Consider the following 144,179-nt stretch of genomic DNA (forward strand, 5'->3'; position numbering starts at 1 on the left):
AGATTCCAAAGCCTACAAGATGAGGCTCTTGTTGCTGCGGTAGATGTTCACTTGCCGCTTGCAAAAGCGCGTAGAAGATCTTGATCACGATCGCTTCCGGCGACACGAACGGGCAGCACCTCCGTACTCGGTCACACGTTCGGTTGTTGATGAAGACGACGTCCACCTCCCCGTTCCAGCGGGCAGCGGAAGTAGTAGCTCCTCTTGAATCCGACAGCACGACGGCGTGGTGTCGGTGGTGGTGGAGAAGTCCGGCGGAGCTTCGCTAAGCGTGCGGGATTTGGTGGAGGAGAGAGGCCGCTAGGGTTTGGGGAGAGGGGGCGCCGGCCACTATAGGGGTGCGGCCACCTTGTGGTTCTTGGGTGGCCGGCCCCCTCCCCTTGGCCCCTCATTATATAGGTGGAACCCCAAGTGTTGGTTTCCAAGTCTTCGAATAAGACCCGAACCCAAAATCTTCTATATGGTGGGAAAACCTACCCAAGCTAGGACTCCCACTAGAGGTGGGAGTTCCACCTCCCATATGGGGGGGTGGCCGGCCCCCTAATGGGGAGTCCACTTGGGACTCCTCCCCCACTAGGGTTGGCCGGCCATGGAGGTGGAGTCCCACCGGGACTCCACCTTCCTTGGTGGTTTCTTCCGGACTTTTCTAGAACCTTCTAGAACCTTCCATAGAACCTTCCGCGTCATTTTAATTCACATAAAATGACATACTATATATGAATCTTATTCTCCGGACCATTCCGGAACTCCTCGTGATGTCCGGGATCTCATCCGGAACTCCGGACAAATATTCGAACTCCATTCCATATTCAAGTTCTACCATTTCAACATCCAACTTTAAGTGTGTCACCCTACGGTTCGCGAACTATGCGGACATGGTTGAGTACTTACTCCGACCAATAACCAATAGCGGGATCTGGAGATCCATAATGGCTCCCACATATTCAACGATGACTTTAGTGATCGAATGAACCATTCACATACAATACCAATTCCCTTTGTCACGCGATATTTTACTTGTCCGAGGTTTGATCTTCGGTATCACTCTATACCTTGTTCAACCTCGTCTCGACAAAGTACTCTTTACTAAATGCCGTGGTATGTGGTCTCTTATGAACTCATTCATATGCTTGCAAGACATTAGACGACATTCCACCGAGAGGGCCCAGAGTATATCTATCCGTCATCGGGATGGACAAATCCTTTGTTGATCCATATGCCTCAACTCATACTTTCCGGATACTTAATCCCACCTTTATAACCACCCATTTACGCAGTGGCGTTTGGTGTAATCAAAGTACCTTTCTGGTATAAGTGATTTACATGATCTCATGGTCATAAGGACTAGGTAACTATGTATCGAAAGCTTATAGCAAATAACTTAATGACGAGATCTTATGCTACGCTTAATTGGGTGTGTCCATTACATCATTCGTATAATGATATAACCTTGTTATTAATAACATCCAATGTTCATGATTATGAAACTAATCATCCATTAATCAACAAGCTAGTTTAAGAGGCATACTAGGGACTTCTTGTTGTCTACATATCACACATGTACTAATGTTTCGGTTAATACAATTATAGCATGATATATAAACATTTATCATAAACATAAAGATATAAATAATAACCACTTTATTATTGCCTCTAGGGCATATCTCCTTCAATTTTGGTATAATTTGAAACTACATTTCAAAACGAATCTCGGGATACTAAATTAGTGTCATAAATGCTACTACTTTTTCCTATATATGTGGTCAAAGTTTAAAAAGTTTGACTAAACACAAAACCTAGATGACTACCCCCACAACGATCATGTCCTCCTTAATTTATTGTGTAAACCCCCACAATGGTCACCTCCTCCTTAATTTATTGTGTAAACCCCTACAACGGTAATCTCTCCCTTATAAACACCCACAACGGCCATCCCTTGTGTCAATAGGTTCTGCCTCTCTCTTCTTCGTTCACATACACTTGATCCATTGCCATGGCTTCCACGTCTCGGACGCAGACCGGAAGGGGAAGGGGCGTCCGGGGTGGTGGATCATCATCATTGCCACCACCACCGTCAACACAGTGTTCGTAACTATTTAGTGAGCACATATGTAAATATATTTTCACTATGTTGGTGACTAACCACTGAACACATTGTTAACTACATTAGCACCATGTTGGTGACTAGTTACTGAACACTTTTGTAACTACATCAAAACCATGTTGATGACTAGTTAATCAATACCTTCGGATTTACATAATCACAGTGTTGGTAACTATTCACGAGGAACGGAGGATATGTGGGCATGCCATTAGGAGAATAATTGGATGCTCTTGCCGAGATTAATGTATCGTGTCCTTGTTGATACAACCAAGCGAAGAGATGGCTGTCTTGAGGGTAGACAGGCTAGATCTGACTCGATTGGGAGGGAAGAATGTGGCAACGACTTCGGAAGGTATAGGTGCCCTCGAAACTCTGTGTTTTTCTTTGGCGACTCGCACGACATTCTCTACCTATGAGTGCTATCCGTAACCACCACCACATGGTCAAGACCAGCTATTGCTCTTTCTGCGGTGGCTGACTCATGGGTACACTCTCTTATTAATTTTGCAGTTGCAAGGTGTGTTTTAGATTTAGCTAATGAATAAGTTACTGAACACCTTGAACCTCTCTAGTCCCCTGCTGCTTCTCTCTTCGCTCTAAAACTTTTGTAATGACCCCAGGTTCTTTGTTTCTATAAATTGTTCAGGCTGGCGTAAGCCCGCCGTAGACCCGATCAAAAAAAAGTTACTGGACACATTTGTAGATTAGAAGAGGCATCATCAAAGCAGTGATTGTTCCTTATGATGGAGTCTCCATCTAAAGAAGATTATGTGAAACTGATAGTTACTCTTTAGGTGATCTGGTATGTGAGGATGAAGATTATCCATGATGGAGAGTTCCAAATTCCACTCTCTACTCACCTTTTATATGGAGAATTACTTTCGGGGTCTCTCAATTAGGAAAAACCGAGTTACTTGGGAGAAAACCTTACAATACGTGTTCAACCAAAGTGAACCCCTCCGCCCTCTGGAGACGAAGTTATACGTGGATGTTGCGGTCTCAAAATCAAGCAACGCCAGTGCCATAGGGCGATCTGCAGAAATGGTGATGGCTCATTTGTGGGAGCGCCCACCATCTTAGCGTATTTCGGACCAAGCTATTCTAGAGGCGATGACATCTCGCGAAGCACTGTCACTCGCCGAGGGCTATATCATGTGCTGGTGCCCTCTGACTGCCTAGCGGTCATCATCAACGAAATTATGCACTCTTATGCTAATAGCTACAACATAATTTTACGAGAAATTGAAGTCTATAACAGCTAGATTTCAGAATGTTTTCTTTGTCCATAAACATGGGGCTTCAAATTCGGAAGCTCACGAATTAGCTCGGTTCAGTATTTCTAGCAGTATTGGACTCCTGATTTGGCTCCTCCAGCCCCCGATGGTCTTTGTATCCATTTGAACATTGTTGAGCAATAAAGAGCCATTGGTTCTAAAAGAAAAAATAGAACAGCAACATCTACTATATCGATCAAGAAATATGACTAAGTATTACCTGCGGCCTCCTCTAATACAAAACCAAACAGAAACTACCTAAGATAACGTCACATACATTTCAAGTTTCAATCATGATCTAATTTCAGAAGAAAAGAGAAATTAATAACATGAGATGCTTAACACTGGCATCTGGCATAACAATTTATACTGCTGTAGTACATGTCGAAGCATCCAAGGGGTATATATGATGCCCCCACGGGGCCTCACAGATATTAGCTCACAAACTTTATTGTCAGAACATATCAACATGACCACTAGTTTTGAAGATGTCGTCGAGGCCGGTTCTATGGTGAAAAGGGATCTCAAATCAGAGTTGTTGTTTTAGAGGTAAAATATTTGGAATTTTTGAATTACGAAAAATTCTCATCGAGGTTAGCTTTTTTGTGTCCTAGCGAGTGAATGTTAAACTTTTCATAGATGGAAAATTCGTACAAGAAAACAATTTCAAAAGTAGAAATACCAGGTTGATAAATTCTAAGCTAAAAAGTCGCAAAAATATTGAGAATTAATTACATTTTCGGGTTGGTAACTTTTTTATGTGTAACGTTGGTAAATCATGTACAAAAGTGTTGATAACTTTTAGCCTGATTTTTTTGTCAAAATATATCAAGATGATGCTAGTTTTGAAGATCTCGTCGAGACATATTTAATGGTGAAGATTGATCTTAAATTGGAGTTGTCGTTTAAAGCACTTTGAATTTATGAACTTATAAAGATTCTCGCTCATGCCATTTTTTTTGTCTCATACCGCATGTAGTCGGAACTTTTCTTACATGACAATTTCGGATAGGATAAAAATTACCAAAAATGAAAAGAAAAAGTGACCTCTAGAGAATTATTGGATGACCGACCGCTAGCTTGGCTCCCCTCTATAAAACACGGCTAGTGTCCATTAAGAAAGTGAACCCTACATCCCACACCTGTAAACTTTTTATTTTTGTTTTTTTGCTAGTTTCTTTTGATTCTTGTTTTTCTAGATGTTTTTAATTTATGTTTTTCTGTTTTTTTTTGCATTTTTATTTAGCGGAAGAAACCCGCTACCCATATGTGTAGCTACGCACCTCTTCTTGAGCTAACATGTGTCCAATTGGTCAAACCTCATTACCTCTTCCCACCCATTACTGTACCCGTTTTTAACGGGTAAGAAGTAGCGCTTTAGTTAGCGCTCCCACCTATGTATATGTGGGCTAGCTTGTTTCTCCCATAGGTTCCGCGCCGTAGCGATCTGTCTTCCACTTTGTGCTAGATTCGAGAATACATACTAGAAATTGTATTAACGGTCAGTGTAATACCAAGAAGGCTACAACTTCACACACCCATCACGATACAATGCCAAGCGAAAAATAACACACTCTCTACGAACCCGATGATAAACGACTCGCATTGCCCAACATCCCACGATTGTCGAGAAGAGGATCCCATGGCTTCACGACCGCGTCACGAACTAAGCAAGACACATTGTAGCTCTATCTGGACTCCGAGAGGCAACCCAGGACAAACATACCTGCTCTCTTGTGTCAAGAGGAGTTTGCGAGAAGAAGACATAATCCTAGCAGACTCGGAGAAGATGCCGACGGGGAAGATGCATCTTTCATGAAGTACATTGCATCCCGGAAGCACATGCCTAGGGATGTAGCTAACTGATAGATGTGAAAAACAACCATTTTCCATGTTTAAATCTGATATTAGTCGAGTAATTGATGTAATATCTCTCTCAACTTGCCATTAATCATTAAAGATGTGCAAATCCCTTTTTATTTCTCCGTGTGCAGATATGGGCATTTTCTAGATATAATCAAGGAAAATTAATGAAGATTTCCAAGTTATCAAATTTCCCAAGTCAAACATGCCATAAAGAGAAGCATCAAAGAGTTTGGCGAGCACTGGCACGATTGCAACCCGTCCGTACATCACACCCATACCATGTGCCACCTCCTTCCGCTCGTCAAACAGAACAATTTTCGTGAAGGGACTCACAGCCGCCAGAAACAAGACACAAAGAGATAGAGAGTAGAACGAGAAAGAATCTAACACAAGACACGAAGAAGAGAGAAGCCACCTCATATCCAGTTCACCGAATCACATCTAAGGAGAGGGGAACCGCTGCTCCATCACCATCTTCATCACCATCTCCACCCCCCTCTCCTTAGCCATAGATCCTACTTGTACTCTAGATCGCATCATAATTGGTGACATTTTAAGACTATTTTATATTAATTTTAAAATTTCTTTGCAATGCTTATGATTGTTGATTTTATCATGTGCGAGTAGTACTCATGGGCCGAGGGTTGAGGCCTAGCCTGGCAGCATCATGTGCATCTAACTTTACATGTTGTTGTGCTTAATTTTTTTAAAAGTTTTGTATGATTGCATCTCTATCTCCTATCTTAATCTAGGACTTTTCAGGTACCCAAGACGCTAATGATTGGTAAAGGTAATGAGGTGAGGTAAGTGGTAATCTCCCGCTCCTTGCAAAACCCATTGACAATAGGAGAAGTACGGTGGTAGTTTGAAATCCATTAGAAAATAACGATGGTGTCATTAATGTTAATGGCTTGGTCCGTGGATCACTTAATAATCTTTCATAACCAACTCGACTAGAGTGAATGAGTTAGATAATAGTCTGTAGATAACCATTTCAACTGGAGTCTATAGTACATAAGAATGCATCACCCACAAGAATCTAATCTGAATGATTAAGTACAATTGCGTAGCACATGTAAAACCTTAGCCCTGGCGTATTTCCGTCCATGGATTCACAATCTCCAAGTAAACTCGAAGGTCTGTTGAAACAAAGATTTCACAAGTTTACAAGTTCTTGCTTGAGTAAATCACACCAACGATCACTTTTCAATGATCGACATAAACCTAGATCTTCTAGAAAAAAAATAACTATACTATATCCAGTATTGCGGCCGATCGAAGGTATCATCAACTCAGGCAATGCATTACACTGGCATAGTTTCCAATTGTCGCATAGGCCTCTCCCAAGATCGCCTAGACGACATCTTCCAGAAGATAACGACACCGTGATGCCGCCATCACCTAGTCTAGTCACCAGACCTTTTGGGTTTCACTAGCATCTAGCACGGTAAATGCCATGGACACATCTTAGGAAGGAAACGGCATCCGCAGCCGCATTCAACTTCGACCTCCACCAAGAAGGGCTTCGGCCCGAGCCATTCACCGCGACCTGTTGACGGAGCTAGATTGGAGATGGTGGATAAAGTTCGAAGCCACCGGCTAGAGCCACCACCGCCGAGAGGAGAGGATCACTGACATAGGAGTAGGGCATCGACCGCCCACCGGCACCACCATGGTCACTGCCACAGTGCCACCTAGCCCGTCGCCGCTGGCACCACCACAGTCTGAATAATGCACGCGCCGCCAGATTCGAACTTGGAAGAATTGCTGGAAGCCATTATGAGCCTACCCAGAAAACGGGCGAATTCCGTGAGGTATGCTGGAATTCCACGAGCCGGACGACTTAGCACACAGCTGTTTCGTCCAGAATTTCGGTACATATACATACACGCGCGTGCCGCGATTAGTGGATGACCTCGCGCGTACGGGTGATGTTTGTGGCCGAACCGGATGGCGACCTCCATGTATATATTGATATATGGTTCCAAGTTCGGACCAAACGGCGTGGGATACTGGGATGGGTCAAGCACGCCGGCCGGCTGGATGTCTACGTATTGGTCCAGTAGCGTGGAAACTGGGAGCCCATCGTGGAACTTGGGAACGGATGCCCTGTCGAACAGGTAGCTTCTGTGTATATATATGGGCTGAATGCTTGGTGCAATCCATGCAAAACGCACACGCAGTGACCTAGCAGATACACAGAGAGCTATACACTCTTTGGTTGCACGAACATCAGTTAAGATGGCAGGGCATCGCGCTGCTGCCTACGTGTTCACGGTGGCGCTGGCACTCGGCGTGCTCGCCTCCATTCCGGCAGGTAATCCAGATTTCTCTCTAGCCGTGGTTAGGGCTAGTGCAATTATTCCCTTCAGTAAAAAATAGTTGCCGGTTCTCAAATTAATCGATCCATCAACCAACAGCTGTCCAGTCCATCGGCGTGTGCTACGGCGTGATCGGCGACGGCCTGCCCTCGGCGAGCGACGTCGTGCAGCTCTACAGGTCCAAGGGCATCACCGGCATGCGCATCTACTTCCCCGACAGCAACGCCCTCCGGGCACTGAGCGGCAGCGGCATCAACCTCGTTATCGACACGGGCAATGACCAGCTCCGCAACCTCGCCGCCAGTACCTCCAACGCAGCCGCCTGGGTCAAGGCCAACATTCAGGCCTACCAGGGCCTCACCATCAGGTATATCACGGTCGGCAACGAGGTGGCCGGCAGCGACACGCAGTTCATCCTCCCGGCTATGAAGAACGTCAACGCCGCGCTCTCCGCCGCAGGCCTCGGCGGCATCAAGGTGTCCACGGCGGTGCAGTCGGGCGTCACCCAAGGGTTCCCTCCGTCCAAGGGCACCTTCTCTAGCTCCGACGGCTCCCACATGCCGCCCATCGCGCAATACCTCGCCAGCACCGGCGCACCGCTGCTCGCCAACATATACCCCTACTTCGCCTACAAGGGCACGCCCAGCATCGACATCAAGTACGCCCTCTTCACCGCACCGGGCACGGTGGTGCACGACGACGGCAGCGGCAAGGACTACCAGAACCTGTTCGACGCGCTCGTGGACACCATGTACTCCGCGCTCGAGAGCGCCGGGGCCGGGAGGGTCCCCATCGTGGTCTCCGAGAGCGGGTGGCCATCGGCCGGCGACGCGGCCGCGACCACGGGCAACGCGCGGACGTACAACCAGAACCTGATCAACCACGTCGGGAATGGGACGCCCAAGAGGCCCGGGAGGATCGAGACGTACATATTTGCCATGTTCAACGAGAACAGGAAGACCGGGCTTGAGACGGAGAGACACTTTGGGCTGTTCAACTCAGACAAATCGCCGGCCTACTCCATCAACTTCTAAATGGAACAGATCGATACGTACGTAGTGGCAAGATGCGGACCATTTTGCCTAATAATTTCTGAATTTGAATAAGGTGCATGTAAGAACGCCAAAGCTTGCTTGCACGTAAGGCAAGCGCTTAAATAAGTTATCTACTCGATGAATAATGAGAGGCACATTTGGGATATGTTGTGTCAAATCAGCTGAGGAAGTGACTGTTATGTTTCTTTCTCGAAAAGGAGATTATCTCTGGCTTCTGGATGGACTGATGCATGCAGCATTTTATTTCAAGTGACTATTATGTGAGGCAATCACGGGAGTATCGCTAGCTATTAATCTTGTTTTATTTGTTGCTGCATTTGTTTAATGGTTTTGCGAATTCTTAATCGAATGAGCTTAATTCTCAGTCTCCCCATAGATCCTTAAATTATCAAGTTTGAATGCCTACACCACAGTGTAAACGCCAATTCAAGCTTAAACTTGAAAGTTTAAATCGTGAAGTTTTGTTTAAATGGTTAAAAACATATGGGAGAAAACTGTAGTCGGTCTTAATATCCTATCTAAAGGTGGAACGATAAAATATGTGCATTGCGTAAATAACTTGGAGGATGGCAAAGGAATTCGCTGGGCAACTATTGATGAGCTGGAGGCTTTCATAGAAATACGACCGTTGTGCACGCAAGAGACTGAAGCAAAAAATCAATTATATACGTAGATTGTTACTCTATTGCGAGAAGAGGAACTCAAATGTTATTAACATTTAACAATCCAACTTATTTTAGAAGGAAATCCGAATACAAGATACTTTCATAGTGTCATAAATCGCAGACACAAAAAAAACTTATTTACTCTCTTATTCAAGATGAAGGTACGATTGAAGGACACGACCAACTAAAATCATACACAACAAAATACTATCAAAATCTGTTTGGGATCCAGAAGAAGGCAACCTCTCGATGAATGTGTCTCCTACAGATGACATTCCCCATGTTTCCAATGTGGAAAATGCCCATCTTAATGTACCATACACATAGGAAGAAGTTAAAAAAAGATAGTTTTCCGAATGGAACACAACAAAGACCCAGGACTGGATGGTTTCCCAGCTGAGTTCTATCATAACTTCCGGGATATCATTAAGTCTGACTTGTTGGAGTTGTTCAGGGTCCTTCATGTTGGTTGTTGGACAACTAAACTTTTTTCGTCTAAATGTCAGTGAAATAATTTGGTTGCCAAAAGTTAAGGAAGCAAAAAAATGGTCTAACAGTACGTGCCTATCAGTTTTGTTATTGTGAGCTTCAAGATATTTACGAAAGCTGCAACAATCAGGTTGAATTCAGTGGCTAACCACGTGATTCGCCCCATTTAGTCTGCTTTTATGCAAGAGATATCCTTGATGGGGTAGTTACCCTGGATGAAATGGTCCATGAACTACATAGAATTTTTTTGACCGGGTATATTAAAGATTGACTATGAAAATGATTGTGATAAATTTAAATGGTCTTTCCTACAACAAAATCTCGAAATGAAAGGTTTTCTAAGGAGTGGTCTAATTCATAACTTTTTTTCAAAGGAAGTGTGCTATATATCAAAGTTAATGATGATGTTGGCAGATACTTCCAAACGGAAAAAGGGTTAAGAGAAGGTGATCCATTATCACCCATTCTATTTTAATATAGTGGCTGATTTGTTAGCTATAATTATAGAGCACATGAAAAATGATCGTCAAATAGAAGGAGTAGTTCCACACCTTCTAGATGGTGGACTTTACCTTCTTCAATATGCTGATGATATGATTCTATTTATGGAGCATGACACTGAAAAATGTAAGAAATCTAATATTGTTGTTATCAGCTTTCGAGAAGCCTTCAGAATTCAAAATAAACTTCCATAAAATTAAATTTTCTACTTCGGTGATGCTCAGGACGAGGCTGCTCTTTATGCCGAACTTTTGGGTTGTGGACAAGGCCAATTCCATATTAGCTATTTAGGCATCCGATACATTATCGGAGGCTTACAACTATTTTTGGAAAACACATCGAGAAAACTACAAAAAAAAATTAAGTAGTTGGAAAGTAAGACTATTATCTTTTGGTGGAAGATTAGTGCTCATAAATTTAGTACTAAGCAACATTGCACTATATATGATTTCTTTCTTCTATTTACCCAAAAGAGTTTTACAAATATTGGATGATTTCCGTCAAGATTCTTTTGACCAAGAGATAGTGAGAAAAAGAAGTATCGACTGCACAAATGGAATATAGTATGTCACCCTAAAGATCTGGAAGGCCAGATTTGGACTTCATGTCCTTGAGGTCAAGAATAAAGCTCTCCAAGGTAAATGGCTATTTAAGCTTGTTATTGACGAATCTTCATGGCAATGTTCTAAAAAGGAAGTATGTAGGCTTGTATGAACTCTCTCATGTGTATTGGAAATCTAGAGGATTGCATGTTTTGTCTGGCCTAATGGTGATGATTAAATACTTCTTCCAATATGGTTATTTCACAATTAAGGATGGCTCATAAGTTAGATTTTGGGAGGATAAGTGGGATAATGATTGATACGTCCAAAACGTATCTACTTTCCGAACACTTTTGCTATTGTTTTGCCTCTAATTTGTGTATTTTGGATACAACTAACACGGACTAACGCTGTTTTCAGCAGAATTGCTCTGGTGTCTCGTTTTTGTGGAGAAATTAAACTTTCGGGAAAATCCTCGGAATTTATACCAAATGGGCTATTTTACCAGAAGAATCACGGAGCCAGAAGGGCAGGCCTGGGGGAGGCCCAGGGCCCCCAGACGCTAGGCCGACGCGGCCTGGAGGGGGGGGGGGCGCCACCCTAGCGTGTGGCCCCCTCGACTGCCCTCTGATGCCCTCCTCTGGACTACTTAAGGGTTTCGATCTAAAAACGCGAGACGAGAAGTCGAAGTCGCCAGAAACCATCCAGTACGCCGCCACCGTCGCGAAACTCCGTCTCGGGACCAGAAACTCCGTTCTGGCACTCCGCCGGGACGGGGAATTGGAGGAGATCATCGCCATCATCACCATCGATGCCTCTCCATCGACCAGCAATGTTTCCCCCATCCATGTGTGAGTAATTCCCCCGCTGTAGGCTGAAGGGGATGGTAGGGATTGGATGAGATTGGTCATGTAATAGCATAAGATTGTTAGGGCATAGTGCTTAGTGTCCGTAGTTGGTACTTTGATGATATTGTTGCAACTTGTTATGCTTAATGCTTGTCACTAGGGCCCGAGTGCCATGATCTCAGATCTGAACATGTTATTGTTTCATGATGATATTCATTGTTTTATGATCTTACCTGCAAGTTGTATACACATGCCGCTGTCTGGAACCCGAGGCCCCAAAGTGACAGAAATTGGGACAACCGGAGGGGAAGGCGGTGATGTGAGGATCACATGTGTTCACGGAGTGTTAATGCTTTGCTCCGGTACTCTATTAAAAGGAGTACCTTAATTTCCAGTAGATTCCCTAGAGGCGCGGCTGCCACCGGTTGGTAGGACAAAAGATGTTGTGCAAGTTTCTCATTGCGAGCACGTACGACTATATATAGAACACATGCCTATGGATTGTTTAGTACTTGGACACCGTTTTATTACTATCTGCAAATGCCCTGCTTTGATTGTTACATGAGTTTCTCTCATCCATGCAACGCCCGTCATCCATCCCTGTGCCTACAGTATTTTAATCCTGCTGTTTACTGTAATCAGTACTGCTGTCTTTGTTACTCTGCTGCTGTTATTTCACTACTACTACTGCTATAAACTGTTACTACTGATAAACTCTTGCGAGCAAGTCTATTTCCAGGTGCAGCTGAATTGACAACTCCGCTGTTAAGGCTTTCAAGTATTCTTTGGCTCCCCTTGTGTCGAATCAATAAATTGGATTTTACTTCCCGTGAAGACTGTTGCGACCCCCTATACTTGTGGGTCATCATGACTATTTTCTGGCGCCGTTGCCGGGGAGCATAGCTTTATTTGGAAGTTCACTTGGATTGATATTGTTCGCTGCAAATTCTCCATCATGGGTAAATCTCGCGATCCTAAAGTCGCCATATTACCATCCACTACAAGAAAAAGGTACAACTCTGAGTACCTCTGCTACTCTTGATTCACCATCTGTGATGAGTCAACTTGTTTCACCACCGCAAGCTTCACTTGCTGGTACTTCTGCTGAATCTGAAAATTCTTATAATATTGATAATGTTTCTGCTGTGCTTGATGATATTGGTTCATTGGGATCTTTTCTAGATGCTACAATTGCTAGGTCTAGACAAATTGAAAATACTGAAACTCCTAATGAAAATGCTACTACACCTGTTAATTCACCCGAGTCTGTTGATTATTCTAGTGATGATCCTGATGAGGATTATATGGAGCTTGATGATGATTTTATTGATAAATGCAATGCTATTACTGATGCAAGAAAAATTAAAAAGTTTCTCGCACAACATACTGTTAGATATAAGCTATCTCCTGATCCTAAATTTGCCACATCTCCTATAAACATTAAGGATAAAGATTATGATTTTTCTCTTGATTTATCTCATATAGCTATTGTTGAGAAAACACCCTTTTGTGGTACTGAAAAAGAAAGTGCTGTAGAACAGATGAATGAACTTTCTTCTATGAGTAGCTTGTTTTCTGATGATGTCAAGATGCGTACTTATTTTGTTGCTAAAATTTTTCCTTTCTCATTAAAGGATGATGCTAAAACTTGGTATAATAAATTGCCTCCTGGTTCTATTAATAGTCCAAGTGATTTGCTTGATGTTTTCTTTCGGAAATACTTTCCTACTAGTGCTCAACATGCTGCTTTACAGAAAATTTATAGCTTTGACCAGGAAGATGGAGAGAAATTACCTGAAGCGTGGGCAAGATTTTGCTCTCTTATCAGAGCTCGACCGGGACATGATTTAGAGAAGCATGATTTACTTGATATATTTTATAGTGGACTAACCGTTGAGTCTAGAGCATATTTGGATAGTTGTGCTGGTTGTGTTTTCAGGAAAAGAACTCCAGACGAAGCCGAAGAATTTTTGGCTAAAATAGGCCGGAATCATGATGATTGGACTACACCTGAACCAACTCCGACGCCGATATTGAAGAAGAGGGGTTTAATTAAATTGAATGATGAAGATATGAGGGAAGCCAAGAAGTCTCTTAAGGAGAAAGGTATTAAATCTGAAGATGTGAAGAACTTACCTCCCATAGAAGATTTATGTAAGATAATTCCCCCTTCATCCATGATTGAGGTAAACTCTCTTCAACGCTTTACTAGGGAAGATATTCCGTATTCAAAACCTCCTGCTCAATGCTTAGATGATTTTGATAATTATATTGTTAAGCAAGAAAATTTTAATATGAGAGTAGAAAATTATTTAATGGAAAATTCTCAAGCTATTAGTAATTTGCATGATATTGTGGAGAGAACCTCCAATGATGTTAAGATGATTGTTAAACATTTTCATATGGTTCAAACTCAAGTTGATCAACTCACTAAAGTGCAAAATGACTTGTTAAAAAATAGTTCTAAAGAAAAACATGCTTATGAAGTAACAACTAGAGGCGGTGTTTCCACTCAGGATCCTCTATATCTTGAAGGGCATCCCAAAAGAGTTGAACAAGATTCTCAACGAATTGAACCTAGTGCTCCTTCTAAGAAAAAGAAAAAGAAACATAAAAATGTTGTAGAATCCTCTGAGCCTGTTAATGATCCTAATAGTATTTCTATTTCCGATCTTTGAAGCGAAAGTGGTAATGAACATGATAAAGATAATGATAAGAATGATGCTTCTGATAAAGAAGAGGTTGAAGAGGAACCTGAAAAGCATGCTAAAAATAAAAAAGTATACTAAAGAAGATTTTATTGCTAAGAAACATGGTAATGAAAGGGAACCTTGGGTTCAAAAGCAAATGCCTTTTCCTGCTAAGAAACTAAAATCGAAGGAAGAAGAACACTATAATAAATTTTGAGATTGGATGAAACCTTTATTCTTGCAAATCCCTTTGACTGATGCTATTAAATTGCCTCCTTATTCAAAGTATATGAAAGATATTGTCTCTAACAAAAGGAAAATTCCTAATGAGGAGATTTCCACTATGCTTGCTAATTACTCTTTCAATGGCAAAGTTCCAAAGAAATTGGGCGATCCAGGTATACCGACCATTCCTTGTTCTATCAAGAATAATTATGTTAGAACTGCTCTATGTGATTTGGGAGCAGGTGTTAGTGTTATGCCTTTCTCTCTTTATAAGAGACTTTATTTAGATAAGTTGATACCGACTGATATATCTTTGCAAATGGCTGATAAATCTACTGCTATTCCTTTTGGTATATGTGAGGATGTTCATGTTCAAGTTACTAATAATTGCTTGATATTAACTGATTTGGTTGTGTTGGAAATGCCTGAAGATGATAATATGTCTATTATTCTTGGGAGACATTTTCTTAACACCGCAGGGGCTGTTACTGATTGCAATAAAGGAAAAGTTACTTTCAATGTTGATGACAAGGAGCATACCGTTTATTTTCCCAAGAGGATTGATAAAGTATGTGGAGTTAATACAATTTCTAATGTGAGAACTATCAAAGTGGGAGCTATTGATTGTCCTATATATGAGCCTAAAGAAGGATATCAACATATTATGATTGGATCCATATCAATACAATTCAAGGTAACATGATTGATTTGAGGTTTAATTCTTCTTATGCTATGTAAAATTTATTTGGTGGCAAGATTTGATCAACCTTGTTAACAAATACTTTTTATATGCATAGAGGAGCTAAACAACATTTCTTTCTCCCTCCACTTGTTCTACTTGTTGTAGCACTTTTGTTTTGCAAAGTTCTTTAGTTAATCAGAGATTTCAAAATCTTTTTCTGCCCAGTAACAATAAATTTAATACCTAGAAATGTGCATTTTTCAAAGTTTTCAAAAATTCACAAAAATTATACCGTTGGTCTTATTTTTCGAAGACGCACCTGGGAGCACCTGGGGATGACCAGTGGGGCACCCCAGGGTGGCACCCCACAGGCCGGCGAGGCCAGCAAGGGGGGGGGCGCCACCCTGTTGTGTGGGCCCCTCCTTGCCCCACTTATTCATCTCTTCTTCCCACTCTCTTCTCTCTCCCGAAAAAACCAGCACCAGCTTTCTCTCACTTGTGTTTCTGCTCAAGAGCTCAAGATTTCTCGATCTCTTTGCTCAGCCCAGATTTCTGTGTGAAATTTGGCACATTTGCTCTCCGGTATGTGACTCCTCCGATTATCCAAGTAGAATTTTGTTTGGTTGAGTATATCTTGAATAGTTTGCTGCTGTAGGTAACATGTTTAGTGAGCTTGCATGTTTGTTCTAAGTTGTAAAAACTAGTTTTGATGCATGATTAGTACTCTAGCAAGTTCCTATAGTAGTTTCCCTCAATTATATGTCACCAAATCAAATTTTATATTGATTGTTGAAAATTTTAGAAAATGGAGTGGAATAGGCATCAACTAAACCAACAAGAATTGGAGGTGCAACAAGTCATGAGAGTTAACCACAAAGAGGGAGTATACCCCTCTTACTACCCGTGCACAGATTTCATGAGAAGTGCAGGAATCTTGCGAGATGTTCAGAATCTAATTTCTCGTGCAGGGTTGGATGATTTTGTTGTTGGTGAACCATGCCAATATGCAAAATTGACTATGTCTGTAGTGCAGGATTTTGAATTCAATTGGTCCCAATCTAACCCCATGGTTCGGTACAAAATTTATAATAAAACTATCAACTTGCCATTCGATGATTTTTGTGCAGCAATTAGAGTGCCACAATGGGGATCATGCGAGAAGATAAGGGGATCGCCGCAAGAGCTCTTGAACCTCTTCAAGATGATTTGTCATGGAAGAAGCTTCTCAGAGGATGGTGGTAAAATCAGTAGCATTCAGCTCCCAGCTATTCGCTACTTTGCTTATTTCATTACTAAGTGCGTTCTTGCTAGAAAGAATGCAAGTAAATTATCTATCCAGGATTTAGCTTCTCTAGTTGCTGCATTGCAAGGTAATAAGACCTATAATTTGGGTGCTTTGATAGCCTATAGACTTGCTACTAACCGTGAGAGGGGAGGAATTTGCGGAGGTCGCATCGCCTCTCGTTTATTAGCTATGCATGGTGTAGAACCTCATCATCTTGATATTCAGCTTCCCATAGAGAAACTTGACATAGTATCCATGATTAAACATGAATTTGTTTCTGATTCATCTAATTTGGGTAACCTGTCTTACAAGATAACATTTTACAAGAAAACTTGGAGAACAACTAAGAAAACCGAAAAACTAGTAGGATTGCCTGCACCTGTTCTATTTAACCTTGATTCCAGGGAGGATTGGTCAGTCACGGAAGGTGCACTGAATGCATACATAGAGGGAGGAGGCCATCATGCAAGAGACAACACGGAGGAGGTCGGGGAACACCTCGACTCGTCATCCGATGTAGCAAGCTCTTCGCATCAACATTTTGGGCATGTGGAGCCTTCACCCTTTTCTTCTGCACCGGGACCTTATTATGACTACGCCATGTATGATCCACCGGAGTGGAACAGCGACCCTCGCTGGGGTTGAACTCCACTTAGGCCAAAAGCCTAAGCTTGGAGGGAGGTATACCAGCATCACTCATTCTTTGCATATTATGGTTGCTGGATACTTGTATATACTTGTTTAGTTTCTTTAAGTGGTTTTCTAATAAGAGGGAGATGATATTTGGGGAAGAGCTGCCTGAAAACAGATTCTGGACTGATACCAAAAACATTCTCAAAAACCGCCAGAACGTTATTTTGCGAAGCCAATTTTTGTGCATGTTCCCCAGGTTGTTATCTAACTTTCATTAGTTGAACACTTTTCGAGCTGGGCAGGGGAAGAATTTCTTAAAAATCGATTACTGTACTGCTGTCAAGTTTGACGAATTCCTGCTGCTTTGTGTTTATGTGATTCTTCTAGTTTTCATTTTCTTGTTTTTGTTTTTTTCCTTCCTAAAACACAAAAAGACCAAAAATATTTTTGTTGTTTCTCTTCACCACTTGTTTATTTTGGTTTCTTGCTTTTATTTTTGCTTTATTTGCTATCGTTGGTTTGCTATAAGAAAATTCAAAAAGATTTTGCTTTGTTTGCTTGTTTCCTTTTGTTCTTGTTTCCAATTAGAAAACACCAAAAATATGTGCTGTTCTTCTTTGGTTTTGTAAAGTTCATTATGAGTTCAATGGTCTTCGGTGGCTGGAGCGTGGTTTTCATTTCATATTATTCAAGCTACCCAAGTGAAAGACAATAATGGCGATCTACGACAATTCGACTGTGGTGAGAGGCTGGTATGAACTCTACTTTTTTTCATTTTTGTACATATACTCATCCATGTGAGCATGCTTAGTTGGTTCATGTGAGGTATATGTCATTTAAGAAAGTCTAGTAGTTCATGATCTCTCATGTTTAGCTCCAATTTATTAATACGAGTAGCATGTCATGGATGTTTGCTTGCATTGTTTTATTCATAAATAGGTATGACATTGTGGTATCCTCCTCTGAATAATTCATTTGAATCGACTTGGCACATGCTCGCGCATGCATATGATTGAACAAAAGTCAATTAAACCTCGATGATTTACTTTGCCTCAGAGTTCTTGTATCACTTTTATGCCTCCATTAATTTATTTTGCCGCAACCATGATTATGACAGTGACTGCTCTCTTGATTTGTCGCTCCCCAGTCTATTGCTAGCCTTCACTTGTACTGAGCGGGAACGCTGCTCGTGCTTCCAAACCCCTGAAAACCAAGTTATTCCAAAGTGTCCACCATAAATACCTATGCATGGCATTTCAAACCATTCCAAGTAAATTCTCATGCGCTACCGTTAAACCTTCAAAATGCTTCTCAATTTGTGTTAATGTTTTATAGCTCATGAGGAAGTATGTGGTGTTTATCCTTCAACCTTGTCATTTACTTTTGACAGACTTTCATAATAAGAGCTGGCAACGGGGTGCCCAGCCCCAACTAATAACTTCATTAATAATTCTCTTCACATGTTTTGCTCTGATTCATCAGTAAGCAACTTAATTTTGCAAATAGACACTCCTCCATGGTTTGAGATTGATGGAAGGCACCCGAGGATTCGGTTAGCCATGGCTTGTGTAAGCAAAGGTTGGGGGAAGTGTCACCCATAATAAAACTAAAATACGTGTGTAAACAAAAGAGAAGAGGGATGATCTACCTTGCTGGTAGAAATAACGTCCTTCATGGGAGCCGCTCTTGAAAGTCTGGTTGGCGAGGTAGTTGGTGTACCCATTACCATTCGTTGACAACAACTAACACCTCTCAAAATAATTTTACTCCTGTTTTAAAAATGAAAAGCTCCAGCGCATGTTAATCCCTGCTTCCCTCTGCGAAGGGTCAATCTTTTGCTTTTACATTGAGTCACCATCCTTTCTTTGAGCACTTTCTTGAGAGCACAACTGTCATTCTTAGTATAATATGCTTGTCCCAAAATATGATTGACTGTGGTATAACTTTGATGCTTTTATCTTTGACAATCTCTATTTCTAGTCTTTCCATGAACTTCAGAGGTACCTGAGCATTTATGTTTTGCTGATCAAATACAGGCAAGCGAGATACCACTTTATCATATCCTTTTATGAACATTGCAATCCTGCTGATAGACATGATTCATGATGCTTATTATTAATTTGTTGGTACCTTTCCATGATTGATATAGCTATTAGATGATCTTATTTGCATGTATCTTATTATGAATTGCCTAAGTACTTGTCCATATCATGAGAATATTTACATCATATGAACAAATGTGTTCATGAAAGTTCTTTTATCGCACTCAGTTGTTAACTGAATTGCTTGAGGACAAGCAATAAGCTAAGCTTGGGGGGAGTTGATACGTCCAAAACGTATCTACTTTCCCGAACACCTTTGCTATTGTTTTGCCTCTAATTTGTGTATTTTGGATACAACTAACACGGACTAACGCTGTTTTCAGCAGAATTGCTCTGGTGTCTCATTTTTGTGCAGAAATTCAACTTTCGGGAAAATCCTCGGAATTTATACCAAAGGGGCTATTTTACCAGAAGAATCACGGAGCCAGAAGGGCAGGCCTGGGGGAGGCCCAGGGCCCCCAGATGCTAGGCCGGCGCGGCCTGGAGGGGGGCGCGCCGCCCTAGCGTGTGGCCCCCTCGGCTGCCCTCTGACGCCCTCCTCTGGACTACTTAAGGGTTTCGATCTAAAAACGCGAGACGAGAAGTCGGAGTCGCCAGAAACCATCCAGTACGCCGCCACTGTCGCGAAACCCCGTCTCGGGACCAGAAACTCCGTTCTGGCACTCCGCCGGGACGGGGAATTGGAGGAGATCATCGCCATCATCACCATCGACGCCTCTCCATCGACCAGCAATGTTTCCCCCATCCATGTGTGAGTAATTCCCCCGCTGTAGGCTGAAGGGGATGGTAGGGATTGGATGAGATTGGTCATGTAATAGCATAAGATTGTTAGGGCATAGTGCTTAGTGTCCGTAATTGGTACTTTGATGATATTGTTGCAACTTGTTATGCTTAATTCTTGTCACTAGGGCCCGAGTGCCATGATCTCAGATCTGAACATGTTATTGTTTCATGATGATATTCATTATTTAATGATCTTACCTGCAAGTTGTATACACATGTCGCTGTCGAGAACCCGAGGCCCCAAAGTGACAGAAATTGGGACAACCGGAGGGGAAGGCGGTGATGTGAGGATCACATGTGTTCACGGAGTGTTAATGCTTTGCTCCGGTACTCTATTAAAAGGAGTACCTTAATTTCCAGTAGATTCCCTAGAGGCCCGGCTGCCACCGGCTGGTAGGACAAAAGATGTTGTGCAAGTTTCTCATTGCGAGCACGTACGACTATATATGGAACACATGCCTATGGATTGTTTAGTACTTGGACACCGTTTTATTACTATCCGCAAATGCCCTGCTTTGATTGTTACATGAGTTTCTCTCATCCATGCAACGCCCGTCATCCATCCCTGTGCCTACAGTATTTTAATCCTGTTGTTTCTTCGTAATCACTCTGCTTGTCTTTGTTACTCTGCTTTGTTATTTCACCTCTTGCTATAAACTGTTACTACTGATAAACTCTTGCGAGCAAGTCTGTTTCCAGGTGCAGCTGAATTGACAACTCCGCTGTTAAGGCTTTCAAGTATTCTTTGGCTCCCCTTGTGTCGAATCAATAAATTGGGTTTTACTTCCCGCGAAGACTGTTGCGATCCCCTATACTTGTGGGTCATCAATGATACACTTCGATAACAATATCCATCGCTATACAATATTGTGAGTCACAAATGCTATACAATCACTAAGGTGTTGGAGACTTCCCCGCCAAATGTATTGTTCAAAAGAGATCTAGTTGGTCCTAGGTTGACATCATGTAATGCTTTGCTGCAGTGTCTAGATTTGGTCCAGTTAACGCAAGGGCCTGACGAATTTTCATGAAGTCTACATGATAGTGGTCAATTCCCTATGGGTTCCATGTATACAACATCAATCTAGCAAGAGGTGCACGTTGATAATAACAAAAGGATTTGAAAAATGAAGATGTCGTTAAATACTTGGATTTTTGCATAGTATCTTCGTTGAGGAGTAATCCTCACCAAAGACAACCTTGTGAAACGTAATTGGCACGAAAGTATAAAGTGTGTATGATTTATTTAATACTTTATTGAAGAGTTCAATCATACATTGCTTTATTGAAGACTTCAATTATACCATGTTCCTCTTTGATCTTCTTCTCTCTTTCTTCCTTCTCCTTCATGGCTTCCACAAACATGGAACATCCCCTCTTTTCTATCTCGATAAACCCTTGGTCCACCATCTCGACACTTGTACGGTCATGTAGAAACTCTGGACCAGACATGGACCAGAGAGGAGAAGAAGTCTAGTAGCCCCCATGGATCTCCTCTAGATTAGATATGAAAACACAAGATAGAAAGATCCCCTCGAGAGGCATATGAGGGGGTTTAAGATGTCATGAGTGATGGAACAAAGGTATCTCGTGATTTATGAGCTAGATGTGCCTTTTATGGGAAAGATATCCTCAAACAAAGTCGCATCATTCGACTCCATAATTGTACCAGCATGAATGTCGGTTACCTCAAGTTTCACTATGAAAAATCTATAGCCAATACTATGAAAAAGATAACCCAAAAAATAGTTCTAAAGAAAAACATGCTTATGAAGTAACAACTAGAGGCGGCGTTTCCACTCAGGATCCTCTATATCCTGAAGGGCATCCCAAAAGAGTTGAACAAGATTCTCAACGAATTGAACCTAGTGCTCCTTCTAAGAAAAAGAAAAAGAAACATAAAAATGTTGTAGAATCCTCTGAGCCTGTTAATGATCCTAATAGTATTTCTATTTCCGATGCTGAAACTGAAAGTGGTAATGAACATGATAAAGATAATGATAAGAATGATGCTTATGATAAAGAAGAGGTTGAAGAGGAACCTAAAAAGCATGATAAAAATAAAAAGTATACTAAAGAACATTTTATTGCTAAGAAACATGGTAATGAAAGGGAACCTTGGGTTCAAAAGCAAATGCCTTTTCCTCCTAAGAAACTAAAATCAAAGGAAGAAGAACACTATAATAAATTTTGCGATTGGATGAAACCTTTATTCTTGCAAATCCCTTTGACTGATGCTATTAAATTGCCTCCTTATTCAAAGTATATGAAAGATATTGTCTCTAACAAAAGGAAAATTCCTAATGAGGAGATTTCCACTATGCTTGCTAATTACTCTTTCAATGGCAAAGTTTCAAAGAAGTTGGGCGATCCAGGTATACCGACCATTCCTTGTTCTATCAAGAATAATTATGTTAGAACTGCTCTATGTGATTTGGGAGCAGGTGTTAGTGTTATGCCTTTCTCTCTTTATAAGAGACTTTATTTAGATAAGTTGATACCGACTGATATATCTTTGCAAATGGCTGATAAATCTACTGCTATTCCTTTTGGTATATGTGAGGATGTTCCTGTTCAAGTTACTAATAACTGCTTGATATTAACTGATTTTGTTGTGTTGGAAATGCCTGAAGATGATAATATGTCTATTATTCTTGGGAGACCTTTTCTTAACACCGCAGGGGCTGTTATTGATTGCAATAAAGGAAAAGTTACTTTCAATGTTGATGACAAGGAGCATACCGTTTATTTTCCCAAGAGGATTGATAAAGTATGTGGAGTTAATACAATTTCTAATGTGAGAACTATCAAAGTGGGAGCTATTGATTGTCCTATATATGAGCCTAAAGAAGGATATCAACATATTATGATTGGATCCATATCAATACAATTCAAGGTAACATGATTGATTTGAGGTTTAATTCTTCTTATGCTATGTAAAATTTATTTGGTGGCAAGATTTGATCAACCTTGTTAATAAATACTTTTTATATGCATAGAGGAGCTAAACAACATTTCTTTCTCCCTCCACTTGTTCTACTTGCCGTAGCACTTTTGTTTTGCAAAGTTCTTTAGTTAATCAGAGATTTCAAAATCTTTTTCTGCGCAGTAACAATAAATTTAATACCTAGAAATGTGCATTTTTCAAAGTTTTCAAAAATTCAAACAAATTATACCGTTGGTCTTATTTTTCGAAGACGCACCTGGGAGCACCTGGGGATGATCAGTGGGGCACCCCAGGGTGGCACCCCACAGGCCGGCGCGGCCAGCAAGGGGGGCGCACCACCCTGTTGTGTGGGCCCCTCCTTGCCCCACTCATTCATCTCTTCTTCCCACTCTCTTCTCTCTCCCGAAAAAACCAGCACCAGCTTTCTCTCACTCGTGTTTCTGCTCAAGAGCTCAAGATTTCTCGATCTCTTTGCTCAGCCCAGATTTCTATCTGAAATTTGGCACATTTGCTCTCCGGTATGTGACTCCTCCGATTATCCAAGTAGAATTTTGTTTGGTTGAGTATATCTTGAATAGTTTGCTGCTGTAGGTAACATGTTTAGTGAGCTTGCATGTTTGTTCTAAGTTGTAAAAACTAGTTTTGATGCATGATTAGTACTCTAGCAAGTTCCTATAGTAGTTTCCCTCAATTATATGTCACCAAATCAAATTTTATATTGATTGTTGAAAATTTTAGAAAATGGAGTGGAATAGGCATCAACTAAACCAACAAGAATTGGAGGTGCAACAAGTCATGAGAGTTAACCACAAAGAGGGAGTATACCCCTCTTACTACCCGTGCACAGATTTCATGAGAAGTGCAGGAATCTTGCGAGATGTTCAGAATCTAATTTCTCGTGCAGGGTTGGATGATTTTGTTGTTGGTGAACCATGCCAATATGCAAAATTGACTATGTCTGTAGTGCAGGATTTTGAATTCAATCGGTCCCAATATAACCCCATGGTTCGGTACAAAATTTATAATAAAACTATCAACTTGCCATTCGATGATTTTTGTGCAGCAATTAGAGTGCCGCAATGGGGATCATGCGAGAAGATAAGGGGATCGCCGCAAGAGCTCTTGAACCTCTTCAAGATGATTTGTCATGGAAGAAGCTTCTCAGAGGATGGTGGTAAAATCAGTAGCATTCAGCTCCCAGCTATTCGCTACTTTGCTTATTTCATTACTAAGTGCGTTCTTGCTAGAAAGAATGCAAGTAAATTATCTATCCAGGATTTAGCTTCTCTAGTTGCTGCATTGCAAGGTAATAAGACCTATAATTTGGGTGCTTTGATAGCCTATAGACTTGCTACTAACCGTGAGAGGGGAGGAATTTGCGGAGGTCGCATCGCCTCTCGTTTATTAGCTATGCATGGTGTAGAACCTCATCATCTTGATATTCAGCTTCCCATAGAGAAACTTGACATAGTATCCATGATTAAACATGAATTTGTTTCTGATTCATCTAATTTGGGTAACCTGTCTTACAAGATAACATTTTACAAGAAAACTTGGAGAACAATTAAGAAAACCGAAAAACTAGTAGGATTGCCTGCACCTGTTCTATTTAACCTTGATTCCAGGGAGGATTGGTCAGTCACGGAAGGTGCACTGAATGCATACATAGAGGGAGGAGGCCATCATGCAAGAGACAACACGGAGGAGGCCGAGGAACACCTCGACTCGTCATCCGATGCAGCAAGCTCTTCACATCAACATTTTGGGCATGTGGAGCCTTCACCCTTTTCTTCTGCACCGGGACCTTATTATGACTACACCATGTATGATCCACCGGAGTGGAACAGCGACCCTCGCTGGGGTTGAACTCCACTTAGGCCAAAAGCCTAAGCTTGGGGGGAGGTATACCAGCATCACTCATTCTTTGCATATTATGGTTGCTGGATACTTGTATATACTTGTTTAGTTTCTTTAAGTGGTTTTCTAATAAGAGGGAGATGATATTTGGGGAAGAGCTGCCTGAAAACAGATTCTGGAATGATACCAAAAACATTCTCAAAAACAGCCAGAACGTTATTTTGCGAAGCCAATTTTTGTGCATGTTCCCCAGGTTGTTATCTAACTTTCATTAGTTGAACACTTTTCGAGCTGGGCAGCGGAAGAGTTTCTTAAAAATCGATTACTGTACTGCTGTCAAGTTTGACGAATTCCTGCTACTTTGTGTTTATGTGATTCTTCTAGTTTTCATTTTCTTTTTTTTGTTTTTTTCCTTCCTAAAACACAAAAAGACCAAAAATATTTTTGTTGTTTCTCTTCACCACTTGTTTATTTTGGTTTCTTGCTTTTATTTTTGCTTTATTTGCTAACTTTGGTTTGCTATAAGAAAATTCAAAAAGATTTTGCTTTGTTTGCTTGTTTCCTTTTGTTCTTGTTTCCAATTAGAAAACACCAAAAATATTTGCTGTTCTTCTTTGGTTTTGTAAAGTTCATTATGAGTTCAATGGTCTTCGGTGGCTGGAGCGTGGTTTTCATTTCATATTATTCAAGCTACACAAGTGAAAGGCAATAATGACGATCTACGACAATTCGACTGTGGTGAGAGGCTGGTATGAACTCTATTTTTTTTCATTTTTGTACATATACTCATCCATGTGAGCATGCTTAGTTGGTTCATGTGAGGTATATGTCATTTAAGAGAGTCTAGTAGTTCATGATCTCTCATGTTTAGCTCCAATTTATTAATACGAGTAGCATGTCATGGATGTTTGCTTGCATTGTTTTATTCATAAATAGGTATGACATTGTGGTATCCTCCTCTGAATAATTCATTTGAATCGACTTGGCACATGCTCGCGCATGCATATGATTGAACAAAAGTCAATTAAGCCTCGATGATTTACTTTGCCTCAGAGTTCTTGTATCACTTTTATGCCTCCGTTAATTTATTTTGCCGCAAGCATGATTATGACAGTGACTGCTCTCTTGATTTTTCGCTCCCCAGTCTATTGCTAGCCTTCACTTGTATTAAGCGGGAACGATGCTCGTGCTTCCAAACTCCTGAAAACCAAGTTATTCCAAAGTGTCCACCATAAATACCTATGCATGGCATTTCAAACCATTCCAAGTAAATTCTCATGCGCTACCTTTAAACCTTCAAAATGCTTCTCAATTTGTGTTAATGTTTTATAGCTCATGAGGAAGTATGTGGTGTTTATCCTTCAACCTTGTCATTTAATTTTGGCAGACTTTCATAATAAGAGCTGGCAACGGGGTGCCCAGCCCCAACTAATAACTTCATCAATAATTCTCTTCACATGTTTTGCTCCGATTCATCAGTAAGCAACTTAATTTTGCAAATAGACACTCCTCCATGGTATGAGATTGACGGAAGGCACCCGAGGATTCGGTTAGCCATGGCTTGTGTAAGCAAAGGTTGGGGGGAGTGTCACCCATAATAAAACTAAAATACGTGTGTAAACAAAAGAGAAGAGGGATGATCTACCTTGCTGGTAGAAATAACGTCCTTCATGGGAGCCGCTCTTGAAAGTCTGGTTGGCGAGGTAGTTGGTGTACCCATTACCATTCGTTGACAACAACTAACACCTCTCAAAATAATTTTACTCCTGTTTTAAAAATGAAAAGCTCTAGCGCATGTTAATCCCTGCTTCCCTCTGCGAAGGGTCAATCTTTTGCTTTTACATTGAGTCACCATCCTTTCTTTGAGCACTTTCTTGAGAGCACAACTGTCATTCTTAGTATAATATGCTTGTCCCAAAATATGATTGACTGTGGTATAACTTTGATGCTTTTATCTTTGACAATCTCTATTTCTAGTCTTTCCATGAACTTCAGAGGTACCTGAGCACTTATGTTTTGCTGATCAAATACGGGCAAGCGAGATACCACTTTATCATATCCTTTTATGAACATTGCAATCCTGCTGATAGACATGATTCATGATGCTTATTATTAATTTGTTGGTACCTTTCCATGATTGACATAGCTATTAGATGATCTTATTTGCATGTATCTTATTATGAATTGCCTATGTACTTGTCCATATCATGAGAATATTTACATCATATGAACAAATGTGTTCGTGAAAGTTCTTTTATCGCACTCAGTTGTTAACTGAATTGCTTGAGGACAAGCAATAAGCTAAGCTTGGGGGGAGTTGATACGTCCAAAACGTATCTACTTTCCCGAACACTTTTGCTATTGTTTTGCCTCTAATTTGTGTATTTTGGATACAACTAACACGGACTAACGCTGTTTTCAGCAGAATTGCTCTGATGTCTCGTTTTTATGCAGAAATTCAACTTTCGGGAAAATCCTCGGAATTTATACCAAAGGGGCTATTTTACCAGAAGAATCACAGAGCCAGAAGGGCAGGCCTGGGGGAGGCCCAGGGCCCCCAGACGCTAGGCCGGCGCGGCCTGGAGGGGGGGGCGCCGCCCTAGCGTGTGGCCCCCTCGGCTGCCCTCTGACGCCCTCCTCTGGACTACTTAAGGGTTTCGATCTAAAAACGCGAGACGGGAAGTCGAAGTCGCCAGAAACCATCCAGTACGCCGCCACCGTCGCGAAACTCCGTCTCGGGACCAGAAACTCCGTTCTGGCACTCCGCCGGGACGGGGAATTGGAGGAGATCATCGCCATCATCACCATCGATGCCTCTCCATCGACCAGCAATGTTTCCCCCATCCATGTGTGAGTAATTCCCCCGCTGTAGGCTGAAGGGGATGGTAGGGATTGGATGAGATTGGTCATGTAATAGCATAAGATTGTTAGGGCATAGTGCTTAGTGTCCGTAATTGGTACTTTGATGATATTGTTGCAACTTGTTATGCTTAATTCTTGTCACTAGGGCCCGAGTGCCATGATCTCAGATCTGAACATGTTATTGTTTCATGATGATATTCATTATTTTATGATCTTACCTGCAAGTTGTATACACATGTCGCTGTCCGGAACCCGAGGCCCCAAAGTGACAGAAATTGGGACAACCGGAGGGGAAGGCGGTGATGTGAGGATCACATGTGTTCACGGAGTGTTAATGCTTTGCTCCGGTACTCTATTAAAAGGAGTACTTTAATTTCCAGTAGATTCCCTAGAGGCCCGGCTGCCACCGGCTGGTAGGACAAAAGATGTTGTGCAAGTTTCTCATTGCGAGCACGTACGACTATATACGGAACACATGCCAATGGATTGTTTAGTACTTGGACACCGTTTTATTACTATCTGCAAATGCCCTGCTTTGATTGTTATATGAGTTTCTCTCATCCATGCAACGCCCGTCATCCATCCCTGTGCCTACAGTATTTTAATCCTGCTGTTTACTGTAATCACTACTGCTGTCTTTGTTACTCTGCTTCTGTTATTTTACTACTGCTACTGCTATAAACTGTTACTACTGATAAACTCTTGCGAGCAAGTCTATTTCCAGGTGCAGCTGAATTGACAACTCCGCTGTTAAGGCTTTCAAGTATTCTTTGGCTCCCCTTGTGTCGAATCAATAAATTGGGTTTTACTTCCCTCGAAGACTGTTGCGATCCCCTATACTTGTGGGTAATCAATGATACACTTCGATAACAATATCCATCGCTATACAATATTGTGAGTCACAAATGCTATACAATCACTAAGGTGTTGGAGACTGATACGCGTACAGCACGCGACCGTTGGGAACCCCAAGAGGAAGGTGTGATGCGTACAGCAGTAAGTTTTCCCTCAGTAAGAAACCAAGGTTTATCGAACCAGTAGGAGCCAAGAAGCACGTTGAAGGTTGATGGCGGCGAGATGTAGTGCGGCGCAACACCAGGGATTCCGGTGCCAACGTGGAACCTGCACAACACAACCAAACTACTTTGCCCCAACGAAACAGTGAGGTTGTCAATCTCACCGGCTTGCTGTAACAAAGGATTAGATGTATAGTGTGGATGATGATTGTTTGCAGAAAACAGTAGAACAAGTATTGCAGTAGATTTTATTCGATTAAAAGAATGGACCGGGGTCCACAGTTCACTAGAGGTGTCTCTCCCATAAGATAAATAGCATGTTGGGTGAACAAATTACAGTTGGGCAATTGACAAATAGAGAGGGCATGACCATGCACATACATGATATGATGAGTATAGTGAGATTTAATTGGGCATTACGATAAAGTACATAGACCGCTATCCATCATGCATCTATGCCTAAAAAGTCCACTTTCAGGTTATCATCCGAACCCTTTCCGGTATTAAGTTGCAAGCAACAGACAATTGCATTAAGTATGGTGCGTAATGTAATCAATAACTACATCCTCGGACATAGCATCAATGTTTTATCCCTAGTGGCAACAGCACATCCACAACCTTAGAACTTTCTGTCACTGTCCCAGATTTAATGGAGGCATGATGTCAACACCCGGATTTTTAAGTCCAGATGCCTATTATGCCGTACATCGCAATCCCAGGAATAATGTTTTTGCGAGACATAATAGTAAGTAGCATAGAGTCATCATTTATTACAACACATATTGTCTTACAACCATAGATCACATGATCCAATATTACACGAATATATTGTTCAACAACACAAATAGTAGCGGAAGCGAAGTAGTAGTGGACTATCTATTTCACAGGCAACGCTTGACGTTAGAAGACGATCCTAGTTATCGTAGACGTCCTGCTGTCCGTCATCCTGATACTGGTGCTCTCCTTCATAGTCTGGCATTTGAATAGCCAGGGCAAAGCCATGAGTACTTTTAAAGTACTCGCAAACTAACTCTAAAGTAATTACTTATTAAGGGTAGTAAGGGGGTGCTAAGCTCTAGGTTCATTTGCATAAAGCCAAGTTTTAGTTGATAAACATTTAGTAAAGCCTTATCATGTGCTAGACTAACTCAAGTGGGAACATTAGTGTCATTCCCACAACTCATGTTGATTCACCTCAATATCACCTTTCAATTCATCATTCCTTTTTAAGATCGAAATTTTGATAACGGAGATAGTATGGCCTTTCCAATCGTCCGTAACCGTGGACACGGCTATTCGAATAGGTTTAACACTCTGCAGAGGTTGTACTCTTGTGCCACAACTTTTGATTACATCCGTCGAGGATAACCCCGAATCATCGTAACACAGTACGCGGATCATCAACCATAACCTTTCACTTATATATGCTAGTATGAGCACCTCTCCCCATGAGCTTGGCCTCCCGGTGAAAACCGCAGTTAACCCGAGAACTGCACAGGGCTTGGGCCGTACATTCACCTCATATTAACATCGTTCCAACTTAACGGAGGCAGCCTCGGCGTAACCCCTATGATGCTTGTTTAGAGGGAACCCATACTAAAATACACAACTTTCTAGTTAAGCCCTACCCATAATCAGGTATTGTGGGGGTACTTGTATTATTGGAAGGGTATCGCATTCAAACCCAATCATCATTTTTATCAAAAATCACCATCTTCTCTTGTTCATATTCACCTCCACTTTACATTCTTTCAAAGTCATTTCACTTCACCATGTTCCCATCTAGAGTAGTCAATTTTAATTGATTAGCGCTAGCAACTATTTCACGAGGGGTGCTATCTAGCCTTGATTTGTGCTAAGCTAAACTCCAAGTATTGTTCTACTCTAGACCAAGTGAATCATGAATCAAAAAGTACTTTGAAATAAATAAGCAAAAGTAAATGTAAAGTAAAAACATGGGATAGGTAAGACATAATATAAAGTGTGATGGTGCCTTTGCTCTTGTATAGCTAAGCACTTGTGTTTAGCAAGGGTTAGCTTGCCTTGAGCTGAGTAGTTATCGAAGTTCTCCTCTTCTTCTTGGGAGTAGGCTTCCTCCTCTTGATATTCCTCGTTACTAGCGTCTATATACGAATACGAGGTATAATTACTAAACCAAGCTCACATACTAAACTAAAAACACTCCAAAGAGTTCACACACTAATCCTATCATCAATCAAACATGGCATGGTGGATTACTTGATTGATTCTTATTTAAAAGAAAAATAATTTCCTCTCATTATTCTTATTTCTTTAATTTGCTATTTAGATCCTTAGAGAAATTAATTTCTTCTCATTACATCTTATTAAGATTTAATATCTTCATATAATAATCAGGTATGAAATATAGGTTGACCAAAGTCAACATTCCATATCTATTATATGTGAGTATATTTTAATTGAAGTGCTACACTTCACAAAGTTTAATACTAACATTTAAATGAATTAAAATCTCTAAGTAATAATTATCAGAGGTTCATTGGCCTAAGTCATTCCCCCTGGTTATATTACTTAGGATCAAGATTTAAATGAGAGAGTAGCTCTAATACTATTTGTTGAATTTGAATTCCAAGATTTTATGCACTAGTAATGGCTACATAGCCACTACTTTAATCTAATCCATGATCATACAAATAACATGTCTATGTTATTGCATAATCAATTAGAGGACATCATTTTTGATTTATTAGAGTTGGAATCAATTCAAAATCTATTATGGTTGAATTTTAAATAAAGTTTGAATGTACAAAAGTCCATGTCTTGTTATTTTTATCAGATTAATTCAACTTTGTATTTGGAGGTGGGACCAGTGGCATTTGTTAGATAATTTCATGGGCTTTCCAACGATATAAAGTTTGCTAAATTTGGTTTGGCAGATTTCAAACTATTCAAATTTTACTAAACCATCTGCAGCACATTTGAATAATTGTTAAAACTAAATTTGAATTCATGGGCTAGGCGGGAAACGTTACTGGGCCGAAACAGAAATTCAAAACGCTGCGCAGCCCAACAAGCATCTGGTGCCACTGGGCTGCGCTGACGAGGTGGGGGCCACCCGTCAGTGTGATTTAACACAGCGAAACGGTATGTGTAATCTAAATTTGTAGGATTAGAACGAGATCCGACGGCGTGTGAACGTCGTCGTCTCCGATGAGCGACTAGCTCACTGGCGGCGAGCCTAGGGGGTGGGAGGGAGTACCAGGCCGTTGCAGGTGGTGGGCAAGCTGCTCGGGGAAGTGGAAGAAGATGGGGAAGCTCCTGGTGCAGCGGCGGAGCTCGGCGAGGCTCCAGGCGAAGCAGAGCTTCCGCGGGCTCCGGCGGACCCGAGCTCGCGATTCGAGCAACTCCGGCGGTGAGTGGTGAAATTGACTGGTGGAGAATGCTCAGTGAGGAGAGGGGAGTGAGTTGTGTGAAGAGAGGGAGTGCCGATCGTCCCTATTTATAGCGGGCGGGAGGTGGCCGAGTGTGCTGTGGAGGAGCGGCCATGGCGTGGGTCTTGTGGCGAGCGAAAGGGCAAGGCGAGGACGGCTAGGGCTAGCCCATGTCCTGGCGATGCTCAACCCGTAGCTGGCGCGGCCAAAGCGTGAAGGGATGGCTCGAGCGCTTGCAGAGTCTGTGACGGGGCGCGCGGCCGAAAGTCGATGAGGACGACGGCGACGGAGCAGGGGCAGGCCTGGGCGAGTGTCTAGCGTGTAGAGGGTGGGGAGTAGATGCTCGACGCAGTGGTAGGGATGCAGGGGGAGGACAGGGGTGCTCGAGCGCATGGTGTCCTGGCGCGGCCAGAGCGCGGTCACCGCGCGTGCTGGCACGTCCTGGCACATTTTGGACGCGGCTCGTCTGGCCAATGCCAAGCATTGGCGTTGCTGGGGCGTGTACCGTCGGCGTCCTTGAGTTGCAGAGAGGCTCCAGGACAAGGAGAAAGGTTGGGATGGTGGCCAGAGGGAGAGATGCCAAAGGTGGCCGGGTGTGCATGGCATGGTGTGATTCCTCTCACTTTTCCACTTTAATTGATCAAAGCAAGTACTGGGCTAGGTGCAGGGAGTATAGAGAGGCACTTATCATCTCAGTAGCAAAGGGGTTTAGGCCAAGAACCGATGGATAATAGCATGTAACCCAATTTGGAAACAATGCCTGCCAAGTGTTCGATCAAATGGCCGCATGAAACTTTTGTTTGAATTTTGAAATTCTTTTTGGTGAATCTCATTTATATAATTAATGTGTTGGATTGGTGGTGGTTTTGTTCAATTTGGAGTTGTTTTGCAAAATGGCAAAAGTGAGATGATCTTCTCTTTGTTTCACATACACTTCTTATCACATTTATTCTGGTCAACCTATTCAACTCTAGCCATGGTGGTCAACATGAAAGTTACTCACCTTGACATGGTCTTGGATGACATGGCTTTGGTTGACAAAGTTTAGTTTAGGAATAAAGAAAACCAGAGGGGTAAAGTAGTGAAGAAAATATTTTGGTGACAAGTGACCATTATCATATGTGTGAAGAATTTGAGATTTCCTTGGTTTTGATTCTTGATCCAAAGATGCAATTGTGTTAGTTTATCATATTTAAGTATTCTACAAGCAAGAGAGCAAGCAATTATGGCCTAGGGTGAAGATTTGCAATTTGGCATAATGTGTATGTAAGTGAGATATGGGTTTTTCTCATTTTCTTTTATTCTTCTCTAATTAGGGTTAGGTGATCTTGGTTTAGGGTTTAATAGCAATTGATCATCCTACTAACACTCATCATGGCAATTGCACAAAAGAAATTCACTCAAATGCATGAGGCTATATGTGGCACTATATGCATGGAAAAAGTTTTTGTTAATTGCAAATTTTGAGTTTGGGAAGCTTTTCTTTCTTGATTGTTATTGTTGAAACTTGGGATGTTACAAACCCTTCCCCCTTACAAAAGAACTCGTCCCGAGATCTGAGAGAAACTAGGTACTAAAGAGATCTGGGTACTCAGTCCTCATGAAGTCTTCTCTTTCCCAAGTGGCTTCTTCCTCGGTGTGATTACTCCATTGGATCTTAAGAAACTTGATACTTCGGGTACGGGTGGTTCTGAAGGCTTCTTCCAAGATGCGGATAGGTACTTCGCGGTATGTCAGATCTGAGTTGATATCTACAGCTCGATGGTCGATGTTCTTGAAAACCTCTATCTTCTCAGGTACCTCTAAGCACTTCCGGAGTAGCGAGATGTGAAACACATTGTGTACCGCTGCCATTTCTTCCGGTAACTCCAGTTGATAGGATACTTCTCCTCTGCGACTCAGGACTTTGAAAGGTCCGACATATCGAGGTGCAAGCTTTCCTCTAAGCTGGAATCTCTGCATTCCTTTAAGGGGGGACACTTTGAGATATACGAAATCTCCGATCTCGAATGTCATCTCTCGGCGTCTCTTGTCGGCGTAGCTCTTCTGTCTGGATTGGGCTGTCTTGAGGTACTCACGGATCTTGTTAACCTTCTCTTCAGCTTCCCGGAGAATATCTGGTCCAAAGACTTGACTCTCTCCGACTTCCGACCAATTCAGAGGGGTACGGCACTTCCTTCCGTACAGTGCTTCAAAGGGGGCTATCTGCAAGCTGGCTTGATAGCTGTTGTTGTACAAGAATTCTGCGTACGGCAAGCAGTCTTCCCACTTAGATCCATACTCTAGCACACATGCTCTCAGCATATCTTCTAGTATCTGGTTGACGCGTTCAGTCTGTCCATCTGTCTGCGGGTGATAGGCTGTGCTGAAATTCAGACGAGTTCCGAGTCCTTCATGTACTTTCTGCCAGAATCTGGAGGTGAATTGGGATCCTCTGTCGGATACTATCGACTTCGGGGTTCCGTGCAGGCTGACTATCCTTGAGATATATAGCTCTGCGAGTCTCGGTCCTTGATAGGTGGTCTTGACGGGGATGAAGTGGGCGACTTTGGTCAGTCTGTCGACCACTACCCAGATGGAATCATTCCCTTTACTAGATTTGGGCAGTCCGGTGATGAAGTCCATTCCTACGGAATCCCACTTCCATTCGGGAATCTGTAGGGGTTGCAACAGTCCGGCGGGGCGTTGATGTTCTGCTTTGACTCTTTGACAGATGTCACATTTGGCGATGTAGCTTCCAATCTCTCTCTTCATTCCATGCCACCAGAATTGTTCCTTCAAGTCCTGGTACATCTTGGTTCCTCCGGGATGAATGGAGTATAGGGTGTCATGAGCTTCTTTCAGAATAACTTGCTTCAACTCTGAGTCTGACGGCACGCAAAGGCGTCCGTTATACCATAGCACTCCTTCTTCATCAATGGTGAATCCCGGTGCTTTTCCCGCAGCTATTTGGTTCTTGATTCCGTCAATGCTAGCATTTCCTTTCTGAGCTTCCTTGATCTGACTAATCAGGGTGGGTTGGCGTTCAATGCTGGCGAGATATCCTTCGCTAACCAGTTCAAGTCTAAACTGTTCAAACTCTTGAAACAGGCTAGGTTGCTCACTTGCTAACATGGAGTTCAACTGACACGGCAGTCTACTCAGAGCATCCGCTACCACATTGGCCTTGCCGGGGTGATAGTGGATTTCCATGTCGTAATCCTTGATTAACTCTATCCATCTGCGCTGTCTCATATTCAGCTCCTTCTGTGTGAAGATATACTTCAAGCTCTTGTGATCCGAGTAAACCTCGCATCGATTACCCATGAGGTAATGACGCCATACTTTCAGTGCTAAAACCACGGCGGCTAGCTCTAAGTCATGGGTTGGATAGTTCTGTTCATGCCGCTTCAGCTGTCTTGACAGGTACGATATTACTTTGCCTTCTTGCATCAGCACACATCCAAGACCAATCTTGGAGGCGTCACAGTACACATCAAATGGCTTGGTAATGTCCGGCATAACCAGTATTGGGGCTGATGTCAATCTGCTCTTGAGCTGTTGAAAGCTCTCTTCACACTTGTCGGTCCATTCGAACTTCTTGTCCTTCTTCAATAATTGTGTCATTGGTCTTGCTATGCTCGAGAATCCTTCAACGAATCGACGGTAATATCCCGCCAATCCGAGAAATGCACGGACTTCGGTCTGAGTGGTTAGGGCTTTCCATTCTTCAACAGTCTTGATTTTTGCGGGGTCAACGGCAATTCCTCCGGCAGACAAAATATGACCCAAGAATCCTACTTCTTTCAACCAGAACTCGCACTTGCTAAACTTGGCGTACAACTGATGCTCCCGAAGGGTATCTAGGACCACTTCCAAATGTTGCTCATGTTCTTCTTCGGACTTGGAGTAGATGAGAATGTCGTCGATGAAGACCACGACAAACTTGTCCAGGAAGTTCATAAAGATCTTATTCATGAGATTCATGAAGTAAGCGGGGGCATTGGTCAATCCAAATGACATGACATTGTACTCGTATAATCCATATCTGGTGGTAAAGGCAGTTTTGGGGATATCGGTGGCACGAATCTTCAGCTGATGGTATCCTGTCCGCAGATCAATCTTCGAGAATACTTGAGCTCCGGTCAGTTGGTCAAACAGATCTTCTATCTTGGGCAATGGATACTTGTTCTTAATGGTGACATCGCTAAGCTTACGATAGTCCGTAACCAAACGAGTGGCACCGTCTTGCTTATCCACAAACAAAACTGGCGATCTCCAGGGTGACGCACTTGGTTGAATCAGACCTTTGAATAGCATATCATCCAATTGCTTCTTCAGTTCCACTAACTCTGCCGGGTTCATGCTATAGGCTCTCTGGGCTATAGGTCCAGTTCCAGGGATTAACTCGATGATAAACTCGATATCCCGATCTGGGGGCATACCGGGTAGATCATCCGGGAACACATCAGGGTATCGACAGACGACCCTGATCTGATCCAAGGTGGGTTTGGCTAGACTTTGGTTGCAGGTAAACTTTCTGGGAAGTCTTTCAGATATGTGCTCAACTACTATTCCGGTGCTACTAGTCATGGTGATGGCCTTCTTGGCACAATCAATCAGTCCATGATATTTCGCCATCCAGTCCATACCCAGGACTACTTCCAAACCTTTGGCTCCCAGAACAATCAAATTTGCATTAAATTCTATTTCATGAATTCTGATGGGCACATCTTTGCAAATTTTTCTAGCTTTAGTTGTTGATCCAGGTATTTGAACTATCATGACATGCTTCAAACTGATGGGTTGAATCTTACTAGTGCATGCAAAATCTTCGGTAACAAATGAATGCGATGCTCCCGAATCAAACAGCACTCTTGCAGGTATTGAGTTAACAGAGAACATACCCAGCACAACATCTGGGGCTTCCTGAGCTTCTTCTGCATTCATGTGGTAGAGGCGGCCATTGCGGTTGTTCGGGTTGTTGGGGGCGAACTTCTTGTTGTTGGTGACACGGCGTTGTTGCTGAGCAGGGCCAGAGGTGTTGGCGGCAGTCTTGGCGAGCTTCTTGGGGCACTCGTAGGAGAAGTGCCCTGCCACTCCACACTCGTAGCAGTTGTAGGTGGACTTGTCCTTGGGGGTGATGGGAACAGCATTGCTCCCAGTCCTTGGAGCGGTGTTGGAGTTGTTGTTGGGGGCGCGGGGTGGAGCGCGGTTGAAGTTGTTGTTGTTGTGGTTGTTGTAGTTGTTGTGGCCTCCTGGCCTGGGGTTTCCTCCACTCCGGTTCTGATAACTCGGACGTGGATTCTGCATCGGGGGCTTGTTGTTTCTTGGGGCGAACCCTCCACTTGAGCTGGGGCGATACTTGTGGTTATTGCTGGGCCCACTCTGATTCATCATGCGGCGCTTGCGGTTCTCATTGGCTTGGTGTATCTTCCCCTCCATCTGAATGGCGGAGTCAACGAGGGCTTCTAAGTCAGCAAAGGGGATATTGATCAGTACAGTCTGCATCTCATCATGCAGTCCATTCAGAAACCTTTCCTTCCTCTTCTCGACGGTATCCGTCTCATCCGGGGCGTACCTTGACAAAGTGAGGAACTTGTCGCGGTATTCCACCATGGTCATTCTGCCTTGCTTCAGTTCTCTGAACTCATCCCTCATCTTCTTGATCAGGCCCGGGGGCACATGATACTTGCTAAACTTGAGTTTGAAATCCTCCCAAGTCATCATTTGCCCCGCATTCAATGTGCGAGTACTTGTCCACCAGGCACGTGCAGGTCCAGCCAGATAGTTGGTGGCGAACAACACCTTCTCGTTGTCCTCCACTCAGGCAACCTCGAGATTGTTCTCCATGGTTTGGAGCCAATCATCAGCATCGAGGGGTTCCTCCGACTTGCTGAACACCGGTGGGTTGGTGTTTTGGAAGTTTTTCAGCTTCGACCCTGGGTGGTCGTGGTTTCCGTGGCCTGGATTGCCCTGAGCAATCTGTTGAAGTGCCGCTAGGTTGGCTTGTCGTTCAGTTCTCTCAGCTTCTCTTTCTGCCATCATCTGTTGCAGCATTTGCAGCATTGCGGTTTCGCTGCGGGTTGGGGGTGCCATCTGAACAGTGATAGGGATCATGAGATGAGAGGGAAATTTCTATGGCTCATTTTGGGATAAAATTTCACACAATTTAACTTGATTCATAAAATAATAATAATATTACACACACAAACATAGTCATGGAGGTAGCAAATATTACAAGCCAACAAATCCGGAGGGTTTGAAGAACCCTTTCAACCATCTACGATACATGGGGTGGATAGAAAGGACCGATACATAACATGGGACGCAAGTGCTCAGACGGGACTACTCGCCATCGACGTTGATCGGGTAGACGTTGTCTACCCCGGCAGCAAGGTGCTCGTGGCCATCCTCGTAAGGGTGGAACTCCAGGTCGTCATCTTCCTCCTCCTCGTAGTCGTTGTCGTTGCTGACGTAGGAGTAGCCATCCCCCTGGATGTTCTCCCCTTCACCCTCGCCTTCCAGCTCCTGGATCTACTCGGCTTGGGTGGCGATGGTCGCCTTCAGAGTGGCGATCCTGGCCTTGAGGCGGTTGATGGCGTAGTCCTTCTTCTGGTTGGCGCGGCGGAGAGCCCTGCGTTCCCCGGCGATGACCTTGATGGTCTCCGCCTGCTGCGCCAACTGAATGTGAGTGTGGTTGGCATACTCACGGGAGTTGTCCAGGTCGATGCGGGTCTCATTCAACATGAAGTCGAGATGATCCACATGGTGGCGCAGTTGCGGGTGCGACGGCAGGTTCATTGGCACCCCAAGTGAGTTGTGCCTTGCATAGTGCATAAAGCGACTACTCTCGAGGTCCATGAAGTTTTGCCCGCACAGACGTGCGAGCCCCTCCTGAAGTCCCCGGGCGAGACCGTCCGCCCAGTTGTTCTCCCGGAAGGAGAACTGGATCCTGGCGCTCATTGGGAGCGTGAACCTTCCACAGAGGTCCACCATGATCACCCATTGGAGTTGACCACCGGGCTGGTCGTTGATCATTCCACCAAAGACCTCCGGTGGTGGGCGTCCGAGGAATTCCGAGAGGGAGAAGAGATCCCTCTCGAAAATGATCTCTCCACCATTCCCCAACTGATAGAACTCAGTCTGGAGGAAAGGCTGCGCATCAACAACGTGATCCATCTGTAGAGGGATTAGATGATTAAGTTAGAGAGGTGCAAGTGTTCCAAATTTTAATTCACTCATAAGAAAAGGCATGAATTTAAAGTTTGTCAAAGACTCTTCAAGATAAGGGGATGAATAAAGTTTTCATAGCTAGTCAATTCATGGAATTTGAAATTAAGTTTTTGAATGTCCATTCTAACTAGGGTCTCCTAAGATCAAACAATGGCTCTGATACCAACTTGTCAACACCCGGATTTTTAAGTCCAGATGCCTATTATGACGTACATCGCAATCCCAGGAATAATGTTTTTGCGAGACATAATAGTAAGTAGCATAGAGTCATCATTTATTACAACACATATTGTCTTACAACCATAGATCACATGATCCAATATTACACGATTATATTGTTCAACAACACAAATAGTAGCAGAAGCGAAGTAGTAGTGGACTATCTATTTCACAGGCAACGCTTGACGTTAGAAGACGATCCTAGTTATCGTAGACGTCCTGCTGTCCGTCATCCTGATACTGGTGCTCTCCTTCATAGTCTGGCATTTGAATAGCCAGAGCAAAGCCATGAGTACTTTTAAAGTACTCGCAAACTAACTCTAAAGTAATTACTTATTAAGGGCAGTAAGGGGGTGCTAAGCTCTAGGTTCATTTGCATAAAGCCAAGTTTTAGTTGATAAACATTTAGTAAAGCATTATCATGTGCTAGACTAACTCAAGTGGGAACATTAGTGTCATTCCCACAACTCATGTTGATTCACCTCAATATCACCTTTCAATTCATCATTCCTTTTTAAGATCGAAATTTTGATAACGGAGATAGTATGGCCTTTCCAATCGCCCGTAACCGTGGACACGGCTATTCGAATAGGTTTAACACTCTGTAGAGGTTGTACTCTTGTGCCACAACTTTTGATTACATCCGTCGAGGATAACCCCGAATCATCGTAACACAGTACGCGGATCATCAACCATAACCTTTCACTTATATATGCTAGTATGAGCACCTCTCCCCATGAGCTTGGCCTCCCGGTGAAAACCGCAGTTAACCCGAGAACTGCACAGGGCTTGGGCCGTACATTCACCTCATATTAACATCGTTCCAACTTAACGGAGGCAGCCTCGGCGTAACCCCTATGATGCTTGTTTAGAGGGAACGCATACTAAAATACACAAGTTTCTAGTTAAGCCCTACCCATAATCAGGTATTGTGGGGGTACTTGTATTATTGGAAGGGTATCGCATTCAAACCCAATCATCATTTTTATCAAAAATCACCATCTTCTCTTGTTCATATTCACCTCCACTTTACATTCTTTCAAAGTCATTTCACTTCACCATGTTCCCATCTAGAGTAGTCAATTTTAATTGATTAGCGCTAGCAACTATTTCATGAGGGGTGCTATCTAGCCTTGATTTGTGCTAAGCTAAACTCCAAGTATTGTTCTACTCTAGACCAAGTGAATCATGAATCAAAAAGTACTTTGAAATAAATAAGCAAAAGTAAATGTAAAGTAAAAACATGGGATAGGTAAGACATAATATAAATTGTGATGGTGCCTTTGCTCTTGTAGAGCTAAGCACTTGTGTTTAGCAAGGGTTAGCTTGCCTTGAGCTGAGTAGTTATCGAAGTTCTCCTCTTCTTCTTGGGAGTAGGCTTCCTCCTCTTGATATTCCTCGTTACTAGCATCTATATACGAATACGAGGTATAATTACTAAACCAAGCTCACATACTAAACTAAAAACACTCCAAAGAGTTCACACACTAATCCTATCATCAATCAAACATGGCATGGTGGATTACTTGATTGATTCTTATTTAAAAGAAAAATAATTTCCTCTCATTATTCTTATTTCTTTAATTTGCTATTTAGATCCTTAGAGAAATTAATTTTTTCTCATTACATCTTATTAAGATTTAATCTCTTCACATAATAATCAGGTATGAAATATAGGTTGACCAAAGTCAACATTCCATATCTATTATATGTGAGTATATTTTAATTGAAGTGCTACACTTCACAAAGTTTAATACTAACATTTAAATGAATTAAAATCTCTAAGTAATAATTATCAGAGGTTCATTGGCCTAAGTCATTCCCCCTGGTTATATTACTTAGGATCAAGATTTAAATGAGAGAGTAGCTCTCATACTATTTGTTGAATTTGAATTCCAAGATTTTATGCACTAGTAATGGCTACATAGCCACTACTTTAATCTAATCCATGATCATACAAATAACATGTCTATGTTATTGCATAATCAATTAGAGGACATCATTTGTGATTTATTAGAGTTGGAATCAATTCAAAATCTATTATGGTTGAATTTTAAATAAAGTTTGAATGTACAAAAGTCCCTGTCTTGTTATTTTTATCAGATTAATTCTACTTTGAATTTGGAGGTGGGACCAGTGGCATTTGTTAGATAATTTCATGGGCTTTCCAACGATATAAAGTTTGCTAAATTTGGTTTGGCAGATTTCAAACTATTCAAATTTTACTAAACCATCTGCAGCACATTTGAATAATTGTTAAAACTAAATTTGAATTCATGGGCTAGGCGGGAAACGTTACTGGGCCGAAACAGAAATTCAAAACGCTGCGCAGCCCAACAAGCATCTGGTGCCACTGGGCTGCGCTGACGAGGTGGGGGCCACCCGTCAGTGTGATTTAACACAGCGAAACGGTATGTGTAATCTAGGCTGTAGGATTAGAACGAGATCCGACGGCGTGTGAACGTCGTCGTCTCCGACGAGCGACTAGCTCACTGGCGGCGAGCCTAGGGGGTGGGAGGGAGTACCAGGCCGTTGCAGGTGGTGGGCAAGCTGCTCGGGGAAGTGGAAGAAGATGGGGAAGCTCCTGGTGCAGCGGCGGAGCTCGGCGAGGCTCCAGGCGAAGCAGAGCTTCCGCGGGCTCCGGCGGACTCGAGCTCGCGATTCGAGCAACTCCGGCGGTGAGTGGTGAAATTGACTGGGGGAGAATGCTCAGTGAGGAGAGGGGAGTGAGTTGTGTGAAGAGAGGGAGTGCCGATCGTCCCTATTTATAGCGGGCGGGAGGTGGCCGAGTGTGCTGTGGAGGAGCGGCCATGGCGTGGCTCTTGTGGCGAGCGAAAGGGCAAGGCGAGGACGGCTAGGGCTAGCCCATGTCCTGGCGATGCTCAACCCGTAGCTGGCGCGGCCAAAGCGTGAAGGGATGGCTCGAGCACTTGCAGAGTCTGTGACGGGGCGCGCGGCCGAAAGTCGATGAGGACGACGGCGACGGAGCAGGGGCAGGCCTGGGCGAGTGTCTAGCGTGTAGAGGGTGGGGAGTAGAGGCTCGACGCAGTGGTAGGGATGCAGGGGGAGGACGGGGGTGCTCGAGCGCATGGTGTCCTGGCGCGGCTAGAGCGCGGTCACCGCGCGTGCTGGCACGTCCTGGCACGTTTTGGACGCGGCTCGTCTGGCCAATGCCAAGCGTTGGCGTTGCTGGGGCGTGTACCGTCGGTGTCCTTGAGTTGCAGAGAGGCTCCAGGACAAGGAGAAAGGTTGGGATGGTTGCCAGAGGGAGAGATGCCAAAGGTGGCCGGGTGTGCATGGCATGGTGTGATTCCTCTCACTTTTCCACTTTAATTGATCAAAGCAAGTACTCGGCTAGGTGCAGGGAGCATAGAGAGGCACTTATCATCTCAGTAGCAAAGGGGTTTAGGCCAAGAACCGATGGATAATAGCATGTAACCCAATTTGGAAACAATGCCTGCCAAGTGTTCGGTCAAATGGCCGCATGAAACTTTTGTTTGAATTTTGAAATTCTTTTTGGTGAATCTCATTTATATAATTAATGTGTTGGATTGGTGGTGGGTTTTTCTCATTTTCTTTTATTCTTCTCTAATTAGGGTTAGCTGATCTTGGTTTAGGGTTTAATAGCAATTGATCATCCTACTAACACTCATCAAGGCAATTGCACAAAAGAAATTCACTCAAATGCATGAGACTATATGTGGCACTATATGCATGGAAAAAGTTTTTGTTAATTGCAAATTTTGAGTTTGGGAAGCTTTTCTTTCTTGATTGTTATTGTTGAAACTTGGGATGTTACACATGAACCCACTATCGAGCATAAATACTCCCTCTTGGAGTTACTAGCAAAAACTTGGCCAGAGCCTCTACTAACAACGGAGAGCATGCAAGATCATAAACAACACATAGATATAAATTGATAATCAACATAACATAGTATTCTCTATCCATCGGATCCCAACAAACACAACATATAGCATTACAGATAGATGATCTTGATCATGTTAGGCAGCTCACAAGACCCGACAATGAAGCACATAAGGAGAAGACGACCATCTAGCTACTGCTATGGACCCATAGTCCAGGGCTGAACTACTCACTCATCACTCCGGAGGCGACCATGGCGGTGAAGAGTCCTCCGGGAGATGAAGATTATATGTAGGTGGAAGGGCAGGTCAGGGGGCCACACGAGGGGCCCAGACGACAGGCCGGCGCGGCCAGGGCTTGGGCCGCGCCGCCCTGGTGTCTGGCCACCTCGTGGCCCCACTTCGTCTCCTCTTCGGTCTTCTGGAAGCTTCGTGGCAAAATAGGCCCCTGGGCGTTGATTTCGTCCAATTCCGAGAATATTTCCTTACTAGGATTTCTGAAACCAAAAACAGATGAAAACAAGACAGCGGCTCTTCGGCATCTCGTTAATAGGTTAGTGCCGGAAAATGCATAAATATGACATAAAGTATGCATAAAACATGTAGATATCATCAATAATGTGGCATGGAACATAAGAAATTATCGATACGTCGGAGACGTATCAGCATCCCCAAGCTTAGTTTCTGCTCGTCCCGAGCAGGTAAACAATAACAAAGATAATTTCTGGAGTGACATGCCATCATAACCTCGATCATAATATTGTAAGCATATGTAATGAATGCAGCGATCAAAACAATCTAAATGACATGAGTAAACAAATGAATCATAAAGCAAAGACTTTTCATGAATAGTACTTTCAAGACAAGCATCAATAAGTCTTGCATAAGAGTTAACTCATAAAGCAATAATTCAAAGTAAAGGCATTGAAGCAACACAAAGGAAGATGAAGTTTCAGCGGTTGCTTTCAACTTATAACATGTGTATCTCATGGATATTGTCAATGCAAAGTAATATAACAAGTGCAATAGGCAAATATGTAGGAATCAATGCACAGTTCACACAAGTGTTTGCTTCTTGAGGTGGAGAGAAATAGGTGAACTGACTCAACATAAAAGTAAAAGAAAGGCCCTTCGCAGAGGGAAGCATTGATTGCTATATTTGTGCTAGAGCTTTGGTTTTGAAAATAAGAAACAATTTTGTCAACGGTAGTAATAAAGCATATGTGTTATGTAAATTATATCTTACAAGTTGCAAGCCTCATGCATAGTATACTAATAGTGCCCGCACCTTGTCCTAATTAGCTTGGATTACCGGGATTATCATCGCAATGCACATGTTTCAACCAAGTGTCACAAAGGGGTACCTCTATGCCGCATGTACAAAGGTCTAAGGAGAAAGCTCGCATTGGATTTCTCGCTATTGATTATTCTCAACTTAGACATCCATACCGGGACAACATAGACAACAGATAATGGACTCCTCTTTAATGTTTAATGCATAAGCATGTAGCAACAATTAATGTTCTCATATGAGATTGAGGATATATGTCCAAAACTGAAACTTCCACCATGATTCATGGCTTTAGTTAGCGGCCCAATGTTCTTCTCTAACAATATGCATGCTCTAACCATTAAATAAGTGGTAAATCGCCCTTACTTCAGACAAGACGGACATGCTTAGCAACTCACATGATATTCAACAAAGTTTAGTTGATGGCGTCCCCAGGAACATGGTTATCGCACAACAAGCAACTTAATAAGAGATAAAGTGCATAAGTACATATTCAATACCACAATAGTTTTTAGGCTATTTGTCCCATGAGCTATATATTGCAGAGGTAGAGGATAGAAATTTAAAGGTAGCACTCAAGCAATTTACTTTGGAATGGCGGAGAAATACCATGTAGTAGGTAGGTATGGTGGACACAAATGGCATAGTGGTTGGCTCAAGGATTTTGGATGCATGAGAAGTATTCCCTCTCGATACAAGGTTTAGGCTAGCAAGGTTGTTTGAAACAAACACAAGGATGAACCGGTACAGCAAAACTCACATCAAAGACATATTGTAAACATTATAAGACTCTACACCGTCTTCCTTGTTGTTCAAACTCAATACTAGAAATTATCTAGACTTTAGAGAGACCAATTATGCAAACCAAATTTTAGCAAGCTCTATGTATTTCTTCATTAATAGGTGCAAAGTATATGATGCAAGAGCTTAGACATGAGCACAACAATTGCCAAGTATCAAATTATCCAAGACATTTTACCAATTACTACATGTAGCATTTCCTGATTCCAACCATATAACAATTTAACGAAGAAGATTCAACCTTCGCCATGAATACTATAAGTAAAGCCTAAGGACATATTTGTCCATATGCAACAGCGGAGCGTGTCTCTCTCCCACACAAAGAATGCTAGGATCCATTTTATTCAAACAAAACAAAAATTAAAAACAAACCGACGCTCCAAGCAAAGCACATAAGATGTGATGGAATAAAAATATAGTTTCAGGGGAGGAACCTCATAATGTTGTCGATGAAGAAGGGGATGCCTTGGGCATCCCCAAGCTTAGACGCTTGAGTCTTCTTAAAATATGCAGGGGTGAACCACCGGGGCATCCCCAAGCTTAGAGCTTTCACTCTCCTTGATCATATTGTATCATCTCCCTCTCTTGATCCTTGAAAACTTCCTCCACACCGAACTCAAAACAACTCATTAGAGGGTTAGTGCACAATCAAAATTTACATGTTCAGGGGTGACATAATCATTCTTAACACTTATGGACATTGCACAAAGCTACTGAAAGTCAATGAAATCGAAAAATCCATCAAGCATAGCAAAATAGGCAATGCGAAATAAAAGGCAGAATCTGTCAAAACAGAACAGTTCGTAAAGACGAATTTTATTGAGGCACCAGACTTGCTCAAATGAAAATGCTCAAATTGAATGAAAGTTGCGTACATATCTGTGGATCACTCATGTAAATTGGCATAATTTTCTGAGTTACCTACAGAGAATTAGGCCCAGATTCGTGACAGCAAAGAAATCTGTTTCTGTGCAGTAATCCAAATCTAGTATGAACCTTACTATCAACGACTTTACTTGGCACAACAATGAACAAAACTAAGATAAGGAGAGGTTGCTACAGTATTAACAACTTCCAAGACTCAAATATAAAATAATGGTACTGTAGTAAAAACATGGGTTGTCTCCCATAAGCGCTTTTCTTTAACGCCTTTCAGCTAGGCGCAGAAAGTGTGTATCAAGTATTATCAAGAGACAAAGTGTCAACATCATAACTTGTTCTAATGATAGAATCAAAAGGTAACTTCATTCTCTTTCTAGGGAAGTGTTCCATACCTTTCTTGAGAGGAAATTGATATTTAATATTACCTTCCTTCATATCAATAATAGCACCAACAGTTCGAAGAAAAGATCTTCCCAATATAATGGGACAAGATGCATTGCATTCAATATCCAAGACAACAAAATCAACGGGGACAAGGTTATTGTTAACGGTAATGTGAAAATTATCAACTCTCCCCAAAGGTTTCTTTGTAGAATTATCAGCAAGATTAACATCCAAATAACAATTTTTCAATGGTGGCAAGTCAAGCATATTATAGATTTTTTTAGGCATAACGGAAATACTTGCACCAAGATCACATAAAGCATTACAATCAAAGTCATTGACCTTCATCTTAATGATGGGATCCCAACCATCCTCTAGCTTCCTAGGAATAGAAGCTTCGCGTTCTAGTTTCTCTTCTCTAGCTTTTATGAGAGCATTTGTAATATGTTTCGTGAAAGCCAAATTTATAGCACTAGCATTAAGACTCTTAGCAAGTTTTTGTAAGAACTTTATAACTTCAGAGATATGGCAATCATCAAAATCCAAACCATTATAATCTAAAGCAATGGGATCATCATCCCCAATGTTCGAAAAAAATTCAGCAGTTTTATCACAAACAATTTCAGCAGTTTTAGCAGTTTCAGGCAGTTTTTCGCGCTTTGCATTAGAAGTGGAAACATTGCCAACACCAATTCTTTTACCATTATTAGTAGGAGGTGCAGCAACATGTGAAGCATTAGCATTGCTAGTGGTGGTAATAGTCCAGACTTTAGCTATATTATCTTCTTTTTCATTCTCTTCTCTTTCCCACCTAGCACGCAATTCGGCCATCAATCTTATATTCTCATTAATTCTAACTTGGATGGCATTTTCTGTAGTAACAATTTTATTATTATGATTTTCATTAGGCATAACTTTCGATTTCAAAAGATCAACATCAGCAGCAAGACTATCGACTTTAGAAGCAAGTATATCAATTTTTCCAAGCTTTTCTTCAACAGATTTGTTAAAAGCAGTTTGTGTACTAATAAATTCTTTAAGCATGGCTTCAAGTCCAGGGGGTGTATTCCTATTATTGTTGTAAGAATTCCCATAAGAATTACCATATCCGTTGCCATTATTATAAGGATATGGCCTATAGTTATTACTAGAATTGTTCTGGTAAGCATTATTGTTGAAATTATTATTTTTAATGAAGTTCACATCAACATGTTCTTATTGAGCAACCAATGAAGCTAACGGAACATTATTAGGATCAACATTAGTCCTACCATTCACAAGCATAGACATAGTAGCATCAATCTTATCACTCAAGGAAGAGGTTTCTTCGACAGAATTTACCTTCTTACCTTGTGCAGCTCTTTCCGTGTGCCATTCAGAGTAATTAATCATCATATTATTAAGAAGCTTTGTTGCTTCACCAAGAGTGATGGACATAAAGGTACCTCCAGCAGCTGAATCCAATAGGTTCCGCGAAGAAAAATTCAGTCCTGCATAAAAGGTTTGGATGATCATCCAAGTAGTCAGTCCATGGGTTGGGCAATTTTTAACCAAAGATTTCATTCTTTCCCATGCTTGTGCAACATTCTCATTATCCAATTTTTTAAAATTCATTATGCTACTCCTCAAAGATATAATTTTAGCAGGGGGATAATATCTACCAATAAAAGCATCCTTGCATTTAGTCCATGAATCAATACTATTCTTAGGCAGAGATAGCAACCAATCTTTAGCTCTTCCTCTTAATGAGAAAGGAAACAATTTTAATTTTATAATATCACCATCTACATCTTTATACTTTTGCATTTCACACAATTCAACAAAATTATTGAGATGGGCAGCAGCATCATTAGAACTAACACCAGAAAATTGCTCTCGCATAACAAGATTTAGTAAAGCAGGTTTAATTTCAAAGAATTCTGCTGTAGTAGCAGGTGGAGCAATAGGTGTGCATAAGAAATCATTATTATTTGTGGTTGTGAAGTCACACAACTTAATATTTTCAGGAGTACCCATTTTAGCAAGAGTAAATAAAGCAAACTAGATAAAGTAAATGCAAGTAACTAATTTTTTGTGTTTTTGATATAGAGTGCAAGACAGTAAAATAAAGTAAAGCTAGCAACTAATTTTTTTGTATTTTGATATAATGCAACAAACAAGAAAGTAAATAAAATAAAGCAAGACAAAAACAAAGTAAAGAGATTGGATTGTGGAGACTCCCCTTGCAGCGTGTCTTGATCTCCCCGGCAACGGCGCCAGAAAACAGTCTTGATACGCGTACAGCACGCGACCGTTGGGAACCCCAAGAGGAAGGTGTGATGCGTACAGCAGTAAGTTTTCCCTCAGTAAGAAACCAAGGTTTATCGAACCAGTAGGAGCCAAGAAGCACGTTGAAGGTTGATGGCGGCGAGATGTAGTGTGGCGCAACACCAGGGATTCCGGTGCCAACGTGGAACCTGCACAACACAACCAAACTACTTTGCCCCAACGAAACAGTGAGGTTGTCAATCTCACCGGCTTGCTGTAACAAAGGATTAGATGTATAGTGTGGATGATGATTGTTTGCAGAAAACAGTAGAACAAGTATTGCAGTAGATTGTATTCGATTAAAAGAATGGACCGGGGTCCACAGTTCACTAGAGGTGTCTCTCCCATAAGATAAATAGCATATTGGGTGAACAAATTACAGTTGGGCAATTGACAAATAGAGAGGGCATGACCATGCACATACATGATATGATGAGTATAGTGAGATTTAATTGGGCATTACGACAAAGTACATAGACCGCTATCCAGCATGCATCTATGCCTAAAAAGTCCACTTTCAGGTTATCATCCGAACCCCTTCCGGTATTAAGTTGCAAGCAACAGACAATTGCATTAAGTATGGTGCGTAATGTAATCAATAACTACATCCTCGGACATAGCATCAATCTTTTATCCCTAGTGGCAACAGCACATCCACAACCTTAGAACTTTCTGTCACTGTCCCAGATTTAATGGAAGCATGAACCCACTATCGAGCATAAATACTCCCTCTTGGAGTTACTAGCAAAAACTTGGCCAGAGCCTCTACTAACAACGGAGAGCATGCAAGATCATAAACAACACATAGATATAAATTGATAATCAACATAAAATAGTATTCTCTATCCATCGGATCCCAACAAACACAACATATAGCATTACAGATAGATGATCTTGATCATGTTAGGCAGCTCACAAGACCCGACAATGAAGCACATAAGGAGAAGACGACCATCTAGCTACTGTTATAGACCCATAGTGCAGGGGTGAACTACTCACTCATCACTCCGGAGGCGACCATGGCGGTGAAGAGTCCTCCGGGAGATGATTCCCCTCTCCGGCAGGGTGCCGGAGGCGATCTCCTGAATCCCTCGAGATGGGATTGGCGGCGGCGGCGTCTCTGGAAGGTTTTCCGTATCGTGGCTCTCGGTACTGGGGGTTTCGCGACGAAGACTATATGTAAGCGGAAGGGCAGGTCAGGGGGCCACACGAGGGGCCCAGACGACAGGCCGGCGTGGCCAGGGCTTGGGCCGTGCCGCCCTGGTGTCTGGCCACCTCGTGGCCCCACTTCATCTCCTCTTCGGTCTTCTGGAAGCTTCGTGGCAAAATAGGCCCCTGGGCGTTGATTTCGTCCAATTCCGAGAATATTTCCTTACTAGGATTTCTGAAACCAAAAACAGCAGAAAACCGCAACTGGCTCTTCGGCATCTCGTTAATAGGTTAGTGCCGGAAAATACATAAATATGACATAAAGTATGCATAAAACATGTAGATATCATCAATAATGTGGCATGGAACATAAGAAATTATCGATACGTCGGAGACGTATCAGAGACTTCCCCGCCAAATGTATTGTTCAAAAGAGATCTAGTTGGTCCTAGGTTGACATCATGTAATGCTTTGCTGCAGTGTCTAGATTTGGTCCAGTTAACGCAAGGGCCTGACGAATTTTCATGAAGTCTACATGATAGTGGTCAATTCCCTATGGGTTCCATGTATACAACATCAATCTAGCAAGAGGTGCACGTTGATAATAACAAAAGGATTTGAAAAATGAAGATGTCGTTAAATACTTGGATTTTTGCATAGTATCTTCGTTGAGGAGTAATCCTCACCAAAGACAACCTTGTGAAATGTAATTGGCACGAAAGTATAAAGTGTGTATGATTTATTTAAGACTTTATTGAAGAGTTCAATCATACATTGCTTTATTGAAGACTTCGATTATACCATGTTCCTCTTTGATCTTCTTCTCTCTTTCTTCCTTCTCCTTCATGGCTTCCACAAACATGGAACATCCCCTCTTTTCTATCTCGATAAACCCTTGGTCCACCATCTCGACACTTGTACGGTCATGTAGAAACTCTGGACCAGACATGAACCAGAGAGAAGAAGTCTAGTAGCCCCCATGGATCTCCTCTAGATTAGATATGAAAACACAAGATAGAAAGATCCCCTCGAGAGGCATATGAGGGGGTTTAAGATGTCATGAGTGATGGAACAAAGGTATCTCGTGATTTATGAGCTAGATGTGCCTTTTATGGGAAAGATATCCGCAAACAAAGTCACATCATTCGACTCCATAATTGTACTAGCATGAATGTTGGTTACCTCAAGTTTCACTATGAAAAATCTATAGCCAATACTATGAAAAAGATAATCCAAAAAAGTAATCCATGGATTTTGGCCCAATCTTGCGCTTCTTGGGTATTTGCACAATTACTTTCCCAAACAATCCCAAGTCCGCAAGTAGGATTGTATCCGCAAATTTCATTTGCCATTACTCAAAAGAAATAATGGTTTTGTTCTTTGTACTAAGATGGGGATAACCAAATCAATTAGAGTATATTTCTTTCTTTCGGCCACCCCATTGGAGTGAGGTAAATAGGGAGGCATCCTCATATGGATCGAACTCATTGAAAAATACACTCCATCATAATCAGACCTAAGTCATTTAATCCTTCAATCAAGTTGGTTTTGTGCTTCAGTTTATAGAGTTTGGAGTGATTAAAAGATTCATCTTTAGATTTCAGAAGGTACACATAATAGTAATGAATGGAGTCATCAATTAAAGTCATGAACTATCTAGTTCCACCTTTTATCAACTCGCCATTTATTTCACAAAGATCTGAATGTATGAGTTTCAGCGGTGCAAAATCTCTTACCTCAGCAGTTTTGTGAGACTTACGAGGTTGTTTAGGTTGCACACACACTTGACACTTGGAACTCCTGATAATATTAAAATTTTGAATTAAATTCTTATTGGCTAGCCGAGTCATGCATCCAAAATTGATATGACAAAGTCGTGAATCCAAAATATTGGACTCACTATCATTGCAAACATGATTAATAATTTGAGTACATAAGTCTGACAAAGATAAGCGGAACAAGCCTCCGCACTCATAACCCTTTTCTAAATAATTTTCCACACTTATAAATTACAACTTTATTGGGCTCAAAAACCAATTTAAAACTACCTCGACATAAAATTGTAATGCTCATGAGATTCTTACCGATGGAGGAAACGTGTTGCACATTCTTCAGCTAGACGGTCTTCCCCGAAGTAAACCTCAAATTTATTGTACCAATGCCATGAAAAGAAGCATGCACACCGTTTCCCATAAGCGCAGAGGAAATCCTTGCAACCTGATAAGAAGATAACATGGAAACATCAGAACATACATGTGTATTGACATCCGCGTCTATCCACCAACCATGAGAGTTGTATACTGAAAGGACAGTAGGAAAAATACAGTACACTTCGTCCTTTATCTTAGTATCACCACCAATAACAACATTTGCAGTCTTGCAGCTGCTCCCACACTTGTCATAGAGATTTGGGCAGTTAGGAGCCCAATGATCAGGATCACCACAAACGTGGAAAATGCCTTTCTTCTAATCATTCTTCCTCTTGAGGTTGGTTGAGTGTGAGACCTTGTTCTTGCCATGAAACTTTCCTTTCCCTTCAGATTAGTTCTTGTTCTTGAACTTGTGAGATTGGAGGTTTTTCTTCCGTACCACATTGGCACTAGAATCTACCTCAGACCTTGAGCATGTGTGTCTATTGTCGTCGCCTTTTCCTTCACATGAAGAGACCCAATGAGATCCAAAACAAAAATTCTTGCCTCTTCAATTTCAGAGAAGTAGTAGCAAAGTTCCTCCATGAAGGAGGAAGCTTGGAAATAATGCTACCTAAAACAAACTTGTCTAGTAAGGTACGCTTAAACTGCTCAAATTCTTTAGCAAGTGGTTGTATCTCATGAGCTTTCTCAACAACAGAGTGTTCACCAGTCATCTTGTAGTCATAGTATTGATCCATGACATATAACTCAGTGCCAGCATATGAGACCAAAATTTGTCCTCGAGCGCATCCCACGCGCCCTTGTCATGATTGACTTTCTCGTACACTTCCTCTTGAGAGCCAGAAATCTCACCCTCAGGCTTGCCAAGAGTGGCACTATAGCAGTTCAGGTTTTGAAACCAGAAAACTGATCTCATGCACCATCTTTTATAGTGCGAACCACTAAAGAGAGGCGGCCATGTATCAGCAATGCCACTTTAATTTATTTACCTATAATGAAGTTTTTGAATTGTTGAATATACAAGAAAATTACCATATTATTTAATCAAACAAATAATTGACATAGCATGATTAGAGAGTAAGTAACAAAAATAATCATATAGACTAACTGTGTAGATGAATAGATATCCTCTAAATAATACAACCCTATCGCTTCTACTCCAAACAAAAGAACTAGAAACTCTTGAAAGATTTGACGGACAAAGAGAGAAGAGTCGCATACGATGCAGCTTGAGCAACAACGGCATTGGTGGCGGCATCATCAACGTCAATATTTTCTCCCATATTGAGGTTGCCGAAGAGGTCGTCAACATCCGGGAAGAAGTCGTTGTTGGGGAACTCCTCATCGGACGACGTCGTGTTGCTAGTAGTCGTGCGTAAGCGCTCGCCAAAAAACTGATTGCCTCCACCCATACAGGTCTACGAGAGACGGGGTTCCGGAGTCCTATTGTTCCATCGGTTCAGGATGGGGAAGACGATGCCGTCGACGCAAGGTTCTAGAAGAGGTAGTTGCATGTTTGTAGTATAGGCTAGGGTTTGCATCTGAGTTTATATTGTGCTGTTCAGGAAGGTAGTGGGGTGCAACCCACGTCCGAGTGAGCACAACCACAATCGAGAAAATCCAAAATGAATCGTAATTAATAACACAATCAATTTCCCGAACAACAAAAAGATAGTCTCGTTTTGGCAAGATTCCCGCAACCCGCAAAGCGGCGCGACGAGGAAGGCAGCGGAGAAGGAGGAGGAGGAGGAGTGTGTTAGGGTTCTCTCTCTCTGTTCACTCACTTACAAGGACTAGAACATCCACCTTTATAAACCACTCGACATCTCTCTCAACTAGCAATGCGGGACTCAACTTTAGTCCTGCCATTTACCATATATGAATGGGTTAAAGAGAACTTTAGAGTTTGTATTGGGCTATAGGCTAAGGACCAACGAATGCCACTTCTGATGAAGATGGACATTAGTAGGGATAACACTGTATGTGCACACTCATTGGCAGCACACCCATCTGAACGCACGCGAATGCTATTATTTGTTGTCGGCCGAAAACAAGCAAACGATTGGTGTGCTTGTACTGGTATCATGGAGGAGATTAGGGCACGGGACTACTAGGTGGGTCATGGCTACACTCGGGTCTATAAAGTACCCACAATGAGCCCCAATGGGGGCATGAGACTTCTATGTCCATACCGGTGGAGTTAGCCTTTGCTAGCCCGCTTCCAATATATATCAAAATTCAAAATCCTTTGAGATGGCCATGTGTTACTGATAACCCCCAAATGCAGGAGATCACCATAGTACAATCCAGAAAGTATTTAAGTGTCGAACCCACGAGGAGCTGAATGTAAACTATCTATTCTCTAAATCCCTATAACCCACTTATATAGCCTTTCATGCCAAGCAATGGGTTGGAGTTTGTGTAAAGTGGTTTCTACTAGGAACTAGAAAATTTTGTGAAGTACTGAGAATAATTGTAGGAAGTAAAACTAGTGCAAGTAAAGTAAAGGTCGTACGGTGAAGTGGGGTAAGGTGAAGTAACTCAAGGGAGTAATTGTTCAGGAAAATTTCCGTTTCATTTATGTGGTTGTCATTAGTGTTTCTTTTAGAGAGGAGCCATAGATAAGTGCAACCACAGATATGAGCAAATACACCACTAGTGATTGATCCTAAGGCCATATGCATGAGCAAACAAATGAATTATTAAGACATAAAGTCTAACCACTGTTGTACGTTTAAAGGTCCCCCCCCCCCCCCCGTGATTAAACATGAATTAATATAACGTAATGTCTAAGACTTGGGACGTTGTTTCTGCCAATCTTCATCTGTCCCTCATTCTATCATCATGCAATGATGACAACCTCATTGCATTCTCCAACATATGTGTGCAGGCATATATCAGTACAAGATATCACAGAAGATAACAAATACTTATATGCAACCATCAACAAATACTTATATGCAACCATCAAAAAATACATCAAGCAAACGTTATAGAGGTACAATACATCATGGGAATTCAATAGATTGCCTCACATACCGAGATTACAAAGGGTACATGAAGATGTTGCTGACTGTGTTTATAAAGCCGCTGATGATGATGTTGATGATTATCACGCAAGGGGGGGTAGAGTCCACCGGAGGCGATTCCGACAATGATTCCCCCTCTGATCTCCACCGGCGGCGGCTTGCCGACTGTCTTTTTAGGTGTTTTCGATCTCCGCCTCCGTATATTATGAGATCGCGTCGGGGACCCCTTTTATAGAAGGTTTTAGGGAAAACCAAAGAGTATGGTGGTGGCGATGGCGATGGCATCCGAGCAACGAGCCACCCAATTATACAGGTGGTGCGCCCTAGGGTAGGGGCCACGCCACCCCCTCTCTTTTGGGCCGCCGGGATCTGTTCTTGAGGTTCCAAAGCTCCATCTTGATTGTCTTTGCAATGTATTAAGCCTCGAAAAATCTCTGGTCCATTTGAATCCGTACAGGTCACTGGAAGTCCAAAATACGCAAAATAAGAAATTCATGCTCTGCAGAGTTATAACCAAAATAAGGGGGATCATTGGAAAAATCTCCAAAAACAATATATAACATGGATATAACACTATATGATATGCAAATATGGGGGAATAAGTGGTAATAAACTACAAAGTTCATGCATGCATTTTACATCCATCAGTTACGTGTTCTAGTTGCTAGGAAAATCAACAAACATAAATTTCGACTTATTTTTGCAAAATGGAGCCATCTTTCGGTAAAATTGATCTATTTTTTGCATACAACCTCCGATGATTTTTTATATATATTTAAATGTATGTATAAAAAAGATACATCCGATTTCAACGGCTGTATTACCATTTTTTGTATTACTCAAATTCAAATACGAAAACATAGTTTTTCAGGTTTTGGATTTCGAAGAAAAAAGTCCCAAATTGAAAAATTCCAAAAAAATTCCCTCCCTATTGATACGTCTCCAACGTATCGATAATTTCTTATGTTCCATGCTTGATTTATGATGATACACACATATTTTATACATACTTTATGTCATATTTATGCATTTTCCGGCACTAACCTATTAACAAGATGCCGAAGAGCCAGTTGCTGTTTTATGTTGTTTTTGGTTTCAGAAATCCTAGTAAGGAAATATTCTCGGAATTGGACGAAATCAACGCCCAGGGTCTTATTTTTCCACAAACCTTCCAGAAGTCCGAAAGGGAAATGAAGTGGGGCGACAAGGCGGCGACACGCCAGGGCGGCGCAGCCCAGGCCCTGGCCGCGCGGCCCTAGCGTGTGGGCCCCTTGCATTGCCCCTAAACCTACCCTTCCGCCTATAAGAAGCCTTCGTCGATAATAACTCCAGTACCGAGAGCCACGATAAGGAAAACCTTCCAGAGACGCCGCCGCCGCCAATCCCATCTCGGGGGATTCAGGAGATCGCCTCCGGCACCCTGCCGGAGAGGGGAATCATCTCCCGGAGGACTCTTCACCGCCATGGTCGCCTCCGGAGTGATGTGTGAGTAGTTCACCCCTGGACTATGGGTCCATAGCAGTAGCTAGATGGTTGCCTTCTCCTCATGTGCTATCATTGTCGGATCTTGTGAGCTGCCTAACATGATCAAGATCATCTATTTGTAATGCTACATGTTGCGTTTGTTGGGATCCGATGAATATGGAATGCTATGTTATGTTGATTATCAATCTATCATCTATGTGTTGTTTATGATCTTGCATGCTCTCCGTTATTAGTAGAGGCTCTGGCCAAGTCATTACTTGTAACTCCAAGAGGGAGTATTTATGCTCGATAGTGGGTTCATGCCTCCATTAAATCTGGGACAGTGACAGAAAGTTCTAAGGTTGTGGATGTGCTGTTACCACTAGGGATAAAACATCAATGTTATGTCTAAGGATATTTGTGCTGATTACATTACGCACCATACTTAATGCAATTTTATGTTGTTTGCAACTTAATACTGGAAGGGGTGCGGACGCTAACCCGAAGGTGGACTTTTTAGGCATAGATGCATGCTGGATAGCGGTCTATGTAATTTGTCGTAATTCCCAATTGAATTTCACACTACTCATCATAACATGTATGTGCATTGTCATGCCATCTTTATTTGTCAATTTCCCAACTGTAATGTGTTCACCCAACATGCTATTTCTTATGGGAGAGACACCACTAGTGAACTGTGGACCCCGGTCCATTCTTTACATCGAATACAATCTACTGCAATACTTATTCTTACTGCTCTCTGCAAACATCATCATCCACACTATACATCTAACCCTTTGTTACAGCAAGCCGGTGAGATTGACAACCTCACTGTCACGTTGGGGCAAAGTATTTTGGTTGTGTTGTGCAGGTTCCACGTTGGCGCTGGAATCCCTGGTGTTGCGCCGCACTACACTCCGCCGCCATCAACCTTCAACGTGCTTCTTGGCTCCTACTGGTTCGATAAACCTTGGTTTCTTACTGAGGGAAACTTGCCGCTGTACGCATCACACCTTCCTCTTGGGGTTCCCAACGGACGCGTGATGTACGCGTATCACCTATCCTTTCAAACTTTCACCTGCTTCTCTACCGCTTCGTCCCTCCTCCTCTTCACCTTCTCCACCTTATTTCCATCATCATGTTCCACTTCTCCACCTTCTCCCCTCCTCCTCCCCCCTTCACCTTCTTTGCCTCCTCCTCTTGCACTTCTCCACCTTCTCCCTAAAGATGAGCACCACCTCCGACAACAAGTACACCTCCTCTACGGCGACAGCGACAACCTCCTCTCCGATGACGGCAACCTCCTCCTATCCTTCGACTGCGACCTCCTCTGACGCCATCTTCTGCCACGGCCGACGCCCTGCTTCGGTGACCTGCTACTGGTCCTCTCCTCTTGTCAATGCCACAAGGAGGAGCCATGGACTCGATTGCGTTTTTTTGAGTTTTAAGGTGTTTTGTGTAAAATCACGTGGACAGCTGGGCGCTAGCCCCAACCTTTTTGAAAGTTGCAAAAAAATGAACATTAGCACCGGACCGAAAACGTGCACGCAACTGATTTAGTAATGGTAGCGCGTCAAGATCAACACGAGACTAGTAACTGGACTACCTATCGCATGCGAGGTGGCCACGTGACTGGTAGTGAATACCACTGGCAAGGTACCAGTCGTCGGTCGGGGCCCGCGATTGGTAGCCAATATTCACACACAACTAGTTGGCTTTTCCGTACTAGTGGGGGGAACCCACCGACAAGGAGTCCATAGACGAGGAGCGCGCACACGAGAAGGTCAGCCGCGAGACTTTGTCAACGATGCCGGCCTCGACCAGGTCACCACATTGATCGAAGAATGGTCCCGCATGTCGCTTGTGCGAGCCGCCAAGTGCCACCGCAAGTACGAGTAGTTAAACCCCACCTGGGTGTCATCACCAAATGGGAGCACCGGACAAAAAAAAGAGGAGTGGCGTCGGATCGCGGAGCACCATGCGGATATGTACTTCGGCCTCGTCTCTGATATCGAATGAGCACCGCCGGCTGCATAGTCGCTGCACCTATAGGCTCCAGTGGGGTATCCCCGGAACCGCATTTTGGTAAAATTAGAGTTCAAAGCGAGCAGAGTAGGGTAGATTTTGCTCTGAATTTAGAATCTAGTATGAACTAAGTCTGAAAGTATGTACAAACTGTATGTTAATGTTATCTGAATGTTTATTTCTCCCGGGAAGTGTTTACTTATAACAATGCACTTCAGTTCTACACAAACAAAACTAGGACGTACTGTAGTGAGTGTATGTGCATTGTGTTTCGCAGAAAAGAAATTTCTGTGACACATGCGGTGTAGGCACAAGCAACGAATGGTAGGAAGCAACGAAGCACGCAGTGTCGAGGGCTCGAGGCCACTGTCAGCCCTTGGAACAAGCCAGGCCAGCAGTCAGCGGACCACGGAAATTCCACGAGCCGGACAAGCCCCATGGCTGGTGGCTCTGCATCTGCATTCATATATACCGCCCGGGCGAGGGAGACGGCAGGTACGCCCGTCGACGACCTCACCACTCCCGGACGAATCGATGGTGACCCGTGTTCAATCCGTTTCGACGGGCCAACGAACAAGTTGGGCGTGCACTTGCGTGCGCCGGCGGCCGGTGGACATGCCAGCAAGCAATTAGCAATAGACACTCCCCGGCCACTCTCCACTAAAACAAATAGGTATACGCACAGTAGTGCCTAGCTAGTGGTGGAAAATGGAAACTGATCGGAAATGAATGGTGGACTCGATCGTTGCTCGTCGGGGAGCAATCATCGTGTGATGCGCCAAACTTGATCCGTAGTGCAGGAGATAGGGATTTGCATTATTTGCATATATATATAGGGGTGAGTAGTCTGCTTGGTGCATTGCATACAAACATAAACCCAAGATAATCGTAGATCCATGGCGAACCATGGGGTTGCTTCCGTGCTTGCAGTGGTAGCACTGCTCCTTTTAGCCGTCTCTACGTTTCCAGCAGGTAAATATATAAGACTTCTACTTACTACAATGTATGGATGGATGTATGGATCCAGCCGTCTCTACGTTTCCAGCATTAACCAACGATATTTTTGTATGGATGCATTCGCATAAAAGAGTGCGGTGCTCACCGGGCAGCTGACGCTCGCGGACAAACCAAAGGTTCACTAAGCTGCCGCATCCTGATAATTAATTGAAATCTTGCACCATGACTTGATCTTTCTCTGGGAAAATTAATGCAACTGATTAGCTAGCCATTTTGTTCGATGGTAACAGGCGTGCACTCCATCGGCGTCTGCAACGGCGTGCTCGGCAACAACCTGCCGTCGCCGGCCGACGTGGTGAAGCTCTACAGGTCCAAGGGCATCACCGCCATGCGAATCTACGCTCCGGAGCGCAAGGTCCTCCGCGCCCTCAGCGGCACGGGCATCGGACTCCTCATGGACGTGCCCAACGAGAACATCACCGCCTTCGCCTCCAACCCGTCCGCGGCCGCCGCCTGGGTCAAAGCCAACGTCCAGCCCTACCCGGGCGTCTCCTTCCGGTACATCGCCGTCGGCAACGAGATCATGGACGTCGACGCGCAGAAGAACATCCTCCCGGCCATGAAGAACCTCGACGCAGCGCTCGCCGCGGCCGGCCACGGCGGCATCAAGGTGTCGACGTCGCTGAGGTTCGATGTGTTCACCAACACCTACCCGCCCTCCAGCGGCGTGTTCGCGGACGACGACTTCATGGACCCCATCGCGGAGTACCTGGAGAGCACTGGCGCGCCGCTGCTGGCCAACGTGTACCCGTACTTCGCCTACGTACGCGACACGACGAACATCCATCTCGACTACGCGACCTTCCAGCCGGGCACCACCGTGACCGACAACGGCAATGGGTTGACGTACACGAGCCTCTTCGACGCCATGGTCGACTCCATCTACGCCGCGCTGGAGGACTCTGGCAGACCGGGGGTGAAGGTCGTCGTGTCCGAGACCGGATGGCCGTCCAGCGGCAGCTTCGCCGCGACGGTCCAGAACGCGAGGACGTACAACCAGAATCTGATCAACCATGTCGGTGGGGGCACGCCCAAGAGGCCCGGGCTGCTGGAGACGTACATGTTCGCCATGTTTAACGAGAACCTCAAGACAGGTGATGAGACGGAGAGGCACTTTGGGCTGTTCAATCCGGACAAGTCGCCGGCCTACACCCTTAGTTTCTGAGACGACTGAATCAGAGGATATGGTCAGTCTGTATACGAATAAACTGTCCCCGGGTAAAATGCAAAGATGCACCTGGCTAGGTCGATCTACCTCCCTCCTAATAAAATTGAGTCAATTAATTTACAATAGAGGAAATATTTGACCAAACAAAGAGAGGCCAAAGCTAACCTAAAGAAAAGAACAGTTAATGAACAGACAATTTCCTCAGGTTTTTCCCGGTTAGAATCCCTACTAAATCTTGTACTTCTTACATTGCCTAATGTAAGATGTTTTGGTAGGATAAATTAGCTTATATTAGTGAACGGAGACAGTACTTGAATTTTCTGAATCAGCATATAATTTCGTTCTCCCAATCGATTTCGAGTTTTGTAAGGATCATGATTCATGAGAGGGAGGTATAAGAGATCCAAGTGTGTTAGGTATCTGCAGATAAATAATTCATCTCTACCTTGTCGACGAGCCTTGCAATTAAAAATTTAGACATTAAAAGATGTGTGGAACGAAGAGATGAAGTTAGTGGTGCAATGGAATTTCAAAACATGGACAGTGCTCGACGAAATTGACAAAATAGGCATAAAAACTCTAAACATAAACAGGAAATTGTAGATTAAGAGTAAAAGAACTTGGGACCAGTCGTGACAATGAAACCTCATCATATTGTGCATTTTCTTTCTCTCGTGGAGGTTATCCGCCGAGCCACATACTGGATTCATCAATGGGTCTTTCTGCTCCCAGAGGATCAGCGGGAGAGTTTGGATACTGGATGCAACCGTCTGCTAAAGGTTACTCAGGACTTCTATTTTCAGGCTACTGGGTGGCGGCACACTAGTCGATTGAAGAATGATTAGCTCGAAGTTTTTCTCCATTTTTCGATAGTTGATACATGTCTCAACCCTCTCTGATCCGTGATGTAAAACTTATACTTTGCTACTCTTATGCTGAACTTTGAAATAAAGAAAAAAGCCGTGTGCATCATATTGATGCAGAGGCTGGGCACTGCCCCTTTTCGAAAAAAAGAGGTTATCCTAAATTGAAACACGGTTGTGCTTTGATTAATCAGATTAGTGAGGGTGAGGACAAAAAATAACGTTTAGTCGTGCAAGCTCAACTAAACCACGTGCGCAACAGTCTCATCCCCACTACCAAGGGAGCTTGGCCCGAGGGAAATTGCCAATGGGCCTGGATGGGAGGTGCTTTTGACATTGCGCACGAGCTATTAGCACCTGTTTTGGGCCACTTATCAGTTAAGAAATCTGGACCTATTTATTACTAAGAAGCTAGATGGGCATGTCTGATTTTGAGTCAGAATCACGAGCAAGCTGTAAGAAGAACTCAACAAGTGTTATTGTGAACTCCACACCAAGGCTAATCCGAAGACTAGCCACAACACAGGACCTCGAAGCGCCCCTAAAGATTGACCTGAGACAGTGGGGAGCACTAAAGGAACACAGCACATGACCTCCAAGCCATGTCTCCACACACGTACCACTACGGGAGAACTGCGCTTTGCCGTGCAGCAGGAACGCACGGCAAAGGCCAAAATACGCTCGGCAAAACCTTTGCCGTGCGGGCTTGCACGGCAAAGATTGCTCGGCAATGAACCGCCCGGCAAAGCCGTCTTTGCCGTGCGCCGCGCGAAAGTGGCACGGCAAAGCCTTTGCCGTGCGCACTGGCTTTGCCGTGCGCTGGGCCAGCGTTGCCGTGCGAATGTCGTTGCCGTGCGCCTTCAGACTTTGCCGTGCGGCCGGCTTTGCCGTGTGCTCCACCCCCATCCCGCACGGCAAAGTCTCCTCTTTGCCGTGCGCTTCCCCTCCACCCCGCACGGCAAACATGCTACAGCAGAACTACCACAGCCGCGCAGTGCACAGCAGGGCAACCTTTGTCGTGTGTATGTGCACGGCAAAGGCCTTCTTTGCCGTGTGCATGTGTCTTTGCCGTGTGCATATGCACGGCAAAGGTGCTGAAAAAATTCCAGATTTTTTCTGTTTCTCATTAATCCCTGCATATACAATTCACAAATACAAATATATATCCAGATCCATATATAGCATAATATATAGAGTATTTGCACATCATCAACAACAAAGTTCATACATAATATAGTCCAACAAAGTCCATACAATAGTCCAACATAGAATGATCCAAATAGCACAACAAAGTTCATACAACCAACATCAACCTTCTCCATTTCCGTCTCCACCTCCTTGTCCTTCTCCACCTCCTTGTCCTTCTCCACCTCCTTGTCCTCCTACAAGTTCATTGATGCATAAGTGGCATGGAATGACTAAAATTGACATGTAAGACATGGAAGAACTAGAATTGACATGAAATGGCTAAAATTGAACATAATCGCTAGAATTGACATGAAATGGCTAAAATTCAACATAATGGCTAAAAATGACATGGAATGAGTAAAATTAACATGGAATAGCTAAAATTGAACATAATGGCTAAAATTGACATGGTTGAATGGCTAAAATTCACAAGTGACATGGTATGGAAGAATTAGATGTGTAGGAGAACTCACCTAGAAACTGATGCAGGCTCCGGATGATGCCCGTATTGTTGACGGTCAAGCCAGGTATCAGCGGGCTCTGACTTGGCGCTTGCTGGAGGAGCGCCATCACAGCCGGATCGAGCGTGGGGATCTGCAATATCCAAAGTTCGGTTAGACAACAAACAAGATTGAGACGGAGATATTAAGTTAACCACTTACAAAATGTGGGAACATAGGAGGACACGACGTGCTAGGACCACTACTCCCCGGTGGTGAAGTCAGCACGGTCTGGTTCATGAACATCTGCTGGAACATCTGCTGCTGTTGTTGCATCTGCTGCAACATCTGCTGCTGCATCTGCATGTTCTCCCTAAGCTGCTGCTGCATCTGCATCTGCTCCTCTTGGTGCCTCCGTTCCCTTTCTTCCATCTCCGCCTACGTTGTGTTGCCGCGATGTCAGTAACATTGCAATGGAAAACATGTAATGAAGCGTAGAGGATCGACGAAGAACTTACCCGTAACTTCTCCACAGCTAGGTCCGAAGCCCGTGGGCGGGTCTCTACCCGAGGCTGCTCGCTCGTACGCCCACGACGGATCTGGCGTAGAGATGGAATGGTCGTTGGGTCGACTAACCCGTCAGCAATCCATAGGCGGCCACCCTTCTTGCCTTGTCCCGCAAGCACCGCAACCTCAACGTCAAAGTCTTCGGTGGTTGGGTCGGCGTCTTCGCCGTGCTTGTCCTTGAACTTCGAGCGGTACGCGCCACACTGGGCCTCCGCTAGCCCGTTGACCCACACGGACCCCGTTTCAGGATGCGGCTCCCTCCTGGTCTTGGACTTTTGGAAAAGGCCAAACAAGTTTGGTGTCACGCCTGTCTTCACTTCCTGCAAAAGAGTACATGCAAGTAAGTGAAGAGGGACACCCTTGCGGGGCTAACAATAACATGAAACGAAAGAATGAAGAAACCATTTGCTCACCTCTTGCTGCAAGGTAAGGGCCAAGTTCTTGCTGCCCAGGACATGTGATCCACCTCCCATCTCTAAACGCTTCTGCTTGCCCTCCTCGTGCTTCCGGGCGTACTCGGGGGATGTCCACCATATGACCATCGCAAGAAAGCACGCCTTGTCTTCCCCGACGTACTGAGGAGGGTTCTACATACACAAGATAGACCCATTATTAGAACATAAACTACATGAAAATGCGGAAATAAAGAACACATCGATGCTAATACCTGCAGGTACTGCCACGGTGCCATGAGCGTATCCCGACAATCAGCCTTACTCATCCAAACTTTGCGCTCGGCGTGCCGATCGCGGGCCTTGCGGACACGTGCCTCGTAGTGCATGCCAGTCACCCTCACCCTGCACAACTCGTGTAAGATAACGTCGCACGCAATTTCCTTGCCCTCAGCCCTCGTGAAGTATTTCTGCAACCATGCACATAGGTAAAACAAGAGGAATTAGAGCAACTATTGGTAGTCAAGAAGTGTTTGAATGCTAAGAAGCCAAAAGTCACGTACCCAGAAGTGGCGGACAACCCGCTCTTGCATGTTGGCACACTTGCCGCTAGGATCTTCCGCGTAGCTGTAGTGCTTCCAAGTCCAAGCCACATCGCGGCCACCACTAGGGAGATTGACAATCCCAGGGAAATGCTTCCTAATTAGGCCTCCAAGGATGTTCGAGTACTCACGTGTCGGGAGCCTCCTCGGGTCACCATACTTGAACATGCTGCACAACGAATTGCCAAAATCAGTATGCATGTGATAAAAAATTTGTATAATGATAAAAATTTCAATAATGGAATGCCAAAATCAGTATGTACCTCTTTCCAGCGGGCACGAGAACAACATCGCGGAAGGCCCAAGTTTTTAGCTTGGGGAGTTTCGTAATCCCGCGCTTATACGGCTTCTTGTCCCGTGGTTCCAGCCTCTCCTCGGCTGCAACGTACACCTCCTCCTCGGGCGGATACCAAGCTAGGTCTTTGTTTAGCTCCTGCGGCAAACCCCCCAACCCCTCATCCTCCTCGAGCTCCTCCCCACCGTCCTCCCCACCATCCTCCCCACCGTCCTCCCCACCGTCCTCCTCATCCTGCCCACCGTGCTCCTCACCGTCCTCCTCGTCCTCCCCACCCCACTGCTCCTCGTCATCATCCTCGGCTGGGGGAGGACTAGGAGAAGGGGTACGAAGTCGCCGTGGCTGGGCATTCTTCCTCCGTGGTGGAGGGCTAGGAGGAGCGCTAGGAGGACGTGTCTGCGACGACGAACCACTCGAAAGTCCCACAAGCTCAGCCACGGCCTTGATCTTCTTTTTGAAACCTCCCTTTCTTTTTCTTGGCGGCATGTTTCAATCACCTGCAAACACAATGAAAAGAGTGGTTTATTAGTATGCAATGTAAACAGATGAATATTAGTGAAATCAACAATAAATAGCACATAGTTCAGTACATAGATCATAGTTTATTACAAATAGCACATAGTTCAGTACATATGATAGCCTCACAATTACAACTACATAGATCAAAGTTTATTACAAATAGCACATAGTTCAGTACATAGGATAGCCTCACAATTACAACTACATAGATCAAAGTTTATTACAAATAGCACATAGTTCAGTACATAGGATAGCCTCACAATTACAACTACATAGCACATAGTTTATTACAAATAGCACATAGTTCAGTACATAGGATAGCCTCACAATTACAACTACATAGCACATAGTTTATTACATAGGATAGCCTCACAATTACAACTACATAGATCAGTAGCCGTTGTCGACATCCGTAATCGGACCACATGTTTCATCATCATCAGGCTCAGCGAACCAATAATGATCGAAGAAACCTGGAGGTGGTCCATTTGGACCTAGGTCAATGCCTGCTTTGAACGCCTCGAGCAAACTTAGGTCTTCTACGGCACACACATCCTCAGCTTCATATTCTTCATTGTCTTCCTCCATAACCGCATCTTCTTCTTGCTCATCGTCTACGACCATGTTATCAACAACGGCCGACAAGTCGATAGTGAAATGACCGGGGAGCCCTTCTTCTTGATAAAAATCAACACTCCTTGTTGAGGGGTCTACGCGGCGGTAATCATCCTTGTTTGGCGGGGGTGGCCTAATGCGTGAAGGAACGGTCATCACAACATCCCATCCATGTAGACGTTTGGTCGGGTTTCGGCACGCGTACGGGAGATAGAATACTTGGAAGGCTTGGGTGGCCAAAATGTACACGTCCTCTCCCTTATAAACAGAGCTTCTTTCAACTTCGACCAATCCAATTTCAGGATCCCGTCTCACGCGGCGTGGGTCGAACCAATGGCATTTGAATACGACGGGATTTAGCCCTTTGTCAAACCCGTAATTCAGCTCGTATATACCCTCGACTCTTCCATAGTAATGGAGTCCATCATCACCTTGACATACCACCCCGCTATTTATTGTCTTCTTGTTTGGACGGCTTGTTGTGTATTGATGGGTCTGGAAGCGATACCCGTTCACGTCATAAGAATTGAACGAGTCGACGGAATGGTTGAAGCCCCTAGCAATTTTTCGTAGCAAGGGATTCATGTCTTTGTCAGTTCTTGCCTACAAGATTAGGACGACAAGTTTAGAACAAGAAATGTCGGCCGAAATGTCGACAGTGTACAAACAAATTTGGATAGGATAGTACCAAACCACAGAACCAGCTACTGAAACCGTGACCGCCGCCCTTATCGAAAATATCCTTGGATTCTTCCGAGGTAGGATCCCTGTGGGTATACCTCCAATATTTAGTCGTGAATTGTCTACAACAGTGAACGGAGGAAGAGTTAGCCACGAACATACGATGAATGTTTGCGAATAACTAAATGGTTAGCACTTACTTGATGTACGGCTTCACTTCCACCATGGTGTTCAAGACATATGAGTGGATCAACTCCCGCTCATGTAAATTCGTTGTGTACGGCTTCGAGCCACTTGACTTGCCGCCAAGCCCTATGAAGATGCTAAGCTTGGGTACATCTTCATTGTTGGCGGCATTGTAACGGAGGACCGGGTTGTGCTTTGTGGGAATGTTGGGATCATAGTGCTTAGTGGTGAAGTTTGCCACCTCCACGTTCAGGACTGCCTCGGCTATGGATGCTTCGATCTTGCATTTATTGCCAGTCATCTGACGAAGCTTTTGTGTTTCTCTCTCGGGACCAAACTGCCAACGGCCCCAGTTCGGCCCCCCCTTTAAGCATTCCTTCGCGAGGTGGAGGATCATATGTTGCATCGGATTAAAGAACGCTGGAGGAAAGATCTTCTCTAGATCGCAAAGCAACATGGGTGCCTGTTCATCCAGCTTCTCAATCACTTTAGTGTCTAACTCCCTAGCACAAATCTGGCGGAAGAAATAACTCAACCTCGCTAGCACTCGCCAAGTCTTCTCAGGGACATAGCCTCGAATCATCACCGGCATTATCCGCTCAATCCATACGTGGTAGTCATGACTCTTCAGTCCTTGTACTCGCAACGTTTCAATGTTAAGACCCCTCATCCAGTTGGCTGCGAACCCATCAGGGAAAAACAAGGAGTCCTTCATCCATTGGAAGACCTCCCTTTTTTGGGCCTTTGTGAGGCAGAACGGAGCGTGTGGCTTAGTCCAAGTTTTTTTGGCACCTTGAGGTGGCTTCATGTTCAACTCTGGCCTATCGCACAACTTTTCTTGGTCAATTCGAGCCTTTATGTTATCCTTCGTCTTCTCAGTGTCCACTATGGTGCTCCAAATGGCTTCACTGATATTCTTCTCGGTGTGCATTACATCAATGTTATGCGGGAGCTCCAGAAACTCAAAGTAAGGAAGCTTCCAGAAGCACGGCTTGTGGGTCCATTGGTGTGTCTCCCCATATCCCAAGAAACCATTCCCATCAGGGTTAGGCTGGAGAGCGTCTAACTCGGCCTTGGTTTCCTGTCCGGTCTTCGGAATTGGCTTCGGTGCAAGGACAACGCGGCCTTTTTTGAAGCTCTTTACATCACTCCTGTATTCATGACTCTGCTCAAGGAACTGTCGAGCTTTATCAAAGCAGGAATACTTGCCACCCTTGTTTAGCCAGAAGAAAGTCACGGCTTGCCTGCACTCCGGACAAGGCCACTTCCCATGTGTACACCACCCGCAGAACAAAGCACGTGCTGGCAAGTCATGCAGAGACGTGTGGTACCAGACATACATATCGAAGTGTTCCTTCTTTGCCGCGTCATAAGTTCGGATCCCGCGATCTTCCCACCCAAGAAGCAAGTCATCAATCAGTGGTTCCAGATACACGTTCATGTTCTTACCCGGGTATTTCGGTCCTGGGATTATCATCGACACAAACATGTACTCTGATCTCGTGCAGACGCCAGGGGGTAGGTTCAGGGGACTACCAAACACTGGCCAACAACTGTATACCGCAGCCGACATACCATATGGATTGAACCCATCGGTTGATATCGCAATTGCTACGCTCCTCTGGTCACCGGCTTTCAGGGGATATTTCTTGACAAAGTTCTTCCATGCAGTGCCATCCGACGGATGTATCATCTTGCCACTGTTTGGTCTGATCCCTTCTACAGCCCACCTCATCTGCTGGGCAGTATCCTCGGTCATGAAGAGCTGCTGGATCCTCGGTAGGACTGGAAGATAGCGGAGGATATTCTTGGCAACCGTGGTCTGCCTCTTCTGACCATCACCATTGGTGTCAACCTCAAAGTACCTAGAGCTTTTGCAATGGATGCAATAATTTGTGTTAGCATGCTCCTCTCTGAATAGCATACATCCCTTTGGACAAGCGTGTATCTGCTGAGATGACATCTTCAGGTCACTGAGCAATTTTTTCGAATAGTAGAAGTTTTGCGGCAAGAGGTGCCCTTTCGGCAGAATGCTGCCAACGAGGACCAGAAGTTCATCGAACCCATCTCTGCACAGATTCCTGTGGCACTTAAAGGCCAAAAGGCGAGCGATGGCATCTAGTTGGGTAACATCTTGATACGTCTCCGACGTATCGATAATTTCTTATGTTCCATGCCACATTATTGATGTTATCTACATGTTTTATGCACACTTTATGTCATATTCGTGCATTTTCTGGAACTAACCTATTAACAAGATGCCGAAGTGCCGATTGCTTTGTTTCTGCTGTTTTTGGTTTCAGAAATCCTAGTAAGGAAATGTTCTCGGAATTGGACGAAATCAAAGCCCAGGGGCCTATTTTCTCACGAAGCTTCCAGAAGTCCGAAGGAGAGACGAAGAGGGGCCACGGAGGGGCCACACCATAGGGCGGCGCGGCCCCCCCCTTGGCCGCGCCGGCCTGTAGTGTGGGGCCCCCGTGCCGCCTCTTGACCTGCCCTTCCGCCTATAAAAAGTCTCCGTGACGAAACCCCCGCATCGAGAACCACGATACGGAAAACCTTCCCGGAGACGCCGCCGCCGCCGATCCCATCTCGGGGGATCCAGGAGATCGCCTCCGGCACCCTGCCGGAGAGGGGAATCATCTCCCGGAGGACTCTACGCCGCCATGGTCGCCTCCGGTGTGATGTGTGAGTAGTCTACCCCTGGACTATGGGTCCATAGCAGTAGCTAGATGGTTGTCTTCTCCCCATTGTGCTATCATTGTCGGATCTTGTGAGCTGCCTAACATGATCAAGATCATCTATCTGTAATTCTATATGTTGCGTTTGTTGGGATCCGATGAATAGAGAATACTTGTTATGTTGATTATCAAAGTTATGCTATGTGTTGTTTATGATCTTGCATGCTTTCCGTTACTAGTAGATGCTCTGGCCAAGTAGATGCTTGTAACTCCAAGAGGGAGTACTTATGCTCGATAGTGGGTTCATGCCTGCATTGACACCTGGACATGTGAGAAAGTTCTAAGGTTGTGTTGTGCTGTTGCCACTAGGGATAAAACATTAGTGCTATGTTCAAGGATGTAGTCACTAGTTACATTACGCACCATACTTAATGCAATTGTCTGTTGCTTTGCAACTTAATACTGGAGGGGGTTCGGATGATAACCTGAAGGTGGACTTTTTAGGCATAGATGCAGTTGGATGGCGGTCTATGTACTTTGTCGTAATGCCCAATTAAATCTCACTATACTCATCATGATATGTATGTGCATGGTCATGCTCTCTTTATTTGTCAATTGCCCAACTGTAATTTGTTCACCCAACATGCTGTTCGTCTTATGGGAGAGACACCTCTAGTGAACTGTGGACCCCGGTCCAATTCTCTTTACTGAAATACAATCTACTGCAATACTTGTTCTACTGTTTTCTGCAAACAATCATCTTCCACACAATACGGTTAACTCTTTGTTACAGCAAGCCGGTGAGATTGACAACCTCACTGTTTCGTTGGGGCAAAGTACTTTGGTTGTGTTGTGCAGGTTCCACGTTGGCGCCGGAATCACTGGTGTTGCGCCGCACTACATCCCGCCGCCATCAACCTTCAACGTGCTTCTTGGCTCCTCCTGGTTCGATAAACCTTGGTTTCTTTCTGAGGGAAAACTTGCTGCTGTGCGCATCATACCTTCCTCTTGGGGTTGCCCAACGAACATGTGAAATACACGCCATCAAGCTCTTTTTCTGGCGCCGTTGCCGGGGAGATCAAGACACGCTGCAAGGGGAGTCTCCACTTCTCAATCTCTTTACTTTGTTTTTGTCTTGCTTAGTTTTATTTACTACTTTGTTTGCTGCACTAAATCAAAATACAAAAAAATTAGTTGCTAGTTTTACTTTACTTGTTATCTTGTTTGCTATATCAAAAATACAAAAAAATTAGTTTACTTGCATTTACTTTATCTAGTTTGCTTTATTTACTGTTGCTAAAATGGCCAACGCTGAAAATACTAAGTTGTGTGACTTCACAACCACAAATAATAATGATTTCTTATGCACACCTATTGCTCCACCTGCTACTACAGCAGAATTCTTTGAAATTAAACCTGCTTTACTGAATCTTGTTATGCGAGAGCAATTTTCTGGTGTTAGTTCTGATGATGCTGCTGCCCATCTTAATAATTTTGTTGAATTATGTGAAATGCAAAAATATAAGGATGTAGATGGTGACATTATAAAATTAAAATTGTTCCCTTTCTCATTAAGAGGAAGAGCTAAAGATTGGTTGCTATCTCTGCCTAAGAATAGTATTGATTCATGGACTAAATGCAAGGATGCTTTTATTGGTAGATATTATCCCCCTGCTAAAATTATATCTTTGAGGAGTAGCATAATGAATTTTAAACAATTAGATACTGAACATGTTGCTCAAGCTTGGGAAAGAATGAAATCTTTGGTTAAAAATTGCCCAACCCATGGACTGACTACTTGGATGATCATCCAAACCTTCTATGCAGGACTAAATTTTTCTTCACGGAATTTATTGGATTCAGCTGCTGGAGGTACCTTTATGTCCATCACTCTTGGTGAAGCAACAAAGCTTCTTGATAATATGATGATCAACTACTCTGAATGGCACACGGAAAGAGCTCCACAAGGTAAGAAGGTAAATTCTGTCGAAGAAACCTCTTCCTTGAGTGATAAGATTGATGCTATTATGTCTATGCTTGTGAATGATAGGACTAATATTGATCCTAATAATGTTCCATTAGCTTCATTGGTTGCACAAGAAGAACATGTTGATGTAAACTTCATTAAAAATAATAATTTCAACAACAATGCTTACCGGAACAATTCTAGTAACAACTATAGACCATATCCTTATAATAATGGCAACGGCTATGGTAATTCTTATGGGAATTCTTACAACAATAATAGGAGTTCACCCCTGGACTTGAAGCCATGCTTAAAGAATTTATTAGTACACAAACTGCTTTTAACAAATCTGTTGAAGAAAAGCTTGGGAAAATTGATATACTTGCTTCTAAAGTCGATAGTCTTGCTGCTGATGTTGATCTTTTGAAATCAAAAGTTTTGCCTAATGAGAATCATCATAATAAAATTACTACTACAGCCAATGCCATTCAAGTTAGAATTAATGAGAATATAAGATTAATGGCTGAACTGCGTGCTAGGTGGGATAGAGAAGAAAATGAAAAACTAGCTAAAGAAAAGAATATAGCTAAAGTTTGGACTATTACCACCACTAGTAATGCTAATGCTACACATGTTGCTGCACCTCCCACTAATACTAATAAAAGAATTGGTGTTAGCAATGTTTCCACTTCTAATGCAAAGCGCGAAAAACTGCACTGAAACTGCTAAAATCATTGAAACTGCTGTGATAAAGCTGCTGAAATTTTTTCCAACATTGGGGATGATGATCCCATTGCTTTAGATTATAATGGTTTGAATTTTGATGATTGCCACATCTCTGAAGTTATAAAGTTCTTGCAAAAACTTGCTAAAAGTCCTAATGCTAGTGCTATAAATTTGGCTTTTACACATCATATTACAAATGCTCTTATAAAAGCTAGAGAAGAGAAACTAGAGCGCGAAGCCTCTATTCCTAAAAAGCTAGAGGATGGTTGGGAGCCCATCATTAAGATGAAGATTAAAGATTTTGATTGTAATGCTTTATGTGATCTTGGTGCAAGTATTTCTGTTATGCCTAAGAAAATTTATAATATGCTTGACTTGCCACCGCTGAAAAATTGTTATTTGGATGTTAATCTTGCTGATCATTCTACAAAGAAACCTTTGGGGAAAGTTGATAATGTTCGCATTACCGTTAACAATAACCTTGTTCCCGTTGATTTTGTTGTCTTGGATATTGAATGCAATGCATCTTGTCCCATTATATTGGGAAGACCTTTTCTTCGAACTGTTGGTGCTATTATTGATATGAAGGAAGGTAATATAAAATATCAATTTCCTCTCAAGAAAGGTATGGAACACTTCCCTAGAAAGAGAATGAAGGTACCTTTTGATTCTATTATGAGAACAAATTATGATGTTGACACTTCGTCTCTTGATAATACTTGATACACACTTTCTGCGCCTAGCTGAAAGGCGTTAAAGAAAAGCGCTTATGGGAGACAACCCATGTTTTTACCTACAGTACTTTGTTTTTATTTTGTGTCTTGGAAGTTGTTTACTACTGTAGCAACCTCTCCTTATCTTAGTTTTGTGTTTTGTTGTGCCAAGTTAAGCCGTTGATAGAAAAGTAAGTACTAGATTTGGATTACTGCACAGTTCCAGATTTCTTTGCTGTCACGAATCTGGGTCCACCTCCCTGTAGGTAGCTCAGAAAATTAAGCCAATTTACGTGCATGATCCTCAGATATGTACGCAACTTTCATTCAATTTGAGCATTTTCATTTGAGCAAGTCTGGTGCCATTTTAAAATTCGTCAATACGAACTGTTCTGTTTTGACAGATTCTGCCTTTTATTTCGCATTGCCTCTTTCGCTATGTTGGATGAATTTCTTTGATCCACTAATGTCCAGTAGCATTATGCAATGTCCAGAAGTGTTAAGAATGATTGTGTCACCTCTGAATATGTCAATTTATATTGTGCACTAACCCTCTAATGAGTTGTTTCGAGTTTGGTGTGGAGGAAGTTTTCAAGGATCAAGAGAGGAGTATGATGCAACATGATCAAGGAGAGTGAAAGCTCTAAGCTTGGGGATGCCCCGGTGGTTCACCCCTGCATATATCAAGAAGACTCAAGCGTCTAAGCTTGGGGATGCCCAAGGCATCCCCTTCTTCATCGACAACATTATCAGGTTCCTCCCCTGAAACTATATTTTTATTCCATCACATCTTATGTGCTTTTTCTTGGAGCGTCGGTTTGTTTTTTGTTTTTTGTTTTTTGTTTTGTTTGAATAAAATGGATCCTAGCATTCACTTTATGGGAGAGAGACACGCTCCGCTGTAGCATATGGACAAGTATGTCCTTGGTTTCTACTCATAGTATTCATGGCAAAGTTTCTCCTTCGTTAAATTGTTATATGGTTGGAATTGGAAAATGATACATGTAGTAATTGCTATAAATGTCTTGGGTAATGTGATACTTGGCAATTGTTGTGCTCATGATTAAGCTCTTGCATCATATGCTTTGCACCCATTAATGAAGAAATACATAGAGCATGCTAAAATTTGGTTTGCATATTTGGTTTCTCTAAGGTCTAGATAATTTCTAGTATTGAGTTTGAACAACAAGGAAGACGGTGTAGAGTCTTATAATGTTTTCAATATGTCTTTTATGTGAGTTTTGCTGCACCGGTTCATCCTTGTGTTTGTTTCAAATAAGCCTTGCTAGCCTAAACCTTGTATCGAGAGGGAATACTTCTCATGCATCCAAAATACTTGAGCCAACCACTATGCCATTTGTGTCCACCATACCTACCTATACTACATGGTATTTTTCCGCCATTCCAAAGTAAATTGCTTGAGTGCTACCTTTAAAATTCCATCATTCACCTTTGCAATATATAGCTCATGGGACAAATAGCTTAAAAACTATTGTGGTATTGAATATGTAATTATGCACTTTATCTCTTATTAAGTTGCTTGTTGTGCAATAACCATGTTCACTGGGGACGCCATCAACTATTCATTGTTGAATTTCATGTGAGTTGCTATGCATGTTCGTCTTGTCTGAAGTAAGAGAGATCTACCACCATATGGTTAAGCATGCATATGTTAGAGAAGAACATCGGGCCGCTAACTAAAGCCATGCTCCATGGTGGAAGTTTCAGTTTTGGACAACAATCCTCAAATCTCAAATGAGAAAATTATTAATTGTTGGTATATGCTTATGCATAAAAGAGGAGTCCATTATCTGTTGTCTATGTTGTCCCGGTATGGATGTCTAAGTTGAAGAATAATCAATAGCGAGAAATCCAATGCGAGCTTTCTCCTTAGACCTTTGTACAGGCGGCATAGAGGTACCCCTTTGTGACACTTGGTAAAAACAATGCATTGTGATGATCCCGTAGTCCAAGCTAATTAGGACAAGGTGCGGGCACTATTAGTACGCTATGCATGAGGCTTGCAACTTATAAGATATAATTTACATGATGCATATGCTTTATTACTACCGTTGACAAAATTGTTTCATGTTTTCAAAATCAAAGCTCTAGCACAAATATAGCAATCGATGCTTTTCCTCTATGGAGGACCATTCTTTTACTTTCAATGTTGAGTCAGTTCACCTATTTCTCTCCACCTCAAGAAGCAAACACTTGTGTGAACTGTGCATTGATTCCTACATACTTGCTTATTGCACTTATTATATTACTCTATGTTGACAATATCCATGAGATATACATGTTACAAGTTGAAAGCAACCGCTGAAACTTAATCTTCTTTTGTGTTGCTTCAATATCTCTACTTTGAATTATTGCTTTATGAGTTAACTCTTATGCAAGACTTATTGATGCTTGTCTTGAAGTGCTATTCATGAAAAGTCTTTGCTATATGATTCACTTGTTTACTCATGTCATATACATTGTTTCGATCACTGCATTCACTACATATGCTTTACAAATAGTATGATCAAGATTATGATGGCATGTCACTCCGTAAATTATCTCGTGTTATCGTTGTACCTGCTCGGGACGAGCAGAACTAAGCGTGGGGATGCTGATACGTCTCCGACGTATCGATAATTTCTTATGTTCCATGCCACATTATTGATGTTATCTACATGTTTTATGCACACTTTATGTCATATTCGTGCATTTTACGGAACTAACCTATTAACAAGATGCCGAAGTGCCGATTCTGTTTTCTGCTTTTATTGGTGTCTGAAATCATAGTAAGGATATATTCTCGGAATTGTACGAAATCAAAGATGTGTGGACTATTTTCTCACGAAGCTTCCAGAAGTCCGAAGGAGAGACGAAGAGGGGCCACGGAGGGGCCACACCATAGGGCGGCGCGGCCCCCCCCTTGGCCGCGCCGGCCTGTAGTGGTGGGGCCCCCGTGCCGCCTCTTGACCTGCCCTTCCGCCTATAAAAAGTCTCCGTGACGAAACCCCCGCACCGAGAACCACGATACGGAAAACCTTCCAGAGACGCCGCCGCGGCCGATCCCATCTCGGGGGATCCAGAGATCGCCTCCGGCACCCTGCCGGAGAGGGGAATCATCTCCGGAGGACTCTACGCCGCCATGGTCGCCTCCGGTGTGATGTGTGAGTAGTCTACCCCTGGACTATGGGTCCATAGCAGTAGCTAGATGGTTGTCTTCTCCCCATTGTGCTATCATTGTCGGATCTTGTGAGCTGCCTAACATGATCAAGATCATCTATCTGTAATTCTATATGTTGCGTTTGTTGGGATCCGATGAATAGAGAATACTTGTTATGTTGATTATCAAAGTTATGCTATGTGTTGTTTATGATCTTGCATGCTTTCCGTTACTAGTAGATGCTCTGGCCAAGTAGATGCTTGTAACTCCAAGAGGGAGTACTTATGCTCGATAGTGGGTTCATGCCTCGCATTGACACCGGGACGATGACAGAAAGTTCTAAGGTTGTGTTGTGCTGTTGCCACTAGGGATAAAACATTAGTGCTATGTTCAAGGATGTAGTCACTAGTTACATTACGCACCATACTTAATGCAATTGTCTGTTGCTTTGCAACTTAATACTGGAGGGGGTTCGGATGATAACCTGAAGGTGGACTTTTTAGGCATAGATGCAGTTGGATGGCGGTCTATGTGCTTTGTCGTAATGCCCAATTAAATCTCACTATACTCATCATGATATGTATGTGCATGGTCATGCTCTCTTTATTTGTCAATTGCCCAACTGTAATTTGTTCACCCAACATGCTGTTCGTCTTATGGGAGAGACACCTCTAGTGAACTGTGGACCCCGGTCCAATTCTCTTTACTGAAATACAATCTACTGCAATACTTGTTCTACTATTTTCTGCAAACAATCATCTTCCACACAATACGGTTAACTCTTTGTTACAGCAAGCCGGTGAGATTGACAACCTCACTGTTTCGTTGGGGCAAAGTACTTTGGTTGTGTTGTGCAGGTTCCACGTTGGCGCCGGAATCACTGGTGTTGCGCCGCACTACATCCCGCCGCCATCAACCTTCAACGTGCTTCTTGGCTCCTCCTGGTTCGATAAACCTTGGTTTCTTTCTGAGGGAAAACTTGCTGCTGTGCGCATCATACCTTCCTCTTGGGGTTGCCCAACGAACGTGTGAAATACACGCCATCACATCTGTATTTACGTGTAGGGGTTTCTGCGAAGCAAACAAAGCCTCGTAATACTTCTTTGTGTTTTCCTCCGGCTCCTCACTTGTCTCCGCATCCCTAGATGTCTCCGCCTCTACATGAGGGCTTTCAGGCACATTACCATTAGCCAAGTTCTCTAGGCACCTATCAAACCCAGTATCATATTCTCTCGTAGGCTGAATCTGCCGCACCTCCTTCCTAGCACGTTTCTTCGCCTTTTCTCCATGAAAAGTCCAAATCTTGTAGGACGGTTTGAACCCAGACTTGATCAGGTGAAGACTCATAGTTTCCTTGTCCTGTGTTTTTTGGTTGTTGCACTTACTACAAGGGCAAAAAACTGTTCTGGGTTTGCTAGGGATGTCAAACGCCCTGTCCACGAACTGCTTGGTCTTTTCTCCCCATTCCTCAGTATATTTCCACGGACCAATTCTGCCATCGTACATCCAGTCACGATTATCCATCCTCTAACCAGCACCAAAACAGACAAACTTAGAATTTATATCAAACATGATCCGCATTTTAATTTTTCCTTTTTTACGCATGCATCAACCTGAATCTCTACTAGGTGGGCTCCTAGCAGCCGCCGGATCCGTAGATTGAGTACGTTCTCCTGCTCTTGATCAGTCGGGATTTCGGCAGCACCTCCCCGCTGCTCTCCCGATACACGTCTCGCCAAAAAGCCGAGAGGGGTGTGCATCCGGAGAACAACGGGGAGGCGCTGCCGAAATCCTGACTCGGACCGGGGTAGAGCAGGGAGAACGTACCCAACTACGCATCCGCCGACTGTCCCGATAAATGCCGTAAGAGTTACGCTTCATAATATGCGAGACCACTAATGCATATTTATCCGCGTAACCCTTACGGTCGGGAAGAGACGCCTAGGTAACGCGACATACTTGGTGATCTAGACCCAAAAAAAACCTAGGTACGAGAGAGGCGAGTTTTTTACCCTTGACGCGTGAGCGAATCGGCGAACAAGATCTGGGACGCCCCCTCAAAGACCACCACGATGCCGCCCCCCGTGTCCACCTCGAAGCATCGCCTGCATAGCGACAAGATCCAATGAATAACTCATGAAGGTGAACACAATTTATTTCACAACTTTTACTATATTTCACAACTTTTACCGCAGCACATTATCTTTTTTTCTATATTGGCCTATTCTTAACCTATTTTAAAAAATCCTACACTAAATCCATTTTTAAAAATCCTACACTAAATTAACTACACTAAATCCTAACCTATATACACTAACCTAACACTCCTACCCTAACCTACCTAACCTAACTAACCTATATACACTAACCTGTGCAGGGCAGGCCGGGGCTTGGAGGCAGGGCAGATGGCGGCGGAGGAGGGGACCTGGTGGACGTCGGTGAGGTGGGAGGAGGAGGGGACCTAGCGCGGCGGAGGAGGTGGCCCGGCGCGGGAGGAGGTGGCCTGGCCTGGCGCGGAGGGGGGCTGCGTGGGTGGGTGGCGTGGGGGAGGAGGGGGGCCTAGCGCGGCGGTGGCGGCGAGGCGGCGGCGCGGCGGTGGCGGAGGCGAGGCGGCGGCGCGGCGCGACGGGGGCAGAGCTGGCGGCGGCGGCGCGACGCGGGCGCAGAGCGAGGTGGCGGCGCGCGGGGGGCAGCTGAGCGTGGACGGGTCGCGCGTGTGTGGATGAGGATGGCCACGGTCGGGCCGAGCCGAGTGGATAACGGTTCGCTGCCTTTGCCGTGCGCCTAAGCTTTGCCGTGCGCGAGCGAGGCTTTGCCGTGCGAGCCACGCTTTGCCGTGCGCTTCCGCACGGCAAAGACCTCTTTGCCGTCCAACTCAGCCTTTGCCGTGAGCCTGTGCACGGCAAAGAATACTCTGCCGTGCAGGCTTGTCTTTGCCGTGCACTTTTGCACGGTACATATGTTTTTTTCACCATTTTCATACTCGATAAAATTCAAATATATTTCAAAATTATATTAAACATGTTTTTTAACACGTGTATTTTTTAATAATGTAATTATCATGATATTTTAAAACTACAGGGATGGAGCCTCGAACGAAGGCACGGTGGAACCTCGCGCGGTGAAATCTAGGAGGGTAGACCCCCCCGAGGCACGCAGACCGCCGTTTTCTGGGGGGAACGACCGCCGGGGCACCGGAATGCCACCAAAAGTTGCAAGTGGACCTAGGATATGTGTGAAAGTGTGTTGGAAGGTGTGATTCACCAAATGGTGCAAGGCATAGCTCCCATGTGTGAGATCGGGCGATAACACTTGGAAGATTCCTCGACTTGTAGGCTGAAGTGTCCCGCTACGGGTATACCGGTGGCTATAGTGTGCCAAAGTGTGCCAAACCTAGCTTTTCATGTGTATATGTCCTAAACAAAACTAAACCTATCAAAAAGTATGTTGGTGGAACCTCGCGCGGACAAATCTAGGGGGGTAGACCCCCCGAGGCACGCAGACCGCCGTTATCGGGGGGGAACGACCGCCGGGGCACCGGAATGCCACCAAAAGTTGCAAGTGGACCTAGGATATGTGTGACAGTGTGTTGGAAGGTGTGATTCACCAAATGGTGCAAGGCATAGCTCCCATGTGTGAGATTCCTCTCTTTCGGGCGATAACACTTGGAAGATTCCTCGACTTGTAGGCTGAAGTGTCCCGCTGCGGGTATACCGGTGGCTATAGTGTGCCAAAGTGTGCCAAACCTAGCTTTCCATGTGTATATGTCCTAAACAAAACTAAACCTATCAAAAAGTATGTTGGTGGAACCTCGCGCGGAGAAATCTAGGGGGGTAGACCCCCCGAGGCACGCAGACCGCCGTTATCGGGGGGGAACGACCGCCGGGGCACCGGAATGCCACCAAAAGTTTCAAGTGGACCTAGGATATGTGTGAAAGTGTGTTGGAAGGTGTGATTCACCAAATGGTGCAAGGCATAGCTCCCATGTGTGAGATTCCTCTCTTTCGGGCGATAACACTTGGAAGATTCCTCGACTTGTAGGCTGAAGTGTCCCGCTGCGGGTATACCGGTGGCTATAGTGTGCCAAAGTGTGCCAAACCTAGCTTTCCATGTGTATATGTCCTAAACAAAACTAAACCTATCAAAAAGTATGTTGGTGGAACCTCGCGCGGAGAAATCTAGGGGGGTAGACCCCCCGAGGCACGCAGACCGCCGTTATCGGGGGGGAACGACCGCCGGGGCACCGGAATGCCACCAAAAGTTGCAAGTGGACCTAGGATATGTGTGAAAGTGTGTTGGAAGGTGTGATTCACCAAATGGTGCAAGGCATAGCTCCCATGTGTGAGATTCCTCTCTTTCGGGCGATAACACTTGGAAGATTCCTCGACTTGTAGGCTGAAGTGTCCCGCTGCGGGTATACCGGTGGCTATAGTGTGCCAAAGTGTGCCAAACCTAGCTTTCCATGTGTATATGTCCTAAACAAAACTAAACCTATCAAAAAGTATGTTGGTGGAACCTCGCGCGGAGAAATCTAGGGGGGTAGACCCCCCGAGGCACGCACACCGCCGTTATCGGGGGAACGACCGCCGGGCACCGGAATGCCACCAAAAGTTGCAAGTGGACCTAGGATATGTGTGAAAGTGTGTTGGAAGGTGTGATTCACCAAATGGTGCAAGGCATAGCTCCCATGTGTGAGATTCCTCTCTTTCGGGCGATAACACTTGGAAGATTCCTCGACTTGTAGGCTGAAGTGTCCCGCTGCGGGTATACCGGTGGCTATAGTGTGCCAAAGTGTGCCAAACCTAGCTTTCCATGTGTATATGTCCTAAACAAAACTAAACCTATCAAAAAGTATGTTGGTGGAACCTCGCGCGGAGAAATCTAGGGGGGTAGACCCCCCGAGGCACGCAGACCGCCGTTATCGGGGGGGAACGACCGCCGGGGCACCGGAATGCCACCAAAAGTTGCAAGTGGACCTAGGATATGTGTGAAAGTGTGTTGGAAGGTGTGATTCACCAAATGGTGCAAGGCATAGCTCCCATGTGTGAGATTCCTCTCTTTCGGGCGATAACACTTGGAAGATTCCTCGACTTGTAGGCTGAAGTGTCCCGCTGCGGGTATACCGGTGGCTATAGTGTGCCAAACCTAGCTTTCCATGTGTATATGTCCTAAACAAAACTAAACCTATCAAAAATTATGTTGGTGGAACCTCGCGCGGAGAAATCTAGGGGGGTAGACCCCCCGAGGCACGCAGACCGCCGTTATCGGGGGGGAACGACCGCCGGGGCACCGGAATGCCACCAAAAGTTGCAAGTGGACCTAGGATATGTGTGAAAGTGTGTTGGAAGGTGTGATTCACCAAATGGTGCAAGGCATAGCTCCCATGTGTGAGATTCCTCTCTTTCGGGCGATAACACTTGGAAGATTCCTCGACTTGTAGGCTGAAGTGTCCCGCTGCGGGTATACCGGTGGCTATAGTGTGCCAAAGTGTGCCAAACCTAGCTTTCCATGTGTATATGTCCTAAACAAAACTAAACCTATCAAAAAGTATGTTGGTGGAACCTCGCGCGGAGAAATCTAGGGGGGTAGACCCCCCGAGGCACGCAGACCGCCGTTATCGGGGGGGAACGACCGCCGGGGCACCGGAATGCCACCAAAAGTTGCAAGTGGACCTAGGATATGTGTGAAAGTGTGTTGGAAGGTGTGATTCACCAAATGGTGCAAGGCATAGCTCCCATGTGTGAGATTCCTCTCTTTCGGGCGATAACACTTGGAAGATTCCTCGACTTGTAGGCTGAAGTGTCCCGCTGCGGGTATACCGGTGGCTATAGTGTGCCAAAGTGTGGCAAACCTATCTTTCCATGTGTATATGTCCTAAACAAAACTAAACCTATCAAAAAGTATGTTGGTGGAACCTCGCGCGGAGAAATCTAGGGGGGTAGACCCCCCGAGGCACGCAGACCGCCGTTATCGGGGGGGAACGACCGCCGGGGCACCGGAATGCCACCAAAAGTTGCAAGTGGACCTAGGATATGTGTGAAAGTGTGTTGGAAGGTGTGATTCACCAAATGGTGCAAGGCATAGCTCCCATGTGTGAGATTCCTCTCTTTCGGGCGATAACACTTGGAAGATTCCTCGACTTGTAGGCTGAAGTGTCCCGCTGCGGGTATACCGGTGGCTATAGTGTGCCAAACCTAGCTTTCCATGTGTATATGTCCTAAACAAAACTAAACCTATCAAAAATTATGTTGGTGGAACCTCGCGCGGAGAAATCTAGGGGGGTAGACCCCCCGAGGCACGCAGACCGCCGTTATCGGGGGGGAACGACCGCCGGGGCACCGGAATGCCACCAAAAGTTGCAAGTGGACCTAGGATATGTGTGAAAGTGTGTTGGAAGGTGTGATTCACCAAATGGTGCAAGGCATAGCTCCCATGTGTGAGATTCCTCTCTTTCGGGCGATAACACTTGGAAGATTCCTCGACTTCTAGGCTGAAGTGTCCCGCTGCGGGTATACCGGTGGCTATAGTGTGCCAAAGTGTGCCAAACCTAGCTTTCCATGTGTATATGTCCTAAACAAAACTAAACCTATCAAAAAGTATGTTGGTGGAACCTCGCGTGGAGAAATCTAGGGGGGTAGGCCCCCCGAGGCACGCAGACCGCCGTTATCGGGGGGGAACGACCGCCGGGGCACCGGAATGCCACCAAAAGTTGCAAGTGGACCTCGGATATGTGTGAAAGTGTGTTGGAAGGTGTGATTCACCAAATGGTGCAAGGCATAGGTCCCATGTGTGAGATTCCTCTCTTTCGGGCGATAACACTTGGAAGATTCCTCGACTTGTAGGCTGAAGTGTCCCGCTGCGGGTATACCGGTGGCTATAGTGTGCCAAAGTGTGCCAAACCTAGCTTTCCATGTGTATATGTCCTAAACAAAACTAAACCTATCAAAAAGTATGTTGGTGAAACCTCGCGCGGAGAAATCTAGGGAGGTAGAACCCCCGAGGCACGCAGAACGCCGTTATCGGGGGGGAATGACCGCCGGGGCACCGGAATGCCACCAAAACTTGCAAGTGGACCTAGGATATGTGTGAAAGTTTGTTGGAAGGTGTGATTCACCAAATAGTGCAAGGCATAGCTCCCATGTGTGGCATTCCTCTCTTTCAGGCGATAACACTTGGAAGATTCCTCGACTTGTAGGCTGAAGTGTCCCGCTGCGGGTAACGCGTGGCTATAATGTGCCAAAGTGTGCCAAACCTAGCTTTCCATGTGTATATGGCATAAACAAAACTAAACCTATGAAAAAGTACATTGGTGAAACTCGCACGGAGAAATCTAGGGGGGGTAGACCACCGGGGCCCATATATAGACCGCTGTGTTGGGGGGGGGGGGGGAGACCTCCGGAGCACTTTGAATCCCAGCCAAACTTTCATGTGGACCAAGAATATGTTTGGAAGTGTCGTGTAAGGTGTAAAGCTTCAAGAAATTGCACCAAATATGTGGGGGCGATAACACTTAGCAGACACCGAACCCCCGTTAATTTGCTCCGAAACCCTGATATGTTGGGGGGAGGGGTCAATGAAGATGTAGATTACTTGTTTTATCGGTATACAGATTGTATTAAGTAACACTAACAAACAGTCTACAAAAAGTAAAAACTAATTTTACAACAAATATAAGTATTAATATAAATATGAATACTACAAAAGAAGGAAAATAAATGAAACTGCCCTCTGTGCCGTGCAAAAACGCACGGCAAAGGGTTGCCACGCACGGCAAAGGCATCGTTGCCGTGCCCGCGGCTTTGCCGTGCGCCTTGGCTCTCTCGTTGCCGTGCAGATTTCTTTACCGTGAGCTTTTGGATTCTTTGCCGTGCGTTGCTTGCTTTGCCGAGCGCTGAACTGGCTCTTTGCCGTGCGCTGTTTGTTTGCCGTGCGTCGCCCCGGAGCCACACGGCAAAGAATTCATTGCCGTGCGCGAGGCGCACGGCAAAGAACTTCCGCACGGCAAAGGGCGCTGGAAGCACACGACAAAGACCCGTGCACGGCACTGAGCTTTTTTCCTGTAGTGTACAATGCTCATAAAAAATGAACGACGTTGACTACAACAGTACGCCACCATCACCGAACCTAGGCTCTTATGTTTTGTTTTTGTTTTCAATATGTGCCTTTTGAAGCTTTCCAAGACACATCCCGAAAACAAAAACAAAATAAAAATTACAATTGTCATCAGCAAAAATTAAACAACAAAAATAAACAACAAAATGCTAACAAACATAAGAGAAAAATACTAACCCAAATGGTACAATTCATCACTATCTAGCATGTGCACTACAAACTTAGGTGTAGGATTATCAAAACTTATGTCCTTCATTAATTCTTGCATAGCTTTGATAGTTGCATTCATTTCTTCTTGCGATATGTCCATAGAATCCATGAAATAACATTTCTCAAATGCATCTTCACATACGTCAGGGAGAATCTCACAAATTATGTATTTTATATATTTATATTAGTCAGATAAATAGGAATATTTAAAAGATAAAAGAATTACCATGGAAGCCAACCCAATGTTTTATTAAATTCGGTCTAGAATTGATAGACACATTAAATATATGTCCTTTACATCCCAAGTAAATGTAATTGTATCTTCCATCTTTACATTGAATGCTTTTAACAATGATCTATAATATGATCCATACATAAAAATGTAAGACCCTCTGTATTCAAGATGGATATTGTGAATACTGTAGTCATCATCTCTTCCAAACAAAAAATTTAATGCTTTGTCTGATGTTGTCCCTTTATTTTGTTGGATTTTGTAATTGTCTTATATGATTCTCCTACTAATGTTTTTCTCCATTCGAATAATGCATCTAGATGTCCAACAAGTATGAGCTGTGCGGAATACGTGATGGACAATGTGGATAAAGGAAGACCAACATGAACTTTTCTTCATCAATCTACGCAACAACTTCACAAATCACTTTAATTTGTTTCATCTCAATCAAATATGTAAATATCTTTCATTTACTTCTTGGTGATTATATTTCATTTTTAATTTCTATTTTCATGCAGAACATGCCTTGTTTCGCAAGGGACAAGTTCCATGCGAAGATGAAGAACAAGAGAGTTATGTTTGTGGAGACTAAAGAAAGGGAGTTATGCGTGTTCCATCTGCACAATGGCACCTACAAGACACACATCTTCCGAGAAGACTACAAGAGGGTCTTGATTGACTACAACATGAAGCATGGAGATAAGATCAAGTTAAGCTTGAACACAAAGACCACTATGTCTTTCTACATCCTCTTGACAAGAATGGCATTCCAAAAAAAAAACAGGGTTGGAGGTGCATTACTTACCTTTAACTACATTTGTTTTCCAATGTGTATATTATATTTACTTTTACCTTTTCATGTTATTTTGATTTCACACAACTTGTATTATGTCATATTTTCTTTCAATTTTTTTCCTTCATGAACGCAGCTCAGGCAGTAGCTGTCACCATTGGCCCTAGGTCTGGTGTTAACCAACACCGAGGTTGTATTAATTGACATGTTCTCCAATGTGGAATTGGGCTTGGAATTTTTTTGATCCACCGAATGACTGAATCAGTACTAACGTCATTGTACTCGCATGTATATCAAGAACAAGAATTCAGTTATACCTTTCACTGAATTCTTGGCAAGAAGCAGGCGGGGAGTTAATTTGACATACTAACATCACTGTACTCGCAGGTAAATCAAGATGCAAAAACTTGTGTGTTGCAATAGTGCAAGATGAATTTGTTGAATACAAGCAATATTAGCAAATCTAATCAGTTTAGTTCATGCTGGCAATGTGAATGAGCTCTAGGTATTGAGAGGAGAAGAAGTGGGTAGTCTTCCTACCTTGTCCTGGATCCATGTCTCCAGGGTCATCTTGAACCTGCAGCTCCATCCAGATCTTCAAGGTTCATCTTGTATTGCTTCTGATCCTCCTTTCTTCGTTTCTTTCTTGTCGCTCAAGAAGAATCAAGAGAGGAGAGAGATTTCTAGTAGTGGCTAGGTAGGAATAACGATGCGGTAAAGTGGATTGTTTCCTCGGAGTGGTTAGGGAGTTTTCTGTTAAGAATCCTCCAACTTTACCCAGGACAAGGACTTGTTCGAAATTCGTTGTTTCATGAAGGGTTTTCTTTTAGTTCTGCCGCGGTCCAAGAACAAAACCCCATAAAATCAACATGTGCTCAACAAATCAAAAGCACACTCAACAACAAATCAGGGAAAACAACAAAACAACCCAACAAACATAAATAGGAATCTCAGGTGAACATTTGTTCATTTCATGTCCTTTTGCTAAGCTTATTTAGCGGGTGGTTTTTGCTGCATATAATATTCCGCATCCATCCAATGTCACAAATATGTTTGGGAATTGGCTTAATGGAACTGACAAAATTGATAAAGCTAGGATTTGCATTGGTGTTTCGGCTTTATGTTGGTCAATTTGGAATTCCAGAAATAATATTGTTTTTAATAGAAAGGACTCTATTAATTTCTTGCAGGTTATCCACACTATGGTTCACTGGATCCAACTTTGGCGGTTCTTGCTCCCGGAGGACCAGCGGGAGTGCATGGTTTCTGGATGCAACCGCCTTCGAATGGTTGCCCAGGATATTTTCTACCAGGCTACTTAGCGGCCTATTAAGAGATTACAGGATGCCTAGATTTCTTAGCAGTTTTCTCTTTTTTGGTGGTTGATTTTTGTATCGACCCTCGTTGATCGTTGAATTGTAAAGTTTGAATATTCATTTGCTTAATAAAAGGTTGTGTGCATCGGCCGTTGCAGAGGCCAGGGCTCACCCCATTTCGAAAAAAAATAGGAATCTCGGGTTCAACCCCTACCCAAGATAATGCGATGACATTATTCGACTACGCCCTAGACACTCCCATATATTTATTAGAAAATGTCTATACAACATGCATTCATAAAAATATCAAATATTACATTTGTTCCTTAATGTAAGTCATTTTGACAGCGTCCTATATTATGGAACAGAGGTAGTAGGATTGAAACTTGGTTAAATTTTATTCCAATTTGACAAAATTTAGTTAAAATGGTTCCCACATAACTTTCATAATTTCCAAGATTGGATTTTTTTTCCTCATGCCGAAATTTAAAGCATGGCCGGACAAGATAGTTGGGGCGTACCATCGATTATCTAGTCATGCATGAGTTGTGTTGGGCATGCAGTTGAAAGTCAGAAACAAGATAATCACACCATACACGCACCTGTGTTGCTATAGAGCGGAACCAACTTGGAAGTCAGAAACCAGAATAGACTAACTACGTACCTGCAACTCGCCAAACTATTATCCCTACAAGCCGCTCATGGAATCATGTATATATAGGGGTGGTCTGCATGGTACACTTTTGCATGCAAAAGCAGGGCTGCTACACGCCGGCAGAGTACACCACGGGAGTTGAAAGCAGGTGCATCAGCTGTTTCTTAGCTACCTGATCAGTAAACTCAGCCGCGCGATGATGGCGCGGCAGCTTAGGTGCTCTGCCTCCGCGCTAACGATGGCGTTGGTCGTCGGAGTCTTCGCATCCATCGCTACCGGTAAGCTATCTATGCATGTTTCTGTTCATCACCGGTGTCAAACTAATCAACCTTGCACGCAACAATCTAATCGAGTTCGCCGGGGCTAATTAATCTCCCTGTTCACGGCGGGCAGAGGTGCGATCCATCGGCGTGTGCAACGGGATGATCGGCGACAACCTGCCGTCCCGGACCGACGTGGTGCAGTTCTACCAGTCCCAGGGCATCGGCGCCATGCGCATCTACGCCCCGGACCAGGAGACGCTCCGGGCGCTCGACGGCACCGGTATCGAACTCATCATGGACGTGGGCAACGACAACCTCGCCGCCCTCGCCTCCGGCCCGGACGCCGCGTACGCCTGGGTCCGTGACAACGTCCTACCTCACCCGGGCGTCCGCATCAAGTACATCGCAGCCGGCAACGAGGTGCCCGACGCCGGCACGGGAAGCATCCTCCCGGCCATGCAGAACCTCAACGGCGCGCTCTTGGCGGCCGGACGCGGCGACATCAAGGTCACCACGGCGGTCAAGATGAGCGTGCTCGCGTCCTCCTCGCCGCCCTCCGAGGGAGCGTTCAAGGACGCGTACATGACAGAGGTCGCCAGGTTCCTGGCGAGCACCGGCGCGCCGCTCCTCGCCAACGTGTACCCCTACTTCGCCTACATTGACAACCCGAGCGACATCCCGCTAAGCTACGCGACGTTCCAGCCAGGCACGACGACGGTGGGCGACAACAACGGGCTCACCTACACGAACCTCTTCGACGCCATGGTGGACGCTCTGTACACGGCCATGGAGAAGGCAGGTTCGCCGGCTGTGCCCATCGTGGTCTCGGAGAGCGGCTGGCCCTCCGACGGCGGTGTTGGCGCGAGCATCGCTAACGCGCAGACGTACAACCAGAACCTGATCAACCACGTCGGCAATGGCACACCCAAGAGGCCCGGGCCGCTGGAGGCGTACATATTCGCCATGTTCAACGAGAACTTGAAGGAGGGTCATGAGACGGAGAATCACTTTGGGCTGTTCAACGGCCCGGACAAGTCGCCGGCGTACCCTATAAATTTCAACAATTAAGGCCGGGCGGATAGTACACATTATTTTGAACTATGAGAATAGATGACATATTTCTTTAAACCACATGAACAAATTGTAAATTTTTGTCTCTAGTCCAAGGAGGCTCGGTGGGAGTTCGTATTAACGATTGTGAAAGTAACTATTTTTTGACGGGGAAAGGGCTCAGGCAGGGGGATCCCTTGTCCCCGCTGCTGTTTAACTTTGTGGCAGACGTTTTTACGCGAATGCTATCGAAAGCAGCCCACCAGAATTTGATATCTGGTTTGCTACAAGGATATAGGGATGGGGGGGTGTTCAGTCTGCAATACGCAGATGACACACTGCTGTTTATTAAAAATGATGTGAGACAAGCGCAAAATTTGAAATGGATGTTGTCTATTTTTGAACAGTTGTCCGGGATGCGGATTAACTTTAATAAGAGTGACCTGGTGCCTATTAATGTGACAGTAGAAGAAGTTAATGTGTTAGCTCAAGTTTTTGGGTGTAAAGTTAGTGAGTTCCCCTTGAAGTATTTGGGGGTGCCGTTACATTTTGGAAAACTTTGTAAGCAAGATTTACAACCCTTGATTGATAGTATTATTAAGCGGATTGCGGGATGGAGAGGGAGGCTTTTGAATCATGCAAGCAGACTTGTGTTAATCAGCTCTTGCTTAGCAAGTATACCTATTTATCTTTTATCGGTTCTTAAGTTTCCAAAGTGGGCAGTGACAGCTATCAACTCGCAGATGTCCCACTGCTTGTGGGATAACTATGAAGGCCACCATAAGTATCACCTAGCACATTGGGACCTTGTTAGTATGAAAAAGGACTTTGGTGGTTTGGGAATTGCAAATATTAGAGATCTGAATGTGTCTTTGTTATCCTCTTGGGTGAAGAGATTTAATTTAGATGATCATAAGTTGTGGAAGGAGATTATCCAATATAAGTACAGAACACAACATCCAAATTTATTTGCATGTAAGGAGGTGAATGCCTCCCCTTTTTGGAAGGGAGTTTTATGGGCGTTTACAGCAGCGAAGTTTGGCTACCAGTGGTTAGTGGGTAATGGCCAAAATATTAAATTTTGGGAGGATCAATGGTTTGGAAGCACTAGCTTGGCCATACATTTTTGGGAGTTGTACATTGTCTGTAATGAGCAGACAAAAACCATTAAGGAGATTTGGGATGGGGAGGAGTTGAGACTATCCTTTAGGAGATGTTTTGATGACAAATTATTGTTGCAATGGGAAGAACTAAAAGCAATCGTCCAACATTTGAGGCTGACGGATGAGCCAGACCAGATGGTTTGGAAGCTAAATTCTACAGGAGTTTACTCCTCGCAGTCCTTATATGCAGTGATTAATTTTAGGGGAGTAAAGCAGGTTTATATCCCCGCGATTTGGAAACTAAATGTACCCCCTAGGGTCCAGGTTTTCCTTTGGCTAGTTTCACATAACAAAATTCTTACTAGGGACAATTTGGCCAAAAGGCAAACAATAAATGATGGCCGATGTTTATTTTGTTGCGAACCTGAGAGTATGTGCCATCTGTTCTTTGAATGTGATGTTGCTCGGGACGTTTGGTCTTATGTTTCTAGTTTAGTTGGAAGAGGGATGGGAAACAACTACGAGCAGGTTGCTAGACTCTGGATAAGTAATGAGAAAAATGGGGCTCTGAATACCTTTTCATCTGCTGTCATTTGGAATCTGTGGAAGATGAGAAATGAATTGCATTTTGGGAGTCTAACTTGGACTGGCTTTCAGGTGATTTGGATGAGGATGGCCAGGCTTCTCAGGAGATGGATGCCGCTGTGCAAGGAAGAATGGCGGCCAAAGATTGGGAGATGGTGCGCGGAGTTGGAAAGGAAGGCTATGGAGATGCCCCGGGTCGAATGGTACTAAAAAAGAGGAAGCTTGCGACGAAGCTGATTGGACCTGGAACTCCGGAGGTGCGAGGTGAAAGCAGAGTGAAGCTGTGAGAAAAAAAGGAAAGGAAACGAAGAAGGCTGACGAAGTATTAGAGGGTGTTTTGTCTCAGAATGTTGTGAGGAGGTGTCTGCGTTTGTATCAGCTAGTTCTGGCTGTGTGTGTGGCAGTTTCAGTTTCTTTTCCTGTTGGAAAACTGGACGTTTTCTGGGTGTGGTGTTTTCGGTTTATGGTGAGATGTAAGGGGTGAGGTGTGAGTCTGGTCCTAGAATGGTTAAAATCCTGAAACCTGATATTCTGTAGTTTCATTTTCAATCTGGAAATGGAACTGGGCGGGAGCGCCTTTATTCTAAAAAAAAAAGTATGTAAAGTCAACTGAGGATTAAGATAGCTTAGACACAATATTACATTCTCCTAGCACTAAAGGAACACAGCTATTACAAAATGGTGAACATGTTAAGTCTTCCAAAAAAAATCATATTCGAATTATACATAAAGAAATCAATTAGTGCAATGTATATTGCAAATGTAATAGGTTTATATACAAATTAAGCACAAAATAGAACAAATGTGTAGCTGTCAGCCGGCTATAACATTTTGTCACATCATCTATAGTCAACTTATAGGTAGTATGTACAATAGTAAGCTATAAAAGTGTAGTATTTTTATAATACATGGCCCACCTTTTAGTCTCACATAGTGTCTAGAATTACGTGCTAGAGCTGGCTATTAGATAAGAGCCTACTTTTTTTTCTCTCTCCTAATCTCTCTCCTTCAACTAAACAAACTTATAATATTTTATCTCTTATAGTTAGCTGACTGTACCTTATTGTACTTGCTCTAGGGATACTCGGCAAAGGCATGTGGTCGTGTCAAGCGTGGCTAGCACGGCCACGTGTCCGAGGAACTTGCCGTGAATTAATCTTTGCCATGTGTTTTCTCTAAGAGGTCGTTTGGTATCCATCATTTGAGCCTGGAATCCTGGAATTTATTTTAAAATTCCATAGGTGGGCTGTTTGGTTGCCACAGAATAGGGCCATCATTTCATTTAGGAAATCCAGCAAAATGATGCCATGTGTAATCACAATTCCGAACTGAAACCTGTCATTCACAATTCCTGTGGCAATCAAACAAATTCAATATTGAATTCTACTGTCATTTACAATTCTTGTGGCAACCAAACAAGTGTCCATTTCTGGAATTACAATGTAAATGAAATGAATACATGTATTCATTTCAAAATGCTACAAATGAAATGAAAACCTGGCTTCCAAACGACTTCTAAGCTTTGTCATGTGTGTTTTCCAATAATTACTGTGTTCTATTCTTTGTGGTGTGTTTTTTCCAGTAGTGCCGTAGAGGCTCCATATTGAAGAGCTTGTGTATTCCACTCGGGATGTGTTTTCAGTTTGGAAAATTTCTGCATAACAGCTTATATTCGGTAGGGCTTGCTGCTGCCGTGCTGGTGGTGGAGTTGTACAAGGAGTCAAGGATTTTTCAGGCGACGATCGAGTTCGCATTGGACACTAACACGTCGGGTCGCAAACATATACAGTAGTATCAAGAGTCTCTCGTACGTACATAGCGTCCGTGCGTTGAGGTCGTGTGCGTGAGAATCCTTCTTCGCCGACTTCGCCGACTTCGCCATGAGTTTCCTTCCGCACGATCTCCACCTCGAGATACTGAAGCGACTTCCGCCGCTTCCGCACGTGCTAGCGAGCGCCTCCGTCGTGTGCAAGGCATGGCACGGCGTCGTGAACGACCCTTCTTTCCTCCGCGAGCTGTACCGCGCTCGCGGCGCGGCACCGGTGACCTTAGGTTTCTTCCACAATTCCGACGACCTCCCGCACATGTTTGTACCCGCCGGCGAGCCAGCAAGCTTCGACCACGGGTGCTACGATCGGAGGACTGACTGGCAGTTCGTGGACTCCCGCCACGGCCGCGTCCTCCTGAGCGACGTGTGGGATCATCGGTTCCTGGTCTGGCACCCCATGACCGAAGAGCGCCATCTGGTTCGGGCGAAAGCGCTCGACATGCCGGAGGCGCCCGACGGAAACAACCAGGTTGGTGCCGCGTTGATCTGCGACTGCGCCACGGAAGACGGCGAGGGGGACCAAGGACAACGCCCGGCGTGCCACGCCAGCCCCTTCCGGGTGGCCGTCGTGTTCAGGCACCCGGAGGACGACACCATGCTTGCGAGCGTCTTCTCTTCGCTCACCGGCCAGTGGTGCCGGATGCTGGAGCTTCCCCTGGTATGGAAAGTCCGTTCGGAGCCTTGCACCGTCGTCGGCAACGTCTTGTACCAGCAGCTCGTGGAGTGCCGCATCCTTGCCTTTGATACGGACCTGCGGACCCTGACCACGCTCCATCGGCCAAGATGCGGCAACGTGCGTCTCCTCAAGATGGACGGTGGCGTGCTTGGGCTAGCCGGGGTGCAAGGTTTCACCCTGCACTTGTGGGCGCGAGACGCTGATGCTGACGATTGGGTGCTGCTGAAGACGGTTAATCTGAAGGAGATTATCCCTGGTCTCTCGGCTGCGCCATCGCCCAAGACGGACCCTCGCTTTACTGCCATGCCGGTGGTCAAGATAATCGGGGTCACAGAGGAAGGCGATGCGCTGTTTCTGTGGACCATGATCGGCATCTTCATGCTCGGTACTGAATCCATGGAGTTGATGAAGGTGCATGGGACTGCAGTTGATAAAATGAAGACCGTTTACCCTTACGCATCCTTCTATCTCCCGGCCGCTGGATGGTAATCACTATGGGATTCCTCATACAGTCTAAGTTTTTTTTTAGATGCCCGTACAGTCTTAGCTTTTTTTTTTGGGGGGGGGGGGGGGCGGGGGGGTCAGTGCCCGTATTTGATAACGTGAGAATTAGGACTTCGATTCAAAGTTTGCCGGCATGTTCTGAAAACTATGAACAAATATTTTTTTTGCGAGAGAAAACTATGAACAACTTGAGGACGTAGGTTCCTGATTTCTTGCTCTTTTTTTTTCCGTATACATCATTAAAATGAGGTACTTCTCGGTCGCATGGATGCCCCGCCATTCAAATAAATTGACTAGAACGATATTTTCCGTAGTTGCTTTTTTGGCCTCTTCAGCTTATGTAGAAATAATTTCTTTGATACTGAAAAGTTGTTGGATAGTTAGGCGTAATGTTTGTGATTAATTTTAGAATATACTTCTTCTGTTCACTAATATAAATTTTTTAGATTTTTTAAAGTGAACTAGATACAAAGCAAAATGAGTGGACCTACACGTTAAAACTAGACGAGATACATACTAAAGTGACTGAACCTACAAAAGAGTTAAAACGTCTTATAAAAAAAGAACGGAGGGAGTGAAACATGACTACATCAAACTATTAACATGTGAAAATCTAACATACTAGATGTATTAAGCAACATGAACAACATCAGAGCATACAATACAACAAGCATCGCTAAATCGGGATATATCGCGCGTACCGATATGGGTGTAGCAGTTCTCGGCGCAGTAGTAAAGTTGTTGACGACGAAGTTGGCGAAGAACTGTCGAAGTAGATGACATTGAACACGACAGTATGCCGTACCGCCCAACTTGGATGAAAGACGGCCCGTGATGAAGAGCTTGAGCAGTCGCGCAGATTGCTTCACAAAACCTAACTCGCCCTCTCCCGTATAGGATCACAAAGGCGAGTGGTTCCGGAAAAGTGCTCTCCCGTTCGTTGGTGCACGCTGGAAGACGGGATGGAGTAGGCTACGGTGGCGGCGCAAGCAGAGAGAGGCAGCAAAACCCTAACTCATGTATTAGATATGTTTCTGCGGCAGCCGGGTGATGTCTACGCACGCTTCTATCCCTGTAGACAGTGTTGGGCTCCAAGAGCAGAGGTTTGTAGAACAGCAGCAAGTTTCCCTTAAGTGAATCACCCAAGGTTTATCGAACTCAGGGAGGAAGAGGTCAAAGATATCCCTCTCAAGCAACCCTGCAATCACGATACAAGAAGTTTCTTGTGTCCTCAACACACCTAATACACTTGTCAGATGTATAGGTGCACTAGTTCGGCGAAGAGATAGTGAAATACAAGTAATATGGATGAATATGAGTGGTAATAGCAATCTGAATAAAATATGGCAGCGAGTAAACATGCAACAGAACAGTAAATAAACGGAGATTCGATATTCGGAAACAAGGCCTAGGGATCCTACTTTCACTAGTGGACACTCTCAACATTGATCACATAACTGAAACTACTCTACACTCTCTTGTTGGATGACAAACACCATTCATTGTGTAGGGCTACAAGAGCACCTCAATGCCGGAGTTAACAAGCTCCACAACATTCGATGTTTATATTTAAGTAACCTTAGAGTGCATGATAGACCATTGCAATTATACCGAGTACTAACATAGCATGCACACCGTCACCGTCAGGCTATGAAAGGGGGAGTAGATCGCATCAATACTATCATAGTAATAGTTAACTTCATAATCTACAAGAGATCACAATTATAGCTTATACCAAGTACTAAATGATGCACACACTGTCAACATTACATCATGGAGGAGGAATAGACTACTTTAATAACATCACTAGAGTAGCACATAGATGATATTCAACTAGATCACAAAGAGAGAGATGAACCACATAGCTACGGTAGAGCCCTCAGCCTCGGGGGAGAACTACTCCCTCCTCATCATGGAAGCAGCGATGACGATGAAGATGGCGGTGGTGTCGATGGAGATGCCTTCCCGGGGCACTTCCCCGTCCCGCCGGCGTGCCGGAACAGAGACTTCTGTCCCCTAATCTTGGCTTCGCGATGGCGGCGGCTCTGGAACTTTTCTCGTATCGTGGCTTATTCCCCTAGGGTTTTCGCGACGGAGTCCTTAAGTAGGCGGAAGGGCAGCCTCGGAAGGGCCCTGGTGGGGCCACACAATAGGGGGGCGCGCCCCACCCCTTGGCCGCGCCGCCCTAGCTTGTGGGGCCCCCTGGCTCCCCTCTGGTCTCTCTCCGGTGTTCTGGAAGCTTCGTGGAAATATAAGATACTGGGCGTTGATTCCGTCCAATTCCGAGAATATTTCCTTACTAGGATTTCTGAAACCAAAAACAACAGAAAACAGGAACATGCATAATAATGACATAAAGTGTGTATGAAACATGTGTGTATCATCATAAAAGTAGCATGGAACCCAAGCTTAGTTCCTACTCGTCCTCGAGTAGGTAAACGATAACAAAGATAATTTCTTAAGTGACATGCTATCATAATCTTGATCATACTATTGTAAAACATATGAGATTAATGAAGTGATTCAAAGCAATGGTAAAGACAATGAGTAAACAACTGAATCATATAGCAAAGACTTTTCATGAATAGTACTTTCAAGACAAGCATCAATAAGTCTTGCATAAGAGTTAACTCATAAAGCAGTAAATTCAAAGTAAAGGCATCGAAGCAACACAAAGGAAGATACAAGTTTCAGCAGTTGCTTTCAACTTTCAACATGTATATCTCATGGATAGTTGTCATCATAAAGCAATATAACAAGTGCAATAGGTAAATGATACGTCTCCGACGTATTGATAATTTCTTGTGTTCCATGCCACATTATTGATGATATCCACATGTTTTATACACACTTTATGTCATATTCATGTATTTTCTGGAACTAACCTATTAACAAGATGCCGAAGAGCCAGTTGCTGTTTTCGGCTGTTTTTGGTTTCAGAAATCCTAGTAACGAAATATTCTCGGAATTGGACGAAATCAACGCCCAGGGTCCTATTTTGCCACGAAGCTTCCAGAAGACCGAAGAGGAGACGAAGTGGGGCCACGAGGTGGCCAGACTATAGGGCGGCGCGGCCCAAGCCCTGGCCGTGCCGACCTATAGTGTGGGCCCCTCGTGTGGCCCCCTGACCTGCCCTTCCGCCTACTTAAAGCCTCCATCGCGAAACCCCCAGTACCGAGAGCCACGATACGGAAAACCTTCCAGAGACGCCACCGCCGCCAATCCCATCTCGGGGGATTCAGGAGATCGCCTCCGGCACCCTGCCGTAGAGGGGAATCATCTCCCGGAGGACTCTACGCCGCCATGGTCGCCTCCGGAGTGATGTGTGAGTAGTCTACCCCTGGACTATGGGTCCATAGCAGTAGCTAGATGGTTGTCTTCTCCCCATTGTGCTTAATTATCGGGTCTTGTGAGCTGCCGAACATGATCAAGATCATCTATCTGTAATTCTATATGTTGTGTTTGTTGGGATCCGATGAATAGAGAATACTTGTTATGTTGATTATCAATTTATATCTATGTGTTGTTTATGATCTTGCATGCTCTCCGTTACTAGTAGATGCTCTGGCCAAGTAGATGCTTGTAACTCCAAGAGGGAGTATTTATGCTCGATAGTGGGTTCATGTCTCCGTGAATCTGGGGGAGTGACAGAAACCTCTAAGATTATGGATGTGCTGTTGCCACTAGGGATAAAACATTGGTGCTATGTTCGAGGATGTAGTTACTGATTACATTATGCGCAATACTTAATGCAATTGTCTGTTGTTAGCAACTTAATACTGGAGGGGGTTCGGATGATAACCTGAAGGTGGACTTTTTAGGCATAGATGCATGCTGGATAGCGGTCTATGTACTTTGTCGTAATGCCCAATTAAATCTCACTATACTCATCATAATATGTATGTGCATGGTCATGCCCTCTTTATTTGTCAATTGCCCAACTGTAATTTGTTCACCCAACATGTTGTTTATCTTATGGGAGAGACACCTCTAGTGAACTGTGGACCCCGGTCCTATTCTTTACTGAAATACAATCTACTGCAATACTGTTCTACTGTTTTCGGCAAACAATCATCTTCCACACAATACGGTTAATCCTTTGTTACAGCAAGCCGGTGAGATTGACAACCTCACTGTTTCGTTGGGGCAAAGTACTTTGGTTGTGTTGTGCAGGTTCCACGTTGGCGCCGGAATCTCTGGTGTTGCGCCGCACTACATCCCGCCGCCATCAACCTTCAACGTGCTTCTTGACTCCTACTGGTTCGATTAAACCTTGGTTTCTTACTGAGGGAAACTTGCCGCTGTGCGCATCACACCTTCCTCTTGGGGTTCCCAACAGACGTGTCAACTACACGCATCAAGCAAATTTCTGGCACCGTTGCCGGGGAGATCAAGACACGCTGCAAGGGGAGTCTCCACTTCCCAATCTCTTTGCTTTGTTTTTGTCTTGCTTAGTTTTATTTACTACTTTGTTTGCTGCACTATATCAAAATACAAAAAATTAGTTGCTAGTTTTACTTTATTTGCTATCTTGTTTACTATATCAAAAACACAAAAAAAATTAGTTACTTGCATTTACTTTATCTAGTTTGCTTTATTTACTACTGCTAAAATGAGTAATCCTGAAGTTGAAGTTCGTACGTTTAAGCAACGAGGGGGAGAATTTTTAAGAGATGCTTGGTACAGAATTAGTGATGCCCATAATAGGTGCATTAAGAAACACTCCACCACTATCCTACTCAGGAATTTTTATTTTGGTGTCTCTAGCTGGAATAGGTATGTTCTTGATAGTCTCGCGAAAGGTAACTTTCTAAGTACTCCTGCATTAGAAGCTAGCTGCATTATTGAGAGTCTATTTGGAATACCCCCTGTTGATGAAGTTAAAACTGAAATCTCTCTTGAAGATGTTATAAAAAAATTGGAAACCTTAGAGAAATTTTTTCCAAGTATTGAAGCTAAATTGGAAATGTTACTTGATAAAACTGATGAACTTGATAAATCCTTAGGAGGAATTGATGACAGAATTAGTGTCCTAGGAACTTGTGCTGTCCATGATGATCAAATCAATAGGATTGACGAACTTGAAAAAGCTATGGGAACCTTGGGTTCAACATTTTCTTCTCTTAAATATAAGGAGAAAGCTTATGTGGGTAAGGAGCAAAAGTTTATGTATGTCTCTAAAGTGCCTAAACCAAAGAAGTATTATTATAGGCCTAAAATTGACAAAGCCCTTAGTACCACTACGGATGGGGGAGCTCATGATAACGATGCACCATCTCTTGATAATACTTGATACACACTTTCTGCGCCTAGCTGAAAGGCGTTAAAGAAAAGCGCTTATGGGAGACAACCCATGGTTTTTACTACAGTACTTTGTTTTTATTTTGTGTCTTGGAAGTTGTTTACTACTGTAGCAACCTCTCCTTATCTTAGTTTAGTGTTTTGTTGTGCCAAGTAAAGTCGTTGATAGTAAAGTTCATACTAGATTTGGATTACTGCGCAGAAACAAATTTCTTTGCTGTCACGAATCTGGGCAAAATTCTCTGTAGGTAACTCAGAAAATTATGCCAATTTACGTGAGTGATCCTCAGATATGTATGCAACTTTCATTCAATTTGAGCATTTTCATTTGAGCAAGTCTGGTTCCTCGATAAAATTCGTCAATACGAACTGTTCTGTTTTGACAGATTCTGCCTTTTATTTCGCATTGCCTCTTTTGCTATGTTGGATGAATTTCTTTGATCCATTAATGTCCAGTAGCTTTATGCAATGTCCAGAAGTGTTAAGAATTATTGTGTCACCTCTGAACATGTTAATTTTTATTGTCCACTAACCCTCTAATGAGTTGTTCTAAGTTTGGTGTGGAGGAAGTTTTCAAGGATCAAGAGAGGAGTATGATGCAACATGATCAAGGAGAGTGAAAGCTCTAAGCTTGGGGATGCCCCGGTGGTTCACCCCTGCATATATCAAGAAGACTCAAGCGTCTAAGCTTGGGGATGCCCAAGGCATCCCCTTCTTCATCGACAACATTATCAGGTTCCTCCCCTGAAACTATATTTTTATTCCATCACATCTTATGTGCTTTGCTTGGAGCGTCGGTTTGTTTTTGTTTTTGTTTTGTTTGAATAAAATGGATCCTAGCATTCACTGTATGGGAGAGAGACACGCTCCGCTGTAGCATATGGACAAGTATGTCCTTAGGCTCTACTCATAGTATTCATGGCGAAGTTTCTTCTTCGTTAAATTGTTATATGGTTGGAATTGGTAAATGATACATGTAGTAATTGCTATAATGTCTTGGATAATGTGATACTTGGCAATTGTTGTGCTCATGTTTAAGCTCTTGCATCATATACTTTGCACCCATTAATGAAGAAATACATAGAGCATGCTAAAATTTGGTTTGCATATTTGGTCTCTCTAAAGTCTAGATAATTTCTAGTATTGAGTTTGAACAACAAGGAAGACGGTGTGGAGTCTTATAATGTTTTAAATATGTCTTTTATGTGAGTTTTGCTGCACCGGTTCATCCTTGTGTTTGTTTCAAATAGCCTTGCTAGCCTAAACCTTGTATCGAGAGGGAATACTTCTCATGCATCCAAAATCCTTGAGCCAACCACTATGCCATTTGTGTCCACCATACCTACCTACTACATGGTTTTTCTCCGCCATTCCAAAGTAAATTGCTTGAGTGCTACCTTTAAATTCCATCATTCACCTTTGCAATATATAGCTCATGGGACAAATAGCTTAAAAACTATTGTGGTATTGAATATGTACTTATGCACTTTATCTCTTATTAAGTTGCTTGTTGTGCGATAACCATGTTTCTGGGGACGCCATCAACTATTCTTTGTTGAATATCATGTGAGTTGCTATGCATGTCCGTCTTGTCTGAAGTAAGAGAGATCTACCACCTTATGGTTAAGCATGCATATTGTTAGAGAAGAACATTGGGCCGCTAACTAAAGCCATGATTCATGGTGGAAGTTTCAGTTTTGGACATATATCCTCAATCTCATATGAGAAAATTATTAATTGTTGTTACATGCTTATGCATAAAAGAGGAGTCCATTATCTGTTGTCTATGTTGTCCCGGTATGGATGTCTAAGTTGAGAATAATCAATAGCGAGAAATACAATGCGAGCTTTCTCCTTAGACCTTTGTACAGGCGGCATAGAGGTACCCCTTTGTGACACTTGGTTAAAACATGTGCATTGCGATGATCCGGTAGTCCAAGCTAATTAGGACAAGGTGCGGGCACTATTAGTATACTATGCATGAGGCTTGCAACTTGTAAGATATAATTTACATAACTCATATGCTTTATTACTACCGTTGACAAAATTGTTTCATGTTTTCAAAATCAAAGCTCTAGCACAAATATAGCAATCGATGCTTTTCCTCTATGGAGGACCATTCTTTTACTTTCATTGTTGAGTCAGTTCACCTATTTCTCTCCACCTCAAGAAGCAAACACTTGTGTGAACTGTGCATTGATTCCTACATACTTGCATATTGCACTTATTATATTACTCTATGTTGACAATATCCATGAGATATACATGTTACAAGTTGAAAGCAACCGCTGAAACTTAATCTTCCTTTGTGTTGCTTCAATGCTTTTACTATGAATTATTGCTTTATGAGTTAACTCTTATGCAAGACTTATTGATGCTTGTCTTGAAGTACTATTCATGAAAAGTCTTTGCTATATGATTCACTTGTTTACTCATGTCATATACATTGTTTTGATCGCTGCATTCACTACATATGCTTTACAAATAGTATGATCAAGGTTATGATGGCATGTCACTCCAGAAATTATCTTTGTTATCGTTTTACCTGCTCGGGACGAGCAGAACTAAGCTTGGGGATGCTGATACGTCTCCGACGTATCGATAATTTCTTGTGTTCCATGCCACATTATTGATGATATCCACATGTTTTATGCACACTTTATGTCATATTCGTGCATTTTCTGGAACTAACCTATTAACAAGATGCCGAAGAGCCAGTTGTTGTTTTCTGCTATTTTTGGTTTCAGAAATCCTAGTAACGAAATATTCTCGGAATTGGACGAAATCAACGCCTAGGGTCCTATTTTGCCACGAAGCTTCCAGAAGACCGAAGAGGAGACGAAGTGGGGCCACGAGGTGGCCAGACTATAGGGCGGCGCGGCCCAAGCCCTGGCCGCGCCGACCTATAGTGTGGGCCCCTCGTGTGGCCCCCTGACCTGCCCTTCCGCCTACTTAAAGCCTCCGTCGCGAAACCCCCAGTACCGAGAGCCACGATACGGAAAACCTTCCAGAGACGCCGCTGCCGCCAATCCCATCTCGGGGGATTCAGGAGATCGCCTCCGGCACCCTGCCGGAGAGGGGAATCATCTCCCGGAGGACTCTACGCCGCCATGGTCGCCTCCGGAGTGATGTGTGAGTAGTCTACCCCTGGACTATGGGTCCATAGCAGTAGCTAGATGGTTGTCTTCTCCCCATTGTGCTTAATTGTCGGGTCTTGTGAGCTGCCGAACATGATCAAGATCATCTATCTGTAATTCTATATGTTGTGTTTGTTGGGATCCGATGAATAGAGAATACTTGTTATGTTGATTATCAATTTATATCTATGTGTTGTTTATGATCTTGCATGCTCTCCGTTACTAGTAGATGCTCTGGCCAAGTAGGTGCTTGTAACTCCAAGAGGGAGTATTTATGCTCGATAGTGGGTTCATGTCTCCGTGAATCTGGGGGAGTGACAGAAACCTCTAAGATTATGGATGTGATGTTGCCACTAGGGATAAAAAATTGGTGCTATGTTCGAGGATGTAGTTACTGATTACATTACGCGCAATACTTAATGCAATTGTCTGTTGTTAGCAACTTAATACTGGAGGGGGTTCGGATGATAACCTGAAGGTGGACTTTTTAGGCATAGATGCATGCTGGATAGCGGTCTATGTACTTTGTCGTAATGCCCAATTAAATCTCACTATACTCATCATAATATGTATGTGCATGGTCATGCCCTCTTTATTTGTCAATTGCCCAACTGTAATTTGTTCACCCAACATGATGTTTATCTTATGGGAGAGACACCTCTAGTGAACTGTGGACCCCGGTCCTATTCTTTACTGAAATACAATCTACTGCAATACTGTTCTACTGTTTTCTGCAAACAATCATCTTCCACACAATACGGTTAATCCTTTGTTACAGCAAGCCGGTGAGATTGACAACCTCACTGTTTCGTTGGGGCAAAGTACTTTGGTTGTGTTGTGCAGGTTCCACGTTGGCGCCGGAATCTCTGGTGTTGCGCCGCACTACATCCCGCCGCCATCAACCTTCAACGTGCTTCTTGACTCCTACTGGTTCGATTAAACTTTGGTTTCTTACTGAGGGAAACTTGCCGCTGTGCGCATCACACCTTCCTCTTGGGGTTCCCAACGGACGTGTCAACTACACGCATCAGTAAACATGTAAGAATCAATGCACACAGTTGACACAAGTGTTTGCTTCTAAGATAGAAAGAAGTAGGTAAACTGACTCAACATAAAAGGTAAAAGAATGGCCCTTCATAGAGGGAAGCATGGATTGCTATATTTGTGCTAGAGCTTTTATTTTGAAAACAAGAAACAATTTTGTCAACGGTAGTAATAAAGCATATGTGTTATGTATAAGATATCTTATAAGTTGCAAGCCTCATGCATAGTATACCAATAGTGCCCGCACCTTGTCCTAATTAGCTTGGATTACATGGATTATCATTGCATACCATATGTTTTAACCAAGTATCACAAAGGGGTACCTCTATGCCGCCTGTACAAAGGTCTAAGGAGAACGCTCGCATTGGATTTCTCGCTTTTGATTATTCTCAACTTAGACATCCATACCGGGACAACATAGACAACAGATAATGGACTCCTCTTTAATGCATAAGCATTCAACAACAGATAATATTCTCATAAGAGATTGAGGATTGTTGTCCAAACTGAAACTTCCACCATGGATCATGGCTTTAGTTAGCGGCCCAATGTTCTTCTCTAACAATATGCATGCTCAAACCATTCAACTCATGATAAATCGCCCTTACTTCAGACAAGACGAACATGCATAGCAACTCACATGATATTCAACAAAGGTGAAATAGTTGATGGCGTCCCCAGAAACATGGTTACCGCTCAACAAGCAACTTATTAAGAAATAAGATACATAAGTACATATTCAATACCACAATAGTTTTTAAGCTATTTTTTCCCATGAGCTATATATTGCAAAGACAAAGAATGGAATTTTAAAGGTAGCACTCAAGCAATTTACTTTGGAATGGCAGAGAAATACCATGTAGTAGGTAAGTATGGTGGACACAAATGGCATAGTTTTTGGCTCAAGGATTTTGGATGCACGAGAAGTATTCCCTCTCAATACAAGGCTTAGGCTAGCAAGGTTGTTTGAAGCAAACACAAGTATGTACCGGTACAACAAAACTTACATAAGAACATATTGCAAGCATTATAAGACTCTACACTGTCTTCCTTGTTGTTCAAACCCTCACCAAAAAATATCTAGACTTTAGAGAGACCAATCATGCAAACCAAATTTCAACAAGCTCTACAGTATTTCTTCATTAATAGGTGCAAAGTACATGATGCAAGAGCTTAAACATGATCTATTTGAGCACAAAAATTGCCAAGTATCAAATTATTCATGACAATATGAGGCATTTTCTGCTTCCAACCAAATAACAATAAACGAAGCAGTTTCAACCTTCGCCATGAACATTAAAGTAAAGCTAAGAACACCAGTGTTCATATGAACGAGCGGAGCGTGTCTCTCTCCCACACAAGCATGAATTTATTCAGAGAATAACAAAACGAAAATAAAAGCACACAGACGCTCCAAGTAAAGTACATAAGATGTGACGAAATATAAATATAGTTTCACTAGAGGTGACCTGATAAGTTGTCGATGAAGAAGGGGATGCCTTGGGCATCCCCAAGCTTAGATGCTTGAGTCTTCTTGAAATATGCAGGGATGAACCACGGGGGCATCCCCAAGCTTAGAATTTTCACTCTTCTTGATCCTATTGTATCATCCTCCTCTCTTGACCCTTGAAAACTTCCTCCACACCAAACTCGAAACAAACTCATTAGAGGGTTAGTGCATAATCAAAAACTCACATGTTCAGAGGTGACACAATCATTCTTAACACTTCTGGACATTACCCAAGGCTTCTGAAAGTTAATGGAACAAAGAAATCCATCCAACACAGCAAAAGAGGCAATGCGAAATAGAAGGCAGAATCTGTCAAAACAGAACGGTCCGTAAAGACGAATTTTTCTGGGGCACTAAACTTGCTCAGATTAGAAAACTCAAAACTAATGAAAGTTGCGTACATATCTGAGGATCACTCACGTAAATTGGCAGATTTTTCTGAGTTACCTACAGAGAACCCTGCCCAAATTCGTGACAGCAAGAAATCTGTTTCTGCGCAGTAATCCAAATCTAGTATCAACCTTCTATTAGGGACTTCACTTGGCACAACAATGCAATAAAATAAAGATAAGGAGAGGTTTCTACAGTAGTAACAACTTCCAAGACTCAAATATAAAACAAAGTTGCTATAGTAAAATAAACAGATGGGGTATCTCCCAAGAAGTGCTTTCTTTATAGCCATTAAGATTGACTCAGCAATTTCAATGATGCTCTTGCAAGAAATAAGGGTTGAAGCAAAAGAGAGCATCAAAAAGCAAATATGAAACACTTTAAGTCTAACCCACTTCCTATGAAAAGTAATCTTGTAAATAAACAAATTCATGAAGCATAATGCAAGAAGCATAGAAAGACTAGACAAGCGTGATACGTCTCCGACGTATCGATAATTTCTTATGTTCCATGCCACATTATTGATGATATCTACATGTTTTATGCATACTTTATGTCATATTTATGCATTTTCCGGCACTAACCTATTAATGAGATGCCGAAGAGCCAGTTGCTGTTTTCTGCTGTTTTTGGTTTCAGAAATCCTAGTAAGGAAATATTCTCGGAATTGGACGAAATCAACGCCCAGGGGCCTATTTTCACACGAAGCTTCCAGAAGACCGAAGATGATACGAACTGGGGCCACGAGGTGGCCAAACACTAGGGCGGCGCGGCGCGGCCTGGCCCTTGGCCGCGCCGGCCTGTTGTGTGGGGCGCTCGTGTGGCCCCCTGACCTATCTCCTCCGCCTACTTATAGCCTTCGTCGTGAAACCCCCAGTACCGAGAGCCACGATACGGAAAACCTTCCAGAGACGCCGCCGCCGCCAATCCCATCTCGGGGGATTCAGGAGATCGCCTCCGGCACCCTGCCGGAGAGGGGAATCATCTCCCGGAGGACTCTTCACCGCCATGGTCGCCTCCGGAGTGATGAGTGAGTAGTTCACCCCTAGACTATGGGTCCATAACAGTAGCTAGATGGTCGTCTTCTCCTAATTGTGCTTCATTGTTGGATCTTGTGAGCTGCCTAACATGATCAAGATCATCTATCTGTAATGCTATATGTTGTGTTTGTTGGGATCCGATGGATAGAGAATACTATGCTATGTTGATTATCAATCTATTACCTATGTAAAGTTTATGATCTTGCATGCTCTCCGTTATTAGTAGAGGCTCTGGACAAGTTTTTACTCTTAACTCCAAGAGGGAGTATTTATGCTCGATAGTGGGTTCATGCATCCATTAAATCTGGGACAGTGACAGAAATTTCTAAGGTTGTGGAGGTGCTATTGCCACTAGGGATAAAACATCGATGCTATGTCCGAGGATGTAGTTATTGATTACATTACGCACCATACTTAATGCAATTATCTGTTGTTTGCAACTTAATACTGGAAGGGGTTCGGATGATAACCTGAAGGTGGACTTTTTAGGCATAGATGCATGCTGGATAGCGGTCTATGTACTTTGTCGTAATGCCCAATTAAATCTCACAATACTCATCATATCATGTATGTGCATGGTCATGCCCTCTTTATTTATCAATTGCCCAACTGTAATTTGTTCACCCAACATGCTATTTATCTTATGGGAGAGACACCTCTAGTGAACTGTGGACCCCGGTCCATTCTTTTATATCAAATACAATCTACTGCAATGAAGGAGATATGCCCTAGAGTCAATAATAAAGTGGTTATTATTTATATCTTTATGTTTATGATAAATGTTTATATATCATGCTATAATTGTATTAACCGAAACATTAGTACATGTGTGATATGTAAACAACAAAGAGTCCCTAGTATGCCTCTTAACTAGCTTGTTGATTAATGGATGATTAGTTTCATAATCATGAACATTGGATGTTATTAATAACAAGGTTATATCATTGTATGAATGATGTAATGGACACACCCAATTAAGCGTAGCATAAGATCTCGTCATTAAGTTATTTGCTATAAGCTTTTCGATACATAGTTACCTAATCCTTATGACCATGAGATCATGTAAATCACTTATACCGGAAAGGTACTTTGATTACACCAAACGCCACTGCGTAAATGGGTGGTTATAAAGGTGGGATTAAGTATCCGGAAAGTATGAGTTGAGGCATATGGATCAACAGTGGGATTTGTCCATCCCGATGACAGATAGATATACTCTGGGCCCTCTCGGTGGAATGTCGTCTAATGTCTTGCAAGCATATGAATAAGTTCATAAGAGACCACATGCCACGGTACGAGTAAAGAGTACTTGTCAGGAAACGAGGTTGAACAAGGGATAGAGTGATACCGAAGATCAAACCTCGGACAAGTAAAATATCGCGTGACAAAGGGAATTGGTATCGTATGTGAATGGTTCATTCGATCACTAAAGTCATCGTTGAATATGTGGGAGCCATTATGGATCTCCAGATCCCGCTATTGGTTATTGGTCGGAGTGAGTACTCAACCATGTCCGCATAGTTCACGAACCGTAGGGTGACACACTTAAAGTTGGATGTTGAAATGGTAGAACTTGAATATGGAATGGAGTTCGAATATTTGTTCGGAGTCCCGGATAAGATCCCGGACATCACGAGGAGTTCCGGAATGGTCCGGAGAATAAGATTCATATATAGGATGTCATTTTATGTGAATTAAAATGATGCGGAAGGTTCTATGGAAGGTTCTAGAAGGTTCTAGAAAAGTCCGGAAGAAACCACCAAGGAAGGTGGAGTCCCGGAGGGACTCCACCTCCATGGCCGGCCAACCCTAGAGGGGGAGGAGTCCCAAGTGGACTCCCCCAAGGGGGGCCGGCCACCCCCACCATGGAAGGTGGAACTCCCACCTCTAGTGGGAGTCCTAGCTTGGGTAGGTTTCCCTATCATATGGAAGGTTTTGGGTTCGGGTCTTATTCGGAGACTTGTAGTCCAACCCTTGGGGCTTCCACCTATATAATGAGGGACAAGGGGAGAGGGCCGGCCACCTCAAGACCACAAGCTGGCCGCACCCCCCAAGTGGCCGGCCACCCCCTCCCAAACCCTAGCCGCCCCCCTCTCCTCCATAGCTCCCGCAAGCTTTAGCGAAGCTCCGCCAGAGTTCTCCACCGCCACCAACACCACGCCGTCGTGCTGTCGGATTCAAGAGGAGCTACTACTTCCGCTGCCCGCTGGAACGGGAGGTGGACGTCGTCTTCATCAACAACCGAACGTGTGACCGAGTACGGAGGTGCTGCCCGTTCGTGGCACCGGTGATCAAGATCTTCTACGCGCTTTTGCAAGCGGCAAGTGAACGTCTACCGCAGCAACAAGAGCCTCATCTTGTAGGCTTTGGAATCTCTTCAAGGTTGAGACTCGATAATCCCCTCGTTGCTACCGTCTTCTAGATTGCATCTTGGCTTGGATTGCGTGATCGCGGTAGGAAATTTTTTGTTTTCTATGCAACGTTATCCTACATGCAATACTTGTTCTACTGTTTTCTGCAAACAATCATCATCCACACTATACATCTAATCCTTTGTTACAGCAACCTTCAACGTGCTTCTGGGCTCCTACTGGTTCGATAAACCTTGGTTTCTTACTGAGGGAAAACTTGCCGCTGTACGCATCACACCTTCCTCTTGGGGTTCCCAACGGACGCGTGCTGTACGCGTATCAAGCAGATTTTCTGGCGCCGTTGCCGGGGAGATCAAGACACGCTGCAAGGGGAGTCTCCACCTCCAATCTCTTTACTTTGTTTTTGTCTTGCTTTACTTTTATTTACTACTTTGTTTGCTGCACTAAATCAAAACACAAAAAAATTAGTTGCTAGTTTTACTTTATTTGCTGTCTTGTTTGCTATATCAAAAACAAAAAAAATTTAGTTACTTGCATTTTACTTAGTTTCTTGCATTTTACTTCTGTTACCATGTCTAGTTCTGCACCTGTTACTTCCTCACCTGAGGAATTAGTCTTCACTTTTAAACAAGGGGATGAGGAGAGTTTTAAAGATGCTTGGTCCAGAATTTTTGATTCTTATCGTAAAGCTGAACCTCAAATGACTCTAAGTTTGCTCCTTAGTAACTTTTATTTTGGGCTTATGATTCGCTATAGATATGCCTTGGATGCTGTAGTGGGAGGAGATTTCCTTCATTGCAATGGGGATCAAGCTTTCAATGCCATAAAGAAATTGGTTGCATCACATGATTCAGCTAATAACCTTGATTCAGCTCTTATTAGCATTTATAATAGATTAAACACTCTTGAGACAAATGCATCTCGCTTGCACGAAAATTATAGCTATGTTCGTAACCGTCTTGATCAAGTTTTAGTGAACTCTGAACCTTCATTATGGGATCCTACTATTAAAGTTGTTATCGGTGATCAAACTTTCCATGCCAATTGTGATATTATGTCTGAATTTTGCCTTATGCCTAAGAGTATTTATGAATCTTTGACACTTTGGGGACTCGTTGAAGGGGGAGAAGGAATAACTCTTATTGATAACTCTGTTATAATTCCTAAGGGAATAGCTGCGGGTGTGCATACAACCATTCTTGGAAGAACAATATCCATTGATTATCTTGTTATTGAATGTGTAGGAATAGGACAAATCACACTCGGAAGATCCCTGCTGAAACTATTGGGGCTTGATCATAGATGTGGGAGAAGGCACCCTAAAATTCACCTCTACACCGGGGGGTAGACATGTATTCCCTAAATCAAATAGTAAGAAAAAGAACAAGAAAGGTAAGTGTAAAGCCCAAGGTAATGTTGGTGCACCATCTCTTGATAATACTTGATACACACTTTCTGCGTCTAGCTGAAAGACGTTAAAGAAAAGCGCTTATGGGAGACAACTCATGTTTTTTACTTCTGCACTTTTATTTTATATTTGAGTCTTGGAAGTTGTTACTACTGTAGCAACCCCTCCTTATCTTAGTTTTGTGCATTGTTGTGCCAAGTAAAGTCGTTGATAGTAAGGTTCATACTAGATTTGGATTACTGCGCAGAAACAGATTTCTTGCTGTCACAAATCTGGGCCTAGTTCTCTGTAGGTAACTCATAAAATTATGCCAATTTACGTGAGTGATCCTCAGATATGTACGCAACTTTCATTCAATTTGAGAATTTTCATTTGAGCAAGTCTGGTTCCTCAATAAAATTCGTCTTTACGAACTGTTCTGTTTTGATAGATTCTGCCTTTTATTTCACATTGCCTGTTTTGCTATGCTTGATGGATTTTTCGATTCCATTAACTTTCAGTAGCTTTGTGCAATTTCCAGAAGTGTTAAGATTGATTATGTCACCTCTGAACATGTAAATTTTGATTGTGCACTAACCCTCTAATGATTTGTTTTGAGTTTGGTGTGGAGGAAGTTTTCAAGGATCAAGAGAGGAGGATGATACAACATGATCAAGGAGAGTGAAAGCTCTAAGCTTGGGGATGCCCCGGTGGTTCACCCCTGCATATTTCAAGAAGACTCAAGCGTCTAAGCTTGGGGATGTCCAAGGCATCCCCTTCTTCATCGACAACATTATCAGGTTCCTCTAGTGAAAATATATTTTTATTCCATCACATCTTATGTACTTTGCTTGGAGCGTCGGTTTGTTTTTGTTTTTGTTTTGTTTGAATAAAATGGATCCTAGCATTAATTGTGTGGGAGAGAGACACGCTCCGCTGTTGCATATGGACAAATATGTCCTTAGGCTTTACTCATAGTGTTCATGGCGAAGGTTGAATCTTCTTCGTTAAATTGTTATATGGTTGGAAACGGAAAATGATACATGTAGTAATTGGTAAAATGTCTTGGATAATGTGATACTTGGCAATTGTTGTGCTCATGTTTAAGCTCTTGCATCATATACTTTGCACCTATTAATGAAGAAATACATAGAGCTTGCTAAAATTTGGTTTGCGTAATTGGTCTCTCTAAGGTCTAGATAATTTCTAGTAAAGTGTTTGAACAACAAGGAAGACGGTGTAGAGTCTTATAATGTTTACAATATGTCTTTTATGTGAGTTTTGCTGCACCGGTTCATCCTTGTGTTTGTTTCAAATAACCTTGCTAGCCTAAGCCTTGTATCGAGAGGGAATACTTCTCATGCATCCAAAATCCTTGAGCCAACCACTATGTCATTTGTGTCCACCATACCTACCTACTACATGGTATTTCTCCGCCATTCCAAAGTAAATTGCTTGAGTGCTACCTTTAAACAATTCAAAATTTATAACCTCTGATTTGTGTCAATGTTTTATAGCTCATGAGGAAGTATGTGGTGTTTATCTTTCAATCTTGTTGGGCAACTTTCACCAATGGACTAGTGGCTTCATCCGCTTATCCAATAATTTTGCAAAAAGAGCTGGCAATGGGATTCCCAGTCCCAAATTAATTAACAAAAATAGACACTCCTCCATGGTATGTGATTGTTGGACGGCACCCGAAGGATTCGGTTAGCCATGGCTTGAGAAAGCAAAGGTGGGGAGGAGTGTCATCATAATAAAACTAAAATAAAAAGGCACTCCTTCATGGTATGAGATTGTTGGCAGGCACCCGAGGATTCGGTTAGCCATGGTTTGTGAAAGAAAGGTTGGAAGGAGTGCCACACAAAAATAAAAATAAAATGGGAGCCGCTCTTTGAAGGTTTGTCTGCCAAGGGGGTTAGAGTGCCCACTACCATTCGTTGACAACAACAAACACCTCTCAAAATTTTACTTTTATGCTCTCTATATGTTTTCAAAACCAAAGCTCTAGCACAAATATAGCAATCAATGCTTCCCTCTGCGAAGGGCCTTTCTTTTACTTTTATGTTGAGTCAGTTTACCTATTTCTCTCCATCTCAAGAAGCAAACACTCGTTTGAACTGTGCATTGATTCCTACATACTTGCATATTGCACTTGTTATATTGCTTTACATTGACAATATCCATGAGATATACATGTTACAAGTTGAAAGCAACCGCTGAAACTTAATCTTCCTTTGTGTTGCTTCAATACCTCTACTTTGAATTATTGCTTTATGAGTTAACTCTTATGCAAGACTTATTGATGCTTGTCTTGAAGTACTATTCATGAAAAGTCTTTGCTATATGATTCATTTGTTTACTCATGTCATTTACCATTGTTTGGATCGCTGCATTCATTACATGTGCTTACAATAGTATGATCAAGGTTATGATGGCATGTCACTCTAGAAATTATATTTGTAATCGTTTACCTGCTCGGGACGAGCAGGAACTAAGCTTTGGGATGCTGATACGTCTCCGACGTATCGATAATTTCTTATGTTCCATGCCACATTATTGATGATATCTACATGTTTTATGCATACTTTATGTCATATTTATGCATTTTCCGGCACTAACCTATTAACGAGATGCCGAAGAGCCAGTTGCTATTTTCTGCTGTTTTTGGTTTCAGAAATCCTAGTAAGGAAATATTCTCGGAATTGGACGAAATCAACGCCCAGGGGCCTATTTTCACACGAAGCTTCCAGAAGACCGAAGATGATACGAAGTGGGGCCACGAGGTGGCCAAACACTAGGGCGGCGCGGCCTGGCCCTTGGTCGCGCCGGCCTGTTGTGTGGGGCCCTCGTGTGGCCCCCTGACCTATCTCCTCCGCCTACTTATAGCCTTCGTCGCGAAACCCCGATGCGAGAGCCACGATACGGAAAACCTTCCAGAGACGCCGCCGCCGCCAATCCCATCTCGGGGGATTCAGGAGATCGCCTCCGGTACCCTGCCGGAGAGGGGAATCATCTCCCGGAGGACTCTTCACCGCCATGGTCGCCTCCGGAGTGATGAGTGAGTAGTTCACCCCTGGACTATGGGTCCATAGCAGTAGCTAGATGGTCGTCTTCTCCTAATTGTGCTTCATTGTTGGATCTTGTGAGCTGCCTAACATGATCAAGATCATCTATCTGTAATGCTATATGTTGTGTTTGTTGGGATCCGATGGATAGAGAATACTATGCTATGTTGATTATCAATCTATTACCTATGTGTTGTTTATGATCTTGCATGCTCTCCGTTATTAGTAGAGGCTCTGGCCAAGTTTTTACTCTTAACTCCAAGAGGGAGTATTTATGCTCGATAGTGGGTTCATGCCTCCATTAAATCTGGGACAGTGACAAAAAGTTCTAAGGTTGTGGATGTGCTATTGCCACTAGGGATAAAACATCGATGCTATGTCCGAGGATGTAGTTATTGATTACATTACGCACCATACTTAATGCAATTGTCTGTTGTTTGCAACTTAATACTGGAAGGGGTTCGGATGATAACCTGAAGGTGGACTTTTTAGGCATAGATGCATGCTGGATAGCGGTCTATGTACTTTGTCGTAATGCCCAATTAAATCTCACAATACTCATCATATCATATATGTGCATGGTTATGCCCTCTTTATTTGTCAATTGCCCAACTGTAATTTGTTCACCCAACATGCTATTTATCTTATGGGAGAGACACCTCTAGTGAACTGTGGACCCCGGTCCATTCTTTTATATCGAATACAATCTACTGCAATATTTGTTCTACTGTTTTCTGCAAATAATCATCATCCACACTATACATCTAATCCTTTGTTACAGCAAGCCGGTGAGATTGACAACCTCACTGTTTCGTTGGGGCAAAGTACTTTGGTTGTGTTGTGCAGGTTCCATGTTGGCGCCGGAATCCCTGGTGTTGCGCCGCACTACATCTCGCCGCCATCAACCTTCAACGTGCTTCTTGGCTCCTGCTGGTTCGATAAACCTTGGTTTCTTACTGAGGGAAAACTTGCCGCTGTACGCATCACACCTTCCTCTTGGGGTTCCCAACGGACGCGTGATGTACGCGTATCAAAGCGCAACTTCAAGATTTTCAGCAAAAAGAGAAGTGTTTTAGTAACATGAAAACTTCTACAACCATATTTTCCTCTCTCATAAATATTTTCAGTAGCATCATGAACAAACTCAACAATATAACTATCAAATGAAACATTCTTATCATGAGCTACATGCATAAAATTATTACTACTCCCAACATAAGCATAGTCATTCTTATTAATAATAGTGGGAGCAAATTCAACAAAGTAGCTATCATTATTATTCTCATCAAGTGTAGGAGGCATAGTATAATCATAATAAAATTTATCCTCCATAGTAGGTGGCACCAAAAGACCACTATCATTATAATCATCATAAATGGGAGGCAAAGTATCATCAAAGAAAATTTTCTCCTCCATGCTTGGGGGACTAAAAATATCATGCTCATCAAAACCAGCTTCCCCAAGCTTAGAACTTTCTATATCATTAGCAACAATGGTGTTCAAAGCGTTCATACTAATATCATTGCTACTACCATACAAATAAGGTTCCATAGGTTTTTTAATTTTTGCATCAAACAATCCATGTCTTAATTCAGGAAATAGATTAAAAAGCTCACTGTTGTTTTCCATTATGCCTAACTAGTGAACAAGAAACAAAAAGATGCAATTGCAGGATCTAAAGGAAATAGCTTCGAGCACTCACACACCGGCAACAATGCTAGGAAATAGCTTAGTAGTCGGAGGATGTGAATACCTTTTACCTTACCTCCCCGGCAACGGCGCCAGAAAATAGCTTGATGTCTACGCACGCTTCTATTCCTGTAGACAGTGTTGGGCCTCCAAGAGCAGAGGTTTGTAGAACAGCAGCAAGTTTCCCTTAAGTGAATCACCCAAGGTTTATCGAACTCAGGGAGGAAGAGGTCAAAGATATCCCTCTCAAGCAACCCTGCAATCACGATACAAGAAGTCTCTTGTGTCCCCAACACACCTAATACACTTGTCAGATGTATAGGTGCACTAGTTCGGCGAAGAGATAGTGAAATACAAGTAATATGGATGAATATGAGTGGTAATAGCAATCTGAATAAAATATGGCAGCGAGTAAACATGCAATATAACAGTAAATAAACGGAGATTCGATATTCGGAAACAAGGCCTAGGGATCCTACTTTCACTAGTGGACACTCTCAACATTGATCACATAACTGAAACTACTCTACACTCTCTTGTTGGATGACAAACACCATTCATTGTGTAGGGCTACAAGAGCACCTCAATGCCGGAGTTAACAAGCTCCACAACATTCGATGTTCATATTTAAGTAACCTTAGAGTGCATGATAGACCATTGCAATTATACCGAGTACTAACATAGCATGCACACCGTCACCGTCAGGCTATGAAAGGGGGAATAGATCGCATCAATACTATCATAGTAATAGTTAAGTTCATAATCTACAAGAGATTACAATCATAGTTTATACCAAGTACTACATGATGCACACACTGTCAACATTACATCATGGAGGAGGAATAGACTACTTTAATAACATCACTAGAGTAGCACATAGATGATATTCAACTAGATCACAAAGAGAGAGATGAACCACATAGCTACGGTAGAGCCCTCAGCCTCGAGGGAGAACTACTCCCTCATCATGGAAGCAGCGATGGTGATGAAGATGGTGGTGGTTGATACGTCTCCAACGTATCGATAATTTCTTATGTTCCATGCTTGTTTTATGACAATACCTACATGTTTTATACGCACTTTTTGTCATATTTATGCATGTTCGGCACTAACCTATTAACAAGATGCCGAAGAGCCAGTTGCTGTTTACTGCTGTTTTTGGTTTCGGAAATCCTAGTAAGAAAATATTCTCGGAATTGGACGAAATCAACGCCAGGATCTTATTTTTCCACGAAGCTTCCAGAACACCGAAAGGGAAACAAAGTGGGGCGACGAGGCGGCGACACACCAGGGCGGCGCGGCCCACCCCCTGGCTGCGCGGCCCTGTTGTGTGGGCCCCTCGCGTCACCCCTAAACCTACCCTTCCGCCTACTTAAGCCTTCGTCGATAATAATTCCAGTACCGAGAGCCACGATACGGAAAACCTTCCAGAGACGCCGCCGCCAATCCCATCTCGGGGGATTCAGGAGATCGCCTTCGGCACTCTGCCGGAGAGGGGAATCATCTCCCGGAGGACTCTTCACCGCCATGGTCGCCTCCGGAGTGATGAGTGAGTAGTTCACCCCTGGACTATGGGTCCATAGCAGTAGCTAGATGGTCGTCTTCTCCTAATTGTGCTATCATTGTTGGATCTTGTGAGCTGCCTAACATGATCAAGATCATCTATCTGTAATGCTACATGTTGCGTTTGTTGGGATCCGATGAATAATGAATGCTATGTTATGTTGATTATCAATCTATCATCTATGTGTTGTTTATGATCTTGCATGCTCTCCGTTATTAGTAGATGCTCTGGCCAAGTCGTTACTTGTAACTCCAAGAGGGAGTATTTATGCTCGATAGTGGGTTCATGCCTCCATTAAATGCAGGACGATGTGAGAAAGTTCTAAGGTTGTGGATGTCTTTGTTGCCACTAGGGATCAAACATCAATGCTATGTCTAAGGATGTATTTGTTGATTACATTACGCACCATACTTAATGCAATTGTCTGTTGTTTGCAACTTAATACTGGAGGGGGTTCGGATGATAACCTGAAGGTGGACTTTTTAGGCATAGATGCATGCTGGATAGCGGTCTATGTACTTTGTCGTAATGCCCAATTAAATCTCACACTACTCATCATAACATGTATGTGCATTGTCATGCCATCTTTATTTGTCAATTGCCCAACTGTAATTTGTTCACCCAACATGCTATTTATCTTATGGGAGAGACACCACTAGTGAACTGTGGACTCCGGTCCATTCTTTTACATCGAATACAATCTACTGCAATACTCGTTCTACTGTTTTCTGCAAACATCATCTTCCACACTATACATCTAATCCTTTGTTACAGCAAGCCGGTGAGATTGACAACCTCACTGTTACGTTGGGGCAAAGTACTTTGGTTGTGTTGTGCAGGTTCCACGTTGGCGCCGGAATCCCTGGTGTTGCACCGCAGTACACTCCGCCGCTATCAACCTTCAACGTGCTTCTTGACTCCTACTGGTTCGATAAACCTTGGTTTCTTACTGAGGGAAACTTACTGCTGTACGCATCACACCTTCCACTTGGGGTTCCCAACGGTCGCGTGCTGTACGCGTGTCAGTGGTGTCGATGGAGATGCCTTCTGGGGGCACTTCCCCGTCCCGGCAGCGTGCCGGAACAGAGACTTCTGTCCCCCGAATCTTGGCTTCGCGATGGCGGCGGCTCTGGAACTTTTCTCGTATCGTGGCTTATTTCCCTAGGGTTTTCGCGACGGAGTCCTTAAGTAGGAGGAAGGGCAGCCTCGGAGGGGCCCTGGTGGGGCCACACAATAGGGGGGCGCGCCCCACCCCTTGGCCGCACCGCCCTGGCGCGTGGGGCCCCCCTGGATCCCCTCTGGTCTCTCTCCGGTGTTCTGGAAGCTTCGTGAAAAATAAGATACTGGGTGTTGATTTCGTCCAATTCCGAGAATATTTCCTTACTAGGATTTCTGAAACCAAAAATAGCAGAAAACATGAACTGGCACTTCGGCATCTTGTCAATAGGTTAGTTCCGCAAAATGCATAATAATGACATAAAGTGTGTATAAAACATGTGTGTATCATCATAAAAGTAGCATGGAACATAAGAAATTATAGATACGTTGGAGACGTATCACCGGGCAAGTGATTATATAGGATCGGGAAACCCTAGACAACGTGAACCATGCCCACATCGCATGTTTCGAGTTAGTTACATGTAGCCCATGATCCAGGAGTGACCCGCTTCTAGGACTCTACTCGTTTTCCTGAACTGCAAAAAGAAAGGAAAGTCTCGGTTGAGGCTCAATCCACTCAACACGAGTGCAACAAGTGCGTCGATTCGAGACGAGACGAGCGAGGTGGAGGAGAGCGTGCGTGTACCACTTCTCTTCTCGCTCACTTACTAGTGGTGGAATAACTCACCTTATAAGGTGGTTTAACTTCAACCCAACTTTACATGTGGGACTAAATTTTCCACTTTCTTGTGAGCTGCCACCAACTTGAGATGAAACTCACATGAGCTATCATATATGTGGGAATTGAGGAATAATATTATCTTTAACAAACAAACTAGAACTAATTTTTTGCAAGTTATCTGGCGCGCTCCTCATTGGATCCAACAATGGGTTTTCCTTCTCCCGATGGAGCAGCGGGAGGATATGGTTATTGGATACAATCGGATGCTAATGGTTGCTTAGGACTTCTATTTACAGGCTACTGAGATCCCAAGTTCGTATGCTTCTTGTAACTCTTTTGGTGTACAGCTAGAACTATCGCAACAGGAAAAAACGCCTCCCGGGTAGCTCGCGTGAGAGCGGCTCCGGAGGGCCCTCAGATCCCGAGAGCGCGGCGGCTCTGATCTCTGTCCCCGGCCATTGTCCTCGCCGTCGCCGGCGGTGGCGGCCACACCTGGCTGCCAAAGGCCCTGGAGGTGGCTCTGCGACTTTAGCATGTGGTGGTGCTGGCCGATCATGTGATGTAGGCGCGCGGCCAAGTTCTGGCGGCGAGATCGCATCGTGCGGTCTGATCCCTAGGCTCGTCTGAGCCGCAAGGGGTCAACCCGATCTCTCCGATCATCGGGAGTCGATCGGCGGCGTGGGGGCTGCTTGTTTCGGCCAGAATAATGGCGGCGGTCCTAGGATTACAAATTGCGTCAAGATGATGATCTACCGGAGGTGTGTCCCCATTGATCTGGCTAGAGTGACGGGTTCCAGAAGGCTCCGCCGGCGATCTTCCATGGGCGATTCATGGTTGGAGACTGCCGGATCGAGTGGGATTCGGTCCTGTGCACCCGTGTTTTACTCTGGCCGTTTGGTTTTACAGGAAGCGCTTGGAAGCTCTGCTGGCTGTTAATATCATGGGGCAGTTCTTGTTCCATGGTGCTGGTAGAGAATGTCATGAAGGCCGAGATCTGAGGACTAGCAATGGAGGTTCCAATCTTTGGGGCAATGAGGATTTGGCTTGGTGGTTCATGACTTGGAACATCGGCATGCAAGTGGGGGCGACTGCACAGGAGAAGATCAAAGTCTTAACTTTCAGGGTGAAAATCCAAGGTCTGGCCTTAACTGGTTGTGCCTGGCAATGACCTTGTTGAAGGCATTGTTTTGAGAGCGAGGACCTTCTTCAGGATGAAAACCCAGATCTTTGATTGGGCGACGAAAGCGCTTGTGCCCTGTTCCCCTTTTGGAGGTGCCACTTTTGAAGAAGTTGGACTTATGGTGTTGTTTTGGTGGTGTTAATGCTGCTGCTTCAAGGATTAAACAACAGTAGCGGGACTTTTTTTTTTGTAATTCTTCTTTTTTTTCCTGTGTGCATCCGTAATGCCGCTTGGGCAATGCGTTGTTGCAGAGGCTGGGTGTAATTGGTATCTCCGATATTAATATATGATCTTTGTCGAAAAAAATTCCAGGCCACTGGATGTCGGCATCTTAATAGAATAGCAAATGGATAGTCTTTCTATGCGCCACATTTTTTTATAGTTGATTCATGTATAGCTGATCCTTGAACGTAATCGTCAAATTTTTGTGAACTCGTGCTCTCTTTTAATAAAGCAAAGCCATGTGCATCGATTAATGCAGAGGCTAGGGCCATGCTCCCTTATCTAAAAAATTATGGGCTTTGAGATTTATGAAAAATTATAAAATACTATATGGGCCAAGCATTTAGCCCATTTTTTTAACAATGTCCCACCAAATCTCAAATACCCATTTAGAGATTTACGAATACTTATTACTTGTTTATATACCAATGTTACAGTAGAGATTGTTATGTTGAACTTCTACCTAAAGCTTTAAGATACACACATTTATACTTGAACAATGGACTATGCTTTGAATTGTAAGTTTTGCGTGAATAGGTTTTACTCAAAGCCATAACTAGTACATGGTTGTCAGTAGCCTACTCGCGGGTAAAGCGTATATATCATACTTTCTGGTTTCTTCATGAGTTACTACAAATCACCAAAATCTCATAGATTGGGACGTTTAACAATTGAACTCATATAGGTGTGGTATTTCAACAAATGTTTATAGGACAACATCTTTGCTGAAATAACCAAAAGAAACACATTAAAGCATGTTGCCAACCTTTCTTGTAGCCATTGAGAATCATGCATATTCAAGTAGAGCAGGTTATAGAATACGTAAAATATGGTGTTACCATCCGGTAGCACTGCCCCCGTACGGCTGCCGTCCGATCTAGTGTAGTGATTCGTGTTGCATGCAAGATATTAAATAAGGGTATACTCTAATTAGCAGCAACCCTGCAAATCGTCTGACCGGCTGCAGCAGTGTTGAGTTGCGTCAAGTTCTGAAAAATGACACGTAGTAGCAGGGGTGTCAGACACTGGTCCGTACGAGCGGCTTCATTGCCGAATGCCGACGCCCGCGTAGGGTCGCAGCAGTATCCCTTCCTGGGCGGCACCCATATTTTCATGTGGGTTGGCGTGCAGCAGGGCAAGTTCGTCCCGAAAAATGGATGCTGCGCCGCAGCATGCAGCGCATTTATAAGCAGGTGCATTGTTTTTTGAGTCCTGCTATACGTACGATAAATTTCGTCCGATTTCTGTACGATCGAACTTAACACACGCTGGGCGACTAGCAGTTTGGCTTTCGTCGCACTACTACTGGGGATGGAAAAAAAATACCAAGTCTATTCTCCCATGAAGATAAAAAAGATCTCAAATAAGCTCTGGCTTTCTTCCTCTGACCTCTGGCTCATCCCTTTCCAGCGGTAGAGGCGAGAAGGACTGCTCAATGCGTAGCACATGCTGCCGCCCGCGCGTGCCCTTCTGAAATTTTCACTTATCACACGAGGGCATCTTCAACGGAGCAACGCATTTCAGACGCCCCGCGTACGTCCGTTTGCGTCGGTCTAAATGGTCGAAATCGATCACGGAACCGTTTGCGTCGGGGTGGCTCCAGCGGCAGGACGTATTTTTTTCGATTTTGCATTTTTATAACATGAAAATATAATTTACATAGTAAAAGAAAGGAAAATAAAAACCATAAGAACGACTGCGCGGTTCTCGTCGTTGTTGTCGATCACGGCGAGCTCTGGTACCACCCGCGGCCAGTTGGGAAGCGGTGGAACATACGCCGGTGCCGCCGGCGGTGGTGGAGGTGGAGGAGCTTAGGCCGGTGGTGGAGGTGGAGCAGCCCACACCGGTGCTGGAGGTGGAGGCCCCCACGGGTTGTACGGCGGAGGTGGAGGCGGCGATTGAACCGGTGGCGTGGCTGAGTCCTGGAGCGCCAGTCGTAGGGCTTCTTCCTCCGTGGCGCTCTTTTTTCTCTTCCTTCATGGCGGACTGATCAATCGGCAATCGTGGCAAGAATAAGCTAAATTGCTTTAGATCGAGATTTAGTAACTACTTGGCACTATTGCGGGTTTGAGTTTGGGCTGGACTTAGCCACTGGGGAATTAACGGAAGGAGTATCATACACACATCGGACAAAAATTGTCGTGTGTGTAGCATTTTCGTTGTTTTTTTATGACTAACATACCCGTTGCATGCAGTGATATTAAAACGCGCATAGCGATGCTAGTACAAGGCTCCCGTACTGCTCTCATGCTTGCCTACCATGGACAACGATGCAAACATAGATGTAGATGAAGCAGTAGCGTCGTCCGTGGGCGCGGACGCGCGCAACTTGGACTCACAGGACGCCTCTGGCGCCGGTCTTGCTGGCCGAGGCAAGGCTGGACAACTAGACAAGGCAGACAAGGTACTGGCACTACAGGAATGGCGACGTACGCCGACGGCCGTGGCGTACGCCGACGGCCAAATGTCGGGGCCGTCGGCGTATGGCCCGGCACGGCCAGCCAGCCCGTCGACTCTCGGCGTATCGTTGCCGTCGGCGTAGCGAAGTCTACGCCGAGGGCAGCCCTCGGCATATATTTGGCCCTAGGCGTAGACAGGGCTACGCCGACGGCCACCCTCGGCGTAGGCTATTTTTTAAATTTCTCTAATTTCTAAAAATCATAACTAATTCATATGATGTCAGAAAAATGCGTATGAGATATCAAAATGTTCAGAAAAACATCCTCTATCCGTTTATATCAAAATCATGCATATTTGAATCATGTACAGTACCATTTTAATATAGAAACAATTCAATCACTTTCTTATATGTCCTCAGGTTCCCGTTTTAGCCAGATGACAATTTAAACGAAGTCAGAAAATCTCGCGGTGCCTCATGGCATCATTTTATGTGTCCTAGTAACCACTCCAAAAGATGGAATTGGGATACGGCAATTATTTTAGAAAATCCTTCACGAACAGGACTATCAAGTCCGGAGGTTTATGGCTTTTAGGGCAAATGAGTAGGAAACGACCCATGACACCGCATAGTTTGTCGGAACGAGGCCATATTTGGCACGTGCGTGGTCCCTGGGATGGGAAGCAAGGCTCCGGGAGCGGATTTCCGATCCGACCCATGGGCGATGGTTTTTTCATTTTCGGGGTGCCAAAACGTGTTTTTTTGTGAAGTAACTACATGAGGCGCATTTTAGTATTGCGGGAGATCTCCGCGTAGTGGTAGGACACCGCCTTCGCACCACATATCACATGCCATATGTGCACGCTAGCAATCTGGGAATCCATGCGGCTTCCTACGGTGTCCCACCGAATCCGCTGGAAAGTGATCGGATTTAAACTAGGGCTACACTTTTCGTCGCTCAATAAATTCCGGGAAAAATGTTATTAGTTCTATGACACATCACTTTATGTGCGAATTTTTTTCCGTTTAGCGCGATGGGAAACGGGTGCACCAGCGCGCCCGGTACGACCATACCGCATCTCCGCGGGGGCCCGTTTTGGCCAAATGGCAATTTAAACAAAGTCAGAAAATCCCGCGGAGCCGCATGGCGTCATTTTATGTGTCCTAGTAACCACTCCAAAAGTCAGAATTAGGATACGTAAATTATTTTGGAAAACCCTTCACAAACAGGGCTATCACGTCCGGAGTTCTATGGCTTTTAGGGGCAAATGAGTAGGAAACGACCAGTGACACCGCATAGTTTGTCGGAACGAGTCCATATTTGGCACGTGCGTGGTCCCTGATATGGGAAGCAAGGCCCCGGGAGAGGATTTCCAATCCGACATGGGGGCGATGGTTTTTTCATTTTCGGGGTGCCAAAACGGGTTTTTTTGTGAAGTAACTACATGGGGCGCATTTTAGTATTGCGCGAGACCTCCGCGTAGTGGTAGGACACCGCCTTCGCACCACATATCATATGTCATATGTGCGCGCTAGCTATCTGAGAATCCATGCGGCTTCCTGCGGTGTCCCGCCGAATCCGCTGGAAAGTGACCGGATTTGAACTAGGGTTGCACTTTTCGTCGCTCAATAAATTCCGGGGAAAATGTTTTTAGGTCTATGGCACATCACTTTATGTGCGAAATTTTTTCCGTTTAGCGCGATGGTAAACGGGTGCACCAGCGCGCACGGTACGGCCATACCGCATCTTCGTGGGGGCCGTTTTGGCCAAATGGCAATTTAAACGAAGTCCGAAAATCCCGCGCAGCCGCATGGCGTCATTTTATGTGTCCTAGTAACCACTCCAAAAGTCGGAATTAGGATACGACAATTATTTTGGAAAACCCTTCACAAACAGGGCTATCACGTCCGAAGTTCTATGGCTTTTAGGGCAAATGAGTAGGAAACGGCCCGTGACACCGCATAGATTGTCGGAACGAGGCCATATTTGGCACGTGCGTGGTCCCTGGGATGGGAAGCAAGGCCCCGGGAGCGGATTTCCAATCCGACCCATGGGCGATGGTTTTTTCATTTTCGGGGTGCCAAAACGGGTTTTTTTTGTGAAGCAGCTACATGGGGTGCATTTTAGTATTGTGCGAGACCTCCGCGTAGTGGTAGGACACCTCCTCCGCACCACATATCACATGCCATATGTACGCGCTAGCTATCTGGAAATCCTTGCGGCTTCCTGCGGTGTCCCGCCGAATCCGCTAGAAACTGACCGGATTTGAACTAGGGGTACACTTTCCGTCACTCAATAAATTCCGCAAAAATGTTTTTAGGTCTATAACACATCACTTTATGTGCTAATTTTTGTCTGTTTAGCGTGTTGGCGAACGGGGCACCAGCGCGCCCGATACAGCCATTTCGCATCTCCCGAGGGAGCCGTTTTGGCCACATGGCAAATTGGGCGTCATATTTGGATTCCTCTAATTTTTAGGTTCAAATGATGATATGGATGTTATATTTAGATTCCTCTCATTTTTCTGATCGATTTAGACATATTATTTGTGGAATTTCGATTTTCCGATTTAAAGATATTAATTATTCCATATTAAATATTAAATAGAAAAAGGACCAAAAAATAAAATCATTTTATTGTTATTTGAATTCAATATTATTATTACTTATATATTCATTGTTGTCTACTTAAGTAATTGTTTGGGATTCAAAAATAAAGAGGTGTGCATCTCGGTTCAAGGGTTAATAGGGTTGATATGCTATTATTATCAGCAAGAGGTGTCAATTCTTTAATGGAAGCTCATCCGAATGAAACCAAGAAGTTAAGCGTGCTGAGCCTGGAGTAGTGTGAGGATGGGTGACCGACTGGGAAGTTTAACCATGATTGTAATTTGACTTAAGATTAAGTGTACTTAGAGTTAAATATGTATTGGGTGAAAGATAAACAAGTAAAAAAAAAAGAAAAAAAGAAAAAAAAAAGAAAAAATGGTGTAAAAGAAATTAAAATTTTAAAATTTTTAAAGTCTATGCCTAGGGTTTTGCCGTCGGCATATAGAAAAAAATATTTTTTTTTTCGAATTTTTTTTTTCAAATTTTTTTGGAAAAAGGAAATTTGAATTTTTTAAAAATCTATGCCGAGGGTTTTGCCGTCGGCGTAGCGTGCTACGCCGAGGGCCGGGCTACGCCAATGGCGATAGTGGCTTTGCCGAGGGAGTTATACGCCGAGGAGCTACGCCGAGGGTGGCCCTCGGCATAGCCTATGCCGACGGCCAAAGCAGGCTATGCCGAGGGTTCCTGGCCCTCGGCATATCGCCACATTCCTGTAGTGTGGACTTGGTGGTGCAAGCTTCGTTCAAAATGGGCATGGCATTTGCGGCAAAAGCAAAGCTGGGCGAGGTGACGGCAGTCGCGGCCGCGAGCGAGGGACGTGAGGTCTACGACAAGGAAGACTGGCCTCGCCGGACGCCACCACGTAGGCCACGGCGCATGTCACCAACGATCACATTCGGCGAAAAGTGCTTTTAGCACACGAGCTCCAGTGCTCTCGCTTAGTTAAAAAAATTGAAAAATGTTTTTACGAGTTATAAAAAATCATAAAAATAATTCTGTAGATTACCAATGATACATCCCACAATCATGGAAAATCCCAATCCGAAATTCTTTTTACTTTGACCTGGATAAAAATGACAAATTCTGATATGTTTTGGAAATTTAAAATGACTACTCAGATCTACAATTTTGTCATTTTTGTGTTGCTTAAAATATTAAGTATTTGAAATTGATTTTTTGCCCGTTTGTGGGATACATCATTGAATATGTGTGAATTTTTTTCCAGAATTTTTTACAACTCAAAACTATTTTTTTTTATTTTTTTAAAAAAACGAGATCACTGGTGCCTATGTGCACCAAATCTCTGTTCTCACATGCGGCTCCTTGTCGTCGAGGCACGACACGCCGTCACCCGCACACGTCGTGTCGCGGAGGTAGGAGGCGCTGAGATCGAGCATGGTGTTATCACCAGAATTTGACCGAGTCAGAGGTGGGCCGCGATCAAGATGGGCTTGAAGAATATACATGGAAGAAATACATGAATCGGCCTTATATGCAAAGTTTGGGCTAGTTTGCCCGTGTGTCTGTAATATAGTAGGATACGTGTCGATTAGATAGAGTTTGGCTCGTGCCCGGTTGGGGTTATTCCCACGTTAGAAAGTCTACGGACTATAAATATGTATCTAGGGTTTATGAAATAAACAACAATCACGTTCACCACAAACCAATCTAGGCGCATCGCCAACTCCCTTGTCTCGAGGGTTTCTTCCGGGTAAGCATCATGCTGCCTAGATCGCATTTTGCGATCTAGGCAGTACACGTTTATTCGCTGTTCATGCGTTGCTCGTACTGAAGCCTTTTTGATGGCGAGCAACGTAGTTATCTTAGATGTGTTAGGGTTAGCATTGTTCATCGTATCATATGCTGTCGTCGTGCAACCCTGAGACGTCTAGCCGCCCTTACACCTATCTTAGGTGTAAGGGCGGCACCCCGCTTGATCATTATTTAGTAGATCCGATCCGTTATGGTTGCTCCTTGTTCTCCAAAGATTAGTTTAATATCTGCATAGTTAGGCCTTACAAACGGGTTGAAGGATCCAGTGGCGCGTAGGGTGTAGTTTGCTAGCCCTAGACAGGATGTTCCGGGGATCAACCTCGTGTTGGTTTTTAGGCCTTGTCTAGGGTCGGTTTACGATCACCGTGCGTGGCCGCCAGGCTCAATCACGAGTAGGATGTTCCGATTATGTGGTGAAAACCCTAAATCGTAGTAGGTCGTTTTAGCTTTATTTTGATCAAGCAGGACCACCATATATTCGTACACCCCGTACGGATCATGGGTGGATCGGCTCTTCGAGCCGATTCACAGGACAACCTGAGAGCCGATCGAGGCTCGTATTTAATGTTTACGTGTATGCCATGCAGGAAACTAAGCGAGGCACATCCATCACCTTCCTGACCAGGTATAGGTCAGGTGGCACGCCCTTGCACCAGCATCGGACGTGCGTGCCGAGTCTTTGCGGGCCGTCGCTCGGAGGGACCAGGGCCAGCCGCAGTCCTGGGAGCCTCCCGGCTCTACTGTGTTGCCCGTCGCTGCTCGCCGGTGGGTTTCTGACCGCAACACATGCAGCACGCCCGGTGGGACAATCTTCGACATCAACCGCATCGCCATCTACATCTGAGATGGCGGAAGGCACTCCAGTCACGTACGAGGATCTGACCGAGGAGCTCAAGAAGAAGTATGACGAGGTCAAAGCGATCCTCGAAGCCGACCTCATCGGCTCTTTTCACAGAACCCGTTCACATGGCATCAGGTGGAAAGGGTTCTCACCTGAAGGCGCGCTCGATGGAGTGGACCTGTCCGCCCCGTCAGAAGAACGCACCAGGTCCCCGCGTCAGGAGATTAACTTCATGGTAGCTCACTCGCTGCACCGCCATTCTGAGAGCCTGGTGAACACTTTGGAGCGTGTCGCTCTTCGGGTGATCCAGGAAATCATGAGGCATCAGTACTCTCCGTCAGGACCAGCTCTACGGACTTACCAAGGAGAGATGCCACTCCAGTCCCGTCCACCGCTGCCATTCGCGTTGGCAGCACCAGAAGTGCCGAATTCACCAGCATACGTCGTCTACAAGATCGGTGGTGACCCTAGTGACTACCAGTTCTTGCATGAGGCGCCTAAGGAGATCCCTCACGGATACACGTGCACATACGTGCCAGACTGCAGTAACTGGGCACTCACAAACCAGACTGCAACAGCAGGGACTGCTGGAACAACAGTAGGAACTTCGGGAACAGATCTTGTGAAGCAGACGTGGCTAGCTAAGTATGCCACTCCGACAAACCTCCAGAGCTCAGCTCCTGCAGTTGGCTCAGAGCTGGAAAAGCAAGCATGGCTGGCTAAGTATGCCACTCCGGCGAATCTTCAGAGTTCGACTCCTGCAGCCAGCACCGCGGATCAGATCAGTACAATCCTGAGAGACCAGTTCGGCATGGTGCCGAAAAGGAGGACAATCGGCTATTCCAAGCCGTACCCCAACGAGTACGAGTTGATCCCGCTACCACCCAAATATCGGCTCCCTGATTTCTCCAAGTTTAATGGATCAGATGGTTCCAGCTCCATCGAGCATGTGAGCCGATATTTGGCGCAGCTGGGCACGATCTCAGCATCAGATGAGCTGCGTGTGAGGTTCTTCGCACAGTCCCTCACATGATCGGCTTTCGGGTGGTACACATCGCTGCCACCAGACTCAATCCGGACTTGGAAGCAGTTGGAAGAGCCGTTCCACATGCAGTATCACTCAGAGGCTTCCGAGGCTGGCATTGCCGATTTAGCACAAGTGCGACAGAAGCGTGGAGAAACAGTGTCAGAATACGTCCAGCGCTTCAGGACCGTTAGGAACCGATGCTATTCGGCTCGTGTGACTGAAAAAGAAGCAGTCGAGTTGGCGGTGGTGGGTCTCGCATCACCGATCAAAGACGTGGCCTCCCAAGCAGACTACCCTTCACTGGCGCACATGGTGCAGAAGCTGTCAGTATATGAACAGCGCCACCCAGATGTATACCAGGATAAATTCAAGCGTGCGGTGGTTCTGGTTGAGGCAGATGAAGACGAAGGCTTTGCGGGAGATCAAGAGGTAGCAGTGGCTGAATGGACTCGGGGGGCAAGCCCCGTGTCCTGCAAGTGGGTTAAGCCACAAGGTCCTCCCAGAGGGTTTGACTTCGAAGTTACCAAAGCTGAGCAGATTTTCGACCTCTTACTTAAGGAGAAGCAGCTAAAGGTACCCGAAGGCCACAAGATCCCCACGGCGCAGGAGCTGAACGGAAAGCCATACTGCAAGTGGCATAACACGTTCACCCATGCCACCAACGACTGCAGGGTGTGGCGGCAGCAGGTCCAAATGGCGATAGAACAAGGGCGTCTAATTTTCAGCCAATACGCCATGAAAGTCGACACACACCCCTTCCCCGCCGTTAACATGGTGGAGTGCACTTACCCTGGAGGGTGCCAGCCAGGATTCTCGTTCAACATCAACATGGTAGGACCTGGACACCACTCTGGTAAGGACGGAGACGAGGGCAGCTGCTCTCATAGCAAGGACACAGAGGAAGCCGTTCCACGCGATCGGCTCCGCCATGATGGCAAGCGCTACATCACAGAGGGAGAAGTGAGGAATGTGAGATATCAGCGACCTCTCTCTGATCACCTCCTCAACAAGTATGTGAGTCAATATGACCAACGCCGACGGCCCAACGACGATGATGAAAGAGATCGTCTGGCTAGGGATGCCAGGAGACATCGTCGGCATGATCGCGACGAGGAGAGATATGAGCGCTACGCCAAGGAAAGGTCAAGGGAGCAAGACGACGAGGATAGGCACTGGGACTGTCCCTTCTTCAGACACTGCTGGGATTCAGGAATGAGCCGATTTCCTACAATCGGCAACTGCCCAGAATGTAGACAGAAGAAGAAGGATGCAGCTAACGTGTCCGTGTTCAAACGTCTAGGGCCTCTCCCGCCTCGGAACAAGCACGCTGAGTCCCCTCGGGTGGAAGATCTCGAGGATTTGGAAGACGATGATGAAGAAGAAGAAGATAAGTACCACCGGCCAAGGTGGTGCCCTAACGGACTCAGCCGTTCCCAAAAGCGTAGGGTTCAGCGACTACGTGGTTTGGAGGAAGCCGAAAGGTTATACCTGCACACGTTGAGGAAGGCACGGCCTGATCTGGCCGCTAAAATTCAGCGAACCCTAGACGAAGAAGGTCGGCCACAAAGGAAAGAGTGGCGCCCCAGACAAAAGAAAGCCGATGATGAAACATCGGCTGGCACAAACATGGTGTTCATCCTTCCGACGGAGTTTAGTGCTCCAGGAGTAGACGAAGCACCTGTGGCACAACTTGACTGCGGCCCACGGCCAGTTATCTTTGAGAAGCCACGAGAAAGAAGCTACAGACATCTGAAGGCCCTGTACTTGCGAGGTTATATCAATGGGCAGCCTGTCAACAAGATGCTGGTGGACACCGGAGCGGCAGTCAACATTATGCCATACTCCATGCTACGTCGGTTGGGACGCTCTAGCTCGGATCTGATCAAGACCAACGTGACATTGAGCGATTTCAACGGCCAAGCGTCTGACGCACAAGGTGTTCTGAACGTGGATCTGACCGTAGGAAGGAAAACCATCCCTACGATGTTCTTTATTGTCGATAGCAAGAGCACCTATGCTGTCCTGCTAGGAAGAGATTGGATCCACGCCAACTGTTGCATTCCATCCACGATGCACCAATGCGTAATACAGTGGGATGGAGATGAGGTGGAGGTCGTCCATGCAGATGACTCAGCCGAGATTTCAACGGCTGGCATGAACGCTTGGGAGACAACAGGCCAAGAGCCACTCTCAGGCATCAATTTGGACGACTGCGAGCGCATCGACGTGACGAAGGACGGGGTTAGGCTGGTCTTATCCACCGGCCTGACCGTATAGCAAGAACAAACCTATGGACAAACGTGGCGAGGCCGATCCTTGGGATCGGCCCCAAAGATCTATGGAGGAACATTACAAAACCTTCATTGAGCGATTCAATCGACATGGAGGCCGATTCCAGCAATCGGCCAAAATTATCCTCACCACACATTCTGCCTGTGTTCAACGTCGATCTAATGGGCAGTGGTTTTACGTCGGCTGATGAGAGTCAACATTAGTCCTAACGGAGCCGACGTTCAAATACAGTGCCTTGGATAACTACAGAGCCGATATCTGCAGTTACCTGACAGATTCGGCTCGGGGGGCACCTAATCAGATGAGCATGTGCGATACATGTGCAGTGAAATATTGGGGGCCGATAGAAAAATCGGCCAGTAAAAAAAAATTCTCATGGTATACAGCCGATGCACGGACATCGACTTTAGAGCTAAGAAACAAAGCCGATGCACAGCCATCGACTCTAGTACAATTACACAGGATCTACCCGCTGCGTGTTCAAGACACGGATTTTCACCAAGTCGGTCTTCAGTTCAGCTTTGAGGCCTTCTGCTTCCTTGAGGGAGTGAACAATGAGAGCTTTCTCAGCTGCAATGAGCCGATTTTGGTGCCCGAACTTTCTCTTCGAGGACTTCCAACCCTTTGCGCCAGTTCGAGCGATCGTCGGAAGCGTCGGTTTGGCATGCAAGGCAGCCTTTTGTTCATTAAGCCGTTGGTGTTTCGTCTACAATATCGGCTTTCAACGGAAGAAGAGGCGATCGACGGGGGCAAGTTTGGCTGGCTCGGCATGGTGGCTGTCTCAGAATTACCTGAGTTCAAAGCCCTTTGTCTGATCTGTGCATCCTCACCGCTATTCTCGCCTTGACTAAGGCTCGGGGGGCAGCTGGCCTGGTAGATGCTTTGTTTTTAGAAGCCGATTGGGGTGTCATCGGCTGGTCCTTCGTCGCAACCTTCTTCAAAAAATGGTGAGTTCTTGCAGAAGAGGATCACTGGAGCTGGTGGGAGGAATTTAAGGACTCTCTTGAAGGCAAGGGTCTTCCACATTATCCACCAGATCTCAAAGTCATCAGTCGAAGAGTTGAAGGATAGATTGTGAAGAACCGATGCGTTGCTATCGGCTCATTGAGCATTGGCTAAGTGAACAATCGGCAAAGTCAGTATGAGGGAAAATCGGCTAAATTAGCTTAAAGGAAATCGGCAAAATCAAACTGGGGAAATTCTTCATTGATAAATAGGATTTCTTACATAAAGAGCTGATTGCTCTCAAAAGGAAATACTAGGGGGTACATTGCCCCATCTACTACTGCTGATCCTATGCTAAGGGTCCTATCTACGGGCCGTCGCTGCCCTCGTCGTCGCCGTCGTCGCCGCTGTCGGCGCTACTCCCGGCGGGCTCGTCGTCGCTGCTGCAGCGGCCGCCGGCAGGGCCCTCGTTGTCCTCGTCCTCCTCGTCAGCGTCGTCGTCGTCGCTGTCGAAGTCGCTGAGGTTCCCCGGCCAGGGGCAGAAGCGCTTGGCCGGCGGTTCGTCGGAGGAGGTGTCGTCCTCCTCCTCCTTCTCCTCCTCCTCCTCCTCGGCGGAGGTGAAGTCATCACAGGAGAAGCGATCGTCATCGCTCTCCTCCTCCATTTCCCCGTCGGCGAGGAAGCGGAGGTCACTTTCCCCGTCGGTCGAGGACTTGTCGTCCTCAGACCAGACGGAGAAATCGTGACTGGACTCCTCCCCGGCTTCGATGGCACGGCGGATGTTGGCCGCATGGGCCTCCTCCGAGTTCCACTCCGGCGTCGGCTCGCGGGAGGAGGAGGATTGGGTGGAAAGACCCGATGAGGCAGAGGAGGAAGAAGACATGGTGGCGCAGGAGGGCTTTTGGAGTGCTAATGCGAAGGGGATGAAGAAGCAAACTGTTTGGAGCGGTTAAATAAAAGGGGATATAGTCGAAATTCAATGCCACAGCAGTTTCCGAGGAAGTGGTTCCCAACGAAAAAAAAACAATTTTTGCCAGGACACGCGGAAGTGGAAGAGGCAAGGCATCATGATGAAGGATACTGCGACGGTTCTGCCACGACATGACCCGACGAAGAAAGAGCGGAGTGATTTTGGAATTATCAATTCCAAAACCAGGGGGGCATGAGAATGTGTTGCGGTCAGAAACCCACCGGCGAGCAGCGACGGGCAACACAGTAGAGCCGGGAGGCTCCCAGGACTGCGGCTGGCCCTGGTCCCTCCGAGCGATGGCCCGCAAAGACTCGGCACGCACGTCCGATGCTGGTGCAAGGGCGTGCCACCTGACCTATACCTGGTCAGGAAGGTGATGGATGTGCCTCGCTTAGTTTCCTGCATGGCATACATGTAAACATTAAATACGAGCCTCGATCGGCTCTCAGGTTGTCCTGTGAATCGGCTCGAAGAGCCGATCCACCCATGATCCGTACGGGGTGTACGAATATATGGTGGTCCTGCTTGATCAAAATAAAGCTAAAACGACCTACTACGATTTAGGGTTTTCACCACATAATCGGAACATCCTACTCGTGATTGAGCCTGGCGGCCACGCACGGTGATCGTAAACCGACCGTAGACAAGGCCTAAAAACCAACACGAGGTTGATCCCCGGAACATCCTGTCTAGGGCTAGCAAACTACACCCTACACGCCACTGGATCCTTCAACCCGTTTGTAAGGCCTAACTATGCAGATATTAAACTAATCCTTGGAGAACAAGGAGCAACCATAACGGATCGGATCTACTAAATAATGATCAAGCGGGGTGCCGCCCTTACACCTAAGATAGGTGTAAGGGCGGCTAGACGTCTCAGGGTTGCACGACGACAGCATATGATACGATGAACAATGCTAACCCTAACACATCTAAGATAACTACGTTGCTCGCCATCAAAAAGGCTTCAGTACGAGCAACGCATGAACAGCGAATAAACGTGTACTGCCTAGATCGCAAGATGCGATCTAGGCAGCATGATGCTTACCCGGAAGAAACCCTCAAGACAAGGGAGTTGGCGATGCGCCTAGATTGGTTTGTGGTGAACGTGATTGTTGTTTATTTCATAAACCCTAGATACATATTTATAGTCCGTAGACTTTCTAACGTGGGAATAACCCCAACCGGGCACGAGCCAAACTCTATCTAACCGACACGTATCCTACTATATTACAGACACACGGGCAAACTAGCCCAAACTTTGCATATAAGGCCGATTCATGTATTTCTTCCATGTATATTCTTCAAGCCCATCTTGATCGCGGCCCACCTCTGACTCGGTCAAATTCTGGTGATAACACATGGACACCGCCTCGTCGGAAAGAGATTCTAGTTCTTGGCTCTCCCGTGTCAATCACCAGGGCGACGAATCTGTGGGTGAAAACTGCGCGTGCAATTTCCCGTTGCATGCATTGATTTTATTTCACTAATACACTTTTTTTGATTAAGCATGTGCTCGTAGAGTTGAACATAAGAGCATCTCCAGTCGCCTCTCCCAAAGCGTCCCCCAAAGCTATTTGGGCGCGCCGGACAAAAAACCGGTTCCAGTCGCGTCCCTCAAACCCGTTTTTTTGTCCAGCGCGCCCCGATACGGTGTCCGGCGCCCTGAGCCCGTCCCCTGCCCACAGAGGATGCACCGGGGACGCTGGACACACCGAAAAGCGAGGCGGGGAGTGGCGGGGCCGACCCATCAGCGGCACAATAAATTTTAACCTAACAATCGCCTACCTCGCGACGGAAGTTATTGGCACGCAGCGACGATGCAGTTCCCGCAGAGGCGCAGCGATGGTGCAGTTCTCGCAGAGGCGGAGCGACGCGTCTCGTCGCGCCTAGCTCTGCGTGCCGGCGTTAATGAGCGCCACCGCTCCCCCGCCTCTCTCCGGCCTATAAAAAGAGCCACCTCTCATCGTCCTTCTCACACACAAACCCTAGCGCCTCTCTCCCCAACCCTAGCCGCCACCATCTCAACAAGAGTCGACACCATGTCTGGTAGAGGCGGAGGCCGAGCTCGCGGCCGTGGTCGTGGTCGTGGCCGCGGCAGAGCACGCTCGCCGTCGCCTGCCATGCCATCGTCTTCATTGTCGGAGATGGACGTGGAGCCGGGCGTGCTGTTCGAGTTCGTCCTCGTCCTCAAGGGCGACCCACACGGCATCCAGAAGCTACCGGACTACTTCGCCGAGTACGTCACCGGCGAGGACCGCCCGCGCACGATGCATCATCGGAGATGGACGTGGATCCGGGTGTGCTGTTCGAGTTCGTCCTCGTCCTTAAAGGTTTTGTCTCTTTAAATATTCTTTAAATATACGTAACATTTATTAGTCCGGAGTTTCGCAATTTTCTAATATACTTCAAACATCTCTTTATGTGTCTTGATGGCTTCATGTTATCCTTACAATTAATCACCTTGACAATTATTGTTTGATTATCACAATTAAAAAGGATTATCGGAACAGGTTTTTCAACCACCGGCAAATTCATCAAAAACTAGCGCAACCATTCTGATTCAACGGTGGCTTTGTCTAAAGCAGTAAACTTTGCTTCCATAGTTGACTTGATCAATATGGTTTGTTTGCAAAAACTCCATGACATTGCGCCACCTCCAAAGTTAAATACATACCCACTAGTGGTGTAGAGATCATCTACATTAGAGATCCAATTCGAACAATTATATCCTTCAAGAGTGGCAAGATGCCCTCAATAATGAATCTCATAAATCATTGTACCACATATATAGCACTTGACCCTATCAAGTGCATGCCAGTGATTAGTATATGGGTTTGACATGAACCTACTCAACTTGCTTACATAAAAAAGAGATGGTGGGTCTAGTTGTGCTCGCTAAGCACCTGCATGAGCCAATAAGCTGGGAATATCTCAATTTAGCTATTTCAATCCTCCCGTTCTTGCGTAGTGTCACACTGGAATCATATGATGTTGGAGAAAACTTTCTATCAATATAACTGAAGCGGCTTAATATGTTCTCAACATAATGAGATTGCGTTGAAGTAATTATATACTCGTTCATAAGAAGCTTGATGTTTAGAATCACATCAGCTTCTCCCAAATCTTTCATGTTAAAGCTAAAGAAATAATTCACCTCGTTTATTACTTTCATTTTTATACCAAAGATGGGGATATTATACACAAACAAACATAGTATAATACCTTCGCCCCCACGATGGCTATAGTAAACACACTTATCGGCCCCATTAATAGCAAAGCTGATATAAGTTAAAGTTCTGTCAAACTTCTATGCCATTGCTTAGGTGCTTGTTTTAGACCGTATAAAGATTTTAGCAACTTACACACCTTTCTTTCTTCACGTTGGTAGCTACGTTGATGATGTCCACTAGCTGGTAGACGGAGAACCGTTGGCTTGCAGACAACATGTTCGCATGTGGTTGGAACCGATAGATAGACGGGAGTGGCTAGAGTTGTACATCGTTCATCCGTGTACGTATAAATGGATAGTCTAGGATAGAGATAGGACTCTCGTGTCTTGCCTTGCACTCCAAGATGATCTATGTATGCCTATATATACTCGCTCATGAGGCTCAATAATACATCCATCATATTTCGCATATCTCTCTCCCTCTCTATCGTTCTACATGGTATCAGAGCGGCGCCGATCCTAACCTAGCCGCCGCCCAAGCTTCCGCGCCGCGCCGCACCCAGGGAGGTCGATCTCCATGATCTACTCCAGGGGCCGCACAATCCGTACGAGGGTTCGTCCGCCGATCCGTTGATCCGCTGCCCTCGAGTCTTTTTTTTCCAATCTGTAGATTTGATTTCTTTTTGCGTCACCGGTCGCTCGACCGGCATTTTCTTTTTTGGTTTACCGATCATAGATCGGATTGAGTCGCCCACCGCCGCCGTCACCGCGCGCCTCTACTCCGACAACAGCGTCGATCTACACCGGCCATCTTCATCCACCGCGCGGCACGGCCGCACGCGTCACACACGGGACGCCTACGTGCGACGCAGCAGGCTATCTCGCCCGCGCGGTCTCCATCGCTGGTCCGTCTTCGCCGTCATCGCCCGGGACATCACCGACAACGTCGCCAACGACTCTGATCTGCGGCGCGTAGTCCACGTCATGGCACGTGTAGCGCCACCGTCGGTCTGATCAACCGACCCCGCGCACGTCTTCGCCAAGCACGTCCCCGAGCACGCGCCTACTACCGATCGAGCTACGGGCTGCCGCTGCGTTGCCCTTCGGGCCGCTGCGCCGCCGCCTTTGGTCCATGCTACCGGCCTCCGATGCGCCTTCCAAGGTGTGTACGTTGCTGGTGGCCTCCCGCCGCTGCATCGACTCGCGCCCTGCAGCTACGCCGGCCCCTCGGGCCGAGACGTCGCCACACGCAGTCTACTTCGCCGTCCCCCATGCACCGACGTTCCAGGCTACTACCGCGCCGCCCCATCGGCGCAGGTCGCCACCGTCAGTGCAAGGTCTACGTCAAGCCGCCGGGTTCTTCCTCGCCTACTTCGAGTACCGCCACCGCACCTCCACAGGTAACCTGCATGACCACTTCCGTTGCAGGCCTCGCCTACCACCTCTACAGTCTAGGCATCCAGCATGGCCACTCCTGGCCGCCGCTGGTATCGCCGCCTTCTACGTCTCCGTCCACCACGACCTCGTCGCCAGCGTCATCAACAACCGCGAACTGCATCGACACCTCTCCCTCTTCGCCGCTCTGCGTCTCGCCACCGCTCTGGAGGCCTCCTCTGCTGGTCCCCCTGACACTGGCGCATGGTTCATGATGGTCCCAACCCCCGGACGCCCGGTACTGGCAACACCGGTACGTACCTTTGTCCCTGACGCGTCTCCGGGCCTGGCAAGCTCGGATTGGCGCCTCGTCTTCATCGGCTTCGACAACGTCTTCATCGGCATAGACTCTTCTACGACTGCCTCGACCGCGTCGCCGACTTCGTCTTTGCGTACTCGGTTCTGGCAAAACTGGAGTATGCCTTCGTCCCCGACGTGCGCCTAGTTCTGGCAAAACTAGGGCAGCACCTCGTCCTCGACGGCACAGACTGCATCGACTTCGGCATCGACCATCTCCACGACTGCCTCGACGCGTCTCCGTCACTCTCCTCGCGCACTATGCGCTCGCGGCTTCATGTGCGGCTACCTCGACACCGGCACCCGACCACGACATCGACCACGGCAACCCCTTCGCGCGGCTACCCCGATCAAGGTTGCAACACCCACGCTCTCGGCTACCTCGACATCGGCACAAGGGCTACCACCTCGCCTGCGCCTCACCAGCTTCCTCTACAGTCCAAGCATCCACGTCGCGACATCATCCACGACGCCTCCGCTACGACTGCGGGGGAGTGTCAGCCTTCTGGTGTCCACTTCGGTTTATCTCTAGTCTTACCGTCCACGTCGTTCATGTTATTCACGACACTCCCGCTACGACTGCGGGGAGTGTTAGAGATATATTCCGTGTACGTATAAACGGATAGTCTAGGATAGAGATAGGACTCTCGTGTCTTGCCTTGCACTCCAAGATGATCTCTGTACGCCTATATATACTCGCTCATGAGGCTCAATAATACATCCATCATATTCCACATATCTCTCTCCCTCTCTATCGTTCTACAATTACCACCGCCGTCTGCGGCACATTCCCGTATCAGTTTGGCGTCAGTCTGCCTTACGCTGATGCTGAACGAGCCTTCATTTGGAACAAAGTGTTGGTCACCGGTCATGGGTTGCCACACTAGGAACCTGTACTAGTAGTGGTCGTGGTGGAGGGCGCGGTTGTGGAAGCAGTCCAAGAAATTGTAGCGGATCTACTAGAGTGTATGAGTAATTGGCACAAGTAGAGATACAATAAATGCCAAACTGATGACAGAACCAACGAGATCAACTCGCGAAAGGAGGAAGAGAGAACTATCTAATTTGGATAACAATGTTCATGACTGATGCCCGTTTCCGTGCTCAACTCCCAGCTAGGTAGATTGGGGTTGTTCTCGCCATTTGGCCCGTGGGCATTGCGAGCAGATGGGCCACCCTTATCTCGGCCAGCTTGGGTCATGACATTGCCCCCTCCTTGAGGCTTGTACTACTAGATAAGCGCTAACGATGGCTTACATGGGATATGCATATCCATTTCTACTTACCATTTTTTGCAAAAAGAACCTCTATTCAAAATTATCAACAACAACACAATGAACATAAAAAAATACAGATATGTCTTTCGACCACCTAGCGACAACTACAATAGAGCAAGCCAAAGACGCGCTACCATCCTAGCCCCTCACCGGAGCGGGGCAAAACTTCTCATGGTAGAATATGTTGTAGTATTCTGACAAGAAGTTTTCGTGCTAAACGCCTTAAAGGACCAGAAGATCTGAGAAGCAATCATTTCCAATGATGAGTATGGTAGATCAGAAGAGCCATACATGTAAGGTTGTAATCACACCAACAAACACGAAAATGAAATGGACCTGAGGGAGATCCGCTCTTGTTGTAAAACTATTTCTTTTTGAAATTAACATTTGTTGAAATATTAAGGTAGTCATGTAGATCTACCATAATCCGTCAAATCATATTATATTGTGGCATACACCAGGAGTAGGAAAACATTGATTCACATTACACAAATGTTTTCACTATAATTGTATTCATATTTGTAATTTCAAGGTGGCATCAAATGTTATGACTGGGTAAGAATTTGTCTGACGCGCTCTTCAAATCAAACATAGACCTATATGAAAGGATCATGTTAATTTGAGGGGATTCTCAAAAATATATATTAATTTATGAATGCTAAGAAATATTTCTGTAATGTAATTTAGGGCGGATAGAAAGAGGTGAAAGTATGAAACACATGGTAAAATGAAAAGTCGAGACACATTCGTCAAAGAAGCAAAATTATATTATTATGCGCTATTACTCTGCGCCGCATATATCACTGAACACGTGAGGCGAACATGTCCTATATACATGTGGGAGATAGAAAGCAGCATAAGAGTAGAGTAGATGGGAGATAGAAGGCAGGATAAGGTAAACAGTCTTCATGTTATAGCCTCGTGCACCTGCTTCTGCTTGAGCTCCATGAATTGGAGAAGCATAATGGTGCTAATTCAGTGAACGATTCAAAATATATTTTACTTTAGAAATTCAAACCTCAAAAGTTATATGCTGCAAAAACTTTCGGACACTCTGGAAGAGAAATCCCGCTGAAACGTTCACATTGTGAGACATCTCAAACATGATTACACACACATAGGATCCTCACGAAAGTAAAAGCTGACATTTGATGAGCGTGGAACCCGTAGGAAGAAGAGCCCGACATTTATCACATTAGAAGTAGGCAGCTAGACCTTCACCAAAGTTGACCTTTTCCAAACAATTTCTTAGGGCGTCCACAACACTCCATGCTGGAGCATCTCTAAAGTTGCCAACTAGGATGAATTCTTACATGGAGCTGCAATTAAACAAGGAAGAGAAGAGGATATTAGAGCAATTCCAATAGTATAGTCAACTGCTGACTATAACAAGATGTCATATCATTTGTAGTCATCATATAGCTAACATGTATAATAGTTGGCTATAAGAATGAAGCACTTTACTAACATATGGCCCACCTTTCACTCTCACAAAGTGCCTAGGAGCACGTGCAAGAGCTGGCTATTGCATAGTAGCCCACCTCCCTTCTCTCTTCTCTTCTCTCTCCTCCAACTCATCTAAAATATATAATTTAATGTCTTATAGTCAGCTGACTGGACTCTATTGTACTTGCTCTTAAAGGTGATGCGGATAGTGTGTACATATTTCCCACCTTCCCGACGTTTCGCTCACGCAAACTGCGGGCGGTTACAGCACAAGAAATCCACGAATTGATCTGGGGGCACACCGCACACGGTAGTTGTTATATTAGATACTCCCTCCGTCTCAGTTTACCAGTTTTCCCCGTATCTCTAGGTCGCCAATTTAACCTATGTAATTTAAATTATATATTTATATCATTAGAAAATAGAACATCTAAACTTTTTAATGATATAATCTTTACTATTAAATAGGAGTTGGTCGTTTGACACTCAACGCATTTTGGTGGTCGTCATTGAAAAGATCCTGGCCATCCAATCTATTCTCCCTACTCCGCTTCGTCCGATCAAGTCAAACACCAAATTATGGTATATATATAAATCAGTCACGATACATCAAATTATGGTATACATCAAAATCACGTATCACATTATGGTAACATCTCCAGACTTCGTTCTCCTTGACGTACATAAAATTAGGCAATCACATATCACGTACATTAAATTAGGCAATTAAGTAGGAAAGTCGTCATGTTGCCGCGAATCAAATCAATCACGATACACTTCAGGAAGATATCTTCCTTCATTGCACGATCCTCATCCTTGTACCAACCGTCTAATCAATCACCGAAGCAAAAAAATATAAACTGTGTCGTCTCTGCTTTTTCTCGCCGCCGTTCCAGGTATGTTTTCGTTGGAGCATACTTCCCATCACTCCCCTTTTTCTCGCCGCCATTCCAGGTAGAGCATGATCTGCTAGCCATTCGTCTAGAAAGAACATGAAACAATGAGAAAGTGAAAATGTGCGGCTAGGTGTTATGTACGGCTATGCTGGTTTTACTTTCTAGCTCCATCCTCCTTGTTCTGTATGCTCCCTTGAGCTTTTCCTTCCTATGAAAGTTCAGCAACATAAGTAGAACGAGAAGAAAATTTTCAGTAGCATTACTGTCGATAATAAGTTTGAAGAGACAAAGTTAATGAAGGAGATATGCCCAAGAGCAATAATAAAAGTGGTTATTATATATCTTTATGTTTATGATAAATGTTTATATACCATGCTATAATTGTATTAACCGAAACATTGATACATGTGTGATATATAAATAACAAAGAGTCCCTAGTATGCCTCTTAACTAGCTTGTTGATTAATGGATGATTAGTTTCATAATCATGAACATTGGATGTTATTAATAACAAGGTTATATCATTGTATAAATGATGGAATGGACACACCCAATTAAGCGTAGCATAAGATCACGTCATTAAGTTATTTGCTATAAGCTTTCGATACATAGTTACCTAGTCCTTATGACCATGAGATCATATAAATCACTTATACCGGAAAGGTACTTTGATTACATCAAATGCCACTGCGTAAATGGGTGGTTATAAAGGTGGGATTAAGTATCCGGAAAGTATGAGTTGAGGCAGATGGATCAACAGTGGGATTTGTCCATCCCGATGACGGATAGATATACTCTGGGCCCTCTCGGTGGAATGTCGTCTAATGTCTTGCAAGCATATGAATAAGTTCATAAGAGACCACATACCACGGTACGAGTAAAGAGTACTTGTCAGGAGACGAGGTTGAACAAGGTATAGAGTGATACCGATGATCAAACCTCGGACAAGTAAAATATCGCGTGACAAAGGAAATTGGTATCGTATGTGATTGGTTCATTCGATCACTAAAGTCATCGTTGAATATGTGGGAGCCATTATGGATCTCCAGATCCCGCTATTGGTTATTGGTCGGAGAGAGTACTCAACCATGTCTGCATAGTTCGCGAACCGTAGGGTGACACACTTAAAGTTTGATGTTGAAATGGTAGAACTTGAATATGGAATGGAGTTCGAAGATTTGTTCGAAGTCCCGGATGAGATCCCGGACATCACGAGGAGTTCCGGAATGGTCCGGAGAATAAGATTCATATATAGGAAGTCATTTTATAAGATTTAAAATGATCCGGAAGGTTCTACGGAAGGTTCTAGAAGGTTCTAGAAAAGTCCGGAAGAAACCACTTTGGAAGGCGGAGTCCCAAAGGGACTCCACCACCATGGCCGGCCAACCCTAAGGGGGAGGAGTCCCAAGTGGACTCCCCTAAGGGGGCCGGCCACCCCCTCCCAAGGAAGGGTGGGAATCCCACCTCTAGTGGGAGTCCTAGCTTGGGTAGGTTTCATGTGATATGGAAGGTTTTGGTTTGGGGTCTTATTCGAAGACTTGTAGACCAACTCTTGGGTGTTCCACCTATATAATGAGGGCCAAGGGGAGGGGGCCGGCCACCCCAACAACACAAGGTGGCCGCACCACCTAGATGGCCGGCGCCCCCCTCTCCCCAAACCCTAGCCACCCCACTACTCCTTCTTCCCCGCACGCTTAGCGAAGCTCCGCCGGGATTCTCCACCACCACCGACACCACGCCGTCATGCTGTCAGATTCAAGAGGAGCTACTACTTCCGCTGCCCGCTGGAACGGGGAGGTGGACGTCGTCTTCATCAACAACCGAACGTGTGACCGAGTACGGAGGTGCTGCCCGTTCGTGGCGCCGTGATCAAGATCTTCTACGCGCTTTTGCAAGCGGCAAGTGAACGTCTACCGCAGCAACAAGAGCCTCATCTTGTAGGTTTTGGAATCTCTTCAAGGGTGAGACTCGATAATCCCCTCGTTGCTACCGTCTTCTAGATTGCATCTTGGCTTGGATTGCGTGTTCGCGGTAGGAAATTTTTTGTTTTCTATGCAACGAATCCCTACAGTGGTATCAGAGCCGTGTCTATGCATAGATGGTTGGACGAGTAGAACACAATGGTTTTGTGGGCGTTGATGCTCTTGTTATCTTTAGTTTGAGTACTTTGCATCTTTGTGGCATAGTGGGATGAAGCGGCTCGGACTAACTTTACATGACCGCGTTCATGAGACTTGTTCCTCGTTCGACATGCAACTTGTATTGCATAAGAGGCTTTGCGGGTGTCTGTCTCTCCTACTATAGTGAAGATTCAATTTACTCTTCTATTGACAACATTAGTATCAACGTTGTGGTTCATGTTCGTAGGTAGATTCGATCTCTCTCGAAAACCCTAAACCACGTAAAATAAGCAAACCAAATTAGAGACGTCTAACTTGTTTTTGCAGGGTTTGGTTATGTGATATGGCTATAATGTGATGATGAATATGTATGAGATGATCATTATTGTATTGTGGCAACCGGCAGGAGCCTTATGGTTGTCTTTAAATTTCATGTTGAGTAGTATTTCAAAGTAGTTGTAATAGTTGCTACATGGAGGACAATCATGAAGACGGCACCATTGACCTTGACGCTACGCCGACGATGATGGAGATCATGCCCGAAGATGATGGAGATCATGTCCGTGCTTTGGAGATGAAGATCAAAGGCGCAAAGACAAAAGGGCCATATCATATCACATATGAACTGCATGTGATGTTAATCCTTTTATGCATCTTATTTTGCTTAGATCGCGACGGTAGCATTATAAGATGACCCCTCACTAAAATCTCAAGATAATAAAGTGTTCATCCTTAGTAGCACCGTTGCCAAGACTTGTCGTTTCGAAGCATCTCGTGATGATCGGGTGTGATAGAATCAACAAGTGCATACAACGGGTGCAAGACAGTTTTGCACATGCGGATACTAAGGTGGCCTTGACGAGCCTAGCATGTACAGACATGGTCTCGG

At 44.4% G+C, this 144,179-nt stretch overlaps 3 protein-coding genes across 7 annotated transcripts; 2 read left to right on the top strand and 1 right to left on the bottom strand.

Annotated features, from left to right (window-relative positions):
• Nucleotides 1-7,291: 7,291 nt before the first annotated feature.
• LOC127345684 (glucan endo-1,3-beta-glucosidase GIII) lies at nucleotides 7,292-89,370 on the top strand. Of its 5 annotated transcripts, XM_051372187.2 has the most exons (5): nucleotides 7,292-7,561; nucleotides 7,665-8,058; nucleotides 60,587-61,116; nucleotides 62,964-62,981; nucleotides 88,433-89,370. In XM_051372187.2, exons 1-5 carry the CDS (start codon nucleotides 7,393-7,395, stop codon nucleotides 89,368-89,370), a joined length of 2,049 nt encoding a protein of 682 aa, XP_051228147.1. In that variant the 5' UTR covers nucleotides 7,292-7,392. The 5 variants fall into 5 exon arrangements, with proteins under 5 accessions (XP_051228147.1, XP_051228150.1, XP_051228149.1 ...); XM_051372189.2 differs by lacking the exons at nucleotides 7,292-7,561; nucleotides 7,665-8,058; nucleotides 62,964-62,981; nucleotides 88,433-89,370 and adding exons at nucleotides 59,637-59,914; nucleotides 60,031-60,075 and having other exon boundaries at nucleotides 60,190-61,250; XM_071828676.1 differs by lacking the exons at nucleotides 7,292-7,561; nucleotides 7,665-8,058; nucleotides 62,964-62,981; nucleotides 88,433-89,370 and adding exons at nucleotides 59,974-59,988; nucleotides 60,029-60,075 and having other exon boundaries at nucleotides 60,190-61,250.
• LOC127345685 (uncharacterized) lies at nucleotides 63,771-64,922 on the bottom strand. The gene is made up of 4 exons (XM_051372192.2): nucleotides 64,853-64,922; nucleotides 64,599-64,772; nucleotides 64,137-64,505; nucleotides 63,771-64,056 (listed from the first exon to the last, which is right to left on the bottom strand). Exons 1-4 carry the CDS (start codon nucleotides 64,904-64,906, stop codon nucleotides 63,829-63,831), a joined length of 825 nt encoding a protein of 274 aa, XP_051228152.2. The 5' UTR covers nucleotides 64,907-64,922; the 3' UTR covers nucleotides 63,771-63,828.
• Nucleotides 89,371-92,920: 3,550 nt separating the features above from the next.
• LOC127340369 (uncharacterized) lies at nucleotides 92,921-94,033 on the top strand. Its single transcript, XM_051366129.1, has one exon. The coding sequence runs from the start codon at nucleotides 92,921-92,923 to the stop codon at nucleotides 94,031-94,033; it is 1,113 nt and encodes a 370-aa protein (XP_051222089.1).
• The last annotated feature ends 50,146 nt before the right edge of the window (nucleotides 94,034-144,179 follow it).

The sequence above is a fragment of the Lolium perenne genome, chromosome 3, assembly GCF_019359855.2.
Source record: "Lolium perenne isolate Kyuss_39 chromosome 3, Kyuss_2.0, whole genome shotgun sequence".
Classification (NCBI taxonomy): domain Eukaryota; kingdom Viridiplantae; phylum Streptophyta; class Magnoliopsida; order Poales; family Poaceae; genus Lolium; species Lolium perenne.

What these genes read in the sequence shown, in the direction of transcription:
- LOC127345684 (XM_051372187.2), top strand. Translation starts at nt 7,393, where the DNA reads ATGCTTGGTGCAATCCATGCAAAACGCACACGCAGTGACCTAGCAGAT. An exon ending in GCTCGCCTCCATTCCGGCAG is followed by an intron (nt 7,562 to 7,664) that starts GTAATCCAGATT and finishes ATCAACCAACAG; the next exon opens with CTGTCCAGTCCATCGGCGTG. An exon ending in AAGGTGTCCACGGCGGTGCA is followed by an intron (nt 8,059 to 60,586) that starts GTCGGGCGTCAC and finishes GACGTCGCTGAG; the next exon opens with GTTCGATGTGTTCACCAACA.
- LOC127345685 (XM_051372192.2), bottom strand. Translation starts at nt 64,906, where the DNA reads ATGAGTAAGGCTGATTGTCGGGATACGCTCATGGCACCGTGGCAGTAC. An exon ending in CCCTTACCTTGCAGCAAGAG is followed by an intron (nt 64,506 to 64,598) that starts GTGAGCAAATGG and finishes ACTCTTTTGCAG; the next exon opens with GAAGTGAAGACAGGCGTGAC. An exon ending in TAGCTGTGGAGAAGTTACGG is followed by an intron (nt 64,057 to 64,136) that starts GTAAGTTCTTCG and finishes AACACAACGTAG; the next exon opens with GCGGAGATGGAAGAAAGGGA.
- LOC127340369 (XM_051366129.1), top strand. Translation starts at nt 92,921, where the DNA reads ATGAGTTTCCTTCCGCACGATCTCCACCTCGAGATACTGAAGCGACTT.